This window comes from Nelumbo nucifera, chromosome 6, assembly GCF_055504915.1.
Source record: "Nelumbo nucifera cultivar China Antique chromosome 6, China Antique-T2T, whole genome shotgun sequence".
In the NCBI taxonomy this organism is placed as follows: Eukaryota; Viridiplantae; Streptophyta; class Magnoliopsida; order Proteales; family Nelumbonaceae; genus Nelumbo; species Nelumbo nucifera.
The window spans coordinates 19,398,679-19,542,857 of record NC_142654.1 but is presented as its reverse complement, the minus strand read 5'-3'; the positions used below and the strand labels follow the sequence as shown (position 1 = coordinate 19,542,857).

General features: G+C 39.4%; 3 protein-coding genes, 1 long non-coding RNA gene and 6 pseudogenes across 19 annotated transcripts in view; 2 read left to right on the top strand and 8 right to left on the bottom strand.

Moving 5' to 3' along the window:
- Nucleotides 1–25,591, top strand: part of LOC104591273 (protein STICHEL-like 3) — a 39,867-nt gene extending 14,276 nt beyond the window's left edge. Inside the window, exons 6-8 of one of the 2 annotated variants that reach the window (XM_010250076.3) lie at nucleotides 22,396–22,459; nucleotides 22,948–23,033; nucleotides 25,057–25,591. In XM_010250076.3, the coding sequence (XP_010248378.1) occupies nucleotides 22,396–22,459; nucleotides 22,948–23,033; nucleotides 25,057–25,162 (256 nt within the window). In that variant the 3' untranslated portion in view covers nucleotides 25,163–25,591. Of the gene's footprint in view, nucleotides 1–22,395; nucleotides 22,460–22,947; nucleotides 23,034–24,947 lie in introns of both variants that reach the window. The other variant, XM_010250077.3, reaches the window with a different exon arrangement.
- Nucleotides 25,592–36,547: 10,956 nt separating this feature from the next.
- Nucleotides 36,548–38,832, top strand: LOC104591272 (U-box domain-containing protein 17 pseudogene; annotated as a pseudogene). Its single transcript, XR_016077816.1, has one exon. The product of XR_016077816.1 is annotated as a U-box domain-containing protein 17 pseudogene (transcript).
- Nucleotides 38,833–42,393: 3,561 nt separating this feature from the next.
- Nucleotides 42,394–45,566, bottom strand: LOC104591271 (uncharacterized). The gene is made up of 2 exons (XR_016077817.1): nucleotides 44,337–45,566; nucleotides 42,394–43,225 (listed from the first exon to the last, which is right to left on the bottom strand). It is a non-coding gene; the product is annotated as an uncharacterized LOC104591271 (long non-coding RNA).
- Nucleotides 45,567–63,345: 17,779 nt separating this feature from the next.
- On the bottom strand, nucleotides 63,346–66,416 carry LOC148790646 (G-type lectin S-receptor-like serine/threonine-protein kinase SD2-5; annotated as a pseudogene). Its single transcript, XR_016077668.1, has one exon. The product of XR_016077668.1 is annotated as a G-type lectin S-receptor-like serine/threonine-protein kinase SD2-5 (transcript).
- Nucleotides 66,417–71,005: 4,589 nt separating this feature from the next.
- On the bottom strand, nucleotides 71,006–73,588 carry LOC104591269 (G-type lectin S-receptor-like serine/threonine-protein kinase At5g35370; annotated as a pseudogene).
- Nucleotides 73,589–74,961: 1,373 nt separating this feature from the next.
- Nucleotides 74,962–77,887, bottom strand: LOC104591268 (G-type lectin S-receptor-like serine/threonine-protein kinase SD2-5; annotated as a pseudogene).
- Nucleotides 77,888–87,088: 9,201 nt separating this feature from the next.
- Nucleotides 87,089–93,371, bottom strand: LOC148790645 (G-type lectin S-receptor-like serine/threonine-protein kinase SD2-5; annotated as a pseudogene).
- Nucleotides 93,372–108,380: 15,009 nt separating this feature from the next.
- Nucleotides 108,381–112,118, bottom strand: LOC104591266 (G-type lectin S-receptor-like serine/threonine-protein kinase SD2-5; annotated as a pseudogene).
- An 853-nt stretch (nucleotides 112,119–112,971) lies between these two features.
- On the bottom strand, nucleotides 112,972–114,853 carry LOC104591265 (metacaspase-5-like). Its single transcript, XM_010250071.3, has 2 exons — nucleotides 114,299–114,853; nucleotides 112,972–114,104 (listed from the first exon to the last, which is right to left on the bottom strand). The coding sequence occupies exons 1-2, from the start codon at nucleotides 114,642–114,644 to the stop codon at nucleotides 113,200–113,202; spliced, it is 1,251 nt and encodes a 416-aa protein (XP_010248373.1). The 5' UTR covers nucleotides 114,645–114,853; the 3' UTR covers nucleotides 112,972–113,199.
- Nucleotides 114,854–116,318: 1,465 nt separating this feature from the next.
- LOC104591264 (F-box protein At3g07870-like) lies at nucleotides 116,319–137,999 on the bottom strand. Of its 13 annotated transcripts, none has more exons than XR_016077830.1 (5): nucleotides 136,668–137,998; nucleotides 120,289–120,440; nucleotides 118,142–118,238; nucleotides 117,449–117,547; nucleotides 116,319–116,715 (listed from the first exon to the last, which is right to left on the bottom strand). XR_016077830.1 is itself a non-coding variant. In XM_088890686.1 (2 exons), the coding sequence occupies exons 1-2, from the start codon at nucleotides 137,873–137,875 to the stop codon at nucleotides 120,386–120,388; spliced, it is 1,263 nt and encodes a 420-aa protein (XP_088746812.1). In that variant the 5' UTR covers nucleotides 137,876–137,998; the 3' UTR covers nucleotides 120,133–120,385. The 13 variants fall into 13 exon arrangements, 1 of the variants encoding a protein (XP_088746812.1); XR_016077828.1 differs by lacking the exon at nucleotides 117,449–117,547 and adding an exon at nucleotides 116,825–117,221; XR_016077829.1 differs by having other exon boundaries at nucleotides 120,303–120,440.
- Between the last annotated feature and the right edge of the window lie 6,180 nt (nucleotides 138,000–144,179).

Sequence of the window (144,179 nt, the reverse complement as noted above, 5' to 3'; positions counted from 1 at the left end):
AGATTCCTATTCTCTTTGGAATGGGAAGAACATTGGGGAACCTTGGCTTCTAGAGCTCTCCCAAGGGTGACCTTGGATCACTGGCCCATAGTGTTATGTAAGGAGGAAAGAAGGTGTGGAGGTCCTACCCCCTTTAGTTTGAAAATATGTGGTTACTTCATCCAGGGTTTCCTAACAAAGTGAGGGAGTGGTGGCACGAGTGTAACCCGTTGGTGGAGTGGGAGGGGATGAGATTCCATAAGAAACTACAATTCTTGAAAGCAAGAATCAAGGAGTGGAATTTGATGGAGTTCGGGAGGATAGAAGAAAGAAAGGGAGACCTGATGGATAAGATTGAAAGCCTTGACTCTAAAGAGGAAATGGGAGAATTTGGAGGGGAAGACAAGGATCTCAGGAGAGACTTGAGAAGACAGTTAGAGGACTGCCTGCACAAGGAGGAAATTAGCTTGAGGCAAAAATCTCGGTGTAAATGGTTGCAAGAGGGAGACAGAAACACTAGGTATTTCCACTCTCTAGCAGATGGCAGGAGAAGGAAGAACTCTATTTCCAAATTGGTAGTAGATGGAGTTGAGTTAGTACAACAAGAGGAGATTGCCAGGGCCTGTGCAGAGCACTTCAAATCTATTCTAAGAAGGCCTGTGAGTAGAAGGGTGTGGGTAGAAGGTTTGGATTGGCCAAATGTAGGGGTGGAGAACAGGACAAGGTTGGAACGAAGCTTTAATCTAGAAGAGATCAAGGAGGCTGTGTTTTCTATGGATAGAACAAAAGCTCTAGGGCCGGATGGGTTCACAATGGCTTTTTATCAGGATTGTTGGGATATCTTGAAAGGTGATCTCTTGCGGGTGTTTGAGGAGTTTTTCAGGAGAGGTTGTCAATCCGGGTGTGAACTCTACATTTATAGCCTTAATTCCAAAAAGGAAAGATGCATCCCACCCGAAGGATTTTAGGCCAATTAGCTTGGTTAATAGCTTGTATAAGATCATTGCAAAAGTGTTGTCTTTGAGGCTGAAGAAGGTACTACCAGATATCATTGCACACTATCAAGGAGCTTTTGTGAGTGGAAGACAAATTATAGATCAGATCTTAATTGCTAATGAGAGTGTGGAGAACTTTAAGAGGGATAAGAAGAAGGGAGTGGTCTATAAATTGGACTTGGAAAAGGCTTATGACTTGGTGGACTGGGATTTCTTGAGGAAAGTTTTAACTACATTCGGGTTTGGGACTAGATGGTGTAAGTGGATCATGGGTTGTGTCCGGAATTGTCATTATTCAGTGCTAGTGAATGGGACAGTGGTAGATTTCTTTCTAGCGAGTAGGGGTATAAGACAAGGAGACCCCCTTTCTCCTTTCTTGTTCATTCTAATTGCGAAGGTTTTGGGGAAATTGATTCACAGAGCAGATTCTAGGGGGCTCATTAGAGGCTGGAGAGTTGGGAGGATGGAAACCCCCCTCACTCACTTACAGTTTGCTGATGACACGATTATGTTTTGTGAAGGCGGTAATGTGAGGTTTATTAGGAACTTAAAGTCGGTGATACAACTGTTTGAGCAAATGTCCAATTTGAAGGTTAACCTTGGGAAAAGCTGTGTAGTGGGGGTGAATTTGGAGGAGGGAGAGATCAGGGAGAGTGCTGAAGTGCTGGGGTGTGAAGTTTCAGGGTGGCCTTTGAACTACTTGGAGTTGCCATTAGGTGATAATCCCAAGAGAGAGAGTTTTTGGAACCCGGTGATGGAAAGGTTTGAAAAAAGACTGGTATCCTGGAAAAAGAACTACCTCTCTCTTGGTGGGAGAATTACACTAATTAAGCTCACGCTTGCTAACTTACCCATCTTTTTCATGTCGGTGTTTAAAATCCCAGTGAAGATTGCTAACAGTTTAGAGAAGCTAATGAGAGATTTCATGTGGGAGCCGGGAGAGGAGAAGATGGATCATAGAGTTAGCTGGGAGATAGTGTATAGGAGTAAGTCGTGTGGTGGTTTGGGGCTTGGGAGTATTAGGAGATGGAATTTGACTCTGTTGGGGAAGTGGTTGCGGAGGTTTCCTATGGAGAAGGAGAAGCTATGGGCTAGAATAGTGGCAAGTATACATGGGCTGGAGCACAATGGATGGGACGCTGGAATCAGAGTTAGGACCACAAGCAATTCTCCTTGGAAAGCCATTCATGACCTGCTACCAGATTTCTTCCCTAATATTAGGTATGACTTGAATTCTGGTAACTCCATAAAATTTTGGGAACAAACCTGGGTGGGGAGCGCCCCCTCTAAAGGATCAGTTTCCGTCTTTGTATGCTCTTTCTGATTTGAAAAATGAGCCAATCTCGTCTTTCACCACCCCGTCCTCTTCCACTTCTGGGATTGGGTGGAACTTGGGTCTAAGAAGGGATTTGAGGGACTCAGACTTCAACAGTATTTTGAGCCTTATTGCACTTCTTGATAACGTTATCTTAGCCCCACTAGGGCAGATTCTAGAATTTGGACACCTACCCCCAATGGCATTTTCTCTTGTGCTTTGTTCTTCAAAGTCTTAAGTCAGTCCACCAGTCCTACCCTTTCCCCTTTCCCTGTTGGTGAGGTTTGGTGCAGAGCTATACCCCTTAGGGTTGGTAGTTTTTGTTGGGAAGCCTATCTGGAAAGAATCAACACTGGTGATCTACTACAAAAGAAGAGACCCAATACTTGCTTGTCACCTCAGTGGTGTGTTCTGTGTAAAGCAGATGGGGAGACTGGTTTTCACCTACTGGTGTCTTGCCACTTCACGAGGTCAATTTGGGATTGGGCTTTCTCCTTATTTGGATGCAGCTGGAATCCCCCATCAGACTTGCAGGGCCTTTTCTCCCCTTCCTTTTTCATGTGGCAGATAAAAAGGGGAAGGACAATGTGGAGAGGACTAAGGGTTGCAGTATGTTGGACACTGTGGGAAGAAAGAAACTCCAGGATATTCTCAGAAACTCAGAGATGAGCAACAGATTTGAGGGCTATCATACATATTAGGGCGGTACAGTGGCTGAAATCTTTGGAACTATTCACAGATTACACTGTGGATGACATGTTGAGGAAGTGGGATGAAATTGCAAATTGCACGCAGACCAAGTCAGTAATGAGTGTGGCTTGGACCCCCCCACCTAGTGGATTCTTGAAATTAAACTTTGATGGGTGTAGTAGGGGAAACCCGGGACAATTGGGGATCGGGGGTGTTTTGAGGGATGAAAATGGGGTCATCTCTGCTATGTTCTCAGGCCCAATTGGAGTGGGTGACTCCCTTAGAGCTGAGATCTTTGCAGTTATGGAAGGAGTCCGGAAAGCTAAGGAATTGAACATCAAGAAACTCATAATTGAAGGGGATTCAGAGGTGGTGATAGGGTGGCTGACTAAAGATCAAAATGATTTATGGAAGTACAATAATGAGAGGAGGAAATTCAAGTGGCTGGTGCGGGAGTGGAAGTGAAGACATGTTGGATTAAAAGATCGGCTAATTCCCTAGCTGACGGTTTAGCTAAACAAGGGGCAGAAAGAGATTATTGTTTTGGGCTAAGCTGTAACGTTAGTGTCTTTTTCTTTTTTCCTTTCTTGAAGCTCTTTGTGACTATTGGAAGATAAGTGTGTTTGTCTTCCACTTGTAAATTTTCTACTGATGAATTAATGAAGGTGTTATTGATAAAAAAAAAAAAAAAAGAGGAACAAGGTACTCCAGAGCTTAGTAAGGTTCAGAGCTCTTTGTCAAGAAATTTCAGTAACAAGTGCAGCAATAATTAGGAAGTTTTGAACTGGGAGTGCAGAATGGTGCTAACAGCAGATAGGGTGGTCAAGGACTGGACTAAAGTTTTGAATGTAGTTGCAGAGAAACTTGGGGTAGAAGCTGATGCCATGTTACTGCCGTTTGATGAGAAGAAAGCTATTCTAGACGTTGGTGATGAACAGTTGAGCTTTAACACAGTGCAGTTAGAAGATGGATTCATACAGGTGCAAAACTGGGTCCCAATCTGCATCGAAGTCGACCCTTTTGAAGGCAATTTTCTGATCAGGCTCTTAGGGCTCCCCTTTAATTTGTGGACTAACTCCATCATGGAGAAAATCACAATGTTCTTGGGAGGAGCCCTGCTGGAGGTAAACCTGAGGAGTTTGTGTGCGACAGAACTCAGAGTAGCAGGGATTAAGCCAGAAAATTTGCCTCGGTCAATTGAAGTTCTCTCTGAGGGAGCCTGCTATCGCATTTGGTTGGCCTCAGAAACTGAAGTGTTGCTTTGGGGAAGACGAATGGAGGTTGAAGGTGATGGTGAGGTGGCAGGCTGGAGCACACGTGGCTCCCAAGGATTAGAGGGTAGCTCTGATGCATGTGGAAGGGTGAAAAAAGAATCGGAACAGTCGTAGGAGGTTAATAGTTCTCGAAATTATCCCTTGAAGGAAATTGATACAATTTTTTTTTGAAACAAAAATAGCGTTTTCGGGAGGACCTTCTTATGCTGACATGGCAAAAAGCCGAAGGGGACCTTTTGGGCTCGACCAGGAGACTCAATCTGAACCAGTGGGAAGTGTGGTTAAGCCAGGTGCCAAACCGCAAGATCTCCTAAGGGACCCACGTGATAAACTTAAAGGGTCACGTGGGTCGAGAAAGGGAGAGAGAAATGATAGACGAGAATCCCCGTCTATCATCGTCCAGAAAGGGAACAACCGAACTTGAAGGATCTCTAAAGCGGCAACCTGGAGGGGGTTTCAGGACAGCTCCCTGAAATGGGTTTCTCGGCAGGACCTAAAAGAGCAGGCTCTTCGCCCAACTGATTGCCCAAACCTGCAATACTTGAGGACTTGGTTTGAAGAAAGGGAGGAGGAAGATCTTGGGTGGATAGATTGCAGCTCGGAGGGGGAAACTGAGGAGGATTTTTCAGACGAGGCATTACCTTGGAAGCATTGGAGAAGAAGGAATCCGAGAAGAACAAAACGGGGATACCCTAAACCTGGAGTACCTATTTCCTGATCCTGTGATGGGTTAACAAAAGAAGGTTACGGAGACTCATTTGAATAGGTGACAGGGCACAAACAGATGGGGGATTAACTCAATGCCCGGAAGTGAATGAGCCTTTACCAAGGTGTAAGCTAGTGCAAGTAGCCGACAGGGAATTAGCTCGAGTTGACCCAGAATCGAGCAGGGGTACACCACATAATGGTAAACTGTTGGGTGAGGGTAGTGATATTGGTGTTGGACAGGTGACGGGAAAAATTTCTTACCATCCCGAGGAGACAGAAAGCTCAGAGAACTCCATACAGGGAACAACAACCAACAATCCACTTGATACCAACCCTCAGTTGAACCAAGGTAGTTCTATTAGCCCTGCCAATTTAGTTTTTGCTATTGACAAGTGCTTTGTAACTCTTGTTCCAGATTCCCTTCCCATCCGAGAGTCGGAGGCCCATGATCAGCAAGCTACTTTGTGCAGAGGGAAACGAAAGGGAGGGGCCATTGGGGGTATTATAATTCGGCCTGCCTTTGAGTTTTGTTAGTCTGATAACAACCAAGAAGAGAGAAGAATAAAGAAGAAAGAAAGAGAGAGAGAAAGGAGGAGAAAAGGAGAGAAGAAAAGTCTGGTTCGAATAAGGGAAAAAATCACCTCTCCCATTCGGCCAAACATGTTTTATATTACTAACATAATGGAAAAGACACAAGTGCCCTTACTTAAGTGAGGGACACTAGTTCTAATATAATATTACAGATCAGCAACCTCAACATAAGTATAAAGACAGAAATACCCCTACACTGACACTCCCCCTCAAGCTGGTGAGCATACATATAATCCTAGCTTGTTACATATGTAGTCCACTCTTCCCCGACTCAACCCTTTTGTAAATAAGTCTGCCCACTGGTTCCCTGTGTTAACATATGTAGTGTCTATCGCTCCATTCAACACCCTCTCTCTCACAAAGTGACAGTCAACCTCTATGTGCTTGGTTCTTTCATGAAACACCGGATTAGAAGAAATATGAACTGCAGCCTGATTGTTACAATAGAGTTTCATTGGAGTGTTAATATTGTATCCTATCTCCTGTAGAAGGTTCCTTAGCCACAAATTCACAAGCAATATGTGCCAATTCTGCCTCTGCACTGCTTCTCGCCACGACTGTCTGCTTCTTACTTTTCCATGTCACCAGATTACCCCCAAGAAAAGTGCAATAGCCTGTGGTAGACCTTCTATCAGACATAGAACCGGCCCAGTCAGCATCAGTATACCCTTCTATTTCAAGTTTTCCACCACTTTTGTATATCGAACCACGACTAGGGGCCCCTTTTAAATACCTCACAATTCTTAGAACCGCATCCCAATGAGGAACCAGAGGTTTCTGCATGAACTGACTTACCACACTAACCGCAAATGAAATATCTGGCCGAGTAATGGTTAGGTAGTTCAGTTTACCTACAAGTCGCCAGTATCTGCTAGGGTCTTCAAACACTTCACCCATATCACTACTCAGCCTAGTATTTGTTTCCATAGGTGTTTCAGTTGATTTAGCACCTAACAAACCTGTTTCCTCCAGCAAATCAAGCACATATTTCCTCTGACACAAATTAATACCATGCTTAGATCTTGCTACTTCTATCCCCAAGAAATATTTCAATTTACCAAGGTCCTTTGTTTGAAAATGTTCCTGTAGAAAAGTCTTCAACCTGTCAATGCCCATTTTATCATTCCTGGTCTTAACAGTGTAGTCGGCCAGAGATAGGAGGAAGAGGAGAGAAGAGAAGAGAAGAAGAAGAGAAGAGAAGAGAGGAGAGAAGAGAGAAGGTTTGCAATGTGACAGTACTGGCGGCGCCAGTGTTTATTTTACTATATATAGGGTGACAGAAATAACAAGGGAAAAGACCCTTGTGCCCCTGAGTACAATAACAGACATAACGAAAATAAAAAAACACTTTAGATAGCCAAACAGGCCCTAACATCTGCAACTAAGTTATTTTAACATTATTCTAACACTCCCCCTCAAGTTGGAGCATAAATGTCAATCATGCCCAACTTGTCACACAAATCTTTGTGCCGCACATGATGAAGACCTTTGGTGAAGATATCTGCAAGTTGCTCTTCTAAGCTGACATATGGTGTGCACACTTCTCCACTTTCAAGTTTCTCTCTGATAAAATGCTTGTCCACTTCAATGTGTTTCGTCCTATCATGCAGAACTGGATTAGCAGCTTTATTGTCACAGTAGAGTGACGTAGGATTGCTTACTGCGAAACCCAGTTCACCTAACAGATTTCTTATCCACATGATTTCCGCAACCCTATGAGTCATCGCTCTATACTCTGCTTCAGCACTGGATCTAGCCACCACACTTTGTTTTTTGCTTTTCCATGTAACAAGGTTTCCTCCTACAAAGGCACAATAACCACTGGTAGACTTTCGGTCATTGACTGCTCCTGCCCAATCTGCATCAGTATATATTTTCCACTTTTAAGTGACTGTGTTTCTGGAACAACAAACCAGCTCTAGGAAACTTCTTGAGATATCTCAAGATCCTCTCTACAGCCTCAAAGTGAGTTGTCCTCGGGCTGTGCATGAATTGACTAAGGACACCCACTGCATAGGCAATGTCAGGCCTGGTCATAGACAAATACAGAAGTCTCCCCACAAGTCTCTGGAACATCTTTACATCTTTCAAAAACTCTCCCTGACTGTCTCCCAGATGGTGATTAGGTTCAATAGGTGAATCAGATGGTTTTACCCCCAACTTGCCTGTATCTTCTAGTAGATCTAGTACATACTTCCGTTGGGAAATAAAGATGCCCTTGTGAGAGCGGGCAACTTCAATTCCAAGAAAGTATCGTAAGGGGCCTAGATCCTTCACCTCAAATTTAGTGGCTAAGAATTTTTTGTCTCTGGATTTTAGCCTCCCAATCTCCTGTAATCACTATGTCATCCACATACACAATAAGAGCTGCAATTTTACCTTCACCTCTTTTTACAAACAGGGTATGATCTGACTGGCATTGTTTGAATCCCATCTGTTGGACTGCTAAATGGAACTTACTAAACCAAGCCCGAGGTGATTGTTTCAACCCATATAGGGACTTTTTTTAACCTGCACACCTTTTGTTTACTGCCTTTGGCACACAACCCTGGGGGTTGGGTCATGTACACTTCCTCTTCCAAGTCACCATTCAAGAAGGCATTCTTGATGTCCAATTGGTGAAGATCCCAGTCAAGATTTGCTGCCAAGGAAAGGAGAATCCGGATAGAGTTCATCTTCACTACTGGAGCAAAAGTCTCTGCATAGTCCACTCCATATACCTGTGTGAAGCCTCTTGCTACCAGTCTAGCCTTGTACCTTTCAACAGTTCCATCAGCTTTGTATTTCATTGTGAACACCCACTTGCACCCCACTGGTTCCTTCCCCTCAAGAAGATCTACCAACTCCCAAGTACCATTTTTGTGTAAGGCATCAATTTCTTCCTGCATTGCATCTGTCCATTCAGATTTTGAAAAAGCTTCTGCCACGGTCTTAGGGATGGGGACACTATCCACAGAAGAGAGAAAGGCACGGTACGAAGGTGAAACATGCTCATAGGACACAAAATTAGAGATGGGATGATTAGTGGTACAAGATCTAACACCCTTTCTCTTAGCAATAGGAATATTAAGATCATTGGTGATAGGTGAATCAACATTTAAAGGAGCAATGGGAGCAAGTGTACCTGGCTGATGAGACGGATCTGCCTCGGGTGAATCCGATGATGTTGGTTGCATAGTGTCCGGCTCCACGGCTCTTGAACTCTGCTGGCTCTTATGGCGACGGTGAAAAACCCGGAACAGAGGAGGATCGGGTAAAGGAAGTAGTTGAATCTGAGTCGTCGCCTGTTTCTCCTCAACCCTACTCTCCCCCTGAGGAGAAACCGAGAAGAACGGTTGACTCTCAAAGAATGAGACATCAATGGAAACATAGTACTTGTGGGCAATGGGATCATAGCAACGATACCCCTTTTGAGATGAAGGGTAACCAAGAAAAACACAAGGAATAGCCTGAGGGTCAAGTTTACCACGAGTAGGTGACAGGTTGTGGACAAAACAACGACACCCAAAAACACGCATCGGAATGGTGGACAGCGGGGCTGTAGGGAACAAGAGCTGATGTGAGGCCTTATACTCTAGTAGCCGAGAGGGCATGCGATTGATGATATATGTCGCACACAATACTGCATCCATCCAGAACTGTTTTGGCACATTCTTATGAATCACCAAGCCACGAGCAACTTCGAGAAGGTGATGGTTTTTTCGTTCAGCCACACCATTTTGTTGGGGTGTCCTGGCACAAGAGCTTCGCTGAAGTGACCCACTCGAAGCAAAGAACTTCGTGAGATCACTATGGAAATATTCCTTTGCATTGTCCGATTGGAAGACATGAATTTCCGTTTGGAACTGAGTAAACACCATGCGTTGAAAATCTTTCACAATTTGTGGCACTTCATCTCGAGATCGCATAGGGTAAACCCAAGTGTATCGAGAATAATCATCAATCAAAGTAACAAAATACTTATAGCCAGCCGCAGTAGGTAGAGTAATAGGGCCCCAAACATCAGAATAAACAATATGAAATGGAAATTCAGATCTTTTATTTCGTAAAGGTAAAGAACTTCTACAATGCTTACTCAACTGACAAGTTTGACACTGTAACTGACTCACTAACAAGGACTCAAACAACTTTGGGAACATAACTTTTAACGACTCAAAAGAAAGATGACCTAAATGACTATGCCATAAATATGCCTGACTCTCACTCGATGAACTTGTGGACTCAGTCGCCACTAGACCAGCATTATTCTCCAACACGTAGAGACCATCTACCATGCTTCCTCTACCAATCGTCTTCCCCGAGGTCAAATCTTGAAACACACATGAAGACGGAAAAAAGGTGACTGAGCAGTTCAAAGAGTGAGTAAGACTACTAATGGACAACAAATTAATAGGTAATTTCGGAACATGTAGGACATTAGGAAGAGTAAGGCCAAGTGGGAGAGATATGGTGCCTCGGCCAGCTATGGTAGAAAAAGAACCATCAGCCAGTCTTACCTTATCTCTCCCAGAGAGAAGGTTATATATCTGGAACAAATTTGACTTACCGGTCATGTGATTTGAGGCTCTGGAGTCAATAATCCAAGGTGAATCAGTAGTATGAGATGACACATGGAAGGCTGTGGCATTACCTGATGTAGACGCAAATGAGGTAGAAGGAGTAAGCCCAGAATCCACCTGGCGGAGAGTCCTACCATACAATTCCAAATGTTCACGGAAGGAGTTGATAATATCTTCCTTAGGGTCAGAACCGGGATGTCTCTCTTGAGTTACGGAAGGACTAGTCTCTGTCGATGCCATATTAGCTGAGTTATACCTTTTTTTATTCTGCTGGCCTGGTTTCCTGCCCTGATCCGGTGCTGACTTCTTACCCAAATCCTGTGCCCATTTAGGTTTTCCATGGAGATCCTAGCATGTATCTTTCGTGTGTCATGTCTTCTGGCAGTGAGTGCACCAAAGCTTGCTTTTATCTTCTGATTTTTTCTGAGTGTCACCCCTTTTAAAGCCACCTCCGACATTTGTATCTGAATTTCCCCGGACTGCTAGGGCAACTGACTCCCCTTCTACACCATTCATCACACTTCTTCTGCTTTCTTCTGACTGCACCAAGGCATACACCTCCTGGACTGATGGCAAGTCTTTACTACCCAAGATCTGTACCCTGATGGACTCATATGACGGATTCAGCCCTAGGAGGAAGGCAAACACTCGTTGCTGTGATACAAGTGACTTGTAGGCCTTTGCATCTTCATCACACTTCCAATTCACATTCTGATAGTGATCAAGTTCTTTCCATATTGATGTCAAATCAGAATAGTACATCAAGACTCCTCTCCCTCTGCTTGCAAGTAGAAGATTCAGCTTGTAGTTGATATATCTTGGCATAGTGTCTCTGTTCTGAATAAGTGGACTTCGCTTGTTCCCATATCTCACAAGCAGTTTCAGCCCACATAAAAGTCTTCCTTACTTGTGGCAGCATTGAAACCAAGAGCCAAGACATCACCATACTGTTCTCTTGGTTCCACCTATCATGCTCAGCACTTCCATACTTCGGTTCCTTTACTCTCCCATTGATGTATCCTATTCGCCCCCTAGCAGTGATGTAGAGTTTTATCCCCCTAGACCACTCAAGGTAATTCAAACCATCAAAGGGAATGACAGCCATGGGAAAGCTTATATCCATTCCCCCACTCACTCCATTGTGGCTCCCTGAGATCTCTGAAGTAGCAGAATTCTCAGTCGACATGGTCAAGCAGTTAATCAGTCCCAAACACCGGACTTAGGACCCCTCCTTACTCCACAAAACAATGCTCCACTCAGTTCACACCCACACACTCGGGTTTACCAACCAAATTGAGCACAAAGAGTACCAAATTTCAGACAAAAAACTGAGGTAATATTCGACAGATTTCAGACCTGTATAGTTTTAACAGTCCCCACCTACCAGAATTCCAAAATGTCTAACAGCCACTAATCAGCAGGAGAGATCCTTCTTACGTATAGTCAACTCAAACCATTGAGAAGACAGGTCATCCTTGACCTACAGTTAACACATGAACTCCCACACGATCCAAGAAAACTAGGGTTACACAGGTTCGACAACATTCAGCCGCCCCAGATTCATAGGGTTCTCACTCGACACATGACCAAGGAGAGTAAAGAAGAGAAAAATAGGGAGAACTGTACCAGTTGTAGCTATTCTGTAGTCCAGAATCAGATTTCTGTTCTGCTAGTCTGTTCGATCTGTTCTTTGGGTTGATCGATCTTCTCTTGAAAGTAGGGTTGATCGATCTGCTCTCTTTTAATCAACATTCCCGCTCTGATACCATCTTGATAGTGTAGCCGGCCAAAGATAGGAGGAAGAGGAGAGAAGAGAAGAGAAGAAGAGAAGAGAAGAGAAGAGAAGAGAGAAGAGAGAAGGTTTGCAATGTAACAGTACTGGCGGCGCCGGTGTTTATTTTACTATATATAGGGCGACAGAAATAACAAGGGAAAAGACCCTTGTGCCCCTGAGTACAATAACAGACATAACAGAAATAAAAAAACGAAATAAAAAAACACTTTAATTAGCCAAACAGGCCCTAACATCTGCAACTAAGTTATTTTAACATTATTCTAACACTTGGTAATAACAATATCATCTACATACACCACCAATAGGATTTTTCCTGCCTGAGAGTCATGATTGAAGACAGAATGATAAACTTGGCACAGTTTCATACCAAACTTCTTTACCACCTCACTAAACCTACCAAACCATGCTCGAGGAGACTGTTTAAGCCCATATATAGCCTTCTTTAGTCTGCATACCTTACCATGCTCCCCCTGAGCAACAAACCCCAGTGGTTGCTCCATGTAGACCTCCTCGAGCAAATCACCATGCAAAAAAGCATTCTTTATATCAAGCTGATAGAGGGGCCAATCATACATAGCAGCAAGAGAGATCACAACACAAACCGAACCTATCTTAGCAACTGGGGAGAAGGTCTTTGTGTAGTCAATACCATAGGTTTGGGAGTACCCTTTTGCAACCAATCGAGCTTTCAGGCGCTCAACACTACCATCAGGTAAATACTTAACAGTATAAACCCACTTACAACCGACAGCCTGCTTCCCAGGAGGAAGAATGGTGAGGTCCCAAGTATGATTATGAATTAGAGCTGAGAGTTCTTCTTTCATTGCACGACACCACCCTGGAGAGGCAAGGGCTTCCTAGACATCCTTAGGGACAACAACTGAGGATAACAAAGAGATAAACTGGTGATGGGAAGCAGAAATGTGAGTGAGTGAAACATAATTAGAGATAGGATGAAGGGTACAAGTGCGTTTACCTTTCCGCAAGGCAATGGGAAGATCAAGATCAGATACTGGGTTTGGGGCTGGTGCAGAGACAACTGCTGGATCTGTCGACGGTGATGGAGACGGAGGAGTAGCAGCCGGTACATGTGGGCGATGTGTATACACTTGATGGATAGGTGGGCGTTCAACAGGTGGTGGCACTGGAGGCAAGGACTTGGTCACGGCTGGAACAAGGGGAACAGAATCGGCAACTGGAAGTGGAAGAGGGGGAGGTGATGAGGAGGAAGAAGCATCACCGGAACTCAAGAAAAACGGAGTAGACTCAAAGAAGGTAACATCATCACATACAAAGGAACGTCGAGAACTAGGATGGTAACACTTATACCCTTTCTAGGTCCGGGAATAGCCAAGGAAGATGCACTTAATGGATCGTGCATCTAACTTGTCCTTCCTGAGGCCAGGTTATGGACGAAGCAGACACCCAAAAACCCGAGGAGAAAGAGGAAACGGAGACAAGGTGGGAAACAAGGTAGTGAATGGGGATTGACCATCAAGGATAGATGTGGGCATCTGATTAATCAATATGCAAGAAGTAAGCACCGCATCACTCCAAAAGGGTTTGGGAACATTCATGTGATGCATGAGGGATCGTGCTGTTTCCAAAAGATGATAATTCTTTCTCTCAGCCACCCCATTTTGTTGTGAGGTGTAGGTACATGAGGTCTGATGTATAATGCCATGTTGGTCCAAGTATTATTGAAATGATGAAGATAAATATTCACGGCCATTATCAGAACGAAAAATTTTAATGTGGACACCAAATTGATTGCGAATCTCAGCATAAAATTTTTGGAAGATGATAAACAATTTACTTATTTCTTTCATTAAATAGAGCCACGTCATCTTTGAAAAATCATCAACAAAAATGACAAAATATCTATATCCATTGTATGACATCACTTTATAAGGACCCCAAACATCTGAATGAACCAAAGAAAAAGGACACACAGTTATCAACCCTAGGACTAAAGGGAGCACGATGTGTTTCCCCAACTAACACGACTCACAATCTAAAACAGAAAGTTGACTCAACGAAGGAACCAAAGATTTCAAAACTTTCAGCGAAGGATGACCAAATCGACAGTGCCACTAGAGAGGAGAGAGAGATGACTGGAGAGTTGTTGATGTTCTTCCACCACCGTCAAGATAATACAATCCACCGGCTTCATGCCCTCCACCAATGATCAACTTACTAACAGACATAAGGTTAAACGGAAATTTAGGGCATACAAAACTAAGGATAAAGATAAGGGGGTCAAGTTAACATTGCCAACACCACAAATCGAGGATGTGGAACCATTAGCAAGGGTAATAGATTGTGATGTTGAGCATTGAGAGAGGGAAGAAAACACACCTGGAGTTCCAGTCATGTGATCGGAGGCTCCAGAGTCAATAATCCAAGGATTGGGTGTGGATGCCAAACAAGCCATATCTGAGTGTGCGAAAGTAGTCGTGTTCTGCTGAGATGTGGATTGGACAAACCTCTCATACTCATCACGGGGAACACTCACCATCTCCTTCCCGGGAACATTTGTGGATGTAGGTGGCGCCTGATTAGCTGAACGATTCTCCTGTCTGAAACTGGTGTCACTAATCAGGGTATGATTGTCCCAAGTTGAAGGTGGACCATGCAAGCCATAGCAATAATTAATGGCATGTCCATCCATACCACAATGAGTACATCTCCTCGGACCCAAGCCACGTCCTCTGCCACGGGATCCCCCTGAATCTCTACCTCTAGTACGACCACCACCACCACTCCGGCCATATACCGGACCACTACTACCACCACGGCCAGACTGAGCTCCTCGAGCTCCACCTCTAACACCATGGCCCCTGGACACTGCAAAGGCTGATCTATCAGAAACATTAGAGTTATCAGTAGATCCAATGGGAGTTCTTCGAAGTCGAGCAAACACCTCTTCTAAGGAAGGGAGAGCTGGCCCTCCTAGTATCTGAGCCCGCACTGGTTCATACTCAGATTTCAGCCCCACCAAAAATCGAGTCATATCAAGATGTTCTCTCTGTTGTTGCTGAATTTTGACATCAGAAGTGAGGGGGTGATAAACACTCAACTCATTAAGAATGTTTCTCATACTAGCATAGTACTCCTCAAGACTCTGATTGCCCTGTTGCAGATTAAAGTATTCTTGATATAGCTGATATACTCTGGTTGTATTGTCTTGACCAAAATACAACTTCTTAGCATGGTCCCATACATCTTTGGCAGTGTTAAGAAACATGAAATTTACACTAATTTTGGGTTCCATACTGTTCCATAACCACGTGATAATCTGTGCATCCTCTTGTTCCTAGTCTTCATACTCATGAGAATCAGTGGAGGGTTTCTCCTCCCTTATGTGTTTCACCTTCTTCTTTGCCTTCAGAAAAACTTCTACAGATTTAGCCCAAGGTACATAATTCTCTCCATTCAGTTTAATGGAGGTCATTTGAACATTCAGGTAGTCAGTAGGTATCATCACATTAGATTTGCTATCACTGTTATCTCCCATTGCTGAATTCTGTTATTACTGAATTTGGCACACTGCACACTACTTGATCACACTGGTTTCAGCACTTGTTATTGCTGAAGGTGCACTCTTTACACCACAAACCCTACCCTACGACTACCTAAAATCTCACCACTATATGAGAACCACTCCCCCTTTGAATCACACAAAAAAGCAGCATAAACCCTAGCACACTATAGTCTGAAATCCCATCATACGATATGAAACATATTTCCTATTTGATTCATAACAAAAATATGCATAGAAATCTCTTACCTCGTCACCCGAGAAACAAACCACACAAGAAGAAAATCAGTCCACACAAGACACCCACTGCACCACACGAATCAACCCTCTTCTCTTCATCGATTAGGGGAGGGCTTCTTAGAAACCACAGCAACCGACCATGAATAGCACAACTGGAGGCATAGAAACCTCCAAGGGAAGAGGGCGACCACTCCTTTTCAGCCCTTTCCCTTATCTCCAATCGATGGCAGAGAAATCAAGAGAAAACCCTAGATTGAGTGCGCAGAAAACAGAAATTTGGGCAGATCCGAGTTGCTTAGTTATGCTCTAATACCATATTATAATTCAGCCTGCCTTTGAGTTCTGTGAGTTTGATAACAACCAAGAAGAGAGAAGAAGAAATAAGAAAGAAAGAGAGAGAGAAAGGAGGAGAAAAGAAGAGAAGTAAAGTCTAGTTCGAATAAGGGAAAAAATCACCTCTCCCATTCGGCCAGACATGTTTTATATTACTAACATAATGGAAAAGACAAAAGTGCCCTTACTTAAGTGAGGGACACTAGTTCTAATATAATATTACAGATCAACAATCTCAACATAAGTATAAAGACAGAAATACCCCTACACTAACAAGGGGAAATAAGTAGGGATGAAAGAATCTGGGAAATTATTGAGAGAATAATGGGGGATTTTGAGAAAAATGAATTGCAAGGGAAGGACAAATTTGGGACAAAACAGAACATCAGTGGAAAGAAAGAGGCTAGGACTGAAGAAATAGTTAGAAGAGAAGAGCCAGGAAAGAGGGGAGAGGGGGACACTAGTAAAGTAGACTCAATTGCAGATTTTGTAGGAAAGTTGGGGTGTAAACTGAAGAATCCCAACGAACTAAAAGCTTTTCTACAAAAAAAAGGAGGATAGCAAGGTTAAGAAAAGGAAACTAAGTGAAGTTGAGAGATTGAAAAGAGATGTTGAGGGGGGATAAGATGTTTGGTGTGAGAGGGGACAGAAGGAAAGGGGTTAGATAGACCTTAGGTGGGGAAGGCTTAAATCTTGGTTTTAAAATGAGAATCCTTAGTTGGAACGTGAGGGGTTTGGGTAGTGCAAGGAAAAGAGTGACTATTAAAGAGGTGGTTAGAAAATTCAACCCGAATGTGGTTCTGCTTCAGGAGTCCAAAAGAATGGATTTTGATATCAGATGGGTAAGGAGTGTATGGAGATCTAGGGGAATAAAATGGGTGGCTGCTCCCTCATGGGGATCTTCTGGTGGGATAGTAACTTTGTGGAAAGAGGATGTGATGGTAGGGTTGGAAGAGTTAATAGGTAATCCCTTAGTTTCAATGAAATATAGGCAGGTGGAAGATGGATTTGAATGGGTGTTAACTAATGTATACGGCCCTAATGACTATAGGCAAAGGAAGAAACTGTGGGAGGAATTGAGTGATGTAAGGGGGTTTATGGGGTGGACCTTGGTGTGTGGGAGAGGACTTTAATGTGGTGAGATTTGTAGGAGAAACCAACAGCCCTAGACAGAGTGTGACTACTAGCATTAGAAAATTCAACCAGTTTGTGGATACCTTTGAGCTTAAAGAGATCCCTCTCCTGAATAATAACTTTACTTGGTCCAATCTGCTCCAAGCTGGACATGTTCTTGTTCTCCTTATATTGAGAGGAGCAATGGAGAAATTTGACATCTAGAGCTCTCCCTAGACTCACTTCGGACCACTGGCCTATAATATTGTGTAAGGAGGAAGTGAGAGGCGATGGGCCAGACCCTTTTAGGTTTGAGAATATGTGGCTACTTCAACTAGGGTTCATTGAGAAAATCAGAGAGTGGTGGGAGCACTGCAATCCTTCGGTAATTTGGGAGGGGATAGGATTCCACAAGAAGTTACAATTTCTAAAATCTCAGATAAAAGAGTGGAACCTCTTGGAGTTTGGGAGATTGGAGGAAAGAAAGAAAAGTTTGATGGAGTAGATTGAGGATTTGGATACGAAAGAAGATAGGGGATCTTTTGGAGAGGCAGACAGGGAGACTAGATGGAATTTGAGAAGGCAACTAGAGGACCTTCTGCATAAAGAGGAAATAAGTTGGAAATAGAAATCGAGGTGCAAATGGTTAAAGGAGGGAGATAGGAATACTAAATTCTTCCACTCTGTGGCAAATGATACTAGAAGAAAATAATTTTATTTCAAAATTGGAAGTTGAGGGTGTAGTGTTATCCGAATCGATAGAGATAACCCAAGCCTTTGTAAATCACTTCAAATCCATCTTCAAAAGGTCTTTAAATGGAAGGGTTTGGGTAGATGGATTGGAATAGCCGAATGTGGGAAAAGAGAGAAGGGAGTGGTTAGAGAGGAGTTTTGAATTGGAAGAAGTAAAGGAAGCAGTTTTCTCAATGGACAGATCAAAGGCTCTAGGCCCTGATGGCTTCACAATGGCTTTCTACCAAGACTGTTGGGAAATTTTGAAACAGGATTTGATGTCTGTTTTTTATGAGTTTCATAGAATGGGGGTAATTAACCCAGGGTTGAATTCCACATTTATTACTTTGGTCCCAAAGAAGAAAGAGGCTTCACACCCAAGGGATTTTAGGCCAATTAGTTTGGTAAACAGTTTGTATAAAATAATTGCAAAAGTTCTTTCTCTTAGGATTAAGAGAGTTCTCCCTTCTATTATTGCACCCAACCAAGGTGTGTTTGTGGAAGGAAGACAAATCATTGATCAAATCCTGATTGCAAATGCAAGTCTGGAGAGCTTTAGGAAATCAAAAAAGAAGGGAGTGGTTTGCAAACTAGATCTAGAGAAGGCATATGACCTAGTGGATTGGTCTTTTTTGCTAGAGGTGTTGAGATGGTTTGAGTTTGGGAACAAATGGTGCAAATGGATCTGGGGTTGTATTAGAAGTTGCCATTATTCTATTTTGGTTAATGGAATTGTGATTGACTTCTTCCCTGCCTTTAGAGGGACAAGACAAGGTGACCCTCTCTCCCCTTTTTTGTTCACCCTGGTTGCAAATGTCCTTGGGAGATTAATTCAAAGAGCTGACTCAAGGAACTTATTGAGAGGTTGGAGAGTAGGAAGGGAGGAAGTTCCACTCACCCACTTGCAATTTGCAGATGATACTATCATTTTTTATGAAGGTGGGGACATAAATTGGGTGAGAGGTTTAAAATTGACAATACAACTCTTTGAGCAAATGTCTAATCTTAAGGTGAATTTTGATAAGAGTTGTATCGTGGGAGTAAACATGGAGGAGAGGGTGGTAAGAGAATACGCAGGTTTGCTAGGTTGTGAAGCTTTGAACTGGCTTTTGACTTATTTAGGCCTCCCCTTAGGAGATAACCCCAAGAAAGAAAGCTTCTAGAACCTGGTGATGGAAAAATTCAAAAAAAGACTTGCTTCTTGGAGGAAAAATTATCATTCTTTGGGGGGGGGGAGGATAACTTTGATTAGGTCTATCCTAGCTAATCTACCTATTTATTTCTTGTCTGTGTTTAAGATCCCCACTAAGGTCTCCAATAGGCTGAAAAAGTTGATGAGGGACTTCTTATGGGAGCCAGGCGATCAAAAAAGGGACCATAGAGTGGGTTGGGAAGTGGTGACTAGGAGTAAGAAGTTAGGTGGTCTTGGGATAGGGGGTGTCAAGAAAAGAAATACTGCTTTGTTGGGGAAATGGTTGTGGAGGTTTCCTTTGGAAAAGGATAACCTTTTTTTTTTTTTTGATAATTATGGACAAAGATTGTGGCTAGCATTCATGGGCTCAAGGACAATGGCTGGGATCCTAGAATTCCAACAAGGTCTGTAGGTGCATCTCCTTGGAGAGCCATCCATGACATCCTTCCAGCTTTCTCCCCTTATAGCAGGTATGGCTTGAACTCAGGTAACCTAATAAAGTTTTGGGAACAAACTTGGATTGGGGATTCCCCTCTAATGGAACAGTTCCCCTCTTTGTATGCTCTTTCAGACCTCAAGAATGAACCTATCTCTTCTTTTCTTGTTCCATCAGACTCTTCTTCTAGGTTTGGGTGGAACTTGGGGTTGAGGAGGGCCATTAGGGTATACAGATTTGGACTCTTTGGTATCTTTGTAAAATACTCTTGAAACTGTTTTTTTGGACTCCTCTAAGGAAGACACTAGATTTTGGACACCCTCTCCCTTGGGCACCTTCTCTTGTGCCTCGTTCTTTGATACCTTATCTCAGCCTTCTGCTCCTCTTGGGTTGCCCTTCCCTGTTAGTGAGATTTAGAGCAAGCCCATTCCTCCTCGGGTTGGTAGTTTTTGTTGGGAAACTTTCTTGGAAAGAATCAACACAATTGATCTACTTCAAAGAAAGAGATCCAATCTTTGTTTATCCCCTAATAGGTGTTCCCTTTGCAAAGCTGATGGGGAAACTGGCTACCACCTTTTGGTTTCTTGCCATTTTGCTATGACTATGTGGGAGTGGGTTTTTTTCCCTTTTTTGGGTGTATTTGGGTTCCTCCTGTGGATGTGCAAAGCTTGTTTTCACCCTCCTTCTTCAGTTTGCCTAAGAAAAGAGGGAGAATGATGTGGAGATGCATTAGGGCAGCACTTTGTTGGTCTTTGGGGGAAGAAAGGAACTCACGTATCTTTTCTGACAAGGAAAGAACCTATGAGAGTTTAACAGAACTGATTCTGTCAAGGGTGGTCCATTGGCTGAAATCTGGGGACCTATTCACAGATGTCTCACTGGCTGACTTGATGAGAAACTGGAAAGAGATAGCTAACACTACCCAATTTAAGAGGTCTTCTAGCCCCTCTTGGATGTCCCCACCTTATGGATTCATAAAACTGAATATTGATGCCTGTAGTGTGGGGAACCCAGGGCCTTCTGGAATTGGGGGTGTGATCAGGAATGAGGAGGGGATTATTTTAGCTTTGTTCTCAGGCCCTATTGGAGAAGGAGACTCACTTAGAGCTGAGATCTTTGCGGCTCTGGAAGGTATCCAAAAAGCTCGGGATCTGAACTTCAGGAGGTTGATTGTTGAAGGTGATTCAGAGGTGGTGATTAGATGGGTAAAGGAAGACAACAGTGGCATGTGGAGGTTTAGCACTGAAAGGAAGAAATTCAAATGGCTTACTAGGGGTATTGAGGTGAAGTACAGATGGGTGAAAAGGAGTACCAACTCACTTGCTGGTGGTCTAGCCAAACAAGGGGCATATAGGGATTCTTTATTTTGGGCTATTTTCTAAGTTTTTCTTGTAATCTATTGTCGTACTTATATTTCTCGTACTTATATGGGGAGCTAAGACATTTTATCTCCCCCTTTCTCGTACTTATATTTCTCTTATTTAATAAAAGTTTTCAGTTACTGATTAAAAAAATAAGTGGTTAGTGAAGGATGGTGGAAAAGCCACTCTCCTTGATTTATAATTTTTCTAAGTTAACCTTAGTGGTCTCTACAAAGATCAGCTACCTACTACATTTATCAGATGCCTAATATATAATATCCATGATTGACATCTGAGGTTGCAGTTGAATTTTCTCTTTTAACTTGAGCAATCATAGAAACTCTTTTCCTCCACAGTTCATATTTGGGTCTTATTTCAATGGATGACAAGAATTTTTACTAAGAGAGAATTAACAATTATATGATTCTTGGATAAGACAATGCATACTAAAATTTGAGTTTCCAACATATTATGCACAATTCCAAATACTTCCCCAAAATCATTTAGAACAGATCTATCCAGCCCTTGGAAATCTTTTGATCCAATGTCCAGTCAAAGACAAAAGGGCCTATATTTGCACATTAATGCCTGATAGCTGCTTCTTCCCCTTGAATATCCTCTGATTCCATTACTTATGGATCCTCAATAACTGCAAAACGGATCACTGTCAAAACAATTATTGAGTTAGAGCCACAACTGAAGCCGATCAGCAAGATCATTCACATTTCAAGTTAAACGAAGTTTTCTGTATCAACAAGAAGATTTTCCAACGGTCCAGGATTGTCATGGAATTGAGTCAAATGAAGTCATGCAGTCCTGGTGACCTCACAAAAAACAAGGAATAACAGGGAGTAAAACATGTGGTCCACATTTTAGAATCTCTACTTCCTGATTTCTTCTTTTTTTATTGTCTGCACTTAATTTTAAAATTTTCCTCACTTGGGAAGTCAGGGTTTCTTTTTGTTTTAACTTCTATGCAACTCAGGTCAACTCAACTAAGCCTTGCCCCAATTATATGGCTGTTAATATTTTTTCCCCTTTCTTCTCTTCCTATCATCACCCACCCAGAATACTTTTTTGTAATATATGTTTTTCAAATACTAATTAGAGACAAAAAGGAAATCATGGCTGTTAGTATTGCAGTAAGCACCTTTAAAATGTTAAGCTCACCTTGTTTGCTTCTATGCTGTTTGTTTTTATATACTTCTTTGTTGATGCTCATTCTTTAACTTTTCAGAAGGCTGTATTTTATCCAGATTCTTTAAATTATATAATGTTTTGTGTTCTAAAAAATCAATCATTTGGTCTTCGAACTTTTCACATGACATCACAAGAAATATTTTGATTTAGGTAGAATAAAATCATTTGCATGGAGCTAACAGGATTGATGATCATTGTTTATTGGAGGGTCATACTTTGACAACAATTTGTATACTTTACATTATAGAGGAGAAACATTGTGTCTAACTTGATTTATTCCTTTTTGATGTGAAATTAACTCCACAAACTCTAAACTTACCCCTGGTTTTCTAACTTTACAGGAGATTGGAACCTAGGTCAAGAAGCTTGCTTTGCTGGAAAACATGTAGAGTAACTCGGGGCAAGGTAGTGCTTCCATGATAATAGTCTGCTGATCTTTTTGGAATGAAATTATCTTTGAGAATGGATCTTTAAGATTTTGAGTCTTTATTTCTTCCCTTAGGATCTTATTTGCTAGTGTAGTCTAATTTTATAGCAAATGAAGTTCACTTGCTAGTTTTTTCAAGTTGCATAAAAGTTCCCAACTGGAGTAATAAACATCATCTTCTTTTTATTAGAAATGATATGAAGTTGCAAAATATTCTGCAAGGGTATACCCTTGCTAGATATTATTACCAGAATTCACTAGTATGATCTGCTATGCTAAGATAATATATGGTTTTAGTCATGAAACATGATGAAACTAGGTGAAGTACCCAGTAAGGAAAATAGTCAACTGATCGGATGTGTATCCAGTCACCCCTCTCAACACCCCTGACAGACAAGACCAACACTGGGTAATATGTGTATATCTATGAATTTGCTTGTTCACTAATGATGCCGATCCCTTGCAGCTTTCACGTTTGAAAATGAGGACAAGGAGATCAAGTTCACTGCTGAAGCTTTTCCCATGCTCTAGATGTCTCTCTACAAAATCAAGGTGATTTATTCAATTTTACAAGAAAATTATGTCATTGCTGTAAAGGCTTTTCTGCATCACTGCAGTTGTATTACATGTATTTATTCATGCTTTTGCTGTTTATAAAGTCAATTGCAGCAGTCTGGTCCTTGTCAATAAAAGTAAAAAATTGTGTAGTCTTTGCTAATAAAGTTTGGCCTATGCCCATAATTATTTTTTCTTCCCCCTCTTTTAATTCTAATTCATTTTTTAAGTCATTTTAAATATCTTGACCGTCCAACAAAAACACCTGAAATGGAAATAAATAATAGCCCCAAGAAAACCTATACCTGTTTGAGAAATTTATGAAGGATATTATGTAAGCAAGGGTAAAGAGTGTGAGCCTTGGTGCAATGGTTGGGTTGCTCCATTATGACCTGGGTGACGAGGGTTTATATCTTGGAAACAGGCTCTCTGTGTATCTGCAGGGGTAAGGCTGCGTACATGGTGCATCTATCCCTCCCCAGATCCCATATTGGTGGGAGCCTCATGCACTGGACTGCCAATAGAAGAGATGTTGTATTCAATCTGGTGACTCCATATTGCATCATCAGACCATTCAATATTTTGATTGCAGTCTCATTACATGAGAATATGAGATGATTCTTTTGGTATATTCATATGAATATGCATGAGCAACCTTGGTTTACATGTACAAATATTTTATGCTCTTAGGGCTTACTCAACTGCAAATTTGTTTCTTGCTATATAGTACCTCCCTATTTCAAAGATTTTGAGATACAAGCTTCCTTTTCTTTGGGAGGGAGGGGGATAGGGGGAGAACACCCAATAAACTTTATGCCATAGAAGAGATGTTCATTTGATCTATCCCTCATTAAACTTTTGAAGGAAGCTAAAGGCTCAATACAGCAACTATGCAAGCCCTTATTATGTTCCGTATGCTCAATACGGCAACTATGCAAGCCCTTATTATGTTCCATATCTTGCTTCAATTTCATAAACATGTTAAATCATGTTCTTTGAAATGGTTTTGTTTAGCATTTTCCCTAGCATTAGAGATTCATAGTTGGATAATGTTTTCAGAAATGGATTTCTTTTACATAACTTTCCTAGCATAGAGTCAGGTGTTGTTGTTGCCCTTAACTTGCTTCAAAAGGAAGTTGGTTTGGACTTTGTGGAATTGCTATTGGACTCTTTCTTTTCGATGGAAAATCCTAAGAAAAGGGAAAAGATTCAGGATAGAAAGAATATCTTCAAGAAGTTTGAGAAAGGAAACAGAACAGAAATTTGGGATATAACTATGAAGGAAGCAAAAGCAGATCCAAATTACCATCCCCTAACCATGAACCCACAACCAACCTATACAAATCAAAACCATCTGCTTTGAAAGCAATTTTAAAAAAAAAACAAAAACATAGAAAACATGTTCTTGGTTGTATATGTGTTTTTTGTTTCGAAAACTAAAACAAGAAACGTGTCTCTAAATGCCTGGTATAAAAACATGTTTTCATCTGGTGATTGATATTGTTTTTCATGGATCATACAACTGTAGAGCAAAATGTGTTTTTTCTTGCTTGAGAAACCATTATTACTTTGATGGTTTGAAAAACATGGATTGTATTATGAAACAAAATCACCTTATTTTTGCTTCTTGAAACAAAAATGTAATTCAAGAACATGTTTCAATTTTTTGCTGATGTGGCAATTTTGTAAACAAGTGTAAACAAAAACATTCATGATTCATGTTGTAGGACACCCCCAATATGTTTCACATTTTCCTAAAACATCCAGGGTTAATTTCTTGTGGCAAGAGAGAATAGTCGAATAATTGGGTGTTTGATTTTTTTTTTCTTTTTGCTTTGTCTTCTAAAGTGCTATTTCCTGATTCTCTGCATGTTTCCACATGCTTGCATATGTGGTACGTTTATGCTAAAGGACTTCCAACCACTCAAAATGGTCACCTTCCCATGCTTTCGGACTTCCTCTCATGGGCATTGTAAATCCTTTGTTTGCCTAATAAGGAATAGAAATCATATCATTTCAGATTTCAGAACCTTGTTTTTGGTAGACGATCTCAGAACCTCAGTAATGCAATCATCCTTCCTTCTTGGACATCTAGTCTTAAAGTGCAGGAGAAAAAATATGATTGATGTATCCAGTTCGAGTATCTGGAACTGTATTCATGGCGTTTGTGAAAAGGAAGCATGTGATATACTGTCACAATCCCCTTTTCCTGTGTTTAATTTGTTCCTCTTCTTGTAATGTGTCCACAAGGTCATCAAAAGCTCCTGGTTTAACCCTTTTCAAGGCGCATTTCTGTGTAATAATCAAATTCTAGTATGTTAATATGTGACATCCAGTCAACGTGCTTCTACATATGTTCTGTGAGCTGTTCCCATTTCTGGGTTCTGGATCGTAATCTATTTCTTGTAGACTCTCCATTCCCTACGTAGTCCAGAAATTTATTGTAATTATGATTTGTCAAGTCCAAGGTCTGAACTCTGGAAACCCAGATTGTGAGGACTGACTTCTGTGGATCCAAAGCAGGAAATATATATTTAGTTATTACTTTTTTTTTTGACTTGCACGAGTCTGTGGTCAAAGAATAACTGTGATTAGTCAAGAAAATTTTCTAAATTCCAGAGGTTGGTTTGAACTCGGAAAGTAATGAAGACATTGAGTAAATTGAACTTTATATCAATACAAAATCTTTGAAAGTTAAAACGAGCTCATGGTGAACCTGAGAAGAGATTAAGGAAAAGACAATAGAACATTTGTGAGTGGCGAGATAATGCTAAATCATAGAAAAAGAAAGTGATGCTCTTTTTGTTGTAAACCAGAGAATGATCCCTTGTACTAAGTATAGGATTACTATTCTGATATATATTTTTTTTAATTCATGTATTCTGATAATTTTTATTTGACACAAATTTAGGTTATTATTTTATTTGATATATTAATTTAAGAGATTAAGTCAAATTTTATTTCTAAATAATAACTCACTTTATGGATCCTACATTATTTGAAATGTGTTTTTTTGTTTTCTTCCTTTTAGTACTGCTGTACTGGAGGTAATTACCACTAAATTTTTTAAAAAATAAGGTGACATTTGTCTGAGGGAGAAGCTCTCTAGTTTGATATGAGGTGCTGATGGAGCTCAGGTCTTGCACAATACCTCAAACATACCATTAAAGAAAAAACGGATGGTTGTAGACATGGGAATAGGTGAGATGATACTTAGGAGTTAGGAGGGTTATCAATAGATCCGACAGACCCGACAGATCCGAACTGGATCAACCAAATTTTATAGGTCTGGGCATGTTTAATGTGTCCAAATATAATTGGGTTGGGATCAATTTTCGTTGTTTCGAACTGGTGGAGAGTAATACCTTTTTTTCATGATGTATTTGTAATATCAATATATTATGATGTCCAAATGTGTCAATTTAACAGATGAGTAGGTTTTTCTCGTCAAATTACAGCTCAAGGTATAGCTGTCGATTTTAGTCGGATAGTTCTAATTGCAAACCCTATAGGACCCTGTTTAGTAGGGATGTCAATGGGTCGGGTTTAAATGGTAACCCTGACTTGACCCAACCCTATAGGGTCAGGTTTTTTAGAGTGTAGGGCCAGGTTAGGGTTTTGATTTTTCAACCCAAGTGGGGTTCCAGTTTGGTTGACCTGCCCCACTAGGGCATTGATATCCTACACATATGAAAGGTGTTCTTATAAATTGTCTAACTTCCAGCATCTAACCTTAAAGGTTAAGGTTGCTTTCATGTTTGTTTTGGTTTTTCTTCTTTCATTATGGAGAAAGTGATACCTTCTAATACATAAACCAAATTCCAACTTAAATTTTCTAAATGAAATTGGATTTGATCCTCCCACCGACTTCACAGCACATTGCAGCCATGAATTGGGAGCATCTCCCCATGAATGATAATATACAGATATGAAAGATGTTTCCAATGCACAATGTGCCATGAGGTAGGTGTGGGAAGCAAGTATGGATTCTTTCTAAATGTGTTATATATAAAAAGACAATTGAAACATTGTGGGTTGGGTCGATATCAAGTTGAACCCTATAGTGTTGGGATGGGTTCGTGAATTATGTTACTGAGTTGGGTCAGGTTAGGGTTGAGGCAAACCCATGCCACATCTGACCTATTGGCATTCAGATCCGACCCAATGACAGCTCTGCATAGGGTGGGTCATTAGGTCAATCTGATTTTGTGGATATGGGTGATTGCCTCATCCTGTGGGTGGCCAACCAAAATGACCAATTGGGATGGTTAGGATTGACTGGATCTCCCCACAATGCAAAGCACGTAGAAGTCAGTGAACCGACTCTACCAGCCTCCAGATGCCATCTATTTCTAACTTTCCTTGTTGGACTTAGAATTTTGTAGTCTTGCAGATATGTTTTACCAGTAAAGACTTGAAAGACTGATAAGTTCAAAGGAGATGTTAAGAATACGTGTTGGAATTGGTTTGAAAAATCTCAGTCTGGTCTCTGGTCATGGCCTAACCTCTTTCAAATTGAATTACAAAGTTTGATGCAAATTTGTTCAAATAGGAGTATGCAAACCCAGTTCAGTTTTGCACTTGTAAATTTACAGTGTCTTTTCATTGTGATGGTTCCAAACGTGGATCTCAAGGCTAAACCAACCAATTTTACATTGACATAGTGCAACAATAATTGAAAAAGCAAATCTACTTGTATATATATATATAAAAAAAAACGCATTCTTATCAAGCACTTGCAAAACTGAATCGAAATACAAGTTCACTTTAGTTCTACATTTACATTCTTTCAAATGCAACCAGGAACCGAAATAAAAAGAAAGGGGTGGCCCACTTCTTGGTGGACTAAGCTGACTGTCTTATAGGGTTGGATTACTCTCCTCCATTGGATTGGAATCCAATGATAGAAGAATTAATTTAAGGGTTTATTTTTATATTATAGTATGGCAAACTAGTTAAGAAATTGATTTGACCAAAACCCTTGATGTGTCCATGGCTATGATAGCTACCACTGTGTCATTAGTGTCCAGTGTGAACGCGCGTTCGACAATGATTACTCGCAAAACAAATGACTGGGCCGACGTGGACCCAGCCCAAATACAATCAACTAATGATGGTGGGCCGTGGGTTGCTGGATCTTGAAATTATTGCTGCGTGACGACGAACTCCAATATGAAACCCAGAAACCGTGTATCTCTCCTCCTTCACGTGTACGGAAGTTAAACAAAGCTTTAAGCTTCAAATATTATGGGGCTAGGTGGCCCCGGGTCTCACATGGACCCACATGTCAATTTTATCCATCTTAGATGATCGGTTTTGATTTTTTAATCTGATCTTATTTCATTATTAAACTAACTTATCAACCCATCAGCACTATCAGTGGAATTGCCGAAATATGAACACAAGAATGATATTGACATCGTATTACTGCCACCAAGATGTACAACGTACAACTTCATGTGGGACCCACGTACTGGCCCATCTATCATCTCTGCATCATCATCATCGTTGCAGGAAAGTTAGGATAGGACGAGTCTTTAATTTGAATGCATGGAAATTGATGTTGCTTGTGGGCCCACCGGCCCCACCCCATATTCCAATCCTGTTGATTAGAATAGACGGAGAGTACAGTACGGCCGCGTGAAATGGTAAATGTGGATCCCGCTCGAGCACTTCGAAGTTCGAAATCATCAAGAGTTGAATTGTTGAATTGAAATGATTTAGACTGATTTGTGACCGTCTGAGTCACCTTCAATCAGCTTAGTGCAATTCACAAGATAACAGTGTTCCGGGAATTGGGATCTGCTCCTGTCACAGCGCGCCTCACAGTTACATCCCACTCTGTACTGGAAATATCTCACAAAGCGGGTGCGTGTCACGTGTTTCACAGATGCTGATAACTTAGCACGTGCTGCTATTTTTCACTCGTCAGGCAATGTTTTTGAACCTTCCTTGACCCTGACGATCGAACCGTTCGGCCCGATAACATTTTACTCCAAATTCGATCTCTGGCCAAAGAGCGAACCTTCGTTGACCCCGATGATCTGTTGACTCGGGTAATTAAACAGTTGACCTGTTTGACTGTTTTTTGTGGTATTTTTATTTTAATTATTTTTTAATTAATTTATTTTTTTGTTAGAATGGACCATCCATTCCAATCGGATGATCAAACCGTCAATCCAAAAATCAATGACCAGAACAATTCCTATTCCAAGTTGATTTTCAAAACATTGCTGCCAGTGATATCAGGTTGAAAGATCAAAGTACGTTCTCGAAAATTTGAAAATTCAATTTAAATATCCAATAAATTAATCAAGCGTTGTTAGAACTTAAAAGAAATTATGGCAGGATTTTGTTACAACATCAATTAGGCTAAGTTATACCAATTTCAAACCAAACTATTTTTGGGTTATATGTTATTAGATAAATTTGTATGCTTTAGCATATATCTTAACTTTTATTATTTTTATTCATTTTATTACTCTTAAATGTGACGTAAAAGGCTTTTTTGCTAAGTGACATTTTAGACGAGTTTTTAGGATATTTGTAATTAGGAAAAGCTGAATCTTATCCATCTTAGCATTATTCTTGGGTTATGTATTATCTAATAAATTAAAAGAAAACGAAAAACTAAAAGGGACGATAGAGAGCAAGTTACTTTTTTATTAAGCTAATTTTAAGTATATATATATATATATATTGATTTTAAATAAATTATGTTTTTTATTAATTTGTATCATTTTTTATTAATAAAATAATTTTTCTAAGTCTATTATCACTTTATTATTGTTTGTATTGATAATTTATATTTTAATTTTTTTATAAATTTTTAAAAATTAATTTTACTAATTTTAGAGGAAGTTAATAAAACTAAGTTATTTAATTTGTTTTAATAATAAGTTAATCATGTAAAGTAAGTTTCTGATTTTTTTATTTTCCAATTACTTTATGATTTTTAGTGTTTTCTTGTTATTACTTTTAATATGTTAAAAATTTTATGATTTTTAGTTAACATTTCTCTTATTTTATCGGTTAATTAAAAATTATGGTTCTATTTTTTTTTGTTATTTTTTATTCTTTCAAAAAATCCTTATTTTATCATTTTTTCTATTATCTTCCTTTATTTTTCTATTATTTTCTAATTAAAAAAATCGTTTTTAGTGAAAAATTCCCTTATTTTCTCTTGTTTTCAAAATTGCATAATTAGGTCAAACTAGATTGGTCCAATTTAGTATAAAATGGTAATTAAAGCTAGCGACTGAACGGTTTTGGGGTACTCAAATCACTCGACCCTATTCTTTTTGTTTTGAGAATTGCATAACCGGGTTTAACCAATCAATTAAACTAGATTAGTCCATTTTAGTATCAATTGGTAATTGAATATAGTGGGTTGAACGTTTTTGGGTATTCAAATAACCTGACCCATGAACATCATATTGATGCATAGCAATTTTTAGGTCCTTCATTTTTCTTTTGCTTTCTTCTCTCCTTAGAAACTAACAAAGTTGGGGAAATAACTTGATCCATTTGATCTATCATTCAATGCTTCAAAAAGCTACGTTCGTCACAATGGAGTTATAAGATAAAGGGCAATTCATGTTCACAAAAATTAGCAGTGAAATTTTCACATAATTTATAGAAGAAAAATTAGTAAATTTTTAATAGAGCTTTTTTGAAAATATAACAAAAAATATTTTATTAAAAATTTAATTAATAGATAAATTAATATTTTAACAAAAAAAATTTTGGCGTGTCTGTCCGCACGGTCTTTTGGTTGTTTACAAGTCGGACAGACTGCGTTGCAGTCTTTTTCCGTTTGATTCGTAACAGATCTAGCTGCCAACTTTGGGCTGATTTTGGGAAGCTCCAAATGGAGCCCTCCGCGTCTTTCTCACTTTATTCTCACGTGGAAAGACAGGAAAAGATGCACGAAAAGACATGCAATAACCAAACTAGCTTTAGGCTGCTCAGATCTTCATGCAAAAGGTCAATACGTCTTTTGACTGTGAGAACTACCAGAAGATTTTCCCAAAAAGACTTGCCAAACGACCCCTAAATAAATTGGGACGATCTCTTTTTGGGTTATGTAATGATTCAATCCATTAGAAGCATCTTCTTGACCCATCTTGCAATTAAAATATTATTTATAATTATAATAAGATTTTAAGTAAGTATTAATATTTATTACTGTACTTTAGTATTTGTCTTATTGTATATATTTTTTTCTCTTATTTTAGATATTTTTACTGGCGTTTTTTCAATCTCTAAGTTTTAAATTAAGCATGCATATTTTAATACATTAATGAGATGTTGTAAAATAGATTAGGAGGTGTTTGGGAAAGTTTTAGGTGGGGAGATAGTTGTGGAGAAATTTTAGGAGGGGAAATGATTTAGGTGATCGGGAACATGAGAGAGAGAGAGAGAGAGAGAGAGAGAGGAGTTGGAGTGAGACTCCGGTGAAGGAGATAACGGTGCCACTTGACCACATGGGAGGGCTGCGAAGGCATAATGAGACCGGATCTGCTCCTCACACACACATCCTACCATGCATTGGGAACATCTCCCGTACTTGTAAGTTATTTTTCACGGGAGATGTTTCTAATGCACGATGGATGTGCATGTGAGGCGCTCAAGTGTGAGGAGCATATCCTATCTTGAATGGAGGAAGGAGAGAGAGTTAAGGAGGGAGCATGAAAGGAGTTCACAATTGGCATCCCACAAAGTGTGCCCCACAGGCACCCCACATGCACATCTAAGCGTGGGAACATCTCTCGTAGTTGTCAATAGGAGATGTTCCCAATACACGATTAGGATGTGTTGTGGGGTGTGTTCTATAGGGTGTAGATGTGAATTTGCATGAAAGGGGAAAGGGAGAAATGAGAGAAAGGGTGACATGAACAACCTTGCTTTATGTATAATATAGATAAATGTACAAAATAATATATTTAAGGCTGTATTTGTTTGCGGTGTAAATACTGAAACTGTGTAATCAAACACTTGGCTGGTCCGGTTTTATAGCCGTTTGGATGGAGTGAAATTAAACACCGAAAATAGAGTTTTACATCAATTCCATTCACATCAAGTTTTACATTTATAATTCCATTTTCCATTTACAATGATCCGTAACTTTAAACCGATCAGTGTACAACTCCATCGGTGTAGTTGTACTTTTACACCACATTCAAATGCAGTGTAAAGGGTTGTGCTAGTATTCAAATTCGGTTAATTTATAGGTTCAAATCTAGACTAAAAAATTAACAAATCTCTACAAATTTAGCATATCAAGCAATATCTAAATAAAATCTGGTTATGGTTAAGGGGATATCCAAATATGATTTAAACGAGTTTTATTAAATCTGATCTTGTTAGGGTGATTTGAATTTCAATCCATTTATAATATTGGATTGCATATGGATCTACCCTTATTTGTGTGTGCATGTGAAGTCCTATACAAGTTATTTTGATCACTTTTTAATTTATTTTTCCATTAGGCTCAGTTTGGGAAGAGTACATACAAATACAAATATGTGCACGGTGCAAATATTGTATTTTTAAATCTTGTTTTTTACACTGTACATATTTCTATTTGTACCTTTTCCCAAGCTGAGGTTTATATACTATATTAAAGACGTTTTTAGTTCACTTTATTGATAGCAGATAATCTGAATTCAATCCAAATCCAATCTTAAACCAATTGATAGAGAATTCAATTTGAATCCAAATATTTATAATCAAATTAGGATCTAGGCCATGTTAAAAAATGTGAGGACGAGGATGTTCTACAAGACCATATTGCATTTCTGTATGTTAACAATACAACTGGTGAATAACCCCATGTTGATTCAAATAGAGACGAATGTGATTATATTCAAAGCCATTTTCTGTTTGAAAACATTCAATCTAATACATTTTGCAACTCTAATACAATTGGTCATGTAATAATTGATATATAGATGCATGGTTTTTATGCAAGCTAAAGCTTTTATTATAGGGTAATATATTAGTTAAACTAACTCATTTATAGGCCGAAAATAGCTATTTCACATCTAGGTTCAAAGTAGTGCAATTAATTGGTACATAATGTATTATATATGTACTAGTTTTCACTGATTTTAGGCTATGTTTGGTTTGGAGGAAAAAGTAGGGAGTATTTAGAGTTGGGCCTGTTTTATAGATTCAAATATAATACTCATCTTAACATATTAACAAGCATATCTACAACTTATCAACCTAATAAAATTAAAAAAATAAAAAGTTTCGAAGTGATTAAATGCTCAATACTCAATACATTGATACTTTTATTTGCAGAGAAAAGGAAACTCTATTAAGATGAGCTTGAAACATTATATGGAGAGTTTCTGCTGCTATTTACTACAGCTATTTTTTATATTTACAGGCATTATAGGTTATTTTGTTTATAACCAAAATTTGGAGCATCTCTTAGTGGCTTCTCCAAAGCAGCTTAGGGGTGATCTTGGGCTAGGTTGGGCTTAGCACCTATAATATATATATATATATATATATATATATATATATATGCATACTATATGTATAAGATTATATATTTATTATTGAATATTAAATATAAAATAAAATGGCACACAAATATGTATATATCTAATTTTATATAAATAACTACGGCCTGAGTTAAAATAGGGATGACAATGAGGTGGGTTCAAGGAGGGTTTTGTAAATTTTAGGGTACAACCATGCAAGCTGGGCAACCTGGGCTGCATTTTAGCCTAACCCAACCCAACTCTAGAAATTGGGTTTGAAGCCCAAGCCTGAGGCCAACCTTGAACTATACAACCCAAGCCTAGCCCCCACTAAATTTGATGCATTCAGGTTGGACTTGAGCTTGGGTAGGGAGCAGGTTGGTCAGTTAGTCTACAGTAAAAATTGATGTACACAACTGTATATGTATGCATGTATGCATATATGCATGGTTTATTAAAGCAAATGTCTATATATGTATATATACATGTATATAATTGGGTTAGGGTCGGGTTGGGATAAGATTGAACCGGGTGTGGGCTACCTTATAGTTAGGCTTGAACCCAACTCGAAAAATTAAAAAAGCACAAACTTTTGCATAGGCCCTGCCTGACGACAAAAAATCCAATACCAGCCCATATAAAATTGTGGTATGGGGTTGGGTTGAGCCCACCTAAGTTGCACCCCTAGTAAATTCTACACTCTCCCTAAACCTTTATCCTTACCAAAACCTACAATTAGTTGGATCTTCAAAATCCAAATCCCCCCTTTCCACATGGAAATGCAAAATCCTCCCTCCTCACATTTGAGGGTGAGGTGGGTTGCGGTGGCAGGTCAGATCCAAAAATTATATCTAAATTTTTGTTATTATTTGTTATATATAAGCATTTAACAAACATCAAAGTTTTTAATTATTTTATTGAAACATGTAGAAAACACGTGAACTGTCAATTATGTATTAAATTCAACGCATAATACATAAGTTCATATGCCTTGCAACAAATAATTTAATTATAAGCACTAGGTTTTTCTAATAAATTCAAAATACAGATTGGAGAGGGTTGAGTTTAGTCTAATATAGTATCCTACTTATATCCATATGAGTTGTAAAATCCTAAAACCCATCCTTGCCCCAAAATCCCATATTTCAAACAAAAAAAGCCCTATATGGACAGATACATGCTAGCAGGGTGGAAATTGCCATCTTCTAATTTTTGAGCCAGACTGAAAATGATCACTCCTAAAGCACATCAATGAATGCAAATGCTAGCTTCTTTTACTTTTACTTTTTCAAGAGACTTTATATGGAGATTGGATTCAGTCCTCACAGCCTTTCGAGGGGAACATCTCCATACTTATATGTTTTTATTCAATAGAGATATTCCCAAGGCACGACTGCAAGTGTTTGTAAGGACCATGTGAAAACTATTTTATAAGTACTGAATCCAAATTCAATTACATGAGTAATATCTTCAGCTTCATGCCATTATCATTATATAGTGGAAAAAGGAGTTTCTAAAAAATCTTCTTCTATCTTTAAAGAAGAATTGCATGAGTCCATTCTTTTCTGCATTAAGGCTACAAATGGATTGATTGCACTGCATTGCATTCGATTCAATTATTTATAATTAGATCAAATAAGAATCCACCTTTTTTTTTTTTTTTTTTGGGTATTTGGTAGCCTTGGAGGACAATTTTGAACCAGTGGGAACCCGGTTCGACCAACATGCTTGGAGTTTGGGACCTCCGGGTTGCAAAGCATTGATTGTTGTAGGCTTGTACGTTGGATTGCACAACTAAACACGCTCTCATTAATTGGGGTAATAAACTCCAGTTACCGTAGCGTTGACATACATCACGATTCACGAGGCCCCACTCTTCGAACGTTATCTATCTGTCGTTGCAATCGTTATAACGGCCGTTTATAATAGTATAGACTTGCGACCTTAATTTCAACGAACAAAATTCAGATATTAATATTAAATTATTAAATATTAAAATATACTTTAATAATAAAATCCTAATGCCGTTATAACACCGTTAGTAACGGTTAGAACGGCCGTTGGAAGAACCGTGCTCCACTGCGTTCTGCATTTAGTGAGAGGTCAGAAGTTTCTGCATCTCATTCATTCTCTTGCTTCGTCGGAAGGCAAAAGATTTATCCTTCTCGTTTCGGGAAGCCGTAGAGATTCGACAATAAATTTGGGACTATTTTGGTAATTCGTAAAATGATTTGGTCAATATCGTCCATTGGAAATATCTCTAATCCAGAGAGAGAGAGAGAGAGAGAGAGTGAGAACGGAGATAGTTAGGTCAAAAGAAGATAATTAATTTATTAGAGAGAAAGAGAGAAAGAGAGAAGAGAGAAGAGAGAAGAGAGAGGAGAGAGAGTATGTGTGTGTCTCGTCAAATACGATGGAAGTCGTTTTCATGGAGGCAGCGATGAAGTTTCAGGAGAGAGAAGATGAGAAGGAGAAGAAACACGATAATGGATTCTCCTGCTAAACGCGGAAATGTCGTAAGCTTTGATTCGGTGCTTTAAAAGGGATTCCGCTAGGAACTCGGTTGCAGCGTTCTGAAGATTCAGGCAACAACTTGGAAGTGGAAGAAGAAGAGAAGAAGAACAGTAAGAGATCTTCTTCATATCTTCGTTTTCGTCTGTTTTTGGTTCTCTTAGATTGACCTTACAGATTTGCAGAGGAGAACCAGGAAAAAGACGGGATTTTTGTTCTTTCTCTTTTTATTGCCTTTTCTTTTTTTATTTTTCTCTCAGACTGTAAAATATTGGAGCTGGAGTGATCTTGAATTTGGAGGAGATTGTTTTCCTCTTCTTCAAAGTGCTCAGATCATCATCTTAAATAAAAAAATATTCTTTTTGTTCTTTTCATGTGGAAAATTTGATAGGGGGATCGAGACGCTCTGTAAAAGTCAAGTTTGGGGAAAAAGGTTTTGTTGGATTTCGTCAGAAGCAGTAAAATAAAAAGTGGCGGAGCTTTTGAAACCCTAATTTGGTATCTATGGCTTCGGCTGCTATTTTCTCCTCTTTGCGAAGAAGAAGATCGCCTTCCTTGGAGGCTTTCTTGGCTCCTGTTCATCTCAGCGAAGTAGCCCTTGTTCAGGCCCTTGGTATCGTCGCTAATGAGTTGATGTCTTTCTCACATCACCCGCATCCTTTCCAGAAACGAAATTCTAGATCCCTGATTCGGAAAATTGATGTCTTCGTCATCCTCTTTGATTATCTCAGAGACTCTGGCCGCAGTCTCCCCTCCTCTGCTATTCTTTGCCTAAAGGAGCTTTATCTACTCATATACCGATCGAAGATACTTCTAGATTACTGCTCTCAGTCGAGCCGGTTGTGGCTTCTATTACAGAATTCTTCGATTTCTGGCCACTTCCATGACCTGAACCAGGAAATATCCACTATCCTCGACGTTTTGCCATTAAAGGAACTTGGTCTAACTCAGGACATCAGAGAACAGATTGAGCTGCTGAGCAAACAGGCTAGAAGAGACAAGCTGTTTATTGATCAACATGATGATGAGCTGAGACGGCGACTCTATTCATTCCTTGACGAATTTGAGCAGGGAAAGATACCTGATACTGCAGAACTGCAGAGTTTCTTCATGGACAGATTGGGAATTCGGGATGCCAAAATTTGTAGAGCTGAGATTGAATTTCTGGAGGAGCAGATTTGTAACAACGAGGGGGATGTTGAACCTACTGTGTCACTACTCAATGGGTTTGTTGCTCTCACAAGGTACTGCAGATTCCTGCTTTTTGGATTTGAGGACGAAGAAGTAGGTTCTGGGAGTCAGAAGAAAACACGGGGTGGTCTTGTATATCAAGAAATTGGGGACACTTTCCTTACCATTCCAAAGGATTTCTGTTGCCCAATCTCGCTAGATTTGATGAGAGACCCAGTTATAATCTCAACTGGCCAGACCTACGATCGAGCTTCTATTTCCCAGTGGATGGAGGAAGGTCATTGTAGCTGCCCAAAGACGGGGCAGATGCTTTCTCATACACGTCTTGTTCCCAATAGAGCTCTCAGAAACCTTATTTCTCAGTGGTGCACAGCTCATGGAATTCGCTTTGATCCACCGGAGAACCTGGATCCACCAGCAGAAGTTGTCGCCATGCCAACTTCTACTAAGGCTGCAATTGTAGCTAATAGGGCAACGGCTGAGCGTCTCATCCAACAGCTGTCAAATGGATCACAGGGGGCAAAAACAGTTGCTGCTCGTGAGCTGAGGTTGCTAGCAAAGACAGGGAAGGAGAACCGTACTTTTATTGCAGAAGTAGGAGCAATTCCCCTTCTTCGACAGTTACTCTCATCACCAGACCCAGTTGCACAAGAGAATTCAGTAACTGCAATCCTCAACCTATCCATTCATGACAAAAACAAGAGCCGGATTATGGAAGAAGAAGGATGTTTGAAATCTATTGTTGAAGTTCTAAGATTTGGGCACACAACAGAGGCAAGGGAAAATGCTGCGGCAACACTTTTCAGCCTCTCTGCAGTTCATGACTACAAGAAGAGAATCACAAGCGAGGAAGGGGCAGTTGAATCCCTGGCAGGACTTTTGAGAGAGGGAAGCTTGAGAGGAAAGAAGGATGCTGTAACAGCACTGTTTAATCTGTCCACACACTCAGAGAATTGTGAGAGAATGATAGAGTCAGGTGCAGTAACAGCCCTGGTGGGAGCATTGGGAACTGAAGGAGTAGCAGAGGAAGCAGCCGGTGCATTGGCCTTGATTGTTAGGCAACCAATTGGGGCTGAAGCAGTTGAGAACGAGGAGCTTGCAGTGTCAGGATTGATTGGAATGATGCGAAGGGGAACTCCAAAGGGTAAAGAGAATGCAGTGGCAGCATTGCTTGAGTTGTGCCGGAGTGGTGGCACTGCTACAACTCAGAGGGTGGCTCGGGCACCAGCATTGGCAAGCTTGCTTCAGAGTCTACTATTTACAGGTACAAAGAGAGCAAGACGAAAAGCAGCATCACTTGCTAGAGTTTGCCAGAGGTGTGAGGCTGCAGCATTGCCCATGGAAGGGTATGGAGTTGGATATGCATTTGTTGGCAACTCGGCTTCAGATCGGAGTTCAAATTTTGCTGGGGATGTGTCTGTTCCAGTTTCAATATCTGTGCCGGTTTTGTAGCAGCATACATCCCACTGTAATTCCAAATCATTTTTTGTTCTCCATTGTTGTTGGTAATATTTACATTATATTCTTTCATTGAACTGTCAAGGTGACGAGTGGGACAAGAAAAATTAAAAGAATACAATACGTGATATGTTTAGCAAGAGCTGTGTGTGTTATGAACATACAGGTCACGTTATTTTCTCTCTTTCTTTTATTCTTTTTCGACAGGCGATTGCAAGTCAAGAACAACCTTTTGCAATGATTCAACTGCATGTTGCGGAAACAACGGGTCTCGGGATATTTTCTTTACTGCATTGAATGGGAGAATAAGCTAGAAAAGATTTCGAGATTACTTATTGTGTACATGTCTTCACGGTTTATTCTTTTGGAACCCGCTCTTTGAGCCATGTGGGATACGTTTATTTGACTGTTCCAAATAATAGTCTGTATGGATTGATTCTTTTCAACTCCAGCAAATAGAATTTTCAAACACTACGAGATAAAGTAGCCCTAGTTGGCTAGTTTGTTGAAGGAATATTAGACCCACGGGAATATATACCATCTAAAATGGAACTGAGGGCTCTGCGGCCCTGCCCCTGCAAAATTGAGCTGAATTTCCCTCCTCATTTCTTTCCTCAGTTCTATATTTCTGCCTGATTTGAATGCACCTAATCTGCTGCCAAATTAGCCAATTCTTCTGATTCACAAACAATTTGCCAAGGTTACATCTCGTTGCTGTGCAAAGCAAATTTTATTTGCACTCGTCTAAATTTTGTTTGGACAGACTTCTACTTTTGAATTTTTAAAAATATCCAAGTATAAAGTACATAAAATATTATTTATTTTGATATTTTTGCTTTGAAAACTGTTTCGATAAAAATTTTTGAAAAGTATGTTTTCCAAAACGAAAGTACAGTTTTCTGTTTGGCAAAAGCACACCCATTTGTAGTTCTGGTGATGGTTTCTGGTGGTTTTAGGGTCTGAGATCGGTGACCGTAGTCTGACTCTAGCAGTGGTGAGTGGAGGTAGGGTTGAGAGTTTTATCAAAGGGTGGTGTGACTGACTGTTTGCACGAAAAGGAAAGCACAATTTTTCCAAAAGCACACAGTATAAAAAGATGATTTCGTGCTTTGGGGTTTTTCATACTTTTAAAAGTATGAAAGCAAAAAGTATAAAGTGCACAATACAAACGCTATGGTGTTTTTTGTATTTTTATACTTTCAAAAGTACAAAAGTATTTTATAAATTCTGGTTTACTTTTGCTTTGGATTTGACCTTGTCTTATTTGTTTGTGAGAAGTAAAATGGTGTAGTCTCACCTTGTAATCATACGAAAGACAAAAGACAATGGAGGTAGGAGGGTTACTTATTTGGGAATGACAGGAAGCAAGATGATATTTTCCCCATTTCATGTGAGAGAGGAGGAAGGTGGTGCAAATTTTGCATCAGTTTTGAAATGCAAAATTTACATTGCTAGACTGCTAGTGAGTGCGAGACAAAACATTTTGCATCAGGTAACAGTGCAAATCATAGTTACAAACAAACAGATGCAAAAATGAACTAGGTACAAAATTCATATATGATTCAGATTTGCACTGCAATCAAATGCAGCCTCAATTGCAAGCCAAGCCATGTGAATTGAACCAAAACCACAAACGGGATATTAAGTTGATACTTGATACGAATCAATGCATGAGACAAATTCCCAAGAAGGGATGCTTTGATCAATTCATGGCTTGATGGAGGGGGTCTTTTAGTAACTAGATGCATCTGCAATCCTGAGAGGAGTAGACCACATTGTTTAGTTGTAACTTGTTAGATGGTGTTGGGCTGAATGAAAATGGCAACAGTAGTAAGCTCCATTTTATTGACCAAACTGCCTTATGTTTTGTTAGTTTCCTTCTTTCTAATGACAATAGAGAACTGGTACAGAAAGTAGTCAAGTTCTCATTTTGCCCCGAGATTGAAATTTCAAATTTTCTGCACAAGAGGAGATGCTGATTCAGAAAATTTATGGCATTCTTTTCTTTCATGATGCCACATGACTCTTAGTATAGTTGTCCCTTTGTTAACTCTTAGCTTCCTACAGTTTGATCTATTTTATCGAACTAGCTATGATGGGAATTTTTCTAGGTGTTGTGGGTTGAATTCAGACATAATAATAAGATCAAATTAGATTTGAAAAATGTGATCCGTTTGTTGATTGAATCAAATTCAGATATTGCTTTGGATCCAATTCAATAATATATGGGATTCTGCTGAAAGTGAACCTATTTGTACCCATTTACAATATATAGTTTCTTGCTTTATGTTTGGTTTTGTGAATTTATGCTAATTTTGTACATATTTACTGAATCTTGAATTGAACATATTGGTGAACACCATTCTAAACGAGTCGAATTCAAATAATTCAACAGTTCTATCAGATACGAAATTGAATTCAAATGTCTCAGGTTCTTATTAGATCATATTCGATTATAGGCCATCTAAATTCGACCTGATCTGTTTCTGGTCCGAATTCGGCTTTGTACGAGAATAAGGAGAACCGTTGTGTCACATTTTGCATATGTTGATATCACAGGGTAGGAGAACCATCTTCACCTGCTAAACCTTTTGTCCATGTATAAGTTGGTTACTATGGTTTTGGAGGGTAAAGTTAGGTGGATTTGTTGCTCAGTAATCGAGTGCAGATTTGTTTGAGGACCTAAAAGTCTTCATTCTGATGGGAGGATTTGTCAACTCCAGCATTGACAAGGTGACAATAACCAAATATCTGATATTGATCAAGGACCTCTGGCTCAAAGTTCAAACATTGGAGGAAATATCTCTCAGCTTAGAAATGTTAATTAAATTTTGAAGCAACAGAGTTGACAATTATTATCGATCAAGGATTTCATCTAATTAATCATAATTATGAAAAAATGAAGAAAAGATACTCCATCTCATTCAAGTTTGTTGGTATGTTATTTAAAGATATTCATCCATTCAAATCCTCTTAGAGGCAACCCTTCCCATAAGGCCATTAGAGGTCATGCTCTTGTTATATGACCAGGCATGTAGGATTTCTGACCTTTGTCATCTACTCACCTTCCTCTGTTGGAACTATTACTGATTTTGTCTATTCAATGGTAAAAAGACCATGTCTTGTAATTTTATTTATGGTTGAGCTTTACACTTGCTTCTTCAACTGATTTATGGCCTTCTTATGCTCCTCAGCATCAATACTGAGGGGATATTGTGAATTCAATGGGCCATGAAATGTCTGAGCTGAGGGTTCACCCCATGCCAGAGAATGAAGTTTAGCTAGGAAACTGCTACGCTGCCCCATGTTTTGGTGAGGTCTGCTTCTATGAAGCAAATTAAAAGGAATATTTGGAATCTATGTAGTATCATAATTAAACATTTAATTGCCCTCTGGGTATGATAAGTAACCTTGGTGATTTGGGCATATCCCATCTTTGAAAAATGCTCTCTATAAATTAAGTGGTCAAAAGAAAGGACGTAATAGTAAATCATTTTTAGCAAAAGGGAGACATTACTTGGTGTAATGATAAAATGTGATGGGCTCTGTACAGATTCTGGTGGATGTGATGCTTAAACTTAGAACTCTCACTTACATTGCTTGGTTTACATGATTTTATGTTTTATCGTCAGTCATGGTTTAGTAAAGTGAGTTAGTTTCTCTGCAGCAGAAATGGGGAGGTAGGAAGAAGTCTACTAATATTGTTTTGGATATAGCTAGCTATATTTCTCATGGAACAGCATACGTTATTTGTTTTCATCATCTTGCTATATACTTTCTCTCTTCACATTTCTAACCTCGGGCAGACAATTGGATGCCCCTTCAATCCTCAGCAGTATATTTGCACATTGGTTCTCCAATAATGAGGCAACGAAACAAAAACTCCAGTAGGCACTAGTACTCATTTGGATCCAGGAGTTTCTGTTATTGGAAGTTCATTACTGAGGGACATTTCCCCACAAGCCAAGGGCCTCTTCCATCAACCATACCAACTGAATCAGGTCACCTCCGACTGCATTGTTGTTGTTGTTGTTGGTTTGAGGCACTGTGCTACCACGCCTTTGTTCGAACAGTGTGAACCTACACACAGGGCACTGGCCTTGGCTTTTCACCCATGGGAAGATGCATTCTTCATGGAATATGTGCTTGCATGGAGTGGCTATGACTTCCTGATAAGGGAGGAAGTTATCTAAGCAGATCACACACCCTTCACTGTGATCATCTTCTTTATCTTCCTTCCAAGTTTTAATATTGTTGATATTGGGTCTGTAGTAAATATTTGCTTTAACTTTCCTGGGTGGATTATAGACTTTCTTTTTCAATTTCTCTACAGCCATCTTTTGCTCCTCCTCAGTCAATCTAGAGTTTCCTTGTGAAGGTGGTTGTTCAGTCAATCTAGAGTTTCCTTGTGAAGGTGGTTGTATATTCCATTCTCCCATCATCCTCCCCTGTGGGAATTGTTGGACAAAATGCCTGAACAGAGGATTCACCCTTTGTGCCATCTCATTATAGAGAACAAGAACTCTTATTGAACTGCCAAGCCATTCATGTTGATGGTAGTATGTCAGATGATGATAGATAACAAAGAAAAAGAAGATACAGTAAAGACAAATAGCTTGGATAAGATAATATCTTGGACATTTTATTGATAACATACAGATTCAGAACAAGTTTAATCTCGACATTCCAGTTTCAGAATCACCTTCACCTTTGTTTATCTCAAAGAACTTGGAATTTATTGACAATTTTAGTTTCTTTTTCAAAGCTTGTTTTTTCTTAAATTCTGTCATTATCATGTAATTTAATCTGTTACTAACTTAATGTTATATTTTTTTACATCACTAAAGTACTTGAAAATTGAAGAGGAAAAGAGAAAAGCCTATATATTGTTACCAGAATTTCAAGAATTTTCATATTTGTTATGTTTTTAATATTTTTATTGCTTATTTTATTTTTAGGCATGGTAAGAGCCATTTTTTTCTAAGAGCATAAATAACAATGTTAGATAATTCAATTGACAATCTTTTCTATTTTGTTTCCTAAAAACTTGAACAAAAAATATTTACTTATAAGAATATGTATTACAAAATAAATGTTTACTTTTGTTCATTTTAGATTTAATAAAAAAAATCTAAAAGAATCTTTCTGTATTCATAAAATACAGATTTTATGGAGACTAAGATTTTTATGACTGGACAAATTAAATTATGGACACTTGAAAGTTTAATTTAAATGATAAATTTCTTGAAAACTCACAGAGAGCAAACCTCACCCCAAGGGGCCAAAAGTATGCAATTTTTCATCCTTTCGTGTTTTACATCATTGTAACGGAACTTTCTTCTCTTCTTTTTTCCTTATTTCATTTGAACTCATCCAGAAGTTCTTCACTCTTGCCTTTTCTTCTTTTTGTTTTGTTATTAGTTTTAATCCACTTTATGATCCACTGGTAAATATGCTATTCTGCACTGTCTGATCACAGCGTCAGATTATGGGCTTTGTTCATCACCTGCCTTGATTTACGTCAGACTGTATAGTTAATCTTTCCATTAGTGTGTACTTAAGACAACTGGAATGAAAAACATCTAAACTAGTGCATGAGACGATCATATACAAGACAGAATTACAGATGCAGCAAAATACTTACAGTAGATTGGGAAGGAAGAATTCGACGACCTCGCTGAACTTGCCCACTTGGAATCACTATTATTGGGAACATAAGCTTAGCAACTTCCAGGCCTGCTGCCCATGATGCATCTCCTCTCTTCCAACCAGTGACAGAATTTTAATTCCTTTCTGCATGGGTAAGTTTATGAGAGGCTGTGGAAGTGGGGTTCTAGTCATTTATAGCCTTAACTTTATCCTCTCTTGTGTGAAAATGGATGGGTGTTGTTGCCTTTATTTATTCCTTCTTTCTTTCTTTCTGGACATGCTAAGGAATCGATTCTTTCTCCATTTTAACATATTCTCTTGGTTTGCCACGATAATGAAAGAAGGAAGACCCAGAAGGACAGTTGTTACGAGGAAGGAATCTAGAGTTTTTCTTTTCACTATTTACCAAACAGATCAAACAAGACTCCATGAGCTGGAGTTTCAGCCTATTCGTTCAAATTGCCTGGGCACTGAAGAACTAAGATCCTTGAATATGACCTATAGGGCCAAAATACCGCCTTAGTTGTTCAGGGGTCGGAGGTCGGCTCTGCCTTTTTGCTAGTATGCAGCCTATCTCCATCAGTTCTCCATTGGTAAATTATTATTATTTTTGAAATGGACAACGATCTTTATGACTGTCCAGCCAATTTGGTTCGATTAAATGTTGTCTGGTTTCCAGCCATGATCACAACCGACCAGAAGAGATTGGATAATCGGGATCCGGAACAAAGAATGTGGGAGCATCAAACTAATTAAGTTCTTGATGATTGTGAGAAGACTGAAGACACAAGAAATTTCATGGAGAGATGAAATGTCTCATGTGTATGGAGAAGGTTATGGACTAAAGTCCGTAGCTAGATTGGCTTACTGGCTACAGCAAAGTTAAGAGCGAAAAAGAAACTATAATGGCAGATGATGCCTGTCATAGTGAGGACTTGAGGGCCCAAACTATATTCTTTCAAAAGGTAGGCTGATAATTTGCAGTTCAGACTGGCATAACATAGCTGTTGCCTTCGAGTTCAAAATTCTGGTAAGGTTCATTACCCAGTTTTGATCCTTATGGCATGAAGTGGCCGCTCTCAGACTTGTACTCTGCATTTTCGTGCTTGCCAGCCCAAGATTTTACCATTGCACCAAACAATGCAAATGCCCTTCAGTTGAAATCATGGAAGATTCTATATTTTTTATGCCTTTTATTTATTTGCAAATTTCTGCATTTAGTCAGCCGCCCAAAACTTGAATTGTTGAACAACCATCTGCTGGTTCTAATCTGCATTTCTATGGTCTATTTCGAACTGGTGTTACATCACCTAAGAAAATCTTATTAACTATCTCTAATGATGTCATCTAGGTAGGATTCTAGTGTAAACTCTGATACAAGGTTCACGATTTCAATATACGTATCATATTGGGGTTTTCCGATACGCCCCTACAGGGGTATTTTGGGTCAGACCATGGTTCATAGGGCAAACGGGCCTTAAATTGATCCCTCTGAATCAGAGTTAAAAAAAAAACTAAAAAAAAGGAACAAGCGAGCCTCGATACAGGTCGACACACCCCTATTGGCGTATCAACTTATATCGATATTTTGAACCTTGCTCTGATACATTTGCATATATAATGTAACAAATCATTAGCGTCCCTACTCCCTAATATATTGATTATGGACACTAATGGAAAACTAAAGCACAATAACATGCTGAGCAAAACTCACAATGATTTTAAGGAAAGATCAAAATTTTAATATGATACACCTGGGATTGTATTGTATCGGCAAGCCCTTGATAGTAGATACTTGATAGGGGTAATAGCATATAAGGACAACTTTTGGGGTTTAATATCAATAAAAGTAATATATTTAAAAAAATTTCAAAAATAGGTTAACTTTTTAAAAATAATATCAATAAAGGGCAAAGACAATGTTCATCTTCTTCTTCTTGCCATTTGTTCATCAGAGCTGTTGCCTGCCGCCGTCCGCCACCACCCGCCACTGCCGTCCGCTACTGCCCACCCACCTCTGCCTCCGACAACGTTGCCGGAGGTGGTCAGAGGCAAAGGTGGAGGCAGCGGCGCTGGTGGTTTCTTTGTCCAACACCGCCACCTCTGCCCACCTCCACCACTGGCAACGTTGCCGAAGATGGGTGGAGACAAAGGTAGCGGCGACGGGCAGAGGAATGACCACCAGCGCTGCCGCCGCCACCTCTGCCTCCGACAACATTGCCAGAGGCGGAGGCGACGGCAGGTGGCAGCAAACGGCAGTGGCGGGCGGCGATGAACAACAACTTTGATGAACAAATGGCAAGAAGAAGAAGATGAATAGTGCTTTTGCCGTTTATTGATATTATTTTTAAAAAGTTAACCTATTTTTAAAAAGTTTTTAAATATATTAATTTTATTGATATTAAACCCCAAAAGTTACCCTTATATATTAGAAAACCTACTTGATACACCTTATATAGTGCTTTTGGGGTTTTGACCATTTTTAGGGGACAAACAGGCCTACGACTGACCCTCTGTCCTCTTACCACTTTTAGGGGACATGCATATTGGTTTGAAACACCCCATATGCATGCTTGTGTGTATTGGGTGTTTGAAACTTTGGATAATTTGAACCTTCATTTTAGGCACCTTCTTTTTCGTTTGTAATTATGATTTGCACCCTTACCTCATGTAAGGGTGTTTGAAACACCCCATATGATTTGCACCCTCTGTCCTCTGTCCAAAACTGATGCACCTTCATTTTCTCGAATTGAAGTGGAGGAGATACATAATTTTACTTACCGTTTTACTCGGTCAAACAAACAGCCTTCCTTGTGTCTGTATCTTCCATGTAGTGGGGACTATATAATTTTACTTCACATTTACTCCTTGCAAACAAATAATTTACATGAAATTTCAGTTATCAAAGAAAAAAAAAGAATTACAGAAAACACACAAAGCCTGAAACAGAGACCGTAAATCTTCGCTCTCTGAATCTGATCTCGTGAACTAGATAATATCACATTTTTAGGGTCGAAAGATATAGATTCTGCATAGAGGTGGATACAAACCAAGCCGAGCAGAAGTGTGTCTTTTCGTGCAGTCGAAGGTTTAAAAATTTAGAAGCCTATGTTTTCGTCTTTTTCCATTTGGTTGGGGGAAGATTTACCTGTCTAAAGACTTTGCACCAAAGACACGAGAAGTTCAATTCGAGAAGTTAGAAATGGAACTTTATGCTTGATGTAACCGTTTCTGGTCACGTACCAATTTTTGTGATGTATCAATTTTTTTGGCTAAGTACCTCGTCATTTGACCTGCTCCTAAGTGGCCCGTGACTCAGAGGATGATGGAGCTCCTTGGTGGCGAACTGCCTGGTGATGAGTTACTTGGTGGCGAGCTCCTTGGTGGTGAGCTTCCTGGTGGCGAGCTCCCTGGTGGAGAGCTACTTGGTGGCGAACTCCCTGGTGGTGAGCTACCTGGTGGCGAGCTCCCTGGTTGAGAGCTACCTGGTGGCGAGCAACCTGGTGACGAGCTCCCTGGTGGAGAGCTACTTGGTGGCGAACTCCCTGGTGGAGAGCTACTTGGTGGCGAACTCCCTGGTGGTGAGCTGCCTGGGGGAGAGCTATGCCGAGCTCCCTGATGGTGAGCTACCTTGTTGGACTCGTCATTTGACCTGCTTCTAGGCGGCATGCAACTCAGAGGATGGGGGAGCTCCCTGGTGCAGCGCAACCCGACCACCCTCTACATGAGGTGATCTCCTCTCCTTTGTAGGCGGCGGGAGCTGAGGGACATGTGAGAACTGAATCAGAGGACCCGTGTGTATTTACCCGGCGGGGACTCTTTGATGGCTAAGTTATCACTCTGATAGTAGAGAGCTTGAAGATGATATTAGAGGATGAGAGAGCTAGAGAGCAGGGGTTACCATCCTTTTTCATCCCCCCTCCCCTTTGGGGGGTGAGGTTTTTATATACTGGAGTCCTCGCGGGTTAGGTGGGTGAAAAGCCTCTAAACGGTAAGACTCGTCACATCCCGTCAGAACCGGGGTACGGTGGTGAACTCCTCGAGGTCGTCAGGCTGGCGCTTGTGTCAGGCGGCCAGGTCGGCGGGTCGGTGTTTGGGCCAGGTTGTCATGCAGGAGATCTTCCTGCGATACGCCACTCTTCTGTACTGAGCTACCCTACAAGTGGTGAGCTGCCCGGGGGAGCTATGCCGAGCTGCTTGTGGCGAACTCTGTCGAGCTGCCTGGCTCCTTGGCGAGCTCTTTGGCGAGCTACCAAGCTCCTTGGCGAGCTCCTTGGTGAGCTACCGAGCTCGTAGGGTATGCATGCCGAGTTTATCGGTGGGCATCTTATGTGCGGCTAGGTCGGCCAGGTCGAATCATGTGCCAAGCTGATCCAGGTCGGCCAGGTCGCGCAGTCCACGCCGGGCCGCGCGCAGGTCGCACAGGCTGCGCCAGGCCGCCAGGCCGCGCAAGCAACGCGTAGGCCGCGCCAGGCAACGCGCAGGCCGCATGCAGGTCACGCCAAGCCGCACCAGGCCGGTGCCCGGGTGGGACACCAACTTGGTAAGTTGTTGCCTGGGTGTCGCCTAGTTGTCACGAGGTAACACGTGTCGCAATTTCACTGGAGGGCCAAATCTGCCCTCATCACTTGCCCCCCACTCCCGAGCTGAGAGTAACTCAGCGAAGGGAGTAGATTTCTTCTTTTGGCCCGTAAGTCGAGGAGCTTGTAAGTGCTGATCCAATTCCTTAGGCTTTGGAAGCTGCCTATATGTGGCGAGCTGCCTGTAAGGTGAGGAGGTCTCCGCCAGTTCAGTAGTGTAGCCCTTAGGCTCTGGGGGCAACTTATAGTTCACTTTTGCTGATTTTGCTCATGCTGAGGGAGCGACTCGGTATTTAGCAATAGTGTGGCCCGTAGGTTTTGGGAGCGACTTGTAGTCCACTCTTCTTGACTTTGCCCATGCCGAAGAGGCGACTGGGTCTTAAGCAGTAATGTGGCCCGTAGGCTTTGGGAGCGACTCGTAGTCCACTCTTCTTTGACTTTGCCCGTGCCGAAGAGGCGATTGGGTCTTAAGTAGTAATGTGGCCCGTAGGCTTTTGGGAGTGACTCGTAGTCTACCCTTTTTTGACTTTGCCTGTGCCGAAGAGGCGACTAGGTCTTAAGTAGTAATGTGGCTCGTAGGCTTTGCCTGTGAGGTGCCGAGCCGACTAGGTGCCGAGCTACCTGTGAGGTGTCGGGCTGACTAGGTGCCGAGCTACCTATGAGGTGCTGAACTGACCAGGTGCTGAGCTGCCTGCGAGGTGCCGAGCTGACCAAGTGTCGAGCTACTAGTGAGGTGCCGAGCTACCAGTGAGGTGCCGAGCTGACCAGGCGCCGAGCTGACCAGGTGGGTGCCTTAGAGCTATGATTGCGTTGCATCAGCTTCGTAATGTCGGTCACCCACTCCTACAAGAAGCTACGAGGAGCTCGACCTTCGGGGGCAGCACTACTAACTTTAGGTCACCAGCTCACACGGGAGCCTTAGAAGGCTTGATCAGTAAGGGCGCACATGTAGTCTGTTGGCCGCCAACTCCTGCGGAAGCCACGAAGAGCTCATCTTTGTAGGGGGGACCTTGCGAGGAGGACTGATGAGGCTTTATCTGAATTGAAAGTAAACTTAGTCAGTTAGCTCCCTACGTAGTCTTTGAGTTCATAAAAAATGTAAACTATAAAGCAAGAGCTTCAATTTCTAAAAAGTGAGGACTTAGCTTTCTGGGAGAAGAGGACTTAGCTTTTGTAAGATGAGAACTTAGTTTTTGTAGGATGAGAACTTAGCTTTTTGTAGCATGTTCCCACAGACGGCGCCAATTGATGTAACCGTTTTTGGTCACGTACCAATTTTTGTTATGTATCAATTTTTTTGGCTAAGTACCTCGTCATTTGACCTGCTCCTAGGTGGCTTGTGACTCAGAGGATGATGGAGCTCCCTGGTGGCGAACTGCCTAGTGATGAGCTACTTGGTGGCGAGCTCCCTGGTGGTGAGCTCCCTGGTGGAGAGATACTTGGTGGCGAACTCCCTGGTGGTCAGCAACCTAGGGTAGAGCTATGCCGAGCTCCCTGATGGTAAGCTACCTTGGTGGACTCGTCATTTGACCTGCTCCTAGGTGGCCTGCAACTCAGAGGATGGTGGAGCTCCCTGGTGCAGCGCAACCCGACCGCCCTCTGCATGAGGTGAGTTACTCTCAGCTCGGGAGTGGGGGGCAAGTGGTGAGGGCAGATTTGGCCCTCCAGTGAAATTGCAGCACGTGTTACCTCGTGACAACTAGGCGACACCCAGGAAACAACTTACCAAGTTGGTGTCCCACCATGGCAACGGCCTGGCGCGGCTTGGCGCGACTTGCATGCGGCCTGCGCGATGCTTGCGCGGCCTGGTGCAGATTGCGCGACCTGGATCAGCCTGGCACATGATCCGACCTAACCGCACATAAGACGCCCACCAATAAACTCGGCATGCATACCCAACGAGCTTGGTAGCTCACCAAGGAGCTCGATAGCTCGCCAAGGAGCCAGGCAGCTCGGCAGAGTTCGCTACAAGCAGCTCGGCATAGCTCCCCCGAGTAGCTTGCCACTTGTAGGGTAGCTCGGTACAGAAGAGTGGCGTATCGCAAGAAGATCTCCTGCTTGACAACCTGGCCCAGACACCGACCCGCCGACTGACGCAGGCGCCAACCTGACAACCTGGCCCAGGCGCCGACCTGGCCGCCTGACATAAGCGCCAGCCTGACGACCTCGAGGAGTTCACCACCGTACCTCGGTTCTGACGGGATGTGACGAGTCTTACCATTTGGAGGCTTTTCACCCACCTAACCCGCGAGGACTCCAGTATATAAAGACCTCACCCCCCAAAGGGGAGGGGGGATGAAAAAGGATGGTAACCCCTGCTCTCTACCTCTCTCATCCTCTAATATCATCTTCAAGCTCTCTACTATTAGAGTGATAACTTAGCCATCAGAGAGTCCCCGCCGGGTAAATACACCCGGGTCCTCTGATTCAGTTCTCGCAGGTCCCTCAGCTCCCGCTGCCTACAAAGGAGAGGAGATCACCTCATGTAGAGGGCGGTCGGGTTGCGCTGCACCAGGGAGCTCCACCATCCTCTGAGTTGCAGGCCGCCTAGGAGCAGGTCAAATGACGAGTCCACCAAGGTAGCTCACCATCAGGGAGCTCGGCATAGCTCTCCCCCAGGCAGCTCACCACCAGGGAGTTCGCCACCAAGTAGCTCTCCACCAGGGAGTTCGACACCAAGTAGCTCTCCACCAGGGAGCTCGCCACCAGGTAGCTCGCCACCAGGTAGCTCTCCACCAGGGAGCTCGCCACCAGGTAGCTCACCACCAGGGAGTTCGCCACCAAGTAGCTCTCCACCAGGGTGCTCGCCACCAGGTAGCTCGCCATCAGGTAGCTCTCCACCAAGTAGCTCTCCACCAGGGAGCTCGTGTTAGACAGTTTTGTATGCCCTTAGCTTCAATCAGAATGATGTACTTTATGAGTTTATTGTAAATGAATAAAGATACATATTTGATTCATGTTCCCTTGGTATGTTTCTGTGTAATACCCTTAAACTGGACACTTAATGAGACTCGTGTTAGTTTAGAATGTTCACAGCCAGTGGGTCGGTCTAGGGAGACCTATCCTGACAAGGCTGACACTGTGGTGCCACCAAGTCGGTTGGGGTGGCCTGTCTCAGCTGCTAGGGTGAGACCCTAGGCACATACAGTGTAGGATTAATTGAATCTTTGAACTGGACCAGATTTCCAGTATTGCCCTGGACCTTGGAGATTGATGGGCAAAACTGGAAAGTTACACCCGACCCCTAGACTCGATTATGATACTACACTAGGTGTCGGATTGGGCTGTCTTTGATGTACCAATCAGTGAGATCCTTAGCGGGGGTCAAAACCTGGGTATGTTGGGACAGTCCGAGAATTCATCTGAGTGGGTGATCATAGTGACAGGATCAGCCCCTTTGTCGGACAAAGGTAATGATCGGGGATGCACTCTCACTGATGGAAACCAAGACTGCCGGCAGCCGATTTCAACCGTTGAGATTTGTTTTGCAAAATATATTTTATATAAGATATAAAAGTATATATATTATGGTTTCTAAAATGTTTGCAAGAGGTTTTAATTCCCGGGATCCATATAAGTGGAGAGTGCAACATTGTTCCCTGCAACCGAGGGAGAGGTCCTCTCTTGTCGGGCAGTGTATGATCATTATGGGCTGAGAGGTTAAGTGTAAGACCATTGAGGATAATGCCTGATGGGCTAATCTTGCATCTGCCCACAGTCCCTGGGTGTTACAAGGTGGCTTGGCCCAGGGACCACTTAGTGTAAGTGTTGGGCCCATAGAGCTCATTTGATGGGTTTCAGGGGGTACACTGTCTTCAGCAGTGCATTCGGCCAGGCCTTGTAACAAAGGCTGGGCTGAACCCATGTGGCTGATGTGTAGATCAATGCTTGGGTCCCACGCCATACAAAGAAGCCCAACTGGGCAGCAATTTGGAAGCCTTTTGAGTACATAACCTTAAATGGGCCTTAAGCCCATTTCGAACTGGGCTGATTTGATCAGTCATTTAAAGGGGGCGAATTCTAAAGAGGGTCAGCTGAAAGGATTGGGCTTAGACCCTATCCACTCAGAGAGTCCAAGATCTAAATGGGATTTAGATCTGGAAACCTCCTAATTAGATTAGGAGACAGCTGATCTTATCTGCAGATAAGATAAGGGTTATCCCTTATCACTAAGGGACTTCTAACCCAGATATGATTTGGATTAGCAGCTCCTAATCTGATTAGGAGTTGATCCCTTTGAGATTATAAAAGGGGAAGGGGGCAGCAGCCTTTTACATCATCAACAGCATTCTTTTCTTAAAGAAAGAGAGATTGAGAGACTTCCTGCATACTGTGAATTCTCTCCTGCCGCCACCTTCCTGCCATTGCCATTCCTTCAGTTCGATCTCCAGTTCTTGGGAGCAATCAAGATTGAATCTTGATTTCAATCTTTTGTGAAAAGATTGGTTGGAGCTGTACTCAAGTCGTCCAGTTGATCCTTACGAAGGATCAAGTTCTTTTGAAGAACGTTGTTGATTCTGCTCCACCCTGCACTGCGCCATCTTCAGTGGGAGCAGATTTTGGATCCTTCCTTGGGCGTGAACACCTCCATTGGGAGATAGTATTTCTCCATATCAGGTATAATCCTCTCCCACTCCTTTTGGTTCAGATCTGGTTCAGTTTATGGTTCAAGATTGATCCTTGAAAATATGATTTTCTAAATGGGGAATACGATTCCCAGTTGAAGGGAGAGATAAAATTTTTGAAATTCGCCCCTTATTCCGCAATCTTTGGGCGTCCATAGGATGGATCTCTCATCCCTTCAGCTCGCCACCAGGTAGCTCACCACCAGGGAGCTCGCCACCAAGTAGCTCATCACCAGGCAATTCGCCACCAGGGAGCTCCATCATCCTCTGAGTCACAGGCCACCTGGGAGCAGGTCAAATGATGAGGTACTTAGCCAAAAAAATTGATACATAACAAAAATTGGTACGTGACCAGAAACAGTTACATCAATGCCTTTTTTTCGTCTCGTCTTCATGCGGAAAAGCCCTCTTCTAACCAAATGGTTTGTTGGCTGCCAAGATTTTTATGTAGAAGCCCACCACATCTTTTAGCTGTCAGATCTTTTAGAAGATTTTTCAAAAAAGACTTCTCAAACAGCACCCTAGTTATTCGAACTCCTCTCACTAGTAAAATATGAAGCTTGAGTGGTTAGAGTCAGAAGCTTAAGTTTGACTATCAACTATTTTATAAAAATAAAAAATTATACATATAAAAATTATTTTTTATTTAACATTATAAAAAATTAAGAATTATTAAAACTAGTAATTATTATATATATATATATATATATATATATGTAAAAGCTCGATTAAGCTTTCAAATCTCACGAACCAAACTTTATTAGGCTTGAGCTCGACTCAAAATTCAGTTTAAACCGAACCGTATTGAGTTTTTCACAAGCGAAAGCTCTACGAAAAACTCGGCTCATGACCACTCCTATTTCTACATATTGAAAAACCCCCAACTCAAGTTCCTAGCTGGCATACACCAGATAAATAATACTAGTAGTTATTCGTTTTAACTTGAATAAAATGGGGATTATCAATGCAAAGGCCAAGATGTTAGACAGTTTTGTATGCCCTTAGCCCTTAGCTCCAATCAGTTTGATGTACTTATGACATTTATTGTAAATGAATAAAGTGCATATTTGATTCATGTTATGTGGTGTGTTTCTGTGTAATACCCTTAAAACCGGACACTTATGAGACTTGTGTTGATTTAGAATGTTCACAGCCAGTGGGTCGGTCTGGGGAGACCTACCCTGATAAGGCTGACACTGATGTGCCACCAAGTCGGTTGGGGTGGCCTGTCTCTACCACCAGGGTGAGACCCGGGGTACATGCAGTGTGGGATCAGCTTGAGACTTTGAACCGGACCAGAATTTCAGTATTGCCCTGGACCTTGGTGATTAGTGGGCAAAACTAGAATGTTACACCTGGCCCCTAGACTCGATTATGGTACTGCACTAGGTGGCGGATTGGGCCATTTTTGATATGCCAATCAGTGAGACCCTTAGAGGGGGTCAAAACCTGGGTATGTTGAGATGGTTCATGAACCCATATGAGTGGGTGATCATAGTGACTGGATCAGCCCCTTTGTCGGACAAAGGTAATGATCGGGGAAATGCACTCTCTCTGATGGAAACCAAAACTGCTAGTAGTTGATTTCAATCGTTGAAATTTTGTTTTGCAAAATATATTTATATAATACATAGATATAGGTTTCCAAAATTTTTTACAAAAGGTTTTAATCCCCGGGGTCCATGTAAGAGGAGTGCAACGCTGTACCTTGCAGTCGGGGGAGAGGTCCTCCCTTGTCGGGCAGTGTTTGATCATTCTGGGTTGAGATGTTAAATGTAAGGCCATTGAGGGTTAAACCTGATGGGGTAATCTTGCATCTGCCCACAATCCTTGGGTGTTACAAGGTGGCTTGGCCCAAGGACCACTTAGTGTAAGTGTTGGGCCCATAGAGTCCATATGATGGGCTCAAGGGGTTCACTGGGCTTTTTAGTGAATTCGGCTAGGCCTTGTGACAGAAGGTTGGGCTGAACCCTTGTGTCTGATGTGTAGATCAACGTTTGGGTCCCTTGCCATACAAAGAAAGCCCAACTAGGCAACAATTTGGAAGGCTTAAGTGAGCACATACACTTAATGGGCCAAAAGCCCCATACGAAACTGGGCTAATTAGATTAGCTTGAATGGGGTGAATCTGAGATATAGATCAGCCCTAAAGGATAAGGGAGAGTCCCTATCCACTCAGTAAGAGTCTAGATTTGAATATGATTCAAAATTGGAAATTCCTAATCAAATTAGGAGGGCTGATCATGATCTGTAGATTAGATAATGACTTTACCTTATCACTTAAGGGGATCAACATCACCTAATAGGATTAGGATCTGATCCCGTTTAGGGTTATAAAAGGAGGAGGGGGCGGCAGCCTCAAAACACACACTCATCTGAGATACAGATACAACAAAGAAGAGAGAAATCATCATACAGTGAGACTGTGCCAATTTCTCGCTGCCGCCTCCTTCCTGCTGCCGCCGCCATTAGCTGTTCGTCTCCACTCACGTGGAAGTCATCAAGAAGCGTTCTCGATTTCAGTTCTTTGTGAAAGAATTGAAAAGAAGTTGTGCTCACCTGTCGTCTAGTGGGTTCTTGCGAAGGATCTAGTTCTTGTGAAGAACGTTGCTAATTCTGCTCCGTCCTACACTGGCGCCATCTTCAGTGGGAGCAGTCTTTGGTGACTTTTCTAGACGTGAACACCTTCGTTGGGGGATACTAATTCTCCGTATCAGGTATTTCCCTCTCCTACTGTTCTGTTTAGATCCGGTTCGGTTTTTTATTCAAGATTGATTCTTGAAAATTAGTTTTCTAAAATAGGGAATGTGATTCCCAATTGTAGGAAGGAAAGAAAATTTTTGAAATTCGCCCATTCTATTCCGCATTATTCGGGCGTCCATATGATGGATCTTTCCATTCCTTCACTAGTATCAGAGCCATGTTCAAATCTTGAATCAAAATTATTCTGATCTGAACCTGCGTAAATGGGCAGAAGGCGTTCTACCCTATTTGCGCAGATTTTTGTTTTTGGGAAATTGTTCCCATAAATATGGGCGAATGATCTGGAATTAAATTTTATATAAATCTGAATTTTATATGGAATGGTTCTTTATAGTTTTCTTGATTTATGGGTTGTTCGTACAATGGAGATCGAGATCTTTTATTCTTGGCATGTGGATATCTGCGATTTGCAGATTCTTATTTATTCTTTACATTTGGTCTGTAAATAATTTTTTTTTTTAGACTGGATGTATAGGATTTGATCTGATGTAATAATTAATAGAAAATTAGGTTTTTCTATTTTTGTATTATTTTGGATCGAAGTTGGCGACGCTAGAAGGAGAATTCGCATATATGAAAATCGCTATCTGCGATTTGTAGTTTGTGAAACTGCAAACTGTGGACTAACCTTTGTTTTGCAGGATGGAGTGTGCGAACAGCCCTACTTGACTGATTTATGATTTTCTTTATCATATTTAATTTCAAATCATTAATCTTGAATTAAAAATCAAACCCAGACCAATTTGAACCAGATTTGGACCAAATCAGTTGGACCAAATATAGGGTTCGATGGGGGCTGATTTCAGTCCTGATTTCTCCCACCTTTTGGGTCAGGAATTGATGTTTAATTGCAAGTATTAATTCGGCCCAACCTGTAAGGCCCAATTTTAAATTGTTAAAACTGCAAAAGCCCACCATTCGCATGAAAGCTATAGAGCCAAACTGCTAACTGCTATTCAGCCCATATACCTAGATAATATTAAATGTTAATGTTATGGACTTTAAATGGGCTTTAAAATGGGCTTTATAGATATTTAATTGATTGGATCAATTCTTCTTGCATGTGATGTATGGATGTGTGATGTGCTGTGTTCGTGGGCTATAAGCACTTGGCCCATGCAGATACGATAGTGGCTCTTGCGCACACCATGGTATAATGCACATCATTGCCATGGTGTCCCTTATGGTCATTGGATGATCTTCCCTTCGTGGTGGGCCCCACACCCCTGAAAAGGACACGTGCGGAAACCCTAGCCGAATTGGGCCACCAGAAATCTGGCTTTATGAAAGCTAGTGGGAGCCACTCAGGTTTGACCTAAAACTAGGGCGTAACTTGTTCCCTCCTGAAATATGAGTGCATGTGATAGAGAGATCCATATGTTGGACTCTCTAAAGGCCTTTCGTCATTAGCATGAAGACGGGTCCTTCAAGTGATGAGGGGAAGCACCAGAAAATGGGCCAACCGATTTGTTGTTGGATCTGTTGGATTGTTTCATACGATGATAGGGAGGTCATAGACCGATGTGGGAGGGGCTTCACCAGAAAATGGGAACTCTCTCACGGTACCTTGGTGTGGTCGAATATGATGGGTGAGCACTCATTGGAGAGAAAGGTTTACCCATAAACGACTATGAACCTTGTCTGCCAGATGCCAAAGGGAAAGCTCATGTGATGAGTGGATATGATCCGTCACAGAAAGGTGGTGGGGTTATGCAACTGAAATAGTTGGCTCCATGCACCCTATGTGGTTTTCCACATTTCCAAGAGACATAATTGTCGCTATCTCCGTCACTGAGATAGGAGGGAAACCCCGGTGATGAACAAATGGAAATGAAACATAGATTAAAAGCCATATCTATGTAGATAACATGAATCAAATTAGGTTGTGGATTGATGTCTTGCTATTTTACTAGAAAATGGCTAACGGACAATTTGCCAAGCTTCTTGATGACAACAAACTTAAAGGCCCTAATTACGTTGACTGGTACCGTAACCTCATGCTGGTACTGACTTCTGAAAAATTGAATAAAGTTGCCAAAAACACAGCCCCGGAGCATCCAGGTGATCGGGTTTCTGAGGCCTGCAAAAGGAACTACCATGAGTGGGAGGAAAAGAACTCTCTGGCCCGTTGTCATATCATAGTTTCTCTAGACAATCCAATACAGAGGCAGTTCGATCAGATCGAACTGGCCAATGACATATTGGACAGTCTGAAAACTATGTATGAAGAGCAGAATCGTTCTACTCGGCAGAAGGTCTTGAAGCAGTTCATGACCGCTCAAATGACCAAGGGACAACAAGTGCATGACCATTGTCTTCGGATGATGGGATACATAAACGAGCTGGAGGCTCTAGGGTTCGAGCTAGACCACGTCACCAAGGTAGACGCCATTCTAAATTCTTTACCTCTGTCCTACAATCAGTTTGTCATGAATTATAACATGAATAAACTGAATGTCAGTCTACAAGAGCTCAACAATATGTTGAAACGAGCTGAAGAACTGATTCGTAAGGATGAGCCCGTGGCCATGCTTATGAAAGCAGGCAAGCGTGACAAGAAGAGGAGGTCTAAGAAGAGGCCCTAGAAAAAGGGCAACAAATCTAAGAGACAAAAGAAGGACAAGGCATCCGATGCCTGTCACCATTGTCACCAGACTGACCACTGGAGAAGGAACTGTCCTGCCTACCTAAATCCAAGAAATGTAATCCCGAATCCTGTGTCATAGAAACCAATTTGTTGGTTACTTTTGCTTCCTAGTGTATTGACTTTGGGGCTTCGACTCATGCATGTAACACATTGCAGGGTTTCAGAATAAGCAGAAGATTGAGTGAGGGAGAGGTGACGCTCTTCTTGGGAACTTCTACAAGCGTTGTAGCTGCGGCCATCGAAACCGTAGAATTGTTTTTTAGAGAATGATCACTTGTACTTAAAGATTGTCTTTATGTACAAAATTTAAGAAGAAATTTGATTTCTGTCTCAAAATTGTGTGCTGATGGATATTCTGTTTTCTTTAGTAATACGATTACTATTAAAAGAAACAATAAATTCATCGCATACGGGGAACTGGAGAACGGTATCTATGTTCTACATCATTCTCTAGAAACCAACATAGCCGAAACTACGTCGATTGACGTTCCCAAGAGAACTTGTGATACCGTTAGTCCCACGTGCCTGTGGCATTACCGTCTTGGCTATATCGGTATTGACCGAATCACAAGGTTGGTAAATGATGGTCATTTGGATTTTCTAACTGTAGAAGATTTTCCCACCTGTGAACCTTGCCTTCGTGGTAAGATGACAAAACGGCCATTCGGCGGCAAGCCTGAAAGATGTACAGGCACGCTTGACATCATACATACTGATGTATGCGGACCCCTGAATGTTAGGCTTGAACCTGACTCAAAATTCAGTTTAAACTGAACCGTATTGAGTTTTTCACAAGCGAAAGCTCTATGAAAAACTCGGCTCATGACCACCCCTATTTCTACATAATGAAAAACCCCCAACTCAAGTTCCTAGCTGGCATACACCAGATAAATAATACTAGTAGTTATTCGTTTTAACTTGAATCAAATGGGAATTATCAATGCAAAGGCCAAGATTACTTGGCTTCAACTTATAAATTAACATCAGTGTTACAGAAGCAAAACTCTCACTGATTTTGACACAGAATGACTTGCAAATTATGTTCTTGATAAACAAATAATCCAAATTACTGCTTCTAGCTATTCCATTTTCCTCTCAGCTCAGGGCAACCTGCTTTCAAGTTCATGATTCAAACAGAAAGAATTACGAAAAGAGGAAAAGAAAAATCACTGAACAAGTAGCAGAGAGAAAGCACAAGCACACTTGAGAATTATACCTCCCCCAATGTTCCAAAAAATGAATCTCAAGTTATGGACAGAAAGTCCATCCTACCATTTGCTCATGGTCGAAGACAAGTAGAAGTTCCAGAATATGGAGCAAGTGGACATGAAAGCTACACGAGATTGAAGAAGGATCGCCCTGTAGATATTCCATACTTAGGTGTCAAGCCATGTTCTCAAAAGCTTGTCCAGTTACTGATTCTGCGACACACCACCACTATTCTCATGTCATAGTTCTAAATAAGCAATACAAACAACTAGTTTGAGACTTCGACTAAATACAAAGGCATCATACAAGATGGAAATATCAAGGTAATATTGTTAAAAAATGATATTGAGAAATTGCAGCATGTATGCAAAATTTCATCTTCCCTGCTGGAGTGTTTATGAGACCAGTGTTTTAGAAGCAGAAGGGCTTTATAGTGATTGAGGTGGAAGGCGAAATTTTTTAAAATAAAAACAACAATACATATAAAAACCTATATTTTAAAACAAGTTAAAGGTTTTAAAAACGCCTATTGGCCGAAATTGCATATAAAACATATTTAAAGTAAAAATTTGAAAGTGAAAGCACAAATAATGTGGATTATACTGAAGTACTTCAAGCTAGGATACCCATGAAAATTGCCCTTCCCATTCCCAAACTCACCTAAGAATCTTTTATCCAAAACCAAACTCGTTAAACCTGTCATGGTCTGGCTGACCCGATTTCCCAAACCTGTCCCATTCCAAATTTATTTTCAAGTTTGTTGGTGTCTTAGGAATAAGTTTAGTCATCTTAAAAGTTCAAAGTTCAAACTAGTTTAAAGACCTCTATTAATGGTTTTTTTTTTATTTATTTATTTTTAAGAGTTGAAGATGGCTACCACGTCATTTCTTGTATGAAATTCATAACTATCAGGCAAAACCCCAAAAAATCCATATACAAGCAACAATTCTCCTATACAGCTGAAGGGATGGAGATCGAACCAGACCAGCTTGCCTCTCTTCAAAAGACCTTCAAATTGTGGTTGATTGTGAGGGTGAAATTTTCATCTAGTTACATATATGTGCATGAATCAGTGGAGTTTTGAGAGGTGAGAAATCAAAAGAGAATTCAACAGTGCAAAGATCCAATGGAGAATCACAATATCAAGGAATGGCTCAACTCGACGAACTCTTATATGAAAAGGGAATTGGTCATCGTTTCCTCAACGTCTTGTTATGTAGAGTCAGCATTATACAATCAAAATGCAATCTTTTCGCTCAACAACATTGAAAACTGCTTCCAAATGGTGACCATAACGAAGGCTTAGTTTGGAAAGAGTACAAGTACAAATATGTATGGGGTAAATATATACAAAATACTTCAAAATATAAATTTTTGCACTGTACATGTTTGTATTTCTACTCTTTTCAAATTGAGCCTAAGAGACAAAATCCTGAGAAGAGGATTTGGGGGAGAGGAGTTATTTCAGGGAAATTCTTCTATCTTACTTACCAAAATATCCAATCCTATATTAACTAGCTAGATCAACTAAGATTTAGGATAAAATACAAAAACCTCTCCTAAAGTTTATGACAATCATAAAAACCTCCCTTATGGTTTCATTTTAACAAATACCTTCTCTGAACTTTTGAGAAACTCAACAAAAACTTTCCTTCCATCACCATTCCAGACGAAAGACGTTAGACTGATGCACCAATTTTTTCAAATACCCATTCTACCCTTTTATAAATTATTTTACATATAAAATTACTGAAATAATCCCGTTTTAACTCAACAAAAACCTCCTTTAATGATCATTTCAGTAATTTTTACATACAAAATTATTGAAATATGTATTTTTGTTGAGTTCAAATGGGATTATTTCAATAATTTTGTATGTAAAATAATTTATAAAAGGGTAGAATGGATTATTTCAATAATTTTGTATGTAAAAAAAATTATAAAAGGGTAGAATGGATATTTAGAAAAAATTGGTGCATCAGCCTAATGTTTTCTATTTGGGACGGTGATAGAAGAGAGGTTTTTGTTGAGTTTCTGAAAAGTTTAGAGAGATATTTATTAAAATGAAACTATAAGGGAAGTTTTTATGATTGTTAGAAATTTCAGGAAAGGATTTTAAACCAACCAGTGACGGTAAGATATATGGATATTAATTTGAGGTAGAGAATAAAAAACATCTAAAGTGAAGTCCGACCAAACAACAAAAACAGAAAACGTTTAAAGTAAAAAAATATAAATAAACGTTTAAAATAAAAAAAAATACAAATAAACGACGAAACCAAACACATACATACTTCCGTCCGTGAGAACGTCGTCGTCATACCTTTTTCGTTACATCTTTTTCACTCGCTTTTTTAGGTGCTTGTTTTTGTTGCCTCATAATAGGCTAGACAGATGGCCTATTTTGAGGCCCAAATTAGAAAGGATGTAATTTGGATTGGGCTTTGGGGCCCAACCCAATCTAACAAAACGGGCATTGAGCTGCGCTATTCAAACGGCCCTATGCGGCATCCGCGCGTATCGTCAAAATAAGACATCAAATATCAGAAAAAAAAAAATCAAATAATTTTAAAATCATCTATTTTAACTGGGGGGTTCAGGCTTCAGTGTTGCTTACTTACTTGTTAGGTTTAGGGTTAAAAAACTTTGCACTGTTACGTACTCCCAGATTCGCCACTCGTCATACACTTCTCATGGCGCCTCGCCGCCGTCAGGTTTAGCGATCAGAATTTTCTAGTTTCTATTATCATCGTCACCATCATCGACGTTTTCTGACCAGACCAGTGACATTGAAGCTTTCTCTCCATTGAGTCGCAAACTTCTCACGGCGCGTCTGTTGTTTTGCAGCTGGATCCTTGTGCCTTTCAACCTGGTTCTGTTCTATAATTTCAGTCTCATCCCAGCAAAGCCATGCCTATTCCATACAGATGTGTTATCAATGCAGATGTCAAGCCCAGGAGGACCCTGGGTGATCAGGCTAAGAATCAGGCCCCGCCTCTGGAAATGAGAGAAGAAATTGATGAAGAATATAGAGCCTTGACGTACAGGCGAATTGCCGAACTTGAAGAACGAATTGCGAGACTTGAAGAACAAGTTGCCAACCTTCAAGAACAAATAGCTGCGAAACTGATAGGAAAGCGGCAAAGCAAATAGAAGCCAAAGGAGTTTCCAAGTAGAGTATTTCTTTTTTGGGTAAAGTTGATTTTCTTTTGTGTGCGGAATTGTGGGCGATTTGGAAGGTAATGTCTTTTGCTAAAGATAATGGTTGGAAGATATATTTCTTAGTTTCAGATGCAAAAATGGTTATCAAATATATTGAATCAGGGAGGGGAGCTCCATTGGAAGAATAATTGCACTATGGACCAAATATTATCTTTGTCTAAAGTTTTTTTTCTTTTTTGAGAATTAATTATGTTTATATGTCTAGAAAATTTAGGGTGGCTGTTCATGCTTTAGTTCAACTCCAAAAGCAAGATGTTCTGATGAGCACAGTTACTGGTGGGATAGTCCACCAGAATACCTGGGCTCTTGTTTTCGTAGTCAATGAATAGTTTGAATTATTAAAAAAAGGATGGAATGTTCCAGGAAAGTTGTTTTTAAGGAATTCAAAAAAAATATTAAGAACTTTCTCTAAACTTCCTATTTCTCTCTTATTTTCTGTCAAATAAAAGACAGCCTGAAGAGCTGTTTTATGGGCTGTTGGATCAAACATTACTTTCTGTGCCTGCCATATAGTGCTGATGGCCCACAATCACCCAATCTCTCACTTGCATGCATTTTATGGCTGTTGTGGAGTAAAATGATTGATCAGACACCCCTAAAACAACTATCAAATTCAGCTAATCCTTTCTTGTTAAAAGTTGGGTTGGATTAGGGTTAGGATTGAGGTTGTAATGGTTAGTTTAGGTTATCCATTTGTAGAATAATCAATGTCTAGCCCCTCAACATCATCTGCATAGATACAAAATCACCCTTAATCTCCAAATGTTGCTTGAAAGCTTCAAGATTCATCTCATGAATCACATAACGTTCTCTGTAAGGAGTATGTATATAACATGAACAATAACCAAACGGAATTGAAGATAGATATACACATCTTATGGAGCTTAACTACCTAGTAGCCACAAATTAGTAGCAGGAATCTCATTTGACAAAACCACAAGAGATGGCTATTTGTTGATAATGATTAATCTAATTCTTTAACATCTTCCATTTAGAAATGTGAGCTTTCTTATAACATGAAATATATCCTTTTCCAAATTGTACATAGCATCATATTCATCAAAAAAGGAAAAAAAAAGTCGGTTTAAACTTCCCTTGGTGACACAAATGTAAAATGGAGCAGGAGTAAATGAACAACCTAGACTGCTTGTGAAGGTTATTTTCCTCACCTTGGTCCTGATAGAACTGAAGGCAGTAATGGAGCAGAAACTCCCATGCTTGTCTTTTTTGTGAGCCATATTTATTGCTGTTGGGTGGTGATGGGATCGAGAAACTATAATCTATACTGGGTTCAATTTTCATGGCACTCTCTAGGACCTTCACCACCTCACACATGGATGGCCTCCTGGTGTGAATATTCTGTGAACACTATGCAGCAAGGAACCCTCAATAGTTCTACAGCTTCAGCTCCATGTAGCTGCATATCTTCACTGTGTTTGTCAATCATATCAAATAGTTGCCCCTCTTCTTCCTTTTCTTCTCAATATACTAATTAAGTGCATATTGTCCTTTGGTTGGGAGTGATCAAAATTTGTTCGCCCATCCACCATCTCCATGACCACAATGCCAAAGCTATATATCCACAAGTTCCTCTCATTGTGGTCACAACTTGGTTCTGATCCCTGTCAATTAGCATAGACAAACCAAAATTGGGAGCTAAGAATTGAAGTTGTCATCTAAGAGCATGTTTTGGGGTTTAATATCTAAATGGACTATTTTCTGCCTGCACTCTTCATGGAGATAAGCAAGTCGCTTGGTTACATCAGTAATGATCTGTCATCTGGTTTTCCAATCAAGAATGTGCTCTTGGTCTTTCTGGAAGATCCATTTATCCAAGGACCCATTGCACATGTTTTCATAAACTAAAAGACTATGCAATTTCTCAGAACAAAATCCAATCAATCTTACTAAATTGACATGGTGAATGCTGCCAATTATCTCAACTTTGGCTAAGAATGACTCCTTTGCAGTGGCATCCCTTAAGCCTTGATATGAGAATCTCATGGGAAATCCAGGTCCCTGATGTAAATCATCCTCATTTTCCATGGCGCATTTGTTTTTCCTCAAAATAACAACCAGGATGCTAATTATAACAACCGCAGCAAACAGACCTCCAAGATTTGATCCCCATATTATTGCAGCCCCGCTTGTTTTTCTTTTCATGGTGTAAAGGAGTAGGAGAAGCATCTGAGGAGGAAGCCAGTGCAACAGAGGGAACCTGGACCTTGATGAATGCAAACGAATTATAACTAGTTTTTTGCTTATCATTTTTCATCAGGGAAAAAAGTTGGGTGGGTAAAAAGCAATAACCATTAGAAGCATTGTATTCATATCAAAACAGAGCAGCTTTGCAGGAACAGTTTTTCAAACAGGCCTCTCTTTAACTCTCCATGCTTGTGGTTCTTCGGTCAATGAGAGAGTTGATGGTATCCTTGAGCTCCAGGAAGGTATGATACTGAGAAGTTCCACAAGATAAAGGAGCAACTTCAGAACATCCAAGATTGGGTTGCATGTCATTTAATTGCCTAAAATAGTTAGTCTCAGCATCAGATCCTTTGGGACAATTGCACTGCCCTTCTGAGCAAATGCCATAATACCCACAGACCATGGGATAAGCACGGTCACCTAGATACCCTGTCAGCAGATTGGCCACCTCCTTCCACTCTATTGGGAGGTAATCCGTAATCATAAACTCTCAAATGCCCATCTGAACCCAACTTCATGTACTGAATTGAGAGGATCAGAGGATGCTAGATGAATAGTCACTTCATAATCTGGCTGGTTTGGTTCAGCAAACCATGTAAACAGGGCAAGACTTCCATTTTGGAATCTCATATAGCTCGGTTCTCTGCTTTCTTTGGGGCCAATAGCTATAAATGAGAATAAATCATTAGAGGATCAAAATTTGAGCGAGCAAATAGGCCTTCACTGGTAAAATAAACTGAAAACAGATATCCTTGAGTCCAATGCAGTGCAGATATGCTAGCCCTGAGCCCCTGCCCAGCCGCCAACTTCTGTTTATGGCCAAAGAGTCAGTTGGGTGATCAAAGACTGACAGCCAGGAGACTGGATCTGCTCCTCAGAGCACCCCTCACACCGACCTCACAGCATGTCCTGATCTTACAGTGGGAACATCTCCTGCATTTGTATTTATTATTCATGGGGAAATGTTCCCATGGTGGGATGTAGTTGTGAGGCACGCTCTGTGAGGAGCAGATCCCAATTAACCAGACAGTACCATTGTTTGTATCAAATAGCACCAGGTTTCCTGTGGCAGTCATGTTTAAGCCTACTACAAACTTTCCAGTTGTGTTTGTAGAAACTAAAGACCCGTCAATGTCTCTCAGTATCAAATTCCATTTACAGTGAGTTGCAAGGTTAAATTGGCTCTAATAGGATTGTTTCGATTGGCAGACCAGAATACTTGTGAGTGTTACGACTTACGACAATGAAGACAGCAAACAGATCACAATTGCCATTGTAGTAGAAGCCACAGGCAATACTTGGATCCCCCCAACCCAGGTGCAGACGGGATTCGATCCCAAGTCTCTGCTACAACCAGCAGAAGACCTTACCAATCAGCCGGTTGATACCTTGTAGATAGAAACCTCTTACTCAGAATATTTCAATTTTCAAAAGTCAAGTGCTAGAAGAAACACACAGCGAATGCTTTTCATACATGTGTTGTTGACAAAATGTCTTGTATATGAAAGAGTCAAGGAATGGAAGAAAGTAGAGAAATGCATTTGAGAGAGAAGAAAATATCCAATTTTATGTTTTGATGTAGAGGGAAATTTTCTTTTGGATTCGAGTGATGATCAAATCACTCCCATTGAACAAAATCTACATGTTTATTATTAATTGGCTTAAAAATTCAGAAAGCAACAGAATTATAAACATTTGCTCCAATTTAGCTTTAGCTCGAGCAATCAAATTTCGTTTGAGTTTCTAAATGAGTTCACTTGAGTCCTACCCATCTCTCCTAAATTATCTCTAATTCCTATTTATCTTCTCCCTTCACTAGAACCTCACCCATTTACAGTCCTAATCTATAGAAATTTTTAAATTATCTCCAACTCCCCTCTATTCCTTACACTACACTTTTCCCTTTATCCTCGAAAAGTGGGACGATAAACGCCCATGCTGCCAAACACCATCCTAATGATCCAAGCACAATGGAACTGGTATATTTCTTGTCACCCAAATCAATAAACCTGTATGGTACCACTGCTGATGCTAATCCATTGTATGGTGAGTATTTCAAACTAATAATGAAATGATAATTAATATTCAATTGACAATTTCTTTTGTGCTTGTTGTATGTAAATACATGGGAGTGCAAATAGGTTGAGTGTAAATTCTGGTTTCCTTCAGATATGACTGTGTTATTTGTTTGTAAGGCTCTATTTGAGAAGATAACAAGTACAAAAATTCAAAATGGGAAGTAAAATGATGTGGTCCCCATCTTATATGAAAGAAGATGGAAGTGGGAGGGTTATTTGTTTGGGAGTGAGATAGGAAGCATGTGATTTCCACTTTATATGAGACAGAATAAAGGCAGGAGGAAGGTGGTGTAAATTTTGCATCAGTTTTTGGGATATAAAATTTGCATTGCCAGCAAGAGCAAATGAGACAAAAGTACAAATTTTGTATCAATTAGGAGTGCAAACAGATAGATGTAAAACTGAACTAGGTAGAAATTTGTATCCAGTTCAGATTTGCACTGCAAACAAACAGAGCCTAAGCATCAAAGCACTCCCCTCAAACTTCTGCGGACATCTTGGTGATGATGCAATGTATTGGCATTTTTGCATAAATGGGTATCAACAAGCAGGATTTTTGTTCTTTCATGCCAGAATACTGATGTAGCAAATTGTTTAAACACAATGGCCAAGAAATAAACCCCCTCTCACAGTGTTGATGTGAGCCAACACTGTGTTGCATATCAGGGTTGAACAGCTGCTTCCGCACTGTCGCACAAAGCAGAGGATTCCCAGGAGTCTGGATAGTCTAATGCTTATTGGTGATATGACATTGATTTGCAGAAGATGTTCACATCAGATAATAAGAACCGCAGCAAAGGAAGGTACTTGTCTATATAAACCAATTAGTTGTGACTGTTCCATCATGATTTTGGCATTTGAGGCATGCTAAGCTAGCCATGGTACTATAGGTCCCAGCCTGTTATGATGGAATGCATAATCAGCTCTTGCAGGATGAGCTCCCTTAATGGTGATTTCAAATTAATTACAAAATACTACTTATGATCTTCAACATCCCCCTGGCTGGAGAGTAATACCCAACAAATAGTCAGTCTTGAAGAAGATCAATCAGGTTACTGCTTTGGTTTCACTTAACACTAGATCAAATATGAAGGTTCATCATCATCCATGCCTTATCCCGACTATATGGGGTTGGATACATAAATCCTGTTTGGTCAACCTGTTGTATTTAAATCCAAGATCAAATATGAAGGTTACTTTCCCTATACCTTCATCCTACCTAGTCACTGACTGACTTTTGACAATGCTTCCACGGTCTTTTGGAATCAGCATCCATGTACCATGACTCATAGAAGCTTTCTCATGTTGGGGCCCTTTTGAAGTTGGAACCTAGCCTAATTATTACATATAATTTTCGTGTGTACTGCCTGAACCTAGACTTGGGTCCACTTGAAAAGCTCTTTGTCCCTGCTCAATTGTTCTTTTTGTTAACATATATATACCTAAAACCAAAACCATAAATAATTCCACCCCCAAAAGATCAGCTTCTGTTCTCTAGCTTCTTAAAGTTCATTATGCCTTATGTTTCCTGTGCCTAGTACTAGAAGCATGACCATCTAGAAATTCCATGGATTTGGCATATTATCAGTTGACCTTGGGAACTAAAATACATTTATCAACACTAAAATCACATGCTGACTCATTCTCTTTGTGACCATTGGATATTATTAGGGAAGCAGACTGTCTAGGTTATAGTGACACTGAACCTACTAATTTTCCAATAGCAGCGACTGTAGTTGGATGAATATTTTCAACATTTCACCACAATTACATGGAAGACCTCTTAGAAGAATCATTTGATAGGAATTAAAATGAAGTCCTAATAGTTTTCTCTATCTATAAGCTTTATGTAAAACCTTTGTGGCTGCTTTTGGTTCTTCATGAGAAAAGATCACTGACAATAGCAGTAAAAAGCAGGGGACAATAGCAGAAATATCAAGCTGAAAAATCTTTTTTTTCTGAGGGAAAGATAACCAAAATTCATTAAAGAAAGAACAAGCCTACTTGCAACTATCAAGCTGAAAAATCTTAACACCAACACAACATATTAGACAAAGATAAACTCTTCAAATAAGCCTGCTTGCAATTATCAAATTGGTTGTGATAACTGCACCATCATTGTTGATATAATGGAAATACTGGATGCTTTGAAAGTGTACTATACTATGGAATGAAATAAACTCATATTCAAGAGTTCATGAATTGGCTAATCCTTTTAAATCCCATCCCCGGTAAATCTTCAACTAATGCATTAACCAATTAGGTAACTTGAATCTCAAAACATGATGAAATAAACATGTTCACCCAATCATGTCAATGTTTCAGTAACAACATTCCACTTATTATTCTGTTGGCATTTGTAAATTACCAAATGCCTGCCTATCTAAGACCTCATTTCTGGCTTGTTGATAATTCCTTGAACATTTGGGCTGGCTTGTTTGGCTGGATGACAATATTAGTAGGGAAATATACCCATTAAATAACCATATAGGCATTGTTCAGCATTGTTTAGAGCCTTTTGCATGGAGTTAGAGAACAGCTTCTAGGTACCACACTGGAGAAAGGCAAGCATAGCAGTTAAAAAAAGTGGATGACCTTCAGGCCAATTTGATGCTGAGTTGCTGATCATATTAGCCTTTTCCATTTTGGAAATTTCTGTCTGTCATGTATGGAAGTGACATGGACAACTCCTCTAAGTGATTACTATTAGTTAAATGTCATACAATCAATACGAGGATATTTGAATTTGTCAAATTAAAAAAAAAAGAAAAAAAAACAAAGAGCATTTGAATTATAGCTTTTCAATCTAAGCTGTTGCTAAGGCCCCAGGAGCATCAAATATAGCTATCATCACCCCTATAAATAAAATGATATAAAGTATATATAGTTACTCTAAAATGAACTGAAATGTAGAGATGGCAATTTGACTCGTCCCTGTGGGGCCCCGCCCCAATCGGGGTGGGTTTTTTACCACTGATCAGGGTTCGAGTCGGGTTCTGTGAAAACCCGAAACTCTGGGGTCGGGGACGGGGTGGGGACGGTATTTGTCCACCCTGCCCCGACTATATTATATATAAATATTAATATATGCTAATATATATTATATTATAGTATTATATATTATATTACATAATATAAAATAGTTCTAGGTAGGTTTCAGGAAAAAAATAATAATAATAAGTATACAAGTAAGAATGGTCGGGGCAGGGTGGGGCAAAGTCGGGGATCCTCGTTCCCTGTGGGGACGAGGATGGGGTTAGGATTTTTAGGCCCGCCGGGGTTCGGGGTGGGGAATTTGAAGTCGTGGTTGGGTACAGGGCAGGTAAAACCTGGCCGCGCCCCACCCCATTGCCATTCCTACTGAAATGATATCAGGTATTATGGTTTGGTGGTGATCCATTAACTGCAAAAGTCCAAAGTCAAAGAAATGTCTAAATTGAATTTACATTCTTATGCATGCTTCTAGTTCAACACATTGAAAATGAATCATGAAGCTAGAGAAACCAAATGGGTAAAATGAGGAACTAGAACCAAAGAATAATGAAAAGAGATCAAGCCTTAATTAGACTGATTGAGGAAGTATCTAGAAAGAAGCTAACCATACAAAACATGGTTGGAGTAATAGCATGTGCCAGGCATTTTAGTCTTCGCCCATACCATTAAGGAACAATATATATAAAGCTCCATTCATTGTGGGAGCATCGCTTCACCATTTTGACTTGTTTGGTGAATATATAACTTTTGCTGTCTCAATATGGTTATTTGGGTTTTTGCTTGTTCTTTTCTACCCGACTCCTCTATTATTTAAGAATATTAACCACGGAGGTGTTTTATATCCTCAAGAGATGTCTTGACAAACATTCAATTCTTTGCCAGAAAAGTAGAAACCATAGACGGTAAATTCCAAAAGTACAAACATTCAATTCTCTGCCTGCAATCTTCATGCAGATAGGCTAATCCCTTCTTCACTGCAACTTTGGTTCCATTCCCCAGAGTCCCTTCAAAAACTGATCCAAATCATCCTCCTCCAAGTTTCTTATTAAAATTCTCTGTTGCCTTTCTCAGATCTTCATACGAAAATCTCATAAGAACTCCAGGTACTTGATGTAACTCATCCTCCTCATCTTCATCGCCATCCTTTCTCTTCCTATAAATTATGACCCAGATGCTAATTACAAGACAAATAGCAAAGAAAGCTGCCAGACTGGATCCCAATATTGCAGTCTGGCTTGTTTTCTTTTCAGGAAAGGATGGTGCATGAGTATTTGATGAGGGAGCCACTGAAGCCGGTGATAGCTGCACCTTAATGAACGCAGACGAATTATACTTGAAGAGTTCCTTGTTATTGTTCATCAGTGAAAAGAGTTGGGTTGGTAGAAAGCAGTCCCCAACTGAAGTATTAGCACCATACCGGAACAGAGCAGCCTTGCAAGAACAGTTTTTCAAACAGGTCTGGTGGCAGTTTTCCATACTAGTACTAGTTGTATATGGCTTATTCGTCTCCAGCTGAAAATGAACTAAGATCCGTGAGCTCTATAAATGTGTAATTCTGAGAAGCTTCACAAGATAAGGGAGTAATTTCTGAACAGCCCAGATTGGGTTGCCTATCATTCAATTGCATGAAATAGGTAGTGTTGGGACAACTGCACTGCTCATTTGAGCAAATACCGTATTTTCCACAAACCGTAGGGTAATTACACTCTCCATAATACTCTTTCAACAGATCATCTACTTCCTTCCACCCTGTTGCCCACTCATAAACTCTCAAATGCCCGTCTGAACCCAACTTCATGTATTGAATTGATGATGCCGTAGGCACAGGTATATAAATATCTGCAATATTTGGGTCAGTAGACATTAAGTACAGAGCCAGACTTCTATTCAGGAATCTCGCATAGCTCGGTTGTTTGTTCCCTGTGGTAATAGGCATCTTCCGCTCCAAATAGACCTGTGGAGGTCGGACTCGGCAAGACCAAACAAACCTTCTTTGGTAACGATAAGTGATAGAACACCTTGAGTCCAGTTTGAAGCGGATATGCTAGCCGTGAGCTTCTGCCCCTTGAACAAAGTCTGACCCAGAACCAAGCAATCCGTTTGGTGATCAAAGGACTGCCAGACAGCCGTCTTGTTCCTGTCGAAGAGCACGAGATTTCCTGTGTCAGTCATGTTTAAGCCTACTACCGACTTACCAGTTGTGTTTGTCGACCAAACAACTGTACCATCAACGTCTTTTAAGATCAAGTTACCTTTCGCTGTGAGGGTCAAGGTCGCACTTGATCTAACGGGGTGGTCTCGGTTGGCAGACCAGACTACTTGTGGGAAGCCTAAGTTAGACAACACAATGCCACCCTCGCTGTTGGTCTGGATAATGAAGACGGCAAAGTAGAAAGGAATTACAAGTACCGTTGCAGTAGAAGCCACAGGCAAATCGAGGGCCAGAACCTTCTGGACTTCTAAGAAGAATCGGCCTTACCTTAGACCCATCGGAGAAAGGAACACAATGGGGAAGGAGTCGCTGTTGGTCCAAGAAGTGGAGAGGTTGGCGACAGGGTAACCATAGGTTCGGGCATTGATTGAACAACAAGTGATCAGAAGATTAAAAAGGTGAAGAGCAACAGCAAGGGTCCATCTCATGTTCATTATTTACTCAGGTTGAGAAGATCCAGAATGAAACGAAAGAAACAAATTAAACTTATACAGGGACAAATTGGTTTCTAAGATTGAACTTACGGTCGATGATGATGAATTAATGAAAATTAGGAGGTGGACTACCGGTCTCTGAACAGACTATGCAACCATGTTGTTCCCACATGCTTACCCACCCACAATATGTTCCCTGATATCTACCACTGACCACCACAACTGTAAATTTAATCTCAGTGAATGACACAGGGAGATATTCCCAATGACCACCACTATCCCCGTGAATTAGGAACATCTCCCCCTGCATAACACTATGTAAGAGGACGAGATGTTCTCCATGTGTGACTGCGATGTGGGTAGACGTGGGCAGAATTTGTGTGGGCAGGAAATCCGACCCTGGCTAACTCAAGCAGTGAAAAGTAGGGCACTATAGCGGCAATACCAAGCTGAAAATTCTCAACCACACTGAGACAACATACTAGACAAAGATAATTCTTTCAAATAATCCTGCTTGGAACTATCCAATAGTTCTTGACATCTAAACCATCATTTTTTGCTTCTTTGATAGAAATAATTGATGCCTTTTAAGTGTACCATACCATGGTTTGAGATAAACTCATTTTCAAGAAATCATGAATTGGCTAATCATTTTAAGTCTCATCTCCAGTAAATTCTTCAAACAATGCAGTAACCAATTAAGTAACTTCCTTGAATCCTGATACATGGTGGAATAAACATGTGCATCCAATCCTGTCAGTGTTTCAGTAACAACATTCCACTCATCATTCTGATGGAATTTTTAAATTACGAAATGCCTGCCTAAGTCAGACCTCATTTCTGGATAGTTGAAGATTCCTTGAACATTTGAGCTGGCTTGTTTGGCTGACTGATGATATTAGTAGGGAAATATGCCCGTTCAATAATTATACACAACATTGTTCACTGATTCTTAGAGCCTTTTGCATGAATCTTGAGAACAGCTTCTGGGTATCAAGCTCGAGAAAGGCATACAGAGCAGTTAAAAAAGGTATAAGACCATAGGCCAATTTGATGCTGAGTTACCGCCTACTGGTCATATTAGCTTTCGCTGTTTGGATTTTTTTTTTTTGCTTGTGGAGTAGAGAGTGACATGGACAACTTTTCTAAGTGATTACTATTAGTTAAATGTTGAACAATTTGAGGATATTTGGTTCCATCAAATATCCTCAATTTGAGGATATTAGCTTTCTAAGTGACATGGACAACTTTTTTGCTTGTTGGACATCTTGTAACCTAGTTCCAATCAGTTTCTAAGGCCCCAGGAGCATCACATATGAGTATATGACTATTGTCATCCTTTTCATAAATAAAACGATTAGTGTGCAGTTCCTCTAAAATGAACTGAAATGAAAGTCAGGTAGTCATGATTTGGGGCTGCTCCAATAACTGCATGCAAAATTCCAAATCAAAAGAAAAGGCTAAATTGAATTTACATTCTTATGAAAACTTCAAGCTCAAAAAATTAAAAAAAGAATGATGAAGCTAGAGAAATCAATGGTTAGGATGAGAAACCGAAATTAATGAGTAGTGTAAAGAGCTCAAGCCTTACTTAGACCGATAATTGAATAAGTATCTAAAGAAACTAACTACAATACAAAACATGGTTGGATTGAGCGCATGCTTGTACTTTTCTACCCAACTCTGTTATTTAAGAATGTTAACCATGGAGGTGCTTTATAGCCTCGAGAGATGTCTTCACAAATATTTCACATCTTTCCATGAAGAGAAAAGACAAACGGGTAACTCCAAAAAAAAATATGATAAAGAAAAGCATGGACATTTATGACTGTTATTGAAGTCCCTTCACCTTGGTCCTGATAGAACTGAAGGCAATAATGGAGTTGAATCTCTGAAATTCACCTCTTTATGGTCTACTGTTGTTTTTGCAAGTGCTGAAGGTGAGAAGTTGTAATCTAAGTCAGGTGCAATGTCCATCACCCCCTCTAATACCTTCACCACCATAGACATGGATGGCCTTTTTAGATAATCACTCTGTAAACACCATGCAGCAACCTTCAACATTTTCACTGCTTCTGCTCTGTGTAACTGCATATCCTCATTGAATTTGTCAATCAGATCAAATAGCTCTCCCTCTCCTGCCTTTCTTTGGAATAGACTAACCAGGTGCATGCTGTCCTCCGGTTGAGAACGATCCAAATTTTTCCGTCCACAAACAATTTCCATGACCACAACCCCGAAGCTATATACATCTACTTTCTCTGTAATCATTGAGCTCAACCATTCAGGGGCCAAATAGCCAGGAGTTCCTCTCATGGTGGTAACAACTTGGCTTTGATCCCTGTCGATTAGCTTTGACAATCCAAAATCAGAGACCTTAGCATTGAAGTTGTCATCCAAGAGGATATTTTGTGGTTTAATATCCAAATGCACTATTCTCTGCCTGCAATCTTCATGTAGATAGGCCAGTCCCTTGGCTATATCAAAGATGATATTCCTTCTAGTTTGCCAATCAAGAGAGTATTCTTGGTTTCTGCAGAAGATCCATTTATCTAGAGAACCATTGCACATGTACTCATAAACTAAAAGCCGGTGTGATTTCTTTGAACAAAATCCAGTCAGTCTTACTAAACTGACGTGGTGAATGCTCCCAATTGTCTCAACCTCGGCTAAGAATGACTTCTTGTTCACTTGCCCTAAACCATCCAAGCACTTCACTGCAACTTTGGTACCATTCCCCAGAGTCCCTTCAAAAACCGATCCAAATCCTCCTTCGCCAAGCTTCTTATTAAAATTCTCTGTTGCATTTCTCAGATCTTCATAAGAAAATCTCGTAGGCATTCCTGGTAGTTGATGTAAATCCTCCTCCTCATCTTCTTCTTCATCCTTTCTCTTCCTATAAAGAATAACCCAGATGCTAATTACAAGTAAAACAGCAAAGAAAGCTGCAAGACTGGATCCCAATATTATTGTAGTCTGGCTTGTTTTCTTTTCAGTAACGGATGGTGTGGGAGTAACACCTGATGAAGGAGAAGTCGGTGATATCTGCACCTTAATGAACGCATATGAACTATAGTGGAACTTTTCATTGTCATTATTGTTCATCAGTGAGAAGACTTGGGATGGTAAAAAGCAATTCCCATCTGAAACATTATAAACATAAACAAATAAAGCAGCCTTGCAAGAACAGTTCTTCAAACAAGCTTGTTTGCAGTTTTCCATACTTGTAGGGCTAGTGTTTGTCCTATCCACCTGAAAAATGAAGTAAGTAATGTTCGTAAATTCTATTAGTCTGTGATACTGAGAAGCTTCACAAGACGGGAGAAATTTCGGAACAGCCCAGATTGGGTTGCTTATCATCTAATTGCCTGAAATAGGTATTATTGTCAGTAGTTCCTCCAGGACAACCGCATTGACCATTTGAACAAATACTATATTTCCCACAAACCGTAGGGTAATTACAGTCTCCATAAGACCCTGTCGTCAATAGATCAGCTACTTCCTTCCACCCTGTTGCCCATTCATAAACTCTCAAATGTCCGTCTGAACCCAACTTCATGTATTGAATTGATGACGCCGTAGGCACAGTTATATTGTCATCTGGCTTGTTTGGTTCGACAGAAAATATGTACAGAGCCAGACTTCCATTCAGGAATCTCGCATAGCTCGGTTCTTTGTTCATTTTGGTGCCAGAAATCGACCGCCGTTCGAAATACAACTGTTGAGGAAGATCAGACCCAGCACGAGCAAACAATCCTTCACTGGTAACAAAGAGTGATACCACACCTTGAGTCCAGTTTGAAGCGGATATGCTAGCAGTGAGCTTCTCTCCCGCCACCAACGTTTGCCCGGGGACCAAGCAATCCGTTGGGTGATCGAAGGACTGCCAGACGGCCTTGTTGTTTCTGTCGAAGAGCACCAGGTTTCCTGTTTCAGTCATGTTTAAACCTACCACAGACTTACCAGTTCTGTTTGTTGACCAAACTACTGTACCATCAACGTCTTTTAAGATCAAATCACCATCTGCTGTGAGGGTCAAGCTCGCATTTACTCTAACGGGGTGGTCTCGGTTGGAAGACCAGACTACTTGTGGGTAGGCTAAAGTAGGCATCGTAATGCCAGCCCCGCTGTTGGTGTAGACAATGAAGACAGCAAAGTATAAGGAATCACAAGTACCACCTTTGCAGTAGAAGCCACAGGCAAATCCAGGGCCGTAGCCCGCTGCTGGACTTCTGAGAAGAATGGACCTCACCTTGGACCCATCCAAGAAGGGCACAGAATGGGGAAGGGAGTCGCTGTTGATCCAAGAAGTGGAGAGGTTGGCGATGGGGTAATCATAAGGTTGGGCAATGATTGAATAAGAAGAAGAGATCAAAAGAATCAAAAGGTGAAGAACGACATAATGAAACAGGGTCCATCTCATGTTCATTTATTTACACAGAAAGGGAGATCCAGATGCTAGCTACTAACAGGTGTTAGTCACGGAGAGTCAAAAATGAAGAAGGAACTAAGGAAGAACTCAAGGATTGGAATTACAGATTTTGAAGCTTGAGAAGGTAACGCTTGACTGTGAGGAGTTAAAGACATTTGGAGCAGTGATGGGATCTGCTCCTCACAAATGGGCGCCTCATAAGACGTGCGTGTGAGGCGCCCGGTGTTGAGGAGCAGATCCGGTCTCTTTGGAGCAAGGTGAGTGGGTTAAACCTAAAACCAGATTTAAAAATAAATAAATAAATAAATAATAGGATCCTCCCTGCTTCACGCGCGAGTGTGCACGTCAAACTGTTGCAACGTTGCAATTTTCAGAATTGGGATCTGCAAGCACATGCAATATAAATGAAAACAAACTATTGGCTCCCATGCTTGTTCAACTTTTATATATTGAAGTCAATTACATTTATATTAATTGTTTGTTCAAGTGGTAAGATAGTTGTATAAAATCATGAATAAATTAACAACAATTTAAATGCATCAGGCCAGCAAGGAAAGTTCTCCCCTGAGACGGCACCTTCTTTTTGTTGTAATTTGAAAAGTTATCTAAAATATAGAGGGGAAATTACGAACCGGGCCACGGCAGAATAGTTAGTGCTTATTCCAATAAGTATTTTTCTGTATTTGGCACCTAACTTTTTCAAGTGTTTGTTTTTTAAAATGAACACTTATTTTATATTGAGCGTTTGGTAGTCATTTTCTTTAGTAAGCACTTGAATAAGCATTTGTAGTTATTTTGTCTTTCATTTTCTTTCAAATTTTCAAAATATATCATTTGAAAGTACTTTTATTAAATTATTTTTATAAAAACATTTTTATGAAAGTGCTTTTATAAAAGTGTTTTTATAAAAATATTCTCATAAAAGTTGTCCTAAAAGTGCTTTTGTAAAAGTACTTTCATAAGTGTTTTTATAAAAATACTCATAAAAGTTCTTTCTTAAAAGTGCTTTCATAAAAGTGTTTTCATAAAGTACTTTAATAAAAGCAATTTTACGATAACACTTTATAAAATTCAACTAGGGATAATTTTGGAAGAAAAAAATTGAATAAGTGCTTATTGTATAAGTACTTAAAAAAACTAGAAATTTGGGCTTAAAAAATAAGCCCTTCTTTTAAAATAAGCACTTATTTCGGGCTAATTTCCACAATACCAATAAGTGCTTAATGGCCCAAATAAGCACTTATTTTTAAGCACTAAGAGTTGCCACCTCACATGGCTTATCTCCTTTTTTATTACGTTATCCCCCACTTTCTCTTAAATTATCTCTATCTCTCCCTAATTCTTATTTATCTCCTAAATTATCTCTAATTCTTATTTATCATCTCCCCCACTTTTCACCTATATCTATCTAAAGAAAGTTTCAATTAAAACATTTAAAATTTATTTAAGTATTGTAACGAAATTATGTTAATAACTTTAAAATATTTATTAAAAACACAAAAAATAATTATAATAGGATTAAAAATATTCATAATATTAACAATTTTATATTTTTACGAAATTCAAAATAAAATTATGTAATAACAATATAAATTATAATTTTACGGATTATTCAATGAATTTTATACTAAATAATATTTTAAAAACATAAATAAAAAGTATTTAAATAACAAAATATTAAGAGTAGCTAAATAATTATGTAACAAAATACTCAAAATTACATAATAACTTTAAAGATATAAACTTTAAATAACAAAAAATATTAAATATTTTACATATTATTTAAATATTTAAATAAATAATATATATAACATAACTAAATTTTAAATAGTTAAAATAACGAAATTATGTAATAAATTTTAAAATATTTTCTTAAGAGTAGAATAATAATTATAATAAATTTCATAACTTTTGAAATAATAATAATTTTATATTTTAAAAAATTAATAACTAAATTATCTAATAACAATATAAATTATAATTTTATGGATTATTCAATTTAATAACTAAATAATATTTTAAAAACATAAATACAAATTATTTAAATAACAAAATATTAAAAATATCTAAATAATTATCTAACAAAATATTTAAAATTACATAATAACTTTAAAGAAATAAAATTTAAAAAACAAAAAAGATTAATATTTTACATATTATTTAAATAGTTAAAATAAAAAAATTATGTAATAATAGTATTATACTTTCATGGATTATTAAATTTAATAAATAATTAATGTTTTAAAATTTTAAATAATGGTATTATTTAAATAATTAAGTAATATTATAAATAACTATTTTTTAAATACTTTAAATGCCAAAATATTAATAACTAATTCATATCTTATATATTATTTTAAAAACAAAAAATAGATTAAACAATAAAATTATGTTATAACTTAAAAAAAAATTATCAAAAGCACAAAAGTAATTATAACTAGCAGGGCCCCACCCAGTGTACGGGCTGTGGCACCCCTCCTTGTCCCTTGCCCCTATAGTCAAGACACTCTACCCTATCCCCGCCTCGTCCTTGGTGGCGGGGTGGATGGAGGCGAGGCATCCAATGGCGATGGGGAATCCCCACCCCGAGGCAACCACCTAAAAAAATCTTATTTGTGGATATTTTACAAATAGGATTATGGGAAAATGGGGGTATTTTAGGAATTGAATTATGACAATTTGGTGGTATTTTATAAATGAAATTGTGGGATCCTACAATTTTAAGAATATGAGGAAAAACTTAGAGATATTTTAAAAGGCAATATTAAATCTACTGATATTTTACTAATTCACCATCAGGTTTGGGGAATTTTATGCAAACTCCATCCATTATCTATCCTTGATTTGGAGCAAAAATATTTTTCCCATCCCCACTTTGTCTCTTCCCCATCCTTATTTAAGATTCAAAAAAATTGGCCTCGTTCAGGGCAAGGCAAGGTATTATTTATGTTTTATATATTATTTTTAAATAAATTCTAAATGTTTTCAATATAAAAAACTGAATACTAAATCATATTTTAAACATTATCTAAAAAACGAAAAATTGATTAAATAACAAAATTCTACAGTAACTATAATAAGAAAATAAAATATAAATACATGAAAAAATAAATATTATTGAAATAGTGTAAATAGATTAATTAACTTAGATGTATTAAAGTTTTTTATTAGTTATTTATTGTATTTTCATTATAAATATATTTTCAGCAATTGTGTATTTTTGCTATAAATTTTCAATCATTATTGGAGATTGAAATATTGTTATTTGTTAGAGATAATATTATTAATTTAGTTGAAATTAGGAGTGTTCACTAGGCAATTTAGTTCGGTTGGAGATTGTATGGCTAGCCAAAATGATCTAGTTGAGTTAGGGAGTTGGTCACTTGAAACTTATCAACCATTAGTGAAAACTAACCATTGGTTAATTAATAAATGTTCAAATTTTTAATGTTTAGCGTAATTTACACTAATCATTAATGTAATTTAATAAATTTTCATTAAATTTTTACAAAAATTATTTATTCATAAAAGATATTACTAATTAGTATAATTTACTAATTTCTATAAAATTAATAATTATTAACAATTATCAAATAATTCAGGGAAACTCTTTAACTAATAATCCATAATTTTTTAAATAAATAATAATTAAAAATTGCGAAATTAATCTATGAAAACAATAATTATCTAAAAGTATTTAAATAATAGTCCATTATTATTATTCAACTAAACAATTATTAAAAAAAATAGGAAAATTAAATAAAGAAATTAATCTATAAAAATGTTTCATACTTGGTTTTATATTAATTAACAACAAATTATTTACTTTTGAGAAAAATTATTAAATCTATCAACATCGATCTAGACCACTTAGTTGACTTCAACCATACTTGGTTTTATATTAATTAACAACAAATTATTTACTTTTAATTAAAATTAATATAATTTACCATAATTACATTAATATACTATAATTACATCACATTAATTAATAGTAAATAATTTAGGCTTAAAAAGTAAATAATTTACATTAATTCATATTAATTTATTGTTATTGTAAATAACTAGTTTACTATATAGTTTTGCTAATCAACAGCAATTTCAATAATTTTTGGAAATTATCATAAAACATTGGAATTTATTGTTATTTAATTACTAATTGTTAATTAGTTATAGAAATTTATTAGAATTGTACGGATGACAATTTTCCCTATAAAACTAGGACCCTACCCTGCCCCACCCTGAATGGGGCAAGTTTTCTCAAATTTTAAATAGGCATGGGGAAGAGATAGGGTGGGGATGGGGAAAATATTTTTGCTTCAGATTAGGGACGGTGTTTGCATATAATTCCTCAAACCCAATGGTAAATTAGTAAAATATTAGTATTTTTAATATTAATTTTTAAAATATCTCTATTGTTTCCTTATACTCATATAATCATAGGATCTTGCGATTCCATTTATAAAATACCACCAAATTCTCATAATCCTATTTGTAAAATATCTACAAATTAGATTATTTTTAAGTGGTCGCTTCAAGGTGGGGAAAATTTGGGGATTCCCCATCCCTTATAGGGAATAGGTGCCTCACCTTGAACCCACTCCACCACCGGGGACAGGGTGGAGTGTCTTGACTATGACGGCAAAGGACAAAGAAGATGCCCCATCCCGTGCATCGCATGGGACCCTTCTAGTACAACATTTATTGGAAAGAAATTTTCTCCCTTTCAACGAGTTGACATGACCCCACAATACAACCCAACCATGTGTTCAGAACATCTCCCAATAACAAGTATGGGAGATAGTTCCCACTTCCCAATGCAAGTCCGAGTCTCCTACTCACAAGAACTCTGTCCCACATCTACCCACATAATATTGCAGCCACACATGGGAAACATCTAACCTCTTACATAGTATGCACGGGAGATGTTTCCAATTCATTGAGGTAGTGTGTTGTAGGTAGGGGTGATCATTTTTGCCTAGCCCAACTTGGCTTGGGAATTCCGGGCTTGGGCCTAGACCGACATCAGGCCCACAATTTTTTGGGCCAGGCTTGGGCTTAATACTTCAAGCCCAGCCTACATATATTTAAACTTACACATTTTGTGTATAATGTATACATATGCATACATGTTATTTTACATTATATTTTATATTTTATATATAAATGTTATAACATGATATGCATAGTTTATATTATATGTAATATTTTATATTATATAATGTATAAAATAAGTTTATATACATTTTATATCATTTAATATATAAATATATAATGTTTTATATATGAATAATATTAGCCCAGAATTAGGCTTGACCCAGCCCCAGTCGGTATAGACATGAGCTAAGATTTATGTTTCAGGCCCGGAATCCCAGGCGGGCTGAGCCCAGCATGAGCTATAACCCTTATAATAATTGCAAAGCCCGGCCCGTGATCACCCGTAATTGTGGCTTGTGGGTCGAAGTGAGCAGAGTTCTTTTATGTAAGAGATCCGGAGTAATGTGCATGTGGGGCGCAGAATGGGATGTGCTTTTCACACATGGGCGCGTCGCAGGCACATCCACCTTGCATTGGGAACATCTCCCGTCAATAATAACTTATAAGTACGGGATGGTAGGATGTGCGTGTGAGGCGCACTTTTACAACGACCTTCCTGTTCTGATTTTTTTCTCCTTCGCCATCTTCCCCCCGATCCCATTCTGCTACAGCCTACAGTCACCGGCGTGCATGGTAGTCACTGGCGTACATTGACCGTATTCGAAGCTATTCTCCGTCTTCATAGTTTCCGTTCACGTCCAATCCCCCACCTAGTTCTACTGTCATTCTTCAAAGAACCTCACCGCACTTTCATTCCCCTTATTCCTCTTCCCCGCATTCGGTTCCAAGCAAACCGGCGTCCAAGTTCGTCAGTGGTGTACATTGAATGTATATAAAGGTAGTCTCTGTCCAAGTTAATCGCCGTCTGGTTTCAATCACCCTCGTCGTTCCACTGTCATTTTTTAACCTACATTGACCCTCTGCAGGTGTTGCATTCCATCTTCATTCCAGTCACGGTGGATGGTGGTAGTTCGTCTTTGAGGTGATCAACTCCACTGTAGTCGTTCGTCCTCACTGGTGAAGCCTATTCAGAGGTCAGATGTTATAGATTATTCTGGCCATCAACCATGGAGGGGAGTGAAGACAGTGCAAGTTGATGTTACTTGTATTGGAGTAGGTCAAATATCGTATAAATTTTGTTGAATATATTAAGTATACACCAAGCTTTAGATTGAATGGGAATATAAATATACGTTCGGTATTTGGTGTAGATGATTGTGGTGTCTGCGATTGCTGGTTTTGGTAATACAAAATTCATTTGGTTCCAACCGTTAGGGTATTTTTACATCACAGACAATTAATCAATGAAAGATGGAATGTGAGTTTGGGGAAGACAAGGAGAGATTTGCCCCAATATTATATTGGTGTCAGAAGGAATTTTTCCTTCACCCTGCCTTCGATTCCAATGTTTAACATGTCCAAGATGTTAATATTCCTTTGTAAATACGTGTAATCATGTGAAGTAATGTATCATTGATGTGTCTATGCTTTTGTATTTTGGTATTACCTGACATTCAGTTCCCTTGGTGCTTCTGTAAGTGTTGTAATGCTGTGAACAATGGAATAGTATGTTTTGTGTGATATTGTTTAGGTTTGGCAAACATTTGGTGGCGGGTCTTTTGAATTTTCCACCTTCTTGATACACTGAAATGACCCAAAGTAGAAGTTGCATGTGAAGTCATTGATTTGGTCGCCAGTAGGTGGAGTACTTCATGCCCTGGGTGAGTAGAGTTGAAGTTAGACGTGTAATCCTTATTGAAGATATTGTTGAATATATGGAAATTGTTTACTGAATGGATTTCACCATGATTATGTTGTTAAATGATTGAATGAGATAAGGTTATTTGATTGTAAATTGTTGTATATATTTATAATTGGTTATTTCCGTTGTGATGCAGGGAAAAACTTTCTGACAATGGAAACTAGGGGGATTGGCATGAGGTGTTCCACAAGACAGTTCAGGTAATTGCTTGCAAGATTGTCATTGAGACACGAGCATATTGATGTAATCAAAGCCACTTCTTTTGGAACTTTCTTTGCGTCCCACACATCGCTTCAGAAAAGTTTATACTGGAGTTGGTGCAATGTTGGGACTTAGAGCATTGTTGTTTCAATCTTGGTGGGAAATCTATATCGTTTACGAAGTGCGACATTGCTGTGATAATGGGCTTGGGACTACATGGACAACCTGCAAATCTGGACAAGGATATTCCGAAATTAGAGTTCGTCAACCGCTTGTTTAGTACTAGTAAGAAAGTAGCACAACTGAAACTGTATCTGGTGGAGAAGAAGCTATTGGAAACAATGCACAAGCAATCAAAGGAAACCATCAAAGATGTGGTTAAGCTTGCTGATTTTGCATCTTTTTGGTTTAGTATTGTTTCCCCAAAGTGGGCCTAGAGTTAACTGTTTTTGGTGGAATATGTCGATGTCTTGGTGCATATTGGGGATTATAATTATTCATGGGCATGTTGTGTGCATTAATTCCTTGTATGTGCACTTGATAGAGTTGTTAGTGGTGTTCATCTGTCTAATAGCGATGGTCAAAGCATGTATTTGGGGAATTTGTTTGGTTGTGTTGTTGCGCTGTTGGTGGGTGGCTAACTTTGTCATATACTCATATTTATTTGTTCAATTTCTCATATAATATGGTATGGAACAATGTTGTCTGTTATTGGAAAAATAAAATCTTTGATTCCTTTCATTTGTAGGCATGGTTGTACGAGCATAGTACATCATTCAAGCTCACAGACCTAAATGCCATGCCAGACTATTCAGGTGGGGCAATATGGTGGATAGCTGGAGCAATAGTTGTAGGGATTGCTTAAGAAGACTAACTCTGGAATGGCAGGTGCCATTAATGAAGCCTTGTATATTGTGATGATAATATCAGTTGTCATGTCTGGGTGTTCATCTTTCTCTTACCCCTAGTTATGACTATATTATTTATTGTTCAAGTGGTTGATAGTCTGATCCTGGTAGAATATGAATTGGGGTTAGTGAACGTGGATCTCTCAGGGGAGGTGAGGGATAATCCACTTGTAATCTTATCATGAACACCATTTATTACCTTATGCAAATTTTTTCATGGGGCATGTTATTCAACTATGTGTGTCTATATGATTTTAACACGTAGGATATCAATCCCACCACCACTTGTGATGGGCGAGACGTAAAATCCAGGTGGTTGTGTTGATGGTGATTCATTCGTGGAGCATGATGCGGCAAGACTAGTTCGAAGTCTTGAATTGCAGTATGTGTAGAAAATTTGGCTATGTGGATGGTGTGGTTTCACTCATGGTGGGGCTTGTTAGTTTCCTTGTTATGTAGGATCTCTTGCCTATCACCAATGTACCGGCTGATGAGAGGCCAGGCATAGAGCGATGTTCTGGGATTCTGTCACTTCGGAACAAAATCATGGTGCACAAGAGTCAAAAAAAATATTTTGTATTATTTGTGTATTACCCGACTAATGTGGGGAGATGTTCCTGGTGCTATAGGGTGTGTGTCCACGATGTGTTGATTCTATAAGTTCAAGCACTTGACCAGGAAGTCTAGTCAGGTAGGTTCCTATGTGAGGGAGATTGATTGGTTGCAGGATGAGGTTGAACGATTACATGGAACATTGGTAGCTAGTGGCATCGATCCTGATATCTGTCCCGGGTAGAGATATGTTGTTGGTGAGGGGAATGAAATACAGAAGGAAGAGGTACCACCCTTTGAAGATGACACATTGACCTTGCTGCCTATTGGTTTAGATCCCACCTCACCCACTAAGTCATTTGGGGGAAGCATGCTGGCTTCGTGCAAGATTGTTTCACCATGTACTAGTGGTTTGAACATGGACAGACGTGGGCATGTTTTGGGTAAGCGGGAGAGGTTTCTAAGTAGCCTTGTTGTGTCCCTTTTTCGACCCCCCAGGCGGTGATGGGCAGATGGCTAAAAAATTTGTTGTTGCGGCTGGTTCTACATGAGTGCTATGGAAAAAGGTGAAATGAAATCTACTATTTATGCAATTTTATCACTTTGTTGTTTAATCATTATTTCCTTTAATGTGACAGAGAGTGAGTGGGGTATCACTTTGGGCATCATTAAATGAGGAGTGATTGGCTGTGAAGGACGTGGAGTTGGTGAAGAGGTTCTTGCACAAGGATATTAGAGAGTAAGAATTGTATCTTTTTCATTCACCATATTAGTCATTCACCCATGCCACATATATGTTTATCCTTGTGTCTTTGTTGGATAGGGAGGGATCAATATGTATGGAAGACCAATGATCTATCCCTAGACGAAGCTAATCTCCTCTCTATTTTTAACAAGAAGGGATGGTTGTCTGAGGAGGTAAGCACTTATATTTGTGTACTTGTCTGGTATCAAATCAGTTGGTTGTAATTGATGATATATGTATGCCTGCCAAAACTTGATGTGGTATTGTTGTTGCTCGTTTGGAATAGGTTATTGATGCCTATGGTAGCTTACTTAGGCTGAGGGAGCATAACACAGTGTACCTGCATATTTTACCATTTCACCATGAAATGGCCCTTTTGCTATACTGATGTAGCAAATTATTTAAACACAATGGCCAAAAAATGAATGCTCTCTGACGAAGCATGAATTTTATCCATACATTGATGTGAGTTAACGGTATGTTGCATTGCAAGGTTGAACAGCTATCTGTCTTTGTCTAGACACTCTCACACAAGGCAGAGGTTTCCCAATAGGAGTCTGGATTGCTGTCCTGATAGGTTAGACGAAATATTTTTTGATAAGTTAGGTTAGACGAAATATTTTTTGATAAGTTAGGTTAGACGAAATTGGCTTACAGAAGATGTTCACAGGAGCTCCAAGATCCACAGCAACGGAAGGTGTGACCTAATCTATATTCATAAATATGAGAGAAAACTAACTTTATTGATCACTCTGAATAATCTGAACTGCAGAGGAAGGAACTTACCCATATATACCTAGTAATGGCAATTGTTCCATCAAGATTTAGGCACTAGAGGGAAGCTAAGCCAGCTTCATAATGGTGATTACAAATTAATTACAATATACTACTTATGATCTTCAACATTCCCCTTGTTGGAGAGTTATGCCCAATAAAACAGCCAGTCTTGGGCTTTCAGCCTCTAAAAAGCATAAGAAGAAGACCAATCAGGCTAATTCTTTGGTTTTCCTTAACACTAGGTCAAATATGAAGCTTACTTTCCCTATATCCTCCTAAGTCCTACCGAAGTCACTGGCTGACTATTGAGGAAATGCTTCCATAGACCCTTGAAATCAGCATTCATGTGCCAGGACTTACAGACTATTGTTGGTCGTATTTATTCCTTTTGAGGTCATCTTCAGTTCAGAAAATTCATAGTTTGTTCTTGCACGATTACCACCCACCCCACCTTTCCATTCTCAAGTATGTTAAAAGTGGCATGAGTATCTGCATTGCCACTGACCTTGCATGGCTGTCGTACATGATAGTTGTGCATGAATTGCATGATGAAGACAAATTGTTACAGTAGTTAATATAAAATTTTAATTATTGGGTTGCATAAGATTAGCTCTAATGTATCAACTTGACATGAATTGCAACTCCGGAGGGTCTTAGCATGGAACTCTGTTTAAACGTTAAAGTTGGAACCTTGTCTAATTCGTCATTATCATCTAAGCCACGTCCCAGCTATATGGGGTTGGCCACATGAATCCTTTTTTGCCATTCCATTCTGTTCAGTGTCAAATTCATTGTTAATTATGAGCACTTAAATCATTTCTTACTACTTCAACCTATGTCCTTTTTGATCTGCCACAAGCCCTTTTAGCTGCTTAAGCTTGCAACAGATTGTTTCTAATTATTACATATAATTTGGGTAAATTTCTGAAACCTCCCCTGAAGTTTGGTATTACAATCACCTCCCCTGAACTCTTTGACACAGTTGCGAGTAGATCCCTTCTATTAGAATCCTCTAATAAAGGCATGAAAATGTCCAAAATACCCATGCAATTACTATTGAGGCTGGTTTCTACAGAAAGAAAAAACAATACAAACTTTATAAACTATAAAAAAAAAAGAATTTAAAGTTGCAACTTTACCTTTGAGTGATTGATATGAAGGGTAAATTTGGAAAATAAATCTATTTTAGAAAAGAGATTGGAAGGGTTTGGGCTAGCCATTCATATGAGGTGAAAATTTAGAAAATAAACATTTTGATCAAAAGTAACTGAATGGGTATTTTGAACATTTTTGTGCCTTTTATTAGAGGATTCTAATAAAGGGGGTATATTTGCAACTGTGTCAAAAGGTTCAGGGGAGCCAATTGCAATGACCAAACTACAGGGGAGGTTTCAGAAACAGTCAGAAACTTCAGGGGAGGTTTCAGCAGTTTACCCCATATAATTTTTTGAGTACTACTTGAACCTAGGATTGGATCCACTTGAAAAGCTCTATATGCCCTTATGCATGCATTGCAGCACCAAGCCATAGACACTCCATGTCTTTGCCCCTGCTTTGCTTTTTCTTAATATGTATAGTCCTAAACCACAACCATAAAGAACTACAGTCACCAAAGACCAGCTTCTGTTCTCTAGTTTCTTAAAGTTCATAATGGCTTATGCTTCCTAGGATAGCACCAGAAGCATGAGCATCTAGAATGCCACGTGCTTAGCATATTATCAATTGATTTTGGGAATTAGCATATATGAATTGACTTTGGGAACCCAGATACAATACTCAACAGCTCAACACCAAAAATGCATACTATCTAGGTTATGATGACACCAAACCTGCTAATATTTTTCAATAACAGCTACTGTAGTTGGATAAATATTTTCTAGATATTCACCACAATTACATGGAAGACAACATAGAGAAATCTCTTGACAGGAATGAAAATGAAGTCCTAATAGTTTCTCTATCTCTAAGCTTTCTGTAAGACCTTTGGGGCTGGTTTTGGTCTTCCTGAGAAAAGCTTGCTGGAATTCCTGTTGGCCACTTTTCCTTGCTTCATCTCTCTGGCTAACTAAGGTAGTGAAAAGCAGGGGACAAGAGCAGCAATATCAAACTGAAAATCTTTAACATACCAAGACAACATATTAGACAAAGATAATTCTTCAAATAAGCCTGCTTGCATCCAATTGGTCTTGATAACTGCATTACTGCACCATCATTATTGATATGATGGGACTAATGGGCACTTTGAAAGTGTACTACCATGGGTTGGGAGGCTATGGAATGAAATAAAGTCATATTCAAGAGTTCATTGTTTGGATAATCATTTTAAATCTCTTCTCTAGTAAATTCTTCAAACATTGTATTAACCAATTAACTTTCTTGAATCCTGATACATGGTGGAAGTGGAACAAACACGTGCACCCAATCATGTCAATGTTTTAGTAACCATGTTCTACTCATTATTCTGTTGGCATTTGTAAATTACCAAATTCCTGGCTAAATCAGACCTCATTTCTGGATCATTGATCATTCCTAAAACAGTTGAGTTTGCTTGTTTGGATGACTATAAAATTAGTAATGAAATATGCCCATTCAATTATACAGAACTTTGTTCAGTGTTGTCTAGAGCATTTTGAACAGAGCTAGAGAACAACTTCTGGGTACCAGACTCAATAAAGGCAAGCAGAGCAATTAAAGAAAAGTAGATGACCGTCAGGCAAATTTGATGCTGAGTTACTGATCATATTAGCCTTTTCCATTTGGAAAGTTTAAGTGAGATGGACGACTCTTCTAAGTGATTGCTTTAGTTAAATGTCAAACAATTTGAGGAGATTTGAGTGTGTCAAAAGAAAAGGTCATTGGAATTATGATTTTGCAATCTATTCTGTTACTAAGGACCCTGGAAAATCAAATATTGGCTATTATCATCCTTAGTTTCAAAAATAGAATGATAGTGTACAGTTCCTCTAAAATGAAGTGAAACAAAAATCAGGTAATTATGATTTGGTGGTGCTCCAGCAACTGCAAAACTCCAAAACTAAAGAAATGGCTAAATTGAATCTGTATTCTTATGAAAGTTTATAATTCAAAACATTAAATAAAAAGAATCAGGAAGAGAAACCAGAAGCAATGAATGGTATAAAGAGCCCATGCCTTAATTAGACTGATAACTGAGGAAATATCTAGCAAGAAACAAACCAAAATGTAAAGCACTATAGTTGGAGAAGCTGTATCAAGAATTTTAGTCTTCACCCATATTATTAAGGAACAATATATGTACACCTCAAAGTTGTCATTCCAAGAGTATATTTTGTGGTTTAATATCCAAGTGCACTATTCTCTGCCTGCAATGTTCATGTAGATAGGCTAGCCCCTTGGCCATATCAAAGATGATATTCCTTCTAGTTTGCCAATCAAGAGAGAATTCTTGGTTTCTGGAGAAGATCCATTTATCTAGAGAACCATTGCACATGTACTCATAAACTAAAAGCCGGTGTGATTTCTTCCAACAAAATCCAATCAGTCTTACTAAATTAACGTGGTGAATGCTCCCAATTGTCTCAACCTCGGCTAATAATGACTTCTTATTCACTTGCCCTAAACCATCCAAGCACTTCACTGCAACTTTGGTTCCATTCCCCAGAGTCCCTTCAAAAACTGATCCAAATCCTCCTTTTCCAAGCTTCCTGTTAAAATTCTCTGTTGCATTTCTCAGATCTTCATAAGAAAATCTCATAGGCATTCCCGATAGTTGATGTAAATCATCCTCTTCATCTTCTTCGCCATCCTTTCTCTTCCTATAAAGAATAAACCATATGCTAATTACAAGAATAACAGCAAAGAAACCTGCAGGACTAGATCCCAATATTATTGCAATCTGGCTTGTTTTCTTTTCCGGAAAGGATGGTGTGGGAGTAACATGTGATGAGGGAGGCACTGAAGCCGGTAATATCTGCACCTTAATGAACGCAAATGAATTATAAAAGTAGCGCTTATCGTTGTGATTGTTTATTAGTGAAAAGAGTTGGGATGGTAAAAAGCAAATCCCAATCGAGTCATTATCAGTGAATCGAAAAAACAAAGCGGCCTTGCAAGAACAGTTCTTCAAACAAGCCTTTTTGCAGTTTTCCATAGTAGCACCATAAAAGTGAAGTAATGTCCGCGAACTCTATAAGCCTGTGATACTGTGAAGCTTCACAAGCCAAGGGAATACTTTCGGAACAGCCCAGATTGGGTTGCATATAAGCCAATTGCCTGAAATAGGTATCGTTGATGCTGATTCCTCGGGACAACTGCATTGCCGCCCATCTGAGCAAATACCATATTTCCCACACTGTAGGGTAATCACACTCCACGATAATCTTTCAACAAATCAGCTACTTCCTTCCACCCAAATCATACTGTCGGCTCATAAACTCTCAAATGCCCGTCCGAACCCAACTTCATGTATTGAATTGATGACGACGCCGTAGGCCCAGTTATAATATCATCTGGCTTGTTTGGTTCGGAAGACAATGTGTACAGAGCCAGACTTCCATTCAGGAATCTCGCATAGCTCGGCTCTTTGTTCTTCTTGGTGCCAAACGTCCTTTCGAAATAGATCTGCGGAGGATCGGACTCAGCCTGAGCAAACAAACCTGAGTAAGTGATAGCACACCTTGAGTCTAGTTTGAAGCGGATATGCTAGCAGTGAGCTTCTGCCCCTCCGCCAAAGTCTGCCCAGGGACCAAACAATCGGTTGGGTGATCGAAAGACTGCCAGACGGTATTGTTGCTTCTGTCGAAGAGCACGAGGTTTCCTGTTGCAGTCGTGTTTAAGCCTGCTACAGACTTACCAGTTGTATTTGTCGAACAAACAACCGTACCATCAACGTCTTTTAAGATCAAATCTCCATCTGCCGTGAGGTTCAAGGTTGCATTTAATTTAACAGGGTGGTCTCGATTGGCAGACCAGACTACCTGTGGGAAGTCCACATTAATCCTTGTAAAGTTGTAATGACAGCTCCACTGTTAACGAAGATAATGAAGACAGCAAAATAGGCGGAATCACAAGTATCGTTGCAGAAGAAGCCACAGGCAAATCGGTAGCCGGTTACTGCTGGAATTCTGAGAAGGGACCTCACCTTGGACCCATCGCCAAAAGTCACATAATGGGAAAGGTTGTCGTTGTTGGTCCAAGAAGTGGAGAGATTGGCAACAGGGGAATCGAGAGCATTAATTGAATAAAAAGAAGAGATCAAAAGAGTCAATAGGTGAAGAACAATGAAATTAAACAGGGTGCACCTCAAGTTCATTATTTACTCAGATAGGAAGGATTCAGAATGAAGTGAAAGGAAGAACTTAACAGGGACGAATGGGTTTCCAAGATTGAAATCAAATTACAGTTGTTTATTATGAAGCTTGAGGAGGTAATGCTGGCTTTTGAAGAGTTTTGAAGACGTTTGGAGCAGGTGAATGGGCTACACCCCGATTTAGATTCATTGACCTCGTTTTCCATTTCTTTGTTAAAGAAGATCCTCCTTGTTCACCTAATAATGACAAAATAATGCAAACCCAACGGCAAACTGTTGCAACTTTCAATCTCCTTGGCTCCCCCAAACAGCGCAACCCACATGCACGTTTCAGCGTGCATTGGATTTTTTTGGGAATTGCTATTTATTTATGGTTTTATCCTATACATTTTAAGTTTTAACTAACCACTTCAACGAACAATCTATTAACAAAGCAGTTCATGCTAGCAGATACAATTGCAACTTGCAATATGCAAGTACATGATCAGATGGAGGGCTTGGCTTATGCATTGGAATTGTTATTTATTTATGGTTTTATATTTAAAAAGTTACCCCTTCAACAAACAACTCATTAACAAATAAGTATATCCTCTTCTCTTAATTGAAAAAAATAAAATCTATATGAGTGGACACGACACAAGAGGCATTTTGTCTCCCACCATCTTTCAAAATGAGAGAGAGAGAGAGAGAGGAGCCCAGCTCCTCTCAACAAAAAAAGTTCCAACGCTCTTCCAACATGATTCGACAGATTCCAACGAGAGAGAGAGAGAAATAAAATACTTAAGCTATGGCTACTATTAAGATACCCCAAGTTTTACATCACTTGATTGTTCTTTAAATTTTCAAAATAAAACCAATAAATTACAATTGAAATTTTTAGAACAAAACCTGATGAAGGAAGATTTGGCCCGACCTTGTAATCACTCAACACGTGGCAAAGACAAATAGCTCGCCACAACAGCGCACCCAAGGCGCAAGCACCAAAGGGAGGAAACCAGCAGTCCGAACTTCCTACTAGGAGCCTGAACTCCCTACGAGGAGTCCGACCTCCCTACTAAGAGCTCAATCTCCCTACTAAGAGCCCGAACTCCCTACGAGGAGCCCGAACTCTCCCTTAGGCCCCGAGCCACACAAGCCAGTGACTCGAACTGGCTCGCCTCATGGCAGTTCGGGACACTCCCCTATCCGAATTCAAGACTTCACCTCACTCGCCACTCCAGCACTTCGCCTCCAGGACGTCGAACTTAACAAACATACCATACCTGACATCGAGGAGGTTCGTATCCAAGGGCGGCGCACCTGACTGACTTGGGATCTGACGCTTGACAGCCGCACTTCAACGGTCACCTACCACCGCCACCTGCCATCGTCATTGCCAGTCGCAGAGACGGTTCCGACAAAAGGGAGCAGTGGCGGTTCTGTCCAACAGAGGGGATGACACCTGAACTGGCAGGAGACCAGAGGTAATCATGCCCGACCTGATAGAAGCTTAGGAGTGAGTGCACGAGGTGGCTATAAAATGCTCCCTACCCCCAAGAACAAGGTACGTGAACTTTGCGCCATCTGGTTTTATCTTGCCTAAGAATTCTAACTTGAGCTTCGGAGCATTCATACCGGGTTCCCTCCGGAGCTTCCTCATTTTCTCTGTTTCAGGTTCCCTGTAGCTCCATTCAGAGACAAGGTCGTTGACAGCTAGGACCAGCCGGATTGTGCACCATCAAAACCCAACAGATCAGATTTTCAAGACAAGACTAGATAGCAATTGAAAAGCATTAAAGCTAGATAAATGAAAACATACATGCTCTGTAAATTCAAGGGTTGCTTTTATGTCATGATTCTTTCATTTGTGGTTAGAGCTTCGATCGCAGTAACACAGAACTCATTGGAACAAGTACGAAAAAATAATACGAACCTAGCACGAATGGCCAAATACGAGGAAAAAAATAAACTGTCGTCTATTCTAGTGACTGGTAAAGTTTTGTGCGAGGCTTGTTTACGGGGGAACCTAGACTTCGTGAGTAGCTTGTCTTGGGTCAATTTACCTCTCGTCTTTTGCAATTTTGAATTACATTGCCCTGCTCTAAACAAGATAGAAAGGAAACGGATTAGAGTGGCATAATGCATGTATAACTATAAAACCGGATTAGAATGGCATAAAGAGTAAGGACAATTACGGATTTTGGCCATGTAGGGTTAGGGTTAGAGACTCAAGGTTGTATAAATATTATGACAACATCCACTTGACCATCTACAGGATCTTGCCCTAACCATGGGAATTATATCTTTTTATTCTGTTTTGACATTCTAATTCAATCCCAGCAACAATACCAGTGTTTCTTATGCTCTTACGAATCCGGATCTGCTCCACACTTGGTGCTCGAGTCTGGATCTCCTGCCCATACAAACTTTGCCCATGCCTATCCATATAACATCGGAGTTACACATGGATAACATCTCATTCTCCTAAATGGTATATACAGGGGGAGATATTTCCAATTCATGGGGGTAGTGTGTTATAAGTAGACATGAGCAAAGTTCTTGTGGGCAGGTGATCCGGAGTTGTAGTGCTCCTCACAATGACCCCACTGGCATATCCCACCATGTATTGGAAACATTTCCCATACTTTTGTGTTATATCATGGGAGATGTTTCCAATGCACGATGAAATGCGTCTGTGAGATGCACTGTATGAGGAGCAGATCCTAATTTTGCTCCTTTATTTGAGTTCAAAGAGCACTTGTGGGTTTTCGACAAAATGTTCAAGCACTTTGATATAAATTGCTGACGTGGCAACTAATTGGGATGTTAGCATTTCCAACTATCAACTAACTATCAGTGATGATGTGTAGACCTAAGCAAAAATATCTCACAGACAGCTGAGATCATACAACTGGATAACAATCGAATGTTCCCTAATCATCTGTAATAGTTTCCAGCTTTTTACTTCTAATTGCTTATGATAATGGTCAAATCCCAAGAATGCCGTTAAATTGTAACATCTTTCATTAGTTAATGGACACCAACCATTTTCTTTTTCGCTGTGTTTGGTGCAGTCCAAATTTATTTTTACTAGTACAAATGCATGGGAGTGTAAATGAAAAAAAAATGCAAATTCTCATTTAATTTTGTTTTGAGTTTTATTTTATTCTGCTCCATATCTTAATTTACTTCATCTGTACTGTAATCAAACAAAATAAACTAAAATTTGAAACAAAAATAAGTCATAATTTACACTAAAACCATTTGCACTGCCATAATTTTGCAGCAGTGCAAATTTATTTGCATTGCAACCAAACACATTGGTATGTGTTTATTTCCATTAGAGCCTCTGTGAAAGTGTTCTTCACTATAGATCGAGGTAGGAGCAAGGCCTCTTCTCAATCTCTAGGAGAGTCCAATACCATTTTGGTATCAAAGCCACAACCTTCGTGGATAGAAATCATGCATAGCAAGTTTAGAAGATTGAATGAGTAAAATGGAAAAGAACCATGAAGGCATATAGGTTATATGTTGGTTGAGATCTTAGATCGATTGGCTACGATGAATACACTAGTCGATAATCAAGAGAAAGGCAACCAACGATTGGTTATGGATGGATCTCAAGAAAAGGGTAGAGTAGGGGAGATCGAACCTTGCCTCTGGAGGAACTTCTCAAGGGAAGGCGATGTGGAAACCCAAACTCGAGTTACCCTAGTTTAATGAAAGAAATCTAGATGGCTGGTTGATTCGTCTTCTTCGGCAATATTTTGAGTTGCAGACTATTCCAAAAGATCAGTGGGTGGCGATGGCAAGTTTAAGTTTCAAAGGAGGGTGGTGAAGTGGTGTTCTTGGTCCATTGACCACCACCCTCACCCCTCTTGACAATAGTCCATTAAGGCTCTAGATCGCAAATACAATGGCTTGCAAGGGGCCAATATGGCCAGTCAGTTGGCAAAATTCAGCTAGTCTGGGATGGTGTAAGACAGTAGGAGTACATAGATCAGTTAGTTGCTATCCAACCGAGTAAAAGGGCTAAACAAGGATTTCTTGGTAGGAGTTTTCGTTGTAGGACTCAAACCGAAGGTTTGTGTTAGTGTGTAGAAGTTCAAGCCCTCAACTCTCAATCATGCTTTCCGGTTAGCTCTTTTAAAGAGGAACAGTGGATTGTATTTAAGAGACAATTTGGGCAAAAGTCGCACAACCCAAACCACAAGGGTCAGCCCTCTCCACTATTCCTAAGACCACCCCTGAGATCAAGAGACTCACGCTTTCTGAAGCTAGAGAGTGAGAGGAGCATGGGTTGTGTTTCCATTTTGACTCAAGTACACACCACAGCATTGCTATAAAACCCAAAAGCTATATTGGGTTACAAGCTTGCTAGAAGGGGAAGATGGTGACTCAGGTGGATTGAAGGGAGAAAAGGAGCAAGGTGGGGGAAAAAGGTGAAGATCCAGAAATTTATTTACACACACTCTTAGGCACCAGCTCACCTCGGACCATGCAAGTAGGGCTGCTCACGGGTTGGTTTGGTTTGGCTATACAGTATTTTGGCAATCGAACTGAACATTTTAGGTTGGCAATTGTGCCAACCGAAGCTGACCGACAAATAGCATAAATTAATTTGTAAAAGTTCTGTCGGATGTTTGGTTTAATTGGTTTAAACCGAACTGAGATCTCCATTAATATGTTCTAATGTTGCATACTTTTTTCTTATATTTTTGCAATTTTTCATAAGATGTAGCTTGGGGTTCTGTCAGAAATGATATAAAAATTTGAAAATAAAGAAAGAAAATCATTATGAATCCTAGAGTTAGAGTTTTAGGACAATTGTTATGACAACAATAATCATTTGAATACTTTATTCAATATTAAAATAAAAATCAATGAAATGGTAGGTCATGGGGGTAGGGGCTAAAAATAGGCCTAGGGGGTAAGGGCTAGGTTGCAAACGCAACAGAAAGTGGTAGGTTATATCATTGTAAAAAGTGGTTTACGAGAAAGGGAAAGTAGGAAATTTCATATGAGAGAGAGAGAGTTCACTTTTTTTTTAACGGCTATACCATATCACACTGTATATAGGCATTTGGGTTGGTTTTACTAAGTTTATAAATTCATAAACCACAACCCAAACTGATAAGTCAATTTATCTATATTTTTAAACTGAGGTTGACCGAAAATTTAAGAAAACCGACCAACTCAGATCGAGTTGGGTCAGGTTGGTCATTTTGGCCCAATTCATGAATAACCCTACATGCAAGTAAAGGGACTCTTCATCAACAGATTGTCACCATCTTGATAAACAATGAATCCACACATAATTTGCTAGATCCAAAGGTAGTAGAAAGGCTTGAAATCTACCACCTTTGTGGTTATTGCTAGTCAAATCTTGCGATCATACAATTCCCTTCCTACAAGAAGGTAAGGTCGTTCATGTTAAACTTAATAGATGCCTATTTTATGAAAAAAATGATTCTCTTCATTGGTGTTATTAGTTAAGAAGGATGGGGCCAGATGGTGTCTCTATCTTGGCTACTGGGCATTAAACAAAGCTACTATTAAAGATATATTCCTAGTGTCAGTTGTGGATGAACTTCTAGATGAGCTGCAAAGGGGTAGAGATTTACTCCAAACTCAACTTGAGATCAAGGTATCACTAGGGGTATCAACGGTATTCAAAAATCTGATTTTGAATTCGAGATTCGACATAATCGAATTAAATTCGGATAATTCGATTACCTAATCGGTCGAATTCGGATATCCTATTCATGCTGAATAGTTAATTGGATTCGAATTTGGATATGGCCCGATTTGAGTCGAATCGAATATTCGAATATTTAATTGGATTTGACTTCGAATATTAATTTTGATATCTGTTAGATATCGAATTGAATTTAGATATCAAATTTTTTAATCAAATCCAAATTTGGAAATTGCCTGATCTGATTCGAATTCGATCCATTTACACCCCTAGGTATCACTAGGTTTGAATAAGGGATGAAGACATCAATAAGACAACCTTTTACACCCATGAAGGACACTATGAGTGAGTTTCCCATTATGCCCTTTGGGTTGTGAACACGCCCTCCACCTTCTAGTCTTTGATGAACCAAGTCTTTAGGGACCAACTGGGGTGACATGTCCTTGTTTTCTTTGATGATATCCTAGTTTATAGAAAGGGCTAGAGCGAACATATGATCCATCTCAAATAGGTGCTTAACACTTTCTGAAAGAATCAACTAATTGCAAAATGAATATTTGGGACATGTTATTTTAACTTGTGGCGTAAAATTTAACCCTTCGAAGATATAGAGCATTGTTTAGCGGCCCAAACCCAACTCCAAATGTTTTAGGGTGTTTCTATGGCTCACTAGATATAACAAAAAATTCATAAAAGACTATGGACGAACTCATTGCTCATCCTCTCACTCAACTACTAAAAGGGGGGGGGGGGGGGGTGGAAATGGGAAACTTAGGCAGAAGAGACGTTTCAAAGGTTAAAGGAAGCATTGACTACAACATCTATCCTTGCTTTACCTAATTTCCAAGAGCCCTTCTCGATAGAGACCAATGCAAGTGAAAGGAGAAGAGGGTCTACCTATGATCGTGAGTTATTAGGGGTAGTAGTAGCTATTCAAAAGAGATATAACTTTCTAGGATAGAGGTTTCACATCCTAACCAACCACTATGGCATCATTCACATTCTAAAGTAGAAAATTTTGACTTTCCACCCAACAAAAGCTGTTAAATCAGCTCATTCAATAATGTTTTTCAGGTAATTTATAGAGATGGATGAGAAAACACTACATCGCCTCCTCCTTGATTCCTAATTGGATCGAAGAATTTAAAAAGAAAGTTGCCACAAATGACCACAAATGAAATGATGTAGGGCATCATATAAGAACTCAACAAAGGATCTAGAACCTTAGATAAGTATTCTATTAAAAATTGGTTTACTATAGAAGAAGAACAAGATTATTATTAGCTCCCAATCGGTCTTCAAGAGACATTTATTCAAAGAAACCTATGCTTTCCCCAGTGAAGGCCATTCTAGTTAGTATAACATCCTTTAAAGATTGAGTAAGATCTATTGTTGGAAGGGTCATTGATCAAAGGTAAAGAATTGGATCAAAGAATGTGACATATGCTATACGCAGACACAATTGAAATCTAGAAAGACCTTGAAGAGAGGTTATCGCTGAAGAATGCTCCAAGAACCTACCAGCTCAAGAAAAACCTTGCAACATTACAACAAGGAAATCTTTCGGTAGCAGCCTACTTCACCAAATTGAAGGCCCTATGGGATGAGCTCCAAACGTTGGTTCCTGTTCCTGAGTGCACTTGCGAAGCAACTAAACAATTTGTGGCCATGCGAGAAGATGAGAAGCCGCATCAATTTCTCATGGGACTGAGGGATGTCTTCAATAATGTTAGATCGAATATTCTTGGATCGGATCCTTTGCCAAACATCAATAGGCCATACACTCTTGATGCCGGAGTAGCACTCTTTGCAAATTTTTCCAAGAGCCATTTGGTGTCTAATACCTAAACCAAGTCTAAGGTGAAATGTGAGCACTGCAAGAAACCTAGGCATACACAATATTGTTGCTTTGAACTTGTGGATACCCACCAAACTAGAACAAAGGTAAAGCACAAGCACAAGGCAAAGGATCAAAAGCCACATTTGCTTCAATCAGTACACAGAATGATGAGGCATCTCCCATACAAGGATTAAACCTTGAACAATACAATCGGCTTATGGCTCTCATAACGCTAGATAACATCGCAGCCAATGCCTCTGGTAAGGCTCTAGTTACATTTCCCAACCAACCTTCTTGGATCTTAGATAGCAGAGTTTTAGATTATATGGTTTATGATATGAAATTCCTTACTGTTTACAAAGTATTGGTCCAACCTAAGCTAGTTCACTTGCCCAATGGAGTTGTTTTGCAAGCTACACATCAAAGGACAGTTATGCTGACCCCTGATATTACTCTTCATGAGTTTCTCCATATACTTGGTTTCAATTGAAATTTGATCTCCATTAACAAATTAACTGGTCAATTGCGATGCATTGCCATTTTCTTGCCAACTACTTGTGTGATTCAAGACCTAGTGTCGAGGAAAGTGATTGGCATGGGTGAGGCACTAAACGGAATCTACCACTTCACTATTGACGCTCCATGTTCCTCTGCCTTGATTGCTCACAATGAAGTTACTACTGATACATGACACAAGTAGTTCCTGGCATTTCAACTCTTCTTGCAGGATTACCATGTGACACTTGTTATCATGCAAAACAATCGTGTATGCCATTTCCCATAACAGCTCTCGAGTAATGAAACTATTTCATCTAGTTCATGCTAACATTTGGGATGGTTATTCTACTCCTTCTCATAGTGGTGCACGATATTTTCTCACCATAGTAGATGGCTTTTCCCGTAGCATTTGGTTGTATTTGATGCATAGGAAAATTCAAGTTCTTTAGTATTTTTCTCAGTTTTGCAATATGATCAAAACACAATTTTAGTGTTTTGTTCGAATCATGCGGATGGATAATGGATTGGAATTTTTTTATATCCCATGAAGAACTTCTTGTTATAACAAGGAATAGTCCATCAACATTCTTGCGTCGACACACCATAACAAAATGGCGTGGTTGAACGCAAACACAGACATTTGCTTGAGATAGCTCGAGCACTTCACTTTCGGGTAGGGCTTCCTCTTTCCTTTTGGGGAGAGTATGTGACCACAACAACATATTTGATCAATTATCGCCTAACTCAAGTACTGGGCAGCAAGACACATTCCGAATTGTTGTTTAATCGACCATCGTCATACGACTATATTCGCGTATTTGGCTGCTTGGTCTATGCTAGAAACCATAGTTGTACTCGCAACAAGTTTACTACCCGTGCAATTAGAGGATTGTTTGTCAGATATCCATTTGGACAAAAGGCTTACAAAATCTTTGAACTAGACTCCCGATAAATCTTTACCTCATGCGATGTTGTCTTCTATGAAAATCATTTCCCATTCATGCTGAATGAATCAACACCTTTCACCAATTCAGGGCCGATTATACCATTACCCACTTCTTACAACATTGATTGCCTTCCACATGATGAGCAAATGGTTCAGCCCAGTCCAACTCAGTCCAGCCCAATTTGGTTTGTCCTAACCATGGCATTGCTATAACTCACCCTCATCGACAACGAAAAACTCCAACATACTTGAGGGGATATGATTGTCAATTCTTTGGATACTCAACTAGCTTCCTTGATCACATGGACACCCCAATTGAACCACACACATATAATCAAGTAGTTCTTGACCCACGGTGACGGCAAGCTATGGAAGATGAACTCTTAGCATTGAATCAAAATAACACATGGACTCTTGTTGAACTTCTGTCAGGAAAACGAGCCATCAGAGCACGATGGGTGTACAAAATCAAATGTTGAGCTTATGGAACAATTGAACGTTATAAGGCAAGACTTATGGCTAAGGGGTACACTCAAGTTGAGGGTCTGGACTTCCATGACACATGTGCACTAGTGGCCAAACTAGTTACAGTTCAGTGCCTTTTGTTAGTTGTTGTCAGTCGAGGATGGACCCTTCACCAAATCGATGTTGACAATGATTTTTTGAATGACAATCTACATGAGGAAGTCTACATGGAAATTCCGTCAGGTCTTTCTAATCTAAGAGACAACCAAGTGTGTAAACTAAACAAATCCCTTTATGGTCTATGACAAGTCTCTCGACAGTTGTTTGAAAAATTTTCAGACGTCTTCAAGCAATATGGGCTTACTTAGTCATTAAATGACTACTCACTCTTCTTCTTTTCTAATTCAGGTTCATACATTGTTGTCCTTATTTACGTCGATGATTTGATCATCACTGGCAATAATCTTGATTAAATTAATGATCTAAAGCAATACCTGCACAAGTGTTTCCATCTCAAAGATTTGGGACCACTCACTTATTTCTTGGGGATTGAGGTTCAACAGTCTCCATTTGGATTTTTTTTTTTTACATCAACGAAAGTACCTACTTGACATATTACATGAAGCCAACATGATTGGTTGTTGCCCAACATCATTTCCAATGGAACAACAACTACGGTTTGATGAGCAAAGTCCCTTACTTATAGACCCTAGTTGTTTCCACCGTCTCATTGGCTGATTAGTGTATTTAACCATTACACGACTAGAACTTTGTTACTCTGTTCATGCCCTTAGTCAACATATGCAACACACAACTGAAGCTCACATGACTGTGGCCTTACACATCCTCAGATATCTCTTTGCCTCTTCAAACAACGACCTTTTCTTACCTTCATCAATTTTGACTATTGTTCGAGCCTATTGTGATGTTGACTGGGGTAATTGTCCAATGTCCCAATGATCCACAATGAGACATGTGATCTTTGTTGGTAATTCACCTGTATCTTGGAAGACAAAGAAACGGAACACTATAGTCCGCTCATTAACTGTGGTAGAATATTGTGCAATGGCTTCCACCACTACAAAGTCGCTATGGCTCAAACGTCTCCTTGCTGATCTCAACATTTCTGTCACTCAGTCATTATTGCTTCATTGTGACAATCAAGCGGTTTTTCATGTAGTAGCAAATCCAGTTTTTCACGAATGAACGAAGCATATAGCAATTGATTGTCACTTCTTGCGTCGTGAACATATTCAAACCAAGACAATCAAAGCCTTAGGGGCTGATAGATTTCATTATCTACTTGGCAAGTTAGGCATTTGCTTCCTTCATGCCCAACTTGACGGGGGAGGGGGGTGTTAACAAAACAAGATTGTGTTAAAGAAAGTTAAAATATTCTGGCAACCTAAAGACATTCACTGCATGATCTTTTCTAAGACCTCATTGCATATGTATTTATATACATCGTCATTCGACAAGTAGAGAATGAATAAGATAGATTTTTTCTTTAACAAGTTTGTTTCTTCGGTGCAAACTGTACTCTATTTTTTGTAAGTTTTGTATCATTTTACATATGCTAATGTCACAAGTATGAAAATGCCCTCTATACAGGCTTGCTATAGCCACTCCCAATCTTAGATCAAGCCTAGATAGATGTCTTAATGGATTTTGTAGGTCTTCCAAGTCTAATAACAAGACTATGATTTGGGTTGTAATAGACAAACATACAAAGTTTACTCACGTCATTGCTTTATCCCATCCGATCCACCCAGAGAGTTGTTTGACGTTCGTTTCGTTCATGAGGTTTACATGGGATGCCAAGGTCCACCGTGAATAATCGGAACCCTATCTTCACTAGCACATTTTGGAAGGAAATATTTAGATATAGGGGGTAAAACTAAACATCAGCTCCTCACATCACCCACAAATAAATAGGCAAACCAAAGGTGCTCAGTGGAACCTTGGAGCCATACTTGCGGTGCTTCACCAATGATCAACCTCATTCTTGAAGTCGGTAGTTGCCTTTGGCTAGGTGGTGGTACGTCACCACCTTCTACACTTCCACTAAGACCACCCCATTTCAAGATTTAGACGGATATCCACCTCCTACTTTGATATCCTATATTCTAGGCTTCATGAAAGCCCTAACAATCGAAGAAGAGCTTTAAGATAGGGAATCTGCCTTCCAATAACATAAATAGAATCTTATCTTTACCCAAGGGCATATGAAGAAAATAGCGGATAAGGGCCAAACAGAAATAACATTCCAAGTAAAATGACTAATTTACTAAAAATTATGTTTGGTTTGAAGGAAAAGATAAAGAAAGGAAGAGAAATGTAGAAAAACCCATACAAAATTTGTAAAAGTTTCACTATCTTTCCCTACATTTTCCTTCAAATCAAACACAACCTTTAAGATTGTAGCCTTATCGCCCAATCTCTAATGTTTGTCGTCGGTCAGAAAAATTAGCAGCCATTCAGAGTATTGGAAAGAATTGGTCCTGTGGCCTACGGACTTTCTTAATTTACCTAATAGTTGCAGACTCCACCTCGGATTTCATGTCTCCTAGCTCAAGGCAAAGCTAAGAAAACAGACTATAAAGTCAACTTTACCCCTCTTACAACAAAAGGTAATCTACAACCTCTGCCTTAAGCAACTCTGGAGCATAGAATGGTTAAGAAGAGAAACTAAGTCATCACTAAAGTACTCATATAGGGGGTGGGAACCAATGCTGTTGATGTTACTTGATAAGAATGGAAGGGCATTATAGGAAAAATTCCCTCGAGTCTACCTTGAGGAAAAGGCAAATCCAAAGGGGTACGATGATGCCTAATATTATAATAGTCACATATGTCACATGTGAATAGAATGTGATGGATTACTACTAGGTAAGAGGTATTTGTGATATTGTCATCAAACTTGGAGGTACTTTAAATCATTTTGCAAATAGTAGTGATATAGTTAGTTAATTTTACAAAACCCAATATATGATAATTTAAATATTTTACCCTAATTTTAACTTCTATTTTCCACAACGAGAATGAGATAGAGAAACAATTTCTGGATGGAAGATTTTCAAAGCAATTCAGCTTTTTTATATTGGTAAAAATACTCTTATGTCTTAATTCATACCTAAAACTTTATTACAGAAAAATTAATGTCTAAAAATAAAAATTCTCATGTCTTAAGAAAATTCCATACACTAAAAATGATAAATTTGATTGGAAACGTTGAATATCTATACATTTGATTATCCCATTATTAAAGAGGTATATATGTGATTCCATTAAAGATGACTGCAAAAGTTAGGGGTGTTCATTTGGTTGGTTTCATTCGGTTTAGTTCGAAAATGGAGCATAATCAATATTTTGATTAGGCCATTTTCATGAACCAAATCGAACCAAATTCAAGTTGATTCTATTCGGTATTAAGTTGGTTAATAATTAAAATATAAATATATGTTATATTTATAATTAAATGCATATTAATATTAATATTTCTGATTCAGATATAAAATATATATTTATTTCAGTTAATTCAATAAATGATGTTTGTAAATTTACCAAACCGAACTGAACTGAAAGCTGAGTAAACTGAGTCAAATTAGCTCATTTGGTGTTGTTCTCTCTCTTAGATCGCTTAGCTCTCATTAGAATTGCCAAATTGCCATGAATCTAATTGGTTTGAATCTATTTTTTTTTTTTAAAGAATAGCAGTATCTTATATATATGTATATATTAAAGGGATAGGGGTGGCCTCCCCTTTCGCCAAATGCATTTGGCGAAAAATTACGGAATCATTCTGGTCACTGGTTTTGGGTTGACAGTTCGACAGTTCGGTTCGAACAAATGACCCGTTCAGAAAAAAAAAATTATAAGCAAAAAATTACGGAATCATTATGGTCACTGGTTTTGGGTCGACAATTCGACTGTTCGGTTCGAACAAATGGCCCATTCTGAAAAAAAAATTATAAGCAAAAAATTACAGAATCATTATGGCCACTGATTTTTAGGTCGACGATTCGATTGTCCGGTTCGAACAGATAACCCATTCTGACAACAAATATTATAGGGAAAAAATTGAGTGTGTGAGGTCCATTAAACAATATCATACATGTTATGTCATTTGAGTGTGTGACTCATACAACCCAAAAACGGAACTGTTTTGGCCATCGGTTTTTGGGTTCATAGTTCGACCGTCCAATTCGAATAGATGGACGGCTTGTTCTAACAACAAAAAAAAAAGACCAAAAACCATTAAATGGGTCGACGGTTCGACGACTCGGGTCAATGGGTCATTGGGCGATTCAACGATTTTTGACCAAGGACCAGGATTGGGGTAAAATGGAACCAGTTGCTTGGATGACTCTCAATTAAAAAAATAAAAAATAGTGGTTCCACTGTCTGGTTTGATGGATGACCCATTCTAACAACAAAAGTTACAAGCAAAAAATTGAGTGTATAAAGTCCATTAAGTAGTATCATATGTGTTATGTCATTTAACCGCCCCGGTCAACAGGTCATTGGCTAATTCAACGATTTTTGGCCAGGGACCGGGTTTGGGGTAAAACGGAACCAGCTGCCTGGATGGTTCTCGGGCCAAACGGTCCTATTTTCTGGATCAACTGAGAGTTCTCGATATGAAACAAATGACAGTTATGAAGTAGAACTCAGAACTATCGTGGTATGATCGTATTAATTCTTTTATATGAGATGCTTTGCTGAAACAATATTTAAAAAACGAAAATATAATAATCTTTTTAAGATTTTATATAAATTTTAAGACTTAGGTACTTGGAATAATCTTTTTTAATATAACAAATAACAATATGCGCCTGCGAAAGAGGGACCCCTCCGCTAGTGTTGTAATTAATTTGATATCACCATTAAGGGAGCTGGCTTAGCTTCCCTTTAATGCCAAAATCTTGATGGAACACTTGCTATATATAACTATCTGTAGTTGCAGATTATTCAGAGTGATCAATAAAATTAGTTGCTTTCTCATATTTATGAATGTTCATTAAGTTATACCTTGCCGTGGGTCTTGGACCAGTTATGGAATCCAGATATATTTTTCATAAAGCGTTCCTCATATCAACCTCACAATACGTCCCAGCCGTATATTGGGAATATCTGCCCTTGTATATTTTTATTGATGGAGAGGTGTTTCCAAATATATGGTGCGATTCTCTGCTTTGAGGTTCGTTCTGTGGGGAGCAAATCCTAATTCTCTGCTGTGAACATCTTTTGTAAGCCAATGCCATGTGATCAATCAACACTACACAGTAATGAGTAATCCAGAGTTCCAGACTCCTCCAAGGAAAACCTTTGCCTTGTGTCAGTTGTGTGACAGTGTGCCCAGACACAGACGGCTATTCAACCCTGTTAACTGCTATATATGCAACATACCGTTAACTCGCATCAATTTTCATTTTTTATTTTGTTTTTTGTTTTTTTGTCACCTATGATCTTTATAATCTATTATGGTGAATAAAGAGCTAAAAACAAAAATTAAAATAAAAAATAAAAATGTTAAGATAATCAAATTGAATTTAATATTTGAGGGAATTTTTATCATCATACGATTCATTTCATAATACTTAACTTATTATTAATTTTGATGTTCTAGGGTATAAAATAGCTGCCCATATCAACGTTTATCTCTCTGTTTTTCTTTTGTTTTGAAATTTCTCTTTTTTGCTTGGGAAAAATGAAAGACGTGTTTGCTTCCTTCCTGAGATATCAAGCTCTTAGGAATCAACAGTTCTAGGGAGCTATTTTACTACTCTGGAACTTCCAATGAATCAAAATCCTCTATTCAGCAATGGTGTCTTCCATGAAATTTCGTATTATTTAATAAGAAAAATTTCAGAAGTCCAAATCCACCAAGGGAATAGAATAAATATATACAAGTACACACTTCTAAAGATTCTAGTTAAAGCACAAATTGGCTGCCGGATGAGTTCAACTCTTAGAACTTAAAGATATCTTCATACAATGGGAATTTCGCCTGCAATTTCATTTCTCATCTCACTTCTAAAAGAAAATGAGATATCTTCATAATTGCAAAACCTTGATTTCAGATACATCCATGCTCGAATGGAGAAAAGTACATTCGGTGCCAAAGAATAGGCAGCATAAATTTCCATTGATGTCATAAGAAAAGAAAATAAATATTCAGAAAGAAGAATTGTCATGAAAATGAAAATCTGATTATTTGTTTGCAAGAGTCCTCTTCTTCACCTTGGGCCTGATAAAACTGATGGAAGTAATGGAGATGAATCACCAAAATTTTCCTCTCTCTGAGCTGGAATTATTGCTGGTTGTGTTAGGGAATTCCCAAAGCTATAATCCAGGTTAGGTTCAATATTCATAAACCCCTCCAAGACCTTCACTACTACTGACATGGAAGGCCTCCTGGAGAAATCATTTTGCAAACACCATGCAGCAAGCTCCATCATTTCAACAGCTTCTGTTGTATGTAATTGCATATCCTCACTGCATTTATCAACCAAATCAATTAGATTTCCTTGCTCTGCATTTCTTTTGAACAGATCAACTAAATACATACTTTCCTCTGGTTGAGAGCGATCCAAAATTTTCCTTCCACATACAATTTCCAAGACCACAACTCCAAAGCTATATACGTCTACCTTTTCTGTGATCATTGAGCTCAACCATTCAGGAGCCAGATACCCAGGAGTTCCTCTCATTGTGGTCATAACTTGGCTCTGATCCCTGTCAATAAGCTTAGACAACCCAAAATCAGAAACTTTAGCATTGAAGTTGTCATCCAAGAGGATATTCTGGGGTTTAATGTCTAAATGAACTATTCTCTGCCTGCATTCTTCATGGAGATAAGCTAGTCCCCTGGCAATATCAAGGATGACATTTCGTCTCTTATTCCAATCAAGGGAGAGCTCCTGGTTTCTGTGGAAGATCCACTTATCCAAGGATCCATTGCACATGTACTCATAAACTAGTAGCCTATGGGATTTCTCTGAACAAAATCCGATCATTCTTACTAAATTGACATGATGAATGCTTCCAATTGTCTCAACTTCAGCTAAGAATGACTTCTTCACTTGCCCTAGACCATCCAAGCACTTCACTGCAATTCTGATGCCACTGTCCAAAGTCCCTTCAAACACTGATCCGAATCCTCCTTCCCCAAGTTTCTTGGAAAAATTGTCAGTTGCATCTTTCATAATTTCGTAAGAAAATTTCGTGGGCATTCCTGGTACTTGTTGCAAATCATCCTCCTCATCCTCTTCAGCATATTTTTTCTTCCTGTAAAGAATAACCCAGATAGTTGTTAGGAGAAAAATAACTAGGAGTGCTCCAACGCTGGATCCCACTATGATTGCTGTATGGTTTTCCTTCTTTTCAGGTGGAAAATTGGTGAGGGAGCTGGTGAAATTGGAGTTCTCTGAACCTTAATGAATGCAACTAAGTTATAACTAATGCCTTCGTTCTTGTTGGTCATCAGGGAGAAGAGCTGGTTAGGCAAAGAGCAATTCCCAATTGAAGCATTCCAATCATACTTAAACAGAGCAGCCTTGCAAGAACATTTATTCAAACAGGCATGCTTGCGACTCTCCATGCTTGTCTGGTTAAGGTCTGGAGGAGCAAGGTTGAAGTAATTAATATCTCTGATCTCCTTAAAACTGTGATATTGAGAAGCTTGGCAAGACAAGGGAGTAATTTCAGAACACCCCAGATTCAGTTGCCTGTCATTTAATGGCTTGAAGAAGCTTGACTCTCCGTCAGTTCCCTGGAGACAACTGCACTGCCCATCTGAGCAAACACCATAATTCCCACAGATCGTGGGATAACCACATGAAGTTATAAATGTTGTCAGCGGATCGCTCACAGTCTTCCATCCCTGCGCCCATTCATAAACTCTCACATGACCATCTGGTTCCAGCTTCATGTACGCAAGCAACGGTGGAGCTGTTGAAAACCTAGCCCAAACATTTGGCATGTTTGTGTACAGAATAAGACTTCCATTGAATAACATCACATAGTTCAGTTTGAAGTCCAGCGTCTGCTTGTAATAAACCTGCGGAGGATCAGACTTGATGGAAGCAAAGAAACCATTACTAGAAACAGAAAATGAGAACAAACCTTGAGTCCAATTCAATGCAGATACGCTAGTCGTGATTGTCTTCCCAGGCAAAAACTTCTGCCCGGGGAGCAAAGAGTCAGTTGGGTGCTCAAACGACTGCCAGACGGTCCTATTGATCTTTCAAGATCAAATCTCCATCTGCAGTCAGCTCCAAGGTTGCATTTTCTCCCACGAGATGGTTTCGATTGGCAGATCAGACAACTTGTGGGGGTGAAGATGTATCAGATACTAGAAGATCCTCTTCGATTAGGATAATAAAGACCCCGAACAGGAAAGAATCGCAATTCCTATTGCAGTAGAAGCCACAGGCGAAACTTGGACGTGATGAAGATCCTCTGATAAGGATGGGCCTGACGGCCACATTGTACTCATAATTGAAATTCTTGGAATTCTTAATGGCGGGGCTGTTCTTCCATGAAGTTGAGAGGTCAGCCATGGGATAATCCAAAGTTTTGCTGGTGATTGAATGGCAAGAAAAGATTAAGAGAAGGAGAAATTGAGCAAGAGTACGGCCCATGATCAAGCTGATACCCATAGAAGTCCGTCCATGAAGTTGAGACTCGTCATTGAACTCCCGTTCAATTCATGGATGGATCTTTTACGAAGAACGAAGTAATAAAATGAATTCTACTTTGCAATAAAAAAGAATTTGAGCCATAGAATTTGAACGTCTATGAGCTCGAGTCAGCAGCATCGTACAGAAGTAATAGGTACATCTTGGCTGTGGAAAAGTCTATAAGAATTTTCCAAGAAACCACCTTCTAGATTCAAAGGCTTATGCATGGAAGCCAACCCTGGAGTTGGAAAAGTCCAGGGTTGGAAGCAAAATTCTTATAGGTTAGCACCTGGGGCTTCTGACGTTCTCTCTCTCTTCGCAGGTCCAACGTACCTGTCCTCGGCCAAACAAGACCTCAGACTCCTCAATCAGTCTTCGGCTCGGAAGCAAAATTACCGTGTTGCCCTCAACCCATTCTAGGCCGCAACAAAAAACATCATAAATAGGTTGAGTCACTAAAAAATAACGTTTGCATTCGAATGGGATTAATTGGGAAATGGGAGGGTGACAAATGAGGGTGTTTGGTTCTATGGGCGTTTATTGAAAAAGACCACCACATCAACATTACATAGGCATTCACGTTTACTATATATAAAACCCCTATTTGATTTCACCATTTATCAAATAAATAATAAAAAAACTGAAATACTTTTGATTTTTATGCATGGGCATATGGGGAAATGTCAAAATTTTGTTTCCCCCAACTAAACAATAAAAGCAAAAAACATTTAAACTAATATTGTACAAATAAATATTTAAAGTAAAATACAAAAACTTCCCCTAAAGTTTAATTTTAACAAATACCGCCCCTAAACTTTTGAGAAACTCAACAAAAACCTCCCTTCCGTCACTGTCTTAGACGGAAAATGTTAGATTGATGCACTGGTTTTTTTCAAATATCCATTCTACCCTTTTATAAATTATTTTACATATAAAATTACTGAAATAATCCCATTTTAACTCAACAAAAAAAAAACATATTCAGTAAGTTTGTATGTAAAATTACTGAAATGATCGTTAAAAGAGGTTTTTGTTGAGTTAAAATGGGATTATTTCAGTAGTTTTGTATGTAAAATAATTTATAAAAGGGTAGAATGAGTATTTGGAAAAAACTGGTGCATCAATATAGCGTTTTCCATCTGGGACAATGACAGAAGGAAGGTTTTTGTTGAATTTCTCAAAAATTCAAGATAGGTATTTGTTAAAATGAAACCATAAGGGAGGTTTTTATGATTGTCATAAACTTCAAGGGAAGTTTTTATATTAACAATAAGATGGTATTTGATATGACTTCCATTTATTTGATAAACCGTGGCACCATGTGGGCATTTATCCCATTATGTTATTTGGCAGAATAACTTTTAACAAATCAAATAAACAAACGAAAACCATATCCAATACCTCTAAATGGCCCATCCATTAACGCCAAAGAAGCAAATATACACAATCTTATTTCTTTTTGTTTCGGTTTTACTTAACAAAGCCCATCCATCGCATCCAAACCATGTAGGTAGGTATAGGTCATAGAAATACAAAGAATATAGAATTCTTTTTCAGCTTTGCATTCATAATTTTGACCTTTAGGCTGTGTTTGGTTGTAATGCAAATAAGTTTGCATTGATGCAAAACCATGATGGTACAAATAATTTGAATGTAAATTCTAATATATTTTTGTTTCAAGTTTTAGCTTATTTTATTTGGTTAATTAAAACATAAAAAATAAAATAAAATCAAAAACAAAATTAAGCAAGAATTTGCATTCTTTATGTATTTATACTAATGCAAATAAATTTCGACTCCAACCAAACACAGCTTTAATAAATGATTTTTTATTTCCATTTTGGCTTATATCATGTCATCAATATAGTCAAGAGAAAGACTCAATACATGAACAGGACACGATCATACGATACGGCCTCAACCGATCTGTGAGCCAACAGTAAAGCCTCCTCTGTTCTATTATGAATACAAAAGAAGGAATGCTGTCTTGTCAAATTTATAGCTCAACGACAAGAAAATTAACAAATGAAACGTACATCCACATAACTGTCACAGCAATAGAGTCCAGGACGCTGAGTGAATCCTTCACTCTCCAGCATCTTCCTAGCCTTCATCACAAGCTCCTTATTGGTAACATTGCCATCTGTTTCAGCAATAATCAATTGAACCGCATTACTCATTGCACCATATGCCGCTTCCTCATTCTCTGTTGGGGTTGCATCCGCAGCTGTCTGATCCGTCTGGCACCCACTGATCAAGATACCATGCTCAGGAAGTGAACCCTTGCTTCGTCCAGCATAAACCTCTTGCTTGCTTGAAACTTCCGTTTTCATGGCTGCTTTTGCATAACCCTCGTCGTTTTCCTCCAGTTTCTGCTTCACAAACTCCAGAGCCCGATTTCCCACCGTGCCCATGAATCCACCACCGCTCGTGCCTTTATGGTGGAGTTTGTTCATGATAAACTTCATGAATTTCTTCACCTTTGGACTCGCATCCTCCCCGAAGAGGTCAAACAGTGTTGGCCGCAGCTTCCCTATATCAATTTCGTTCTTCCCTGTCTTCTGCTTTAGTATTTTTATCAGGGTGGACGGCGGCAGGTATTTGCTCTTAATGCGATGACCCTGCTCGTTGTACTGGGGCTCCCCCTCTTGGGTTTCCTCTTCATCATGACGTCGGTCGTGGTGGTGGTGGTGGTGGTGGTTGTGGCGCCTTACAAAAGGGAGTTCTATTCCCCTTGTCTCGAATGCATCTCTGACGCCAAAGCTGGAATCCGCATCTGATACTAGCTCTCGGTGCCGCTTGCTGCTCTCCCCAATTTGCTCCTTAGCCTCGTCGATTAGGCCACCGCTGTGGCATGAATCTGATACAATTGTTATGCGACAGCCTTCCGGGACTAGTTCGACGAAATCCCTGATCTCATCGTCTGCACATGAACACACAATAAGCACACACACCCAGAAGCTTCAGTTCAACCTTCAGTATGCTTTCTATCCTGGTCAACACCAGTCAGAATTTGGGCATTATCTTTCGTTTCAGTAGATCAGGGAAAATCAGAGTGGAACAGAAAGGTAATTAATGAACCAGAGCCACTAAAAATAGTAGATTATTAAAGCGTACCGGTAATGAGGTTTATGTCGCAAGGAACAATGCACTCGTCGTAGCCGGTGTCATCTTCCTCGCCGGTCTCGGGAGGTAGACGGTTACCATGACCGCTGTAGTGGAAGAAAAGGAAGCCACCGGGCTCAGCCGATCGTACGAGATCGGAAAGAGCAGCTCGGATGTTTTTGCCGGTGGGCTGGGTGTACGAATTATCGGTATCGATCAAGACGGTGATATCTTGTTCGGAGAAGCCGTAACGGTCGATGAGTGATTTGTGCATCCTCTTGACGTCATTGACGCATCCCCCGAGTTCTATCTCCATTCCCGGGTAATTGCAACCTACCAGAAGAGCCCTCTTTGCCATCTGATCAAACTGAACAACTCTCTCTCTCTCTCTCTCTCTCTATATATATATATATAGCAGCCTATTACCTCTTTCCTCTGAATTTTATATAGGGAAAATTGGCTGTATAGATAGACTCCACACAAGCCGCCCACTCGTCGGCGTATTCTGTTCCAATCCAACAACGTTCGACGTTATTTCTGTGTCGTCCACCACAGACACAGTTGAACAATGAGAGCTTAGACTTTGACTTTTATTTATGTACAAAAATTTAAGAAAAGTTGCCAAATTGAAAAGGTCATTGCATCTCTTCCTTGCACGACTTGTATTAAATGACTTTGGCTACATGAAGCCATTAATCTCATATGGAAACGTTCAGATTGGCTTTGAGGCTTGAGTTGAGTGCTGCTGGTTTCATTTTGCCATTTTGGAACTGCAATTAGAATTGAATGAATCCAAAGTTCCTATCAATAAGAAAAACGTGGAAGTGGAACTGAAGGTATAAAATCTTTTCTTTTCTTTTCTTTTTTTTTTTTTAATTTTTAGTAGTTGAAAATCAATGGAAGATAATGACCCTCGGATAGGAGAAACAGGATTTATATATATGTAGCTATTGCCAACCCAAGTGGTTGAATGTGGATATTGCAAGCTTCTGGAGTCTTGCCAGATAGTAGGAGGTAGGCAATTAGGCATTTTGTTTAGGGGGAACTGGGAAGGTGTAGGGGATGGTGCCCAGCATTCGCAATTAAGCGATGGAAGAAGCTGGTTAGAGCTCCAGTTTTTTCTGAATTACAAGTCTTAACTTGACCTTATCCAATTATTTAGCTCAGAACTCAGATGTCATTTCTCGAGCAGCCTTTGAAAGCAGTTACGAAGAAGGAAGAAGGATTCTTGAACTTCAGAAGGAGCAAGTCTCTGAAGCATATGGATTCCTTTCAAAAAAACGTTTAACAAACTAGCACCATTAATTCATTGGTTTATACAGATTCATCCCCGCAATGAATAGGAGGATGTATAATTTGGACAATAAAATAAAAAAAGAATGCTAAGAGATGGCGTCTTTGAACTCCAATGCTTCCATCCAACTTCTTCTTCTTCAACTTTTTCGGGGCATATGAAATGAGATAGTGTCTCGATCTACCTGAAGAGTCTTTAAAAGTCGATCAGAATCTGGTTTATTATAGTCGTATTGAGGAGAAGCCAAGGGCCTCACTCGCTCCTCCATCTTTGGAGAGAACATCGTGCGTTTGGTTCATTTTAAGTAGCCCAAACGAGAGCCGACTTATTTCAGACTTCCAGTGTAGGTCTTGGTGAGCCTGACTTGTCAGTTCTCACCCTAGTTGGTTGTCCACCAACACTAGAGTGACTTATCATATCAGGCTCCACACATTTGTCAGCCAAAGTTAAGGGAGGTTAAAGAAGAAGAAGAAAAAGAAGAAGAAGAAGAAAAGAAGAAGGGGGGGTCAATAAGCATAATTCAACCCAAATGTGGAGAGGTTTTTTTTACAGAGGTCAAAGTTAAGGGAGGTTAAAGCAGATTTAAATTTCTCATTATGGATGCAAGTGCAACATTAAATTTGTTTTGGGAGATTTAAATAATTTACCCCAAAACAAATTCTGTAGCACCCATTATGGATGCAAGTGCAACATTAAATTTCTCATGATGCAATATTTACAGCTCAAGGTGCATTTTATGACACCGATAGTGGAATATATATATTTCTGTAACATAAAGTTGTTCTTTTATTATTACATTTTTAGCAAACTGAGGCTCAGTGGAAAAAGGGCTTCAAGCAAACCAACTTTCCTAGGGTTGCATCCAGTTCCTCAGAGCATAACCCTACCTACCTAAACTCCCCACTTTACAAATGGCCGACAATGATAGCACACGGCTTCACAGATCTCCCTGATTTCATCTGGTTGTCTCAGATTAGAGATGTGTGTCCCCCACGCCCTATTCCTTGGTCCCAAGGCCTTTGGATTCACTCCATGAAAAGGGTGCCCACTACCAGCTTTTTACCTTTCCTCTGTAACCCTGCGAACCAGCATGTATGGGAGCAGAGCAAGCGGCAGATGTTGTAGATATTCCCCACTGAAAATAAAAATAAAAAATAAAAAATAAAACCAAAAATGTTATAATGTTTGTTGTATTTAAATATTGATGATGGTCAACTAATAAAATGAAAAACATAGTAACCTACTTTGAGAAGCATTGAGGACAGTGCTGTATGGTGCATATCAGTGACATTTTTGTTATAGGTGTGATCAATTCAATGGTGGGTCCGCCTCCTCTACACATTGGACTTATGGCAGCCAAGGCCTGAGGAGTAGCATTTTATTACTTCTTACAGGTAGGCATCATTGGACTCTTGCAATGCCTTAATAACACACGCCACTGAACAGTTCCAATGGTTAATAACCAGCATACCACATCCCTACATACTCGTGGTAAAAGTAGCAAAAGAGCAGATTTGCGAAGGCCCACTTACACCCATCAAGAGTCCCTACTCGTGCAAAAGATTGCAGACCATTTTCTTTGAGGTACAAAACATCATGTTTACCAATTATCTGATTGGATCAATTTTCTGATCAGGCATCCTGCCAGAAGATGGCAAATGCCACAGTTGAGAAAAGTATATTATTCTAATCTAAAAGTCACAATTGTCTTGGGATATAATCCTACTTCTTGCTTTTCTGGTTAAAAACAGAAGATATTTACTTAGATTGGTATCTATGTATCTCTCTTTGGAGTTCCATCTCCATGCCCCATCACCCATGGACTAATATAAAACCAGAATTTGTGTGAGAGACATAAATCTGCTCACCAATGATCCACTGCTCGCATGTTTTTTGATGAATAACTAGAACTTTGAGCAACTAAGTCAGATGGTTAGAAACTCGGATCATTCAACCCGTTGCAATTTCTGGAACAATGGCTAGCATTAGAAAGGTAGTCCGAAGGCCCATATAAATTGAAGCAAAGAAATCCCATATAAAAACTAAAACAAAATAACTTTAAATGTTTGTGACTAATACAAAATTATGGTTTTAATTGGCAATAAAAATAAACAAATGGAGTTGCTAGTAGGGGTGCAAGTCAGGCCAGGTTAGGTCAGGTTGACCCAACTTTTTCACTATGGCTATGTTTGGTTTAAAGGAAAAAGTAGGGAAAGGAAGGGAAAGGTAGGGAAACCTTTACAAACCTTGTATTGGTTTCCCTACCTTTCCTTTCCCTACTTTTTCCTTCAAACCAAACACAGGCTATACATATATGATGCATGCATACATACATATATATATAACCCAACCAATCCTATTTTTTCGGGTTTCGGATTGGGTTGGGGGCTTGGGGCTAACCCAGCTTAAGTTGCACTCCTAGTTCCTACCTGGCCCTCCCAAATAAAGCCCTTATCTTATCACACCACGCAGAGTATTCAAGCACGAATATCCTTATAAGGAAATTAAAAAAAAAAAAAACTGCAAAATCATAGTTGCAGAAAGTGATATTCATTTCTTACCAAATGTTTCATGGCTGAAATATTACATAGAAGGAAAGACTATAGAAATATACTAAGAGCCCCACTCAGCATTCCTCAAACACAGTGAAGCCTCTACCTGTATGACCATAAGCATGTATGGCTATCATTGGTCAAAATGTTACACCTTAAAAAAGGAATGCAACCATGAAAATGAAATCTTTGAGTTGCCAAACAGAAAAAAAAGAACTATATTCCACCAAACAGAGAAGAAAAGAGATAAGGGTGCTCATTTGCCAGTCAAAATTCTCCAGATCAAAAGAAGAAGAGATAAGAGTGCCCAAATTCTGCACAGCTTGCTGTTACCCACACATCCTTGAATGCTTTTACAATAAACCAACTATATTTTACCAAATGGATTCATTTGCTAGTCAAAATTGCCCAGAATTTGAGATAGAGTACTCAAATTCTAAACAGCCTGCTGTTACCCATGCATCTTTAAATTCTTTTACAACCAACCAACTACATTCCACCAAGTGGGTTCATTTGTCAGTCAAAATTGTCTAGATCAGTGGGCCAATTTGCACTGCTCAGTTACCCATATGGTCTTTGAAGTTCCATGTTGACAATCTCAATGAGACATTGTTAAACATATAGAAGCTCAAATGAGCAAAAGGTGATTCAGTGAAGGTCCCGCAGAAGAAACAGCACTACTTTATGAGCATCCAATCCATATGAAGATGATGCATCCATCTTCAGAAGAAACCAAAATAACCTTGATTTATTCACAGTTGACCTCTTCTGAGGTTAAGAAAGAACAAAAATGATATTGATCCACTGCAAATTGTGTTTAGATATTAAAATGCATTCACAAGAATTATTTGAAGTATTGGACTTCATGGGAAGAGAGAAATAATAGACTATTTAATGGCAAAGCTCGGTGTAGTTGTGTATGTGTTATCATTGAGAGAATAACAGTGAAAATAGCTTCTTGGTTCAAAATGACAAGTATTTGATCCATTCTCTATAGAGAATATCAATAGGGGATGGCAGCTGGTTTGCACAATCCTCAACTAGATCTCTTGTTCTCTCATTGTGGAGGCCACTGGATACAAATGTGATAAAACTAACTTGATGGCTGCAGCAGGGGCAATCCAGGCCCATCTGGCATAAGTGTGGATCTATAGAGACCATATTGGGTAATCATTGCTTTATTTTTCAGGACCCATAGGCCATGGAAATTTAATAGGTTCATCTGGCAGAAGTGGGAATCTATATAGACCATAATGGGTGATCATTGCTTTATTTTTCAGGATCCATAGGCCATGGGAATTTAACAGGGGGGGAATTTGTAGCAGAGCTACAAGAACTGATGCTTGTCAAGTAAATAGTGACAGCAGTATTTTAAAAGGCGTGGGAGGCACCCCCAAAACGCCCTGAGGTGTATGCAAGAGGTGTTTACACCTCTGAGGCATATGCCTCAGATGGCAAGAGGCATACACCTTTTTCATGAGGCATGCTAGAGGCATATGCCTCATGTGTCCTCATATAAAAAGACAAAAAAAAAGAAAAAAAAAAAAAAGAAAAAGCAAGAGAAGAAGAAAGAAGGGAAGGAAAGGAAAGATTTTTATTAAAAACTAAAGAAAAATGAGATCCTCCTTCCTCTTCTTCCTCCTCTCCCTCCTTTCTTCCTCCTCATCCACCTCCTCTTAAGGAGACTTATGCCTCCTTGTGTTCGTGAGGCTTATGCCTCTTACATTCTGAACTACGTCTCACACTCTCATGCCTCTAGGTACTGGAACGCCTCGCGTCATGCCTCCGCATTTTAAAACATTGAGTGACAGTAAAGGTAGGTAGCAGCAGCCAGCCTAAGCTGAGAGATGGTTGTCATCTTTGTAAATACCACATTCTTTTATTATTTTAATGAAGTTTCAGGTGACAGTAAAGGTATGTCCATATAGTTTTTTAACAATTAAACAAGCCTCCTTTAAACAAAGGTTTCCAAATTACAAACATGGGAAGATGAATATAAATTTGTATTGAAAATGATTTATCCAAAATGTATTCTGCAATGAACGTGCAATTCATAAGTTTATGGGTAATACTTTACTTATATTTTCTGATTCAAAAAATAAATTTGAAGGCTAAAAAGTTATAACCAGTTAGTCTAATTGATTTCTGGTACATACTGTTTAAAACTTACAACTTCACAACCAATCTATGAAATAGAGAGGTTTTCCTTTATCCATCTTCCATCCCAAGTCCCAGTAATCATGGCTACTTTTGCTACAGCCCCAACATTGGGAGACTCCAAGGCGAATTCATTCTGACATTTTCTGAACTGCAAAACATAAATACAAAATTAAGATAGGGTGAAAATCAACACAAAGCAACAGAGATATCCATAAGATCTTCATCCTCAAGGAATAGAAAAAGGAGGTAAAGATAGAAAGAGCATTAAAAAATAAAAATTGATTACATCCATACTCCATAATACAAATAAAAAAATCCAATACAAATAGATCATAATCTTAACTAGAAGACATTTAACCAGTAATTGAGCTACTTCCAAGCTTGGTTCTGCAACCCACAAGTATGCTACCCACACTACCCAGAAGACACTACAGCTGCACATTGGGAATATCTCTTGTACTTGTATGTTGCCATTCATGGGTGTAATCTGAAGTGCTATACTCGAAGTAGCAAGAAAGAAAAGAGAATGACAAAAAAGAATAGAATGTCGAGCTGTACTAGCCAGTCGACCAGTTCTTTATTTATAGATGAATATAGTACAAGGTACAAGAAATTACTGGGATGCCCCTGATTAGTGATGGGACACCCAGATGACTTAAATCATTAAACAGGATTAGGCCCATTAACACAAGCCCAGTTACAAGATAAGTTAAACATAAGAATGGGCTAATAAGAACTCTTATCAGCCGAACATAACTCTAACATTCTAACACTCCCCCTCAAGCTAAGCATAGATATCAATCATGTTTAGCTTGCCAAGTATGTCCCTGAACTTCGTTGATGCCAGCCCTTTAGTTAATACATCTGCAATCTGCATCTCTGATGGAGTATAAGGCACACAGAGTTCTCCTGAAATAATTCTCTCTCTGACAAAGTGTCGATCAATTTCAATATGTTTTGTCCTGTCATGCTGCACAGGATTGTTGGCAATGTTGATAGCAGCTTTATTATCACAGTACAGCTTGAGAGGACTATCTGTCTTGATACCGAGCTCATTAAGGAGAGTCCTGAGTCATAAGAGTTCAGCAACCCCGTGTGCCATAGCTCGGTATTCTGCTTCTGCACTTGATCTAGCCACAACATTCTGCTTCTTACTGCGCCATGTGACTAGGTTTCCTCCCAAGAATGTACAGTAACCTGAGGTTGATTTTCTGTCTCCAACAGACCCAGCCCAATCAGCATCAGTGTAGGCTTCAATTTCAAGTCGGCTGTTTTTTCTGAATAAAATTCCTTTCCCTGGGCAAGTCTTCAAGTATCTGAGGATTCTTTCCACTGCTCTCATATGAGGGGTCTTTGGTGAGTGCATGAATTGACTGACAACATGTACTGCATAGGCAATGTCTGGCCGAGTAAGGGATAAGTATATCAGTTTTCCTACCAACTTTTGGTACCTTTCCTTATCACAGTATTCCTCACCCATTGATTCTTGTAATCCATGGCTTGGTTCTATTGGAGTGTCTGCTGGCCTGCACCCCATCATGCCTGTTTCCTCTAGGAGATCTAGCACATACTTTCTTTGACATATGTAGATTCCTTCTCTTGATCTAGCAACTTCAATTCCAAGAAAGTATCTCAGATTTCCCAGGTCTTTGATCTCAAATTCTGAAGCTAAGAACTCCTTCAGCCTCTTCATCTCTCTCACATCATTTCCAGTAATCACCATATCATCCACATACACAATGAGTGCTGTAAGTTTGTCATCCTGTCTCCTTGTAAACAATGTATGATCTGCACTGCTCTGAGTGTACCCTACTTTCTTCATGGCCAAACAAAGTCTCTCAAACCATGCCCGGGGAGATTGCTTCAAACCATATAATGCTTTCCTTAGTTTACATACCTTCTTTCCAACATCATATCCAGGTGGGGGTTCCATGAACACCTCTTCATGAAGATCACCATTTAGGAAGGCATTCTTCACATCCAGCTGATGAAGTTCCCAAGAGAATTTTGCTGCTAGTGACAGTAGAACCCTGATTGTGTTGAGCTTTGCTACTGGGGCAAAGGTTTCCTTGTAGTCAATTCCTTCCTTTTGTGTAAACCCCTTTGCCACGAGTCTGGCCTTGTACCTCTCAACTGACCCATCTTCCCTGTGCTTTACTGTGAATACCCACTTGCACCCAACAATGCCTTTCCCATCTGGCAGGTCCACCAATTCCCATGTCCTTGCTTTCATTAGGGCTTTCATCTCCTCATTCATGGCTTCTTTCCACCTTGGATCAGATGCCGCCTTTGAATACCTGGAAGGGACACATACAGAGGAAAGAGCAGACACAAAGGAATGATAGGCAGGGGATAAGTGTGAGTAAAAAACATAATCGGCTATGGGATGCCAAGTGGTACAAGAACGAACAGGCTTACGGAGAGCAATAGGAAGATCCAAATCTGAATTGAGTGAATCAGAATTACCTTGGATTGCAGAGACAGATTGATCTGAGTTCAACTGGTTGCAATCATGAGGTTGAGGGGCCTTCTTCCTTCTACTGTATGTAAGTATCTCTTTCTCTTGTTTACTGGAACCTTCAGAAGTATCAGCCGAATCTGGAGAAGCAACTGGCACAGTGGAAGTCTCACTAGGTTGACCCGGAATGTTATAGCTAGTAGTAGTGGAAGGTGCTGAAATGGGAACAAAAAAGAAGGGAGAATGAGAATCCTCTTCCAACCCACTACTCTCCCCCTGAAGAGGATTCTGAGAAGACCCGAAATAGGATTGAGACTCAAAAAAGGCTACATCCCTGGTGACATATTTTTTCTTGGAGACAGGATCATAACACTTATACCCCTTCTGCGTAGGAGAGTACCCCAAAAATATTCCCTTTGTAGCCTTAGGATCCAGCTTGGTCTTCTTTGGATCTTTCACATGTATGAAGCATGTACAACCAAAAACCCGCGGGGGAAGAGGAAATTCTGGAAGAGTGGGACACAAAACAGAGAAAGGGGTCTTCATACCCAGTACCTTAGATGGCATCCGATTTATCAGGTATGATGCAGTGAGAACAGCTTGAAACCAATATTGCTTGGGCACATTGTGCTGGAAAAGAAGGGCTCGAGCTGTCTCCAATAGATGTCTGTTCTTGCGCTCAGCGACCCCATTTTGCTGAGGGGTGTAAGCACACGATGATTGATGTAACATGCCTGCATCTTCCATGAATGAGTTCAGGGATCTTTCAAAGTATTCAGCTGCATTGTCTGAACGGAATTGCTTGATCTTTTTATCAAATTGTGTTTCAACCATCTTGCAAAACATCATAGTTATCCGGGGAACTTCTTCACGTCCTTTCAACAGATAAATCCAAGTGCACCGAGAATAATGGTCAATAAAACTGATGAAGTAACGGAAGCCATCAATGGAAACAATGGGTGAAGGACCCCAAACATCAGAATGAACCAAGTCAAAAGGGGCTTGAATTTCATTACTAGAAATTGGATACATTGATCTACATTGTTTTGACATTTGACACACATCACAAATTAAACTCTGACTCGAAATGCCCTTACATAATTCGGGAAACAACATTGCTAAGGAAGAAAAGGACAAATGACCTAGCCTAGCATGCCACAAGTGCAGCCTAGCTATTGACTCCACACTCTCCGGACTAGTAGTAGAAGCTTGCATGGCTGAGCTGACATCTTCATCAAAGTAGTAGAGGCCCCCATACTCATGACCACTCCCAATCGTTTTCCTCATCAATCTGTCCTGGAAGACACAATGAGAAGGAAAGAAAGTTATACTGCAGTTCAAGTTTTTTGTAAGCTTTGAAACAGACAACAGATTTGAGGTAAGACTAGGAACATGTAGGACTGATTTAAGAGAGAGATCCTTGCTTAGGTCAACCACCCCCTTTCCAGAGATGGTGGAGAGGGACCCATCAGCTACTCTCATCTTATCCTGGCCAGACAACAAATGATATGTGGAGAATAAGGAGGACATATGTGTCATATGGTCAGTGGCTCCGGAATCAATAACCCAAGAGGTAGAATTAATGGAACTAGATGCACTAAATGCAGAGGCTGTACCTGATTTGGCAAGAGAGGTGGAAGCTAAAGAATTGTTCTTCAGACGGGCTAATGCCCGACTGAGAACCTCTACCTCACTAGCTGTGAAGCCCAAAGTACTTGGTCCAGAGGAGTCGGCAGCCTGCCTTGCGGTGGAAGATGACACTGTCTGAATACTCTGTGAGTTGTCACTATTGTTGTTGGTGGCAAGATTCCCACTTGCTGTGTGGCCCTTCTGTTGCCTTTTGTCCTTTCTCAGAGAAGCTGGCTTTAGATGAGGGTACAGGACCCAACATTTCTCCTTTGTGTGTTTCTCACCACCACAATGTGTACACTTGAGGGACTTCTTGTCTGAAAATCTATTCCCCTTAGTGGAGACTAAGGCTGAATGTTCTCCAGGTTGTTCTGTTGACTGTGTCTGGGAGTCAACTTGCATCTCCTTTCTCCTTACTTCTTCATTCCTCACCAGGTAGTAGACATGGTGAAGCTCAGGTAATTCATCTCTCCCTAGAATCTGTGACCTTATACCTTCATATACAGGGTCAAGACCCGCCAGAAACTTGAAGGCTCTGCCCTCCTCAATCTGCTTATCATGCCTCTCCTTATCATTAGCATTTTCCCAATCCAAAATCAAATGGTGGTCAAGCTCTTCCCAGAGGCCTTCCAGTGTTGCAAAGTAGGTTGCCACGGACATGCCTCCTTGCCTTAGGGCTGCAATGTCTTGGTTCAGCCTGTAAATTCTAGCATTGTTCTTTTTCTGGCCATATGTCTTAGATACTTTCTCCCAAATTTTAGCAGCTGTGGGGAAGTGATGAACAGTTCTGGCCACCCTAGGAGTCATAGAGGCCAGCAACCAAGACATGACTGTGGCATTTTCCTTACGCCACACGGTGTATTCAGGACTGCCAATTTCTGGTTGTTTCTTGTCTCCATCCAAATAGCCTGTGAGGTCACGAGAGGTAATGAACAGCATTGCTGAGACAGACCACTCTCTGAAGTTATACTCATCTAGCAGCACACTTGTAATCTGCAAGCTGTGCAGATTAGGGTTTTCCAGGTTTGAGGACCTTGTAACAGGTCTGTTATCTCTAGAGGAAACTTCACCGGATAGTGAGGACATCTTGACTTCAGTCCAGGAGTTGTTCACAGTGCTGTAATTGATTCTGTTTAGGACTGGCCGAAGTGGTTACAGTGTTCACCGTGCTGGTAGAAGTGTTCACAGTTCGGGTACTGAACCAGTTCAGTACTGATAACCGAAGTAGCAAGTACAGGGCTGCTAACTGAACCAGTTCACAGTGCTGTTAACTGAAGTTACTTCAGTTAGGGCTTGTTGTGCAACTTGAAGTAACTGTGCAGTGCAGTAACTGAAGTTCACAAAGTAGGACTGATAACCAACCTGAAGAGAATCTGTAACTGAAGTTACCACAGTTCTGCCCAAGTCTTGCTGGGGCACGAAGCTGCAACTGTAGAGAAGGCTAAGTCTTTACCACTTGTTCTGCGCAAGTCTTGCTGAAGCACGAAGCTGCAACTATAGAGGAAGCTCTCCCTCTTTCGGCTAGTGCTAGGACTGCTGAAATCAGTCCTCAACTAGGTCTGTCCTATACAGACTTCTCTTAGTAGCCCAATAGCTACTCTTTGCTGGAGATAATCTAGTAGGACATCTACTTCTGGGTCTTACTTCTCTTGAGTCCTACAACCAAGAGAAACCCTAGGTTCGAACTTGCTTTACTCTCTTACACTCCTAGGTCTTCACTGCAACAACCCAGAAAAGGAAGAGAGAAGATGAAAAGACAGCAAGAGAAGAGAGTACGCCTGCTGAAACCAGGAAGGAGCTAATGCTCTGATACCATGTAATCTGAAGTGCTATACTCGAAGTAGCAAGAAAGAAAAGAGAATGACAGAAAAGAATAGAATGTCGAGCTGTACTAGCCAGTCGACCAGTTCTTTATTTATAGATGAATATAGTACAAGGTACAAGAAATTACTGGGATGCCCCTGATTAGTGATGGGACACCCAGATGACTTAAATCATTAAACAGGATTAGGCCCATTAACACAAGCCCAGTTACAAGATAAGTTAAACATAAGAATGGGCTAATAAGAACTCTTATCAGCCGAACATAACTCTAACATTCTAACAATGGGGAGATGTAATACTTTCCCCTTGTTTAACTTCATTGTTTTGAGGATGCTTATGCAATCTCTCTCTTGCCACCTTACAAAATATGTTCATTCTGCACTTGCCCTGCCCACATTATAAAAACAACAAGGCAGGATCAAAATATCTATGATGTTCTATGTTAGTGAACAGGTCTGTTGCAGCCAGCCCGAGTGAATGGAGCCCACTATTTTTTAATTAATTCATCCACTGAGTAGCTCCTATTCTGAAAAGTTCTCTGATTTCTCTCCTTCCAAATGTACCATGACACTGCAGCTGGGATGTACCCCACAATCTCCTTCCTTCATCATTTAAACCTTTCAGTTTCCAGGAGTGCAAGTGTCCTAGAAATTTGCAGGCACAAACCAGGAAATGTTCCACAATCTGCAGAAATAGGAATAGACCTGGGCCACCATAGTGCACTGCAGAAATAAATGATTTGCAGTTTCTGTCTCTCCTGCATAGTACATAAGCCTCTGAATGAATGCTGACTCCTCTTCTTTCTTGACAAATTATCCCTGGTTAAACAACTATCCAGCAGCCCACGACAAGAAAGCCACTTTGGATGGAATGTGGGATAACCAAACTTGCTTATGAGATAAAACAGGATTTTGGCTACAACTGCCTGCACAAAGACTTAACTGAGAAAGTCCCTGACTTCTCCCACTTCCAGCTCCTAAAATACTCTTGATCTGGCTTTGGGTAAAATCTGTTGAGCAAACTGAACAGGGAAACCATAGGTATCAATCACCCTGACTTCTCCCAAATCCCAATCATTCAGGCTTCTTCTCAGAGTTAGGCTCCAGAAGACAACCCTTCTTGGACTTCATAGGTATCAATCACCCTAGCTTCCCTATTCTCTGCAAGGATGCAAAGGGTAGGAAACTTCTCCATCAAAGCTCGATCTTCACACACATATTTCTAAAACATAATCTTATCTCCCATCCCACTTTCAGACAGATGCCTTGAATGAAGTTACCGCATAACTTCTCAAAGCCACTCCAAACTGAACAACCATAAGGATCCTCTGCAATACCTGAATCCCAATTAAAATTCATGATCCCAAATTTTTCTGCAATGATCTGCCTCCATAGCAACTGAGGCTGAGAGCTAAATCTTCAGAACCACTTTGCAATAAAAGCAGCTTTCATTTCCCTCATTTTCTCTACTCCTAACCAACCTCTTGATTCAGGTAAGAAAACTTGATCCCAATGTACCAGATGAATTTTATTTTTCTCCTGCCATCATTTCCAAAGGAAATCTCTTTCTATTTTTTCTAGCTTCTCTGCAACTTTTTCTGGTACAGGAAAGGAAGACAAGAAAAAAGTGGGTAGTTGTCATAGGATGCTCTTTAGTGAAGTCTTCTTAGCCCAGGATGATAGATATTTACATTTCCAGGTGGGTAATTTTCTGGCCATTCTTTCTATCACTGGATCCTAGATGCCCTTTGCTCATTACCTATGTATATGAAATCTCTTTCAGGTGGATCTTTTTCATATATCATGTAATACTGATATTTTAAATGGAGTTGCTCATTACCTATGAAAAAGAAAGAAATATCTTTTTTCATTTTTTTTTTTGGTAGGTGAAAAAGAGAGAGATATCAGGACATCTCAAAACTAACAGGTTCATCTGCGAAGCATTATTATTGTTTCCCAACCCACAACCTCTAAATACATTATTTTCTAAACATAGTTCAGGTTAGATGAGGCAAATCCAAGAGGCATCATCGTTGTTGTTTCATCCTGCATCAGTGAAACCCACTTGTTATTTGTTGTTTCAATATTCATTCTTGAAACAGATAATTCCTCCTAGATATGAGCTCCAACATTTTCTTTATTTGATAATTACTCTAGTTCTAGGACCATTAGAGTCATATTACTGGATTTTATGATGTGAATCTCCAAATACAGATATTAACACCAGAGGTATGGAGGTACATCTAGACAGGCTCTTATGAAAAAAAGTAAAAAGAAAAACCCAGAATGAAATAGAAAAAGAAAGATATTCTGTATTTTAACTATGCTATCCTTTTTCTACTCTCTTGGGTGGCTCATCAATTTCACCATAGCCTTTAACAAAAGCAGTTAAATGAGGACCCACCATGCCAAAATAACACATCTAAGCATGCACGTACCAAAATAACACATCTAAGTATTCCATTAAATTCTGGAACACTGTGAAGACAAATCCCATTGTTCATTCGGTGATACAAAACCACCTTTCCAGAAGCATTCCTGACAAAGATCACACCATCCCTCACAAACCATGCCAGTTCAAATTAGTTAAAAGGGTCATTTACTAGAACACCCTCAATAGTTTCACAGATTTACTTAAATCCACCCTATAGTTTGCGTTTTACTAAAACACCCCTTTTTTATCAATAAAAAGAAATTTCATCGATGAAAAATAGAAGTTACAGGGGTTACAGTTTATGAGTAGCCTCAGCTACCCCACTACAATGTACTGCATCCACTATTAAGTTGATTTTTCACTCTTACAGTTGAGCCCAGAAACAGTGATCCCTGTTTACCCCTTGTTTGGCTAGCTGGTCTGCAAATCCATTTGCTGCTCTAGGAGTCCACCTAATTGACAGTTGCATGTCCTTGGAAAGATTTTTAATCTTCTTGATATCATTTCTGAATAGCCAGGGTGTGCTGTCCTGTTGTTTTAGCCAACTGATGATAACTTTGGAATCCCCTTCCACAACCAGTTTTTCCACCCCCATCTCCTTAGCTTTTTGTATCCCATATACCATTGCCTTCAGTTCTGCTGTAGTGGAATTTCCAATTCCAATGGGACCCGAAAACAGCCCCGGCACATCTCCTCTTTCATTTCTTATAACCCCTCCAATTCCAGATCTTCCTGGGTTTCCAAAACTGCTGCCGTCAAAGTTTAATTTGATAAAACCTGGTTCAGGGGGCACCCAATCCTTCAGGACCTTCTTCTTTGCCAAGGAAGAGCTAGCAACTGTCCTCCAATTCCTTATTATATCATCCACTGTAAAATTTGAGAAAAAATTCAGTGTTTTCACCCATGAAGTCACCGTCACCATAATACTTTCTATTAGTTCTTCCTTGCATCTTTCCTTGTCTTCAAATATTCTCAAATTTCTTTCCTCCCATAGTACCCATAGCACTACTGTCCTTGTGCATCTCCACAGTATTCTCCCTCTTCGCTTTGGCCATCTAAAAGTAGATGGCTCAAACAATCTTTCCAAGCTCAACGGTGTGTCCCACCTGCATCCAAAAAGGTAGAAAAACCAATCCCAAACACTACTAGAAAGAGGACAGGAGACAAGAATATGAAAGGCATTCTCACCAGTTGACTTACACAAACAGCACCAATTTGGTTAAAGGCACCAACCAGGTCTTTTCCTCTACATCAGATCACTAGTGTTAATTGCACTATGATAGACCTCCCAACAAAAGGCACCCACTTTGTGGGGGATAGGTCGACAGCAAACTTCTTGTAAAGGGAAGGGTACCCCAGGTTGTGCAGGAAAAGACAAGGACTTGAAAAAGGAGGCACAACTGAAAACTCCTGAAGGATGAGGAACCCAAAGTCTAGTGTCTAGAAACACCCCATCGAGCAGATGGAGTAGAGAGGACGAGCCCAATTCTGAGTCCCTCACGTTTCTACGGAATCCTAGATTCCATGCTAAACCAGACAAGGATGGGGAAGGGGCAAGGAAGTCAACAATCGGTCTACCTTTGAGGAAGGAGAGAGAAAAAATTGAAGGGAATAAGGTTTTTAAAGAAGAGTCCCCCACCCAAATATCTTCCCAGAATTTGATTTTGTTACCTGAGTTGAGATCAAATCTGATATGATTGAGAAACGAAGGGAGAAGTTTGTGAATTGCCTTCCATTGTGAATAGCCCGAGGTCCTACTAGATACTCTAGCATCCCAACCATTCTCTGAGAGCTCATGTCTGGTTACCACTTTGTGCCAAAGCCTATCTGTCTCACCTAGGAATCTCCATAACCACTTGCCCAACAAAGCCTCATTCCTCTCCTTCAGTCTTCCGAGACCCAATCCTCTCAACTCCTTCCTTCTAGTCGCTACTTCCCATCTAATTAGATGATCTCTCTTCTCATTAGATTCCCATAGAAAAGCCCTCATTATCTTCTCTAATTTCTTCCCAATAGTTTGAGGCATACTAAACACCAAGAGATAGTAAACTGGGAGATTTGCTAAGGTAGCCCTAATAAGAGTGATCCTACCCCCAAAGAAACATAATTTTTCTTCCATGCTGCCAACTTCTTTTCAAACCTCCCTAGTACCGGTTCCCAGAATCCTAAATTTTTTGGGTTTGCACCTAGGGGGGAGTCCTAGATATTTCAAAGGCCACTCACTCCGCAGACAACCTAATTCCTCTACCCAAACATTGACCTCTTCTTGGGTTAAGTTAATCCTAGCTACCACACTCTTGTTAAGGTTCACCTTCAGAATTGTCACTTTTTCAAAAAGATTAACCACCAACCTTTGGTCCCTTGCAGCCACCTCATCTCCAATTTCACAAAAAACAATGATGTCGTCTGCAAATTGAAGATGAGTTACCACCAAACTCCCCCTTCCTGCTCTTCGGCCCTTTAAAGTACCTATCTCATCTGCCTTCGAGATCAATATGCTAAGCACCTCTACTAAGATCGTAAAAAGGAAGGGGGATAGAGGGTCTCCTTATCTCACTCCTCTTTTAGTGTTAAAAAAGTCCTTTACTATTCCATTGACTAATACTGAGAAATGACAGGACTGTAGACATCCTTTAATCCACCTACACCATCTTGCTCCAAATCCACACTTCCTAAGAGCCTCCAACAAAAACTCCCAATCCACAAAGTCATTGGCTTTCTCTAAATCCAATTTGTGTACAATGCCTTTCTTTCTAGATTTCATGAAATCCTCCACACATTCATTAGCTATTATAATTTGATCCGAAATTTGCCTTTCTTGGATGAAAGCCCCTTGGAACTGAGAGATGATTGCTGGTAGGACCTTTTTTAGCCTTAGGGAGAGAACCTTGGCTAGGATCTTGTATTGGCTTGTTATCAAACTGATTGGCCTAAAGTCCTTGGGGTGGTGAGCTCCAGATTTCTTTGGGATCAGTGCTGTTAAGGTAGCATTAACACCTCAGCTAACAACCCCTCTATGATAGAATTCCTCAAAAACCTTCATCACATCCTCAAAACATATCTCTAGATTTCTGCTCACCACCTCTTATAGAACTGGCCACTCCAATCCTTCCAACTCCTATCTTCCTGACGTAGGCCTTCTAAAAATTGATTTAAAGTGATCCACCAATGCCTTAGCAATCTTGTCCTAATTTGTTAAAGTTCCATTTTCCAGTTCTAGCATAGAGATTTGATTCTTTCTTTTTCTCCCATTTGCTATCATGTGGAAGAATTTGGTGTTCCCATCCCCTTCTTTAATCCATTGCACTCTTGATTTCTGCTTCTAAGTTATTTCCTCTCTCAGGAGTGTAGTTTCTAATTCTCCTTTCAAATTTAGTCTTTCCTCGTTCTCCCCTATCTCTAAAGCCCCTCCCTCCTCCTTTCTATTGATCTCTTCAATTCTGCTTATCAGTTTTGCCTTTCTTTCTTCTAATCTCCCATATTCAAATTCCACTCCTTTATTTTTTTTCTTTTAAATTCCTGAGTTTCCTGTGGAATCTAATCCCTTCCCAATCAGCTTGGGGGTTGTCTTCCTCCCACCACTCCTTGATTTTTTTGCATAAACTCTAGAACTGTAAGTCACATGTTCTCGAATCTAAATGGCTTCAGCCCCTCTCCCTCTAATCCTTCTTGAATGCAAATCGGCCAATGATCCGAAGTGATTCTGGGTAACATTCTGCTTACCACATTATTCCAATGTTCCTCCCAATCCATATACACAAGGAATCTGTCCAATTTTGAGAATAAAGGATTTTCTTGACAATTAGTCCACGTGAATCTTTGTTGACCACTTTCAATCTCCTTTAGCTCAAAGGTTTCTATAAACCTATTGAATCTCCTCATGCTGGTGGATATCCTCTGTCTCGGCTTGTTAGATTCATCAGGATGTCTTACCACATTGAAGTCACCCCACAAGCACCGCGGTCCTTGTCATAGTCCTCTCACATCTACCAACTCTTCCCATATTTCATTTCTTTCCCTATACGAATTAGGTCCGTAGACATTTGTGAGCACCCATTTGCAACTATCATCTACCTTCCTCAAGTTTACAGACACTGAGAATCTCCCCATTAAGTCCTCTATGCACTCTATTGTCTCCTCCTTCCACAATGTGACTATCCCTCCCGACGCACCACAAGATGGGGCCATAGCCCAGCCAATCCCTTTGCCTCCCTAGATACTTCTCACCCACTTTCTATCAATATTCAGGGCCTTTGACTCTTGTACCATTACAATGTCCGGTTTCTCTCTCCTCAATAATTCCTTTACAAGCCTTCTTTTTGTTGCTCTCCCTAACCCTCTGAAATTCCAACTCACTATCTTCATTTCACCTTGGCTCTGACTCCCCTTTACCCTTCCCAATCTCTTCACCTTCCATTTCCACTACTCTCACTCTCCTTAACTCTCTTGCCCCATCCACTCGTTAGTTTTTCCACCACCCTCGATTTCCTCTTACCAGTTTTACCCCAATTGACCTTCATCTTCATTTGGGTCTTGGCTGGAACTAACTTAGAGATTTTCAATCCCATCCTTTCTGCCAATTTCAGTAACAGGATCTCCTCATCTGATTGGCCTTCTCCTAGGCTTTTCGCCTCTGCTTCCTCCCCTCCACCTTCACTTCCCCCTTTTTCCAGTGCTGACTTCTCTATACTTTCCACTGTTACACTTTCCTCTCTATCCCCCTAGAGACTACAAGCCCTACTTCTCCATCCTTGGCACATTCAATATAATGGGTCTCTCTTAAGCCATGGTGTACATCTGTAGAATCTGTAGGGGCAGCACTAGCATCATTAGTAACCATAAGCAAATTCGCATCGTTACCTGACAAACCTTGTGCCCCTGGGGTGGATAAGGCGGAAGGACTCGAGGGGGGATCTCTGACCACAGCCCCAAAACTCGACTCTGCAAGTGCTTCTGTTAGGGAGTAATCCGGCTGAATCACTTGGGATTGACCTGGTTCTGGTACTTTATTCCTGCTTTATTACTAAATTCCCCTGTGTCTGTGATTGAATCTGGTCTAGGTTCTTCTCCCTTGAGTGCAGATCGTCCATTTTACCCGATCGAACTTGAGTCGGGTAGGTTCGAGGCTCGACTGAACTTGAGGAGAGGAACAGTCAAGTCGGAGGTTGAAGAAAGCTTCTAGGTTGAGATCTTCAATAACCTGTTCAGTGACTCTGCCTTGGTCTTAATCGCTCTCACCGTAGGAATTTTCATCCGAGCTAGGGGACTCAAACTCTTCTTCTGAACTACTCTCTTCAGAATCACTTTCGTCGAACTGCTCCTGGCTTTTCCTGGAGAACCTCAGATTAGGGCCCTCTTTCTCTTTTCTCTGTCGTATCCTCCACATCAGGCTGCCCCCTTTTTGCTCTCTGGGTGAGTTCGATCGAGCTGGAGAAGATGATAGATCAGGTCTTTTGTCTATCGTCTCTTTGGTCGATTGGCTCACGTGACTACGAAAGCTCGCATGTGCTGGTTCGCCCACCTCCCTACTAACCAACTGGTCCACTCTTCTTCCGCTTCGCTCCAACGGGTCAATTGAATTTGAAATACCTTGTCTTTTCTTGTTAAAGTTAAAACCCGCTTCTTTTGCCCCACAATTTGAAGTAATTTCCTTTTTTGGACACTGGTCTACCCAAGAACCTGGCGCCTTGTCTTCTGCCTCATCATTCCTCTCTAGCTGTCTGGTTATATACTTATGACATTTGCCTCTTCTCTTTTGCTTCCACATGTCACCCACCCGATCACATCATCTTCATCTTCAACCTTCGAGCTTCCCCTCCATAACGTGGCTTCCAATTCCGAAGCAACTTAAACTCTAATCCACAATCCTTCAGTGAGCAGATCGAAAGAACGAGGGATGTCTTCAGGCTTGGTCCCTGCGATTCTTAGCTCAACTGCCTTCAGGTTCAGCTTTTTGTAGGAGATTAGAGCCCCACCAAAGGCCACTATTATCTTTTCCAGCAGAGGTTTACGCTAAAGGTTAAATGGTAACCCTATCAGTTTCAGCCAGAAGCTTCCGTCATTGAAATTCTACACCAATTTTCGATCATTACAGTGCCCTCCCAAGTTTCAATGGTAGTAAATTCTACTTCCTCAAAGCCCACATCCAACACCGCCTTATTCTCTTCAAACAGCATGAGAATGGCTGTCTGCTTCAGTCCCAATTTGTTTGAAACTTCTCCCAGTCCTTTACCCTGTTTTTCACACTAAGCACTACCTTTTCCTTCTAATATTCACTTTTCCCTTCTATCAGTATGTTGGGTACCGTAGTTGAGAGAGCCACCGATACAATCTTTGCATCATCTAACCCTTCATCTAGCCCCAACTTTTCTATTCTCTTCCTTCTCTCCTTCATTTCCTCCTTCGGCACCACCCTATTTTCCTTCATTCTTTTCTATCGTCCAAATCTTGGTTACCATTTGATACAATTCATGGCCTATCCCAATTCACCCTTCTAGGTTTTTACCTTCTGGTATAATAATTATTTATCTTCTTCCTTTCTCAAATCTCTCTTCCAGTGTTACGAACCATCCTTTTGAGTTTTTGCCATGTAAGTTTCGTTAGATAGTCTCAAGGTATGTATCTTTCCATTCTGCTAACCAACTTACATTAGCTGCTCCATCGAGAAAACATTGAAACCAAGCGACCGCTGACCCTACAAGGTAAATTGTTCCTTTTCTACCTTCCCTGAACTTCATTGTTCTCTCTTTTTTAGCCTTCCCTGAACTTCACTGCTATCTCTTTTCGGTGAAAGACCTCTTCCATCAGTAGTTCTTTGACTCTACCTTGATTAATCTTCTCCATCTTTCGACCTCACGAAGTCCCCAGCTCCTTCGTGTACCGCCTTCTCCATCCATCGTATTTTTTATTAAAGCACCCTTACAGTTTGCAATCTATTTACTTAATGGACCTTTCTTTAAGAACTATTTGTTTATTTGTTTTACCATATGAAAATAGTAATATAATTACATTAAAAACTAAGTCTAAAGGGCATAGATTGTTTATTCCAAAAGTACCCCTACTTTGAATTGTCAAAGTGTTCAAGGGTATGGATTTATGGTTGTTTATTTCAAAAGTATTCCAAACACTTTTTTGTATATAAAACAAATTAAAATTGACCAAATAGAGAAAAAAATAGAATGGTTGTCCATGTTTTATTAAAGGCAAAAATGACATTTTTGTTTTTAATGGGCTCAGCCCAAAATCTGACCGCGAAACAATGTAAAATTGGGCTTGAAGCCCGGCCCGTGAACAGGTCTAGATGCTAGTATTAAAATTGTTATTTTTCATTTTTATCTAATGAAAAGTCAATTAAGTAAATCAATTGCAAAATTTAGGGATGTTTTAATAAATCACAAACTATATGATAGATTTTTAGTAAATTCATAAAATTATAAGGGGTATTTTAGTAAATGACCCTATTTAAAACCTATAGACAGTCAATATGTTTGTTCTATCGGCTCATTTTGTGTCTTTTTATCTTTTTGCCAGTTTTGCACTTGGTTTAATGCCTGTTGCATCTTACCTCATTTTAAATAAAATCTCACAATTATCAAATAAAACAAAATCAAAACCATTCTTAAATTCCATAGAATATAAGAAGAAAAAAAAATATTATCTAATCTTATAAGATCAATTTTGCCTCCAGAGGGGAAAATCCAACAAGAAAAAACAATCAAAGTACCAAACTATAAACAAAATGACTTAGCGCTCATGGAGAGGAGCATTGAAATTGGAACAATTTCAAATAGGTGGAATTGGTTGAGATAGGGAAAATAGTTTTTTGTAAGGTGGTGCAATCATCATTTCTATATATAGAATGCTTATGGAATCAACACCAGGTCCTAGATGGCTTCATTCAAATAACCAGATACCCAAACCCTTGTTAGCACAGATCCCAGATTATCACCGAGGTTTGAAACCACATTTAAGTAGAGCCTGCGCAAAAACATAGGAATTAATGAAATAAGGAAAAAGAAAATTTTCTTTCACCTGAACTTCCTTCTTTCCTTTTCTCTCTTAAGTTGCCTACTCACTCCACTGTTAGCCTTGAGAGAAAGCGGCGAGACGAGGGTCTGAACATAACCAAGTATTCTTTTAAATTCCCCTTCCCTAAATTCCCGATCCCGAGCATTTGGAAGGCGAAGAACCCTGTTGCGTATTGGATGATACAAAACCACCTCCCCAGAAGCATTCTTGAGAAAAATCTCCCCATCCCTCACAAACCACGCCGGATCATACGACTCAAAACCCCTAGCTATTGCTCGCCACTGGAAGGAAAACTGTCTAATCCAAGACTCTTTTGCCCCGTAATCTTCCATTACCCAAATGTCAATCCTTTCTCCATGAACAGAAAGAAATGCACAAAGGCATCCTCTCAACACCCCCAATTTAATCCAATCCTTATCAACCTCTCCCATGTCGGGCGATGGGACCTCCCAGAACACCTCGTCCTCAAGATCGAAACAAACAATGAGCATCAAGACACCCACCTGAAAGAAGCGAGCCGCCGGCCAATGAATACCTCCATGCAAGAGCAGTCCACCGGAACGACAGTCAATTTGGAAAGAGACGTCTTCCCCAATCTTTCTCCATGAATCAGTGCCCAGCGTGTGCACCAGAACTGTGGACCGATTGACGCCAGGACTTCTGGAAACATCAAAAGCATCAATAACTTTTACCACCTTGTATTCGTCGAGGGCGGAGATGTAGCCGAACGCAGAAATATCCGTCATTAATAAGTGGGAGGAGGGAGGACGTTCAAAAGGGGTTTCCGGCAACTTCACGTAATCTCCGGTAGATGGGTTCCATACAAACAAGTCTTCTGGTGTGTCATCGAGTCTCTCGTCGGCCAAGCACACCAACCCATTACAGGAACCCGCTACCCATGGACTTCTGATAGAATTCTGAAACGGCAAATCCAGTTTTCTCGACGACCCATCATTCGTTTCTGTCTCAGAACCATTATCTACGTGAAAGACAATGCCGGCAGAGATGACGATGAAATTGGAGGACCCGCCGTCGTCGTTGGGGATAGTGATGTTTTCTAGCACTCGATTCAGATGTTGTTTAATGAATAGAGGGTCGCTGATTAGGGCGAGCCATGATTTGCAGACGCACTTAAATCGCAGCAGTGATTTTACGGGAAGTTTACAGAGAATATCGAAGATGACGTCTGCAGGGAGGCTCCTCGACGACATAGCGTCTGGGTCAGGCAGTTCTTCTTCGATCCTTTTTGTGCTTTTAGCCTTTTGCTCGGAAAGACGAAGGACACGAAGCAATATCGGGTGACCGTTGATAGTCGTAGGGCATGTTTGGTACCTCAACCGATTTGTCGGGCAACATTCCTACCTGATGCTGGGAAACTGTAAAAGTAATTAAGTCGAAATGTCTCATCCAACAAAAACTACGCTTACATGGCGCTATTAATATAAAGGGGCACGTGTACAAATAAAAATGAAAGGGCAAAATATATAATTATAAAAACTTTCCATAAGTTTCCTGATAATCATAAAATCCTCCCCTATATTTTCATCTTAACAAAATCTTTCCCTGTAGTTTTAAAAAATCATCCGTTTACCTCCCTTCCGTCATTGTTCTATTATTCATAGAGAAAGTTAGAGTTCACATCTCCGCCCCACAGCCCATCCCCATCGTGTATTGGGAACACCTCCTGATGATGGTATCAGAACCGATAATGCCATCATTGGGAGATGTTCATATACCTGTTTTACCTTTCTATCTATTAATTCAGGTATAGATTTATTAAAATGGATAAGTGGACTGCAATCCACCTCAGAAATCTGAAATTGCAGCCCCTCCTAATCTACTAGTAGTCCCCCCTATAAACCACATCATGCCCATGAATTTGGCATCAATCAATGGATAGGATTCAGTCCATCCCTAGAAATCCTATATCCACCCTAGGGGTGGATTGAACTATAAAAACCCCTTATTAAACCCCCAAAACACTACTCATCTTCTTCTCCAAGAACTACGAACTCGAGGTGGCAAAAACAACTTAATTGGTCATCCCGGTCTTTTCAGCTCCTCTCTTGAGTTTTTATTTGTTTCCCTTTATTTTGAGTTTTTACTTGTTTCCCCTTATCTTGAATCGAGCTTTAATGCATTGCTTGTGAGTAGTAGCCATATCGTCCTTCCAATCCCAAATTCCTGATTAGTTGACTTTAGTCAAATGCACCTTAATTTCTGGTACCCTATTTTCTAAGGGCATGTTCTTTTGTTTTGAAGTCTAGTATTTGAAAGTGCAATAATTACATTAAGAGGTATATTGGTATTAGTGACTTTTCTTTCCTCTGAATTCTGAATGTAGATAATGTTACTTTGAATTCTGAATTCTGAAAATTATGAAATATACATTTTTTACCTCATATATGAGAGTTTTTGTTTGTCTTTTGAGAGCTATCATTGGAAAACAAAAAGTTGTATAATTGCACTTTAAGAGATAAGAGATAAGACGAAACGAACAACCATTTTTCTTTTAAAGTTAAAAGGTTAAGAGATAAGAGTTAAGAGGAAACGAATAGACCCTAAATCTATCTCAATCAAACAATCCGATGCCAAAAAATTCTAATAGTGGGCCAAAATCCCCCAAATCTCAATATCAGACACACCAGAGAACCTATTCTCTTCATACAATCCATAGGAACTGGGAATGCCACAATTTATCGTTAGCTTTAGAGAAGCAGATGCTTCCCTCACCCCTGCGTCGCTTGCAACGACAGAATGACGATGACCTCTTTCTTTTAAATCAACATGAGAGTGCAACTTCTCTGCAGTTGCCATTTCTAAAACCCAAGACTTGAAACTTCATGTAAAAGCAATGAGCAACTTGAGACTCTACCATAGAGGGAGAGCATGCAATCCCTCCAAGGTTGAAGTTTTGGAGGTTTAGTCGTCGAACACTTGTCACTTCAAAAGCAGGATAAATGCGAAAAAAAAAATCTAGAATTGCAGAGATTACGAATAGATATTTGAGCAATTAGTCTCTTTCTCACCTCTCATATTGTCATACTTACTGACAACAGAGAAAAAGGTGTGTAAGAACTTCAGTTTCTACCAGGCCACAACTACAGGATTTAAGGAGGCAAATACTATCTTTTCTACAAAAATTCATGGCTTACTCTATTCTGAAATCTAGATTCAAGCCAAGACACAAACATTGTAAGATGATAAAAATTTTAAAAATAGGGTTTTGTAAAAGATTTGATGGAAATGTTTTAGAGAAAGCTAGTGCTGAATATTTGTATATATTTCCATCGAGCCATGAAAATTTTATATCATACCAAAAAAAAGGGAACAAGTACATAATCACTATATCATACCAATCACAGGGACAAATACGTTATCATTATATCATACCCATGGCCGTTTAGAAGAAACGGCAATGGGTCTGTGACAGACGAGGAATATTTGACATAGTAAGGAGGACAAAGTGATTAGAGAAGAAAGATAGAAAAGAGAAAGGGAGGGATGGACGGTTAAGTTGTCTTTGTCGCATTTGGAGAAGAAGATGAATAGTGTTTTGGGTATTATAATAAAGGGTAAATTTTTTAAATTATCCCTATTGTTTAGTTAATTGATTAACTCTACCCTTAATGTTTGCATATTATCTTATAATACTCCCTAAGTTTTCTGACAATTGACTAACTCTACCCGTTAGCATCTCTAATATTTCGTCAAAATCTGTACACATGTGATATCACGCGATATATAAAATTTTTTTAAAATCCAATAATACCCTCTCTCCATCTTTCATAAGTCAGATAAGAATCGCCGCCAGTCAGCAAGACTCTTACTCCAAGTTGAAAAGTACTCAACTATTACGCCCACTTACTAGAACTATACATCAGTTCTGCCAGAATAAAATGGAACATCAATCCACTACATAAATAGGCAAGCAAGCAAAACAAAGCACTATAATAAAACGATGAAAAACAGGAGTAGGAAGATGATAACACAGGATGATTCCTTGCTCAGATCAGATACCGGTAACCAAAAAGAGTTTGTAAGAGATGAGCAGCCACAGGAAATTTACAGAAGAGGGGAGCTTTGATTTTTCGAGCATATAATTCTTTATCTGAATCATGGTTTTCAAAACGGATCAGACCGGATGGTCGAACCGGAAAATTGGGAACCAGTTAGGTGACTGATTCCGTTTTTCCTCAAAACCGGATATTTGCAAAAAAATATTGATTTGGTCAATAAACCACTAATCCGAACAGTTGAATTGTTCGAACTATTCAACGGTTTTGATTGTTTTTTATTTTTTTTTAATTTTTTTGCCAGAATGAAATGACCACTTGGTTTGAACAATTAAACCATTTGACCCAGGAACCAAACCCCTGACTGACTCGCTCTCCAAATCGGTTTTAAAAACCTTGATCTGAATTATGCTTTCAAACTGACGATGGAATTGAAACTTGAAACAGAATTAGGGCTAATGGAATCCTCGGATTCTCCTCGAGTATCTTCAGCAGATCGACGCCCCATCCAATCGCCCAAATCTATAGCAATAATTAATGGCGAGTATTGTTGGTGAAGTGCCCAAATGAGATCAAATTCATCTGCATCAAAGTTGATTATGCTTTTATGCTTGGATTGATTCTCCAGTATCCCAACATTGTTGATAAGGATGTCAAGATGGCCGTGTCATGAAACCATGGAACTTAGCAACTTCTCAACATCTTCTATTCTTCTTCTAGGCTAATGGGCTAAGGAGCTAGCAAGAACAATTCCCAACTCATCTTCACCGTCTTTTCTCTAATCCCTCTCGCACCTCCAGTCACGATTGCAACTTTACCCTTCAGCCTTCTAGGGGTGGAGGAGAGAGAGCTGTTTTTGTAGAACTTCTTTAATCTTAAATTCTAACTCAATTTTCACATGTTTTATTAGTATTTATTTGTTAATGTTTTTATTGATTCTTTAAGTATAAAATAAAAAAAAAAAAAGTGTTTGAAATGACTATAGTTTATTATGAGTTATAACTTATAATAAATTTTGTATGGGCAATAATCTATGGGTGGCAAACAGTAGAGAGACCGATAAAGAATAAAATATTCAAAAAACATAAAATATGTTATTAAGATTTTAATATTTTCAATTAAGACTAAGTGAAGTGGTTATCTTAAAAGAAATAAATGATAGTATTTGGTGGGGGCTATACAACTATCATGCATCTAAACAAATCAATGTATGATGTATTATATATATAACATATATTTATACATGAAATGTACTACAAAGTCGGGTTACTTGAGGGATCACCCCTAACCCAACCCAAAGTAAAGTCGGATTCATAAATTTCAGCTCTAACCCTAACCCAAGTATCAACCTGACCCAACCCAAGCTGACTTTTTTGGGTTGGGTTTGGGCCAACCTGGGCCAAGTTACAGCCTTACCTTAAGCATTAATTTTAAAATCCACTACATTCATAGTGTACATTTTTTTCATAGTGCATATCACTATTAGAAAAAAAATGGCAAGGAAAAGTTTTAGTAATTCAACACCATTCAAAAAAAAAAAAAAAAAACACCCAATTTAACCCCCCCCCCTAGGTGACCTACCTAGACAACCCAAATTTTTGCAATAGGGAAAATCTATGTTGCTTTATTCTCAGAAGGAGAAACCAGTACACATTAATTTTTTGGGGTTTTAGAAGACTTTCATGTTAGTTTTTAGAGTTCTGTTAGATGAATTTTACCAATAAGCTTAAAAAAAAAAAAACTTTTAGTGTTATGTTAAAAAACTTTAGGCTCAGTTTCAAAGGAGTACAAATACAAATTTGTAGAGTACAAAAAAATCTTATATTTTATATTATTTTATATGTATATTTGTATTTATACTCTTTCCAAACTGAGCCTTAATTTTATTTAAGTATCATGTTAACCTTGTGAAATACTCTATTTGTTTTCTATTGCAAAAGAATGTTTCATTTGCCGCGTATAAGTGGAGATCATGAGCATCCTGAATAGATACATTGCCTTCATTTTTTTATCCTATTTCTATTTTGTAGAAACTTTTTTCATAAAACAAGGTTAGAATGGATGTAGATGGTCTCTAACCATTTACAGAAGGAAACCAAAGGTGAAAAACATGGTTGAAATGTCACGAGCCGATCATTCTATTTGGATAAGGAGGTACAACTCGCAAAAAACTCATGCCAAGTAATGATATATTTAATTATTTAAATAAATGATAAATAGTTATTAATAATTAATAAAATAATTATTAGTCAATAATATAAATATATAATAACATCTATTAATTATTATAAATAATAAATAGATATAAACAAAGTCTATGCAATGCCTAGTTTATTATTATTATTATTATTATTAAAAAATCTAAACTTCTTATATTTCATGTATCAATGACCTTAAAAACCAATGCATAGCATATGATATGATGTGATATGTACTGATATATTGAAGTTTATGCATAATAAAGGCCTACAGAGCCTCTTTTGGCTTAATTTGAAAGGAGTATAAATATAAATATAAAGTTTTGCGTTCTACATATTTGTATTATTTTGTATGTATTTGCATAATACGTATTTGTATTTATACTCCTTCCAAATAGAACCTTTATGTTTTTTTTTTTTTTTCTCTTTTGAGGCATGTTAAAGTGTGAATCACTTGTAACACTAATGAGGCTTCTTGTTTTAATTCTAGACATGGAGGTATTTAGTATTGACACTGATTGAACTCTCAACGTTTATACTTGCCTTCGCATGAGCACCATGTATGTGTTTTCACTTTACCCAAACCTATATAATGTTTGGTTGGGCAAATTCAAGTATAAATGTTTATACAAGGAATTTTGTGCCAGCCACTTTTCACATTAATTATGTGAAAACCGCTTTTTAGAGAAAACACCTTTTTTGGATGTTTTCTCCCTTGGTTTGGGTGTACAAATGAGTTAAGTACAAATGTTGTCGCTTCAAGTATTTTATTTTACCTTCACTTATATTTTTTATAAAGATAAAAACAAACATTTATTTTAAATTTCCCCTATATAATTCTAAAAGACTAAGTTTCATCACTAAAAATAGGGAAAAAGAATGTAAACTCACATTCTTATTTTTTCTTGTCCATAAGTAATAAAATATTGAACTAAAAAATGGGATGTTTACTAGATTTGTAAATTTCCCCTATATTATTATAGGGGTCATCATTTGTAGTATGTGTAATAGAATGCTATTGTGAAGAAGTGCAGAAGGGCAAAAAAGTAAATGAAGAAGGAAAAGAAGCTTATTGGTTGAGAGTTGAGACGTGTTTGTAACACTATCATTAAAGTAAAATTTCGCATCCTAGATCAAGTCCAATGCTATACACAGGAAAACAAGCATTTTCCTCCAAGATTCAACAGACTTTTGAAGGTACTTAGTAACTGTGCACTCTGAATACGAATCAGCATGAACTGAACAATATTCCATTATATGCGAATAATGCAGAATAGACTACTGTGGAGATAATGCAAAGA

Coding starts and splice junctions, on each gene's coding strand:
- LOC104591265 (XM_010250071.3), bottom strand. CDS start 114,644: ATGGCAAAGAGGGCTCTTCTGGTAGGTTGCAATTACCCGGGAATGGAG. Junction 114,105..114,298: donor CGACATAAACCTCATTACCG/GTACGCTTTAAT, acceptor GTTCATGTGCAG/ACGATGAGATCAGGGATTTC.
- LOC104591264 (XM_088890686.1), bottom strand. CDS start 137,875: ATGTCGTCGAGGAGCCTCCCTGCAGACGTCATCTTCGATATTCTCTGT. Junction 120,441..136,667: donor AAGGAAAGAAGGAAGTTCAG/GTGAAAGAAAAT, acceptor TATGTTTTGCAG/TTCAGAAAATGTCAGAATGA.